This window comes from Thermobia domestica, chromosome 6 (genome assembly GCF_964235325.1).
Source record: "Thermobia domestica chromosome 6, izTheDome1.hap1.1, whole genome shotgun sequence".
Lineage (NCBI taxonomy): Eukaryota > Metazoa > Arthropoda > Insecta > Zygentoma > Lepismatidae > Thermobia > Thermobia domestica.
Window position 1 is genome coordinate 125,265,415 of NC_137459.1, and position 144,179 is coordinate 125,409,593.

The window sequence follows — 144,179 nt, forward strand, 5'->3', positions numbered from 1 at the left end:
CGTCCTTGTCGAAAATGTTTTAAACATTTAAGTTAAGCCTCGGTGCTCTTATATACCAAAAGTAATCGCATCAGTAAGTGGTCTAAGAATAGTTACCGAGAAAAAAAAATGTTACATTTATTTTCACTTATATGGATATAAATGAAATTGTGGCGAAATTCTGAAAGAACTTACTCAAAAGATGTCCAAACTTTCAAATAAATGTCTCTCTTTAATTCATACTGTTGAAACTTTGGTTTGTTATCAATGAAAAATAACCTATCCTCTGCTGTAATTGTCTTCAAGGCATAACTTCATTTGTCTTTAATTTTCGTTATGTACCGTATCTCACCACAACAGCATCTATTGATTGTAAAATGTAACAATGGCTCATCATGTTACTTCACTAGCTTCCAGCAAATGCTCTTAGGTGGCGCCTGTATCGTGTGTGTTATTATAACATTTCAAACCTTCAACACGGTATTTAATTTTCGTTATATGTATTTCATCTACCACATCACCTGTTGTCAGAAATTTGCAACAATGGTTCATCATGATGTTTAAGTAGCTTACAGTAAATGCTATTAGGTGGCGCCTTACTGACAAATATAGGTGTACATAACCGCTCACATATAATTCTGTGAGTGAGCGAAGAAAAAGTGAGTACTCTGGTCAAATCGGTATAGGCCTACGTGTGTAAACACATATAAGTACTGGCCAAATATAAATAAAAATTCAGTTCCAAATGGTTTATAATTACGTTTTTATTGCATGCATTTAAAAATAAATATGTCTTCAGTTGTATGTAAACTGGATACTACACAGAACGGAAAATGTATAATGTCATGTTTAAATTAAGTTATACTATTTTTAAGAAAGGAAACTTAAGTTTATTTTATCTGAAACTTAAATTGAGTAAATTCCAATTGTAAAAAGAAATGCATGTCCTAGCAAGATTTGGAAACCTTCGACCTGGTCCGTGGGTAAAAGAAATTGGTGGGTGGTAGTGGTTTGCATAGATGGAGTAAGTTGTCCCTGCCACCCCCTTGCTACAACTGAGGCAGGGGCTGGCAGGGACCTCATGCAGCACCTCATGAGACCCCGGACGCCATGCGCACCCAATCTTCCCCAGGGAACCTGAGGAGATCCTACCATTCCCAATTTCCGGCCTCCACGAACGCTGGATTACAGGTGCTAGCCACAACACCCAGCCACCAAATAACAAAAAAAAAAATCCGCTACTTAAGGATATTTGATTTGGTGTAAGAAGCGATTATAGTAATTTCGAGACCGCTAGGCTTATATATTCAAATCGCTAAAGAATAGTTTCACAGTGGGCAGATAAAACTGCTAGAAACACTGGCAACAGAAGTTGTACGGTGGATTTTTCATGTATATAATGTTTAAATATAGCACGAAAGTCCAATTTTATTGCTGCAACAAATGTGTGCAGATTAACAATATACCGGCCACCATATGACTACATATAATTTTCTCGAAAGATAAGCGTGAAGATGAAGATATAAGGCCAACACATAATAATTATAAATGCAGTTTTAAAAAAGTGTGGCTGTTTTAAAAACGGGATTAGGAATACGAGTTAACGTTCTTCACGAGTTAACGTTCTTTTATTAAATCTACCAAAAACAAAATTTATATTTAAAATATGATGTGAAATATTTTTCTTGAAGGAATGAGAGTGTTAATATAAGTAATTTCTGTCATTGCACAGCATATTAAAATGAATTTTGAATGGTAATGTAAGCATTGAATGTGTAACTATTTACTTATGAGTGGAAGGCGGAATAATACAAGAATGCAAATAGGGTAGAAATAAACGTTGGAAATTTCCGCCTGATACGTTAGTTATAGACGTGTGGGATGGATGTAATGCAAACATATTGATTTATTACAAAGAATAGTGTGATAAAGAGCGTCATATTATAAAGTTTCTGCAGGGCCATGGTAGGGTCTATGGTTAAGCGTAAACACAACTGTGCGATGTGTGGAAAAAAAGTAAAAATTCAGGAATTTCTCCTCGCAGCTGACTGTTTGTACCCGGGAAAGCAGTGAAACCGTTTTTGAAGGTAAGAATTATTACGAGTATTTTAAGTGTTTTCGAAGATAATAATTATTATGGATATTTTAAGGGCCTATGTTTAGCAGAAGGGGTCCAGCTCATTTCTCTAAAAAATGTTACAATTTTGATAACTTCTGTTCACATTCGGTTAGTTTAGAGTAGGTTAGGTTAGTTTAGTTTAGTTTAGGTTAGGTTAGTTTGTGTTAAATTAGTGTAGGGATCCCGCATAATTTTCCCAAAAATGATACAATTTCGCTTATTTGTATAATATTAGGTAAGTTTAGATTAGTTCAGGTTAGCTTAGGTTAGTTTATGTTAGGTTAGGTTAGATTTGGTTACGTTATGTTACGTTTAAGTACTTACATCATTCATTTCTCCTGTAAATTTTGTGTTTTTTACGTGCTTCTGGACCCCTTGTACTAAACATACTCCATTTTAAGTTTTTTTCCACTAACCTAGTTTATTCGTATACCCCGTCGTTGACGCGCCTGCTCCCTACGGACGCAATGCCCGCTTCCGCTCTGGCCCCTCTGCTGCGCTCCTGCTCTGACTCGGTTAGATTCGTGCTTTTTAGTGGCCACCTAGCACAAGGTGGTTCGTAATTTATGCACTAGGTCCACATTTTGTGTATGTTCTGCAAAAAGATACCGGAAAATACAAAAAATATATCAAACTTTGGTAGAACCGTCTGCTCCAGTAATGGCAATATTTCTCATTCCTTTGTGAAAGAAAACAAAATGAAATCTTTCAGTTTAATGTCTCACAAATATGCCCTTTAGGCGAAGGGAGACGATAATTAATGCCAAGTGAATGATGATGGATGAATTGGTGGAATAAGAATGTGGAAGGACTCTGAGAAAATTCATGGACACGATGTTGTCCACAACGAACATACTTGGCTGAGAATTGAACCAGGGACCCTCCCATTGTACAGTTTAATATGACATTGCCCTTATAGGGAGTATGATGTTTAGCGGCTATAGAGTTGTGCACAGTTTTAAGCGGAAAAATATATGTTAATGCATTATAACCTGGTACCCAATTGGCGACTTTTATTTGTAGCGGTAGAGGTGAAAACAACTATATATAATTAATGTAGAAATAACTTGCTTGCAAAAATACTTACTTATTACCTTAAAAGCTAGTGTCCTACAAATAACTTTCCATTTATACTAGATATGCTTGCGCCATAGAACTTGTTTCGTCAACCGTCCCGAAGTGTAGTGGTCGGACATAGCGAAGGCAGGCGAGTAACTCAAGCAGTTAGGGCGCCGAGGGCACTTGGTGAAGCATTATTAGAAGTCTTCCTTGCTGCTCCCTAAAGTAAAGTTGCCCATCTTTAAATTGGTTCAGGTTTACAATAGATCACCCTGAAATTGGTTATTTTACAGTTAAAATGAGTGGATGCATATGAAAGAGGACTGTCTAGGATATAAAATTCCACTGGCGGAGCATTTCTGCACAATATAGGAAACTGGTATTTTACAAGTGTCAAACCATTATAACGGTTAAATGAGTGCATATGAAAGACGACTGTGTAACATTAATTACCAGCTCAGAGTATTTCTACACAATGTTTGGAATGTGTATTTTATAGTTACAAGTATACAGTTACTAGTGTGAAACCATGCTTTAACCTATACAAGTGCGCTGTTTGTATGCGATAGAAGTTTTTTTTTTTTTTTCACTATCCTCATTTATGAGCCTTCCGTTAGTCGCTGACGTGCCCGCTCCGGAGGGATCTCCTTCCCCCGTGGGCTCCTTTCCGATTCTATTTCGAAATATTCCCATGTTGGTAGCAAGGAAACCACTACCAATTATGTTACTGTTTTACCGATTCAGTTGTCCGTGCTAATGCTACGAAGTTAGTTTCGTGAGTTTTCCGTTTGTATTTTATTGCAAATTTTATTCATGAATAAATGCACTTCTTCCTACAATATTGGTTTTAATAAATTGTTTTCTGTACATACTTGGGCCTCAGGAACCAGCGCTCTGCACGTTTAACAGATGTGTCCTACTTTGTTCATCAAAAGATAGCAAGCTTAGAATTGAATCACTGTAGTGGGTTCAATGCTTTCCCATCAGGAATCGAACCGGGTTTCTTTTGCACTAACAGCACGCGTCTAGGCCATAAAACGAGGAAGAACTTTTTTTTAAATAGATATGAAATGTGTGAGAACCTAATTTGTAAGACATTAGTTTTCCTCCTGTTTTCAGGTATTCGTAAAAGAAGAATGGATTGCCATTGCTATTCTTCAGCGCGTAGAACACGAAAAATATGTTATGGAAGGAACCGAGGTAGCAGCCTTAGCAGCAATCTTAGCAGGACAACTACACGAAATGAAGAGCAAAAGGTATTGTTTTTTCCTAACAAGTCTGATATTGTGGTTTATGAATTATCAACTCTAAGAAAATATGTTTCTATAAATGTTGAAAAACAAAAAAATAAATTTAATTAAAAGGATTGTGTAAAAATAGAAAGAGGCATATCACGGTAGTAGCTGATGCGCCAATCTATTGTGTTCACACGGAGTATCTTTTTGTATTCATAGCCACTAAGGTGGAAGCCGACTCGACGAACGAAGGAACAGGGGATATTCCTAAAATAGAACTGGATTGAGCATAGTTCAAAATAGATTTAAATTATGTCGATAAATACTTGATATTAGCCTTACTAATGTACTGAAGATGGAATAGACAAAAAAAAAAATGTGTTTCTAGATTTACTGATTAGGCATACATCTAATAATACGAAATTAGTTAGAATCTCATAACTAATCAATTTCTGAATTAAAGTAGTTTAAGACTTCGAAATATGATGCACAAAGTATGGAAAGTCTTGCAGAACCACCCTTTCCCTTGATCCGTCTATTGACAGGTATGGCAGTAAAATTATTAGAGATAACGATTTAAAAAATAGATTTAGTGTGTCAAATGCAAGTTCCATCTAACTTTTTATTCCTCTATGGAAACCGGAAATAATAGATTTAACTACTTCCGGTTTCAATATTGGATCCGTATAGAACAAAAATGGTATGAGATAATAAGACAATGCATTTAGAGTTCCAAGAATAACTTCCACCAGGGCTGGCTCTACCATATGTGCAATATGTGCATTTGCACATGGCGGCAAAATCTGTCATAACTACATTATTTAAAATAAACATTTCTTGTTGGAAACATACTTCATGATGGTGGTTGTTAAATTTACTAAGCTGACCTTCTATTTGAATACTACATTCATAAATCATGTGTAGGTCGCATTTGTTTAAGGTCACATCGACAGGGTTAAAGCAAATGGTCAAACAAATTGCAGCATGAATTGCTTAACTGTTGTCAAATAAAAGAACACAATTCTCGAACACTAACGAACACCTGGTCCATTTAGTTATCATAGTTTTGATATGAAAACTAGTCTTGTCTTTGTCACAAACAAGTTCTTTATCATTGAATGTGGAAAGAAGTATTTTTTTTATATAAATTTTAAACAGCTGTAGAAGGAAAAATCCAGAAATAGAGATAAAAAAAACTAGTTTCACTGGAATTGGAAACTGATATATTGAGATTGGAGCTCGATATTCTATGAAAAGGATTATCGTCTTTTCTCTGCAGGTGTGTTTGCTTTATCTTTCACGAACATAATAGATTGTTATTCAAAGAAAAAACAGATACAGTGACATTGTATTTGTAGCGTTTGGACGCTTGAAAGCCATCTGGTGAGAGGTTTTGGGAAGCTGACTTATGTTTCTTCAGATACACACACACACGAAAAAAAAAAAAAAAAAAAAAAAAAAAAACCGGTAGATCTACAACTTTCGCTCCAGTCTTATATCCCCATAGTTTAAAAGTTCATCGTAATTTTACAATGTGAAGCAAAACTCATTTCTTTAAGCAAATATTTATAGTAGTAGTAATATTAATATTTCAGTAAATATAAAGTGACTTGCTTAATTTCTATCTTTTATTGTGAAGATAGGTTATCTACAAAGCGCATCTGAGCCGACTGTTCGCACACTGTGTTAGTCCCCTTCCAGCTTTTCACTTTTCCGTTCCTCCCCTTTCATTATTTTCCATGTGCGTCTTGGTCTACTTGCTCTTAATTTTTCCTGATTATTCCAGTCCAATATTTGCTTCACTATCTATTTTTTTCTTAGTGAGTTATATTGTGTTTACTCCTCATACACCTCTCTGGACCTTGGTGCTAGCTACAGCACTACTGCGTGATCAGAATTGTATTTCTCATGTAAGTTTGCGATTTTGAGGAATAATGTACTAGTATTTAACAAAACTGTAAATCAATTAAACAATGTTTTTGTCTGACTAGGGTTGTAATATCTTTGTCCGGTCGGAATATCGACACCATGATTCTGGACGATGCCTTGAGAGCAGCTTGGCTGCTGATGGAAGATTGTTGAAATTCTCTGACTGTGAGCAACCGTCGTGTAGGAATCGCCTTCGTAACACACCTTCTTTCATCACCAGGAGTTTCCATCAAGGATATAAATCATAAGAGAGCATAGATTACTTCGGATATCTTCACTGTGGAAGTAAGTATCGGTAATTCATCAGATCCGTGTAAAACGCTGCAATTCTGAAACAGTTATAAAGTAATAACAGAAATCCCATTAGAAAGCCCCGAGTATGATTTTAAAGTATATTATTCTGATTGAGGTTAGTTTCTTCAAATGTTATAATATTTTAATAATTATTTAGAATGATTCTCACCTCAATTTTAGACAGATCAAAATAAAAAAAAAAAAAAAATAAAAATGTATAGTTTTGTAAACTGGTTTCTTTGTGGAGATCCATACCAAAAAGTCCAGGGGGTGTTGGATTGGGAAACCTATGAGAGTATTCTGTTTGTCACAGCGATAAATGAGACAGGAAACATCTAACCAGATGCATGCTGTAGTGGAAGGAACTGAAACGATTCTCAATTTATATGTAACTATACTGCAATTAAACATAAAAATCAGCAAAGATAATGTATTAGACGATACAACACTATTACACATATTACAAAAATTTATTAACACAAAAATACAACAAAATATAATATAATTATGTTATTCCTGACTAACCCAGTAAAAAAACGAACTTAGTTCTTTGTTGACATAATAAATAACTAAGATCCAAACATTCAACACAATTGTTACGTAAATTTCACCAGTGCTACACAAGTTAAACTTAACACTTATTGTACTGACAGATTTCTGTAATTCCTGAATTTTTATAGTTCCAAGCTTTTGAATCTCTCCTGGACTCTTGGTCATGGAGGTTAGAAACAGGAAGAAAAAGAATAGAAACATCAAGGAATAAAAGTGGAACTGACTTACCAAGAGAAGATCTGTGTTGTACAAAAAGCACGTTGTCCAGTGCGTCAGAGATCTTCAAATGAGGTGAAGCGAACTAAAATATGGCGGAGTCAAATTGTGCGCCTTTAGTGTTCATTGTTGGAAGGTTGCCAACTCATTTTTCTTGCCATGCCAATGATGTGAAAATTTTGTAATTACAGCCTCCCATTCGTCACTCAACCATCGCTTATCTAGATTTAATATTTTTTTTAATTAATAAATAAATGTTCTTTTCTTTATTGTACAACACAGCTCTTCCCCTTGGTAAGTCCGTTCCGTTTTATTCCTTGATGCTTCTGTTCTTTTTCTTCCCGTATTTAACCTCCATGACCAAGACTCCAGCGAAAGTCCAAAGCTTGGAACTATAAAAATTCAGGAATTGCAAAAATCTGAAAGTAGAATGATAGTTAGAATTCCTGAGCGTGGTTTTACAATGTCTAAACTTAAGATAGTTTTTAAAAGAAGTCAAGTGCGGGGAATTTATTTATAAATAAAAACAGATGAATATAACAAATACTTAGTTTTTCTTCTTCTTTTTGAGAGTAGTTAATATATGAGTCAATATGTTTCGGACGCAGCTCGACATCTTTCACCAGTACAAATGTAGAAAGGTAAAGACTATATTAAAGTGTTTTAAACAGACACAAAGGAAAGCTAAAAATTGCACAATAAATTATATACTGCAATTTAACATGCAATGGCCACCACGCCCAGAAACTTACCCTAGTCATGGCGGTCAACCTATGATAAATTGCAGTCATTTTAATACTTTCAAACATTTCTTTGCATCCCTGTTTGAGATACCTTAACGAACTTTTTGCCTGTGTATTTCTAATTTTTTAGTTTCATCCCGAGGATCTACATATAGTTATACCCGAAACATATTGTCTTGTAAATTTATTACACTCAACTCCATGTTACCTGAAGCCAGATAATGCGCATCAATATCTCTGACATTTTAAAATAATAGTTTTTCTTCACGATGCTGATGTACTTTCCTCACACGGTCATATTTATTACATACTAGCATCAATTACCCGCTTCGCTGGGTTAAATTAAGAAAAAAAATAGTAATATGTTAAGTTAATCAGTCACTTTTTACTATTACTAAAGCGCTCTTTGATATCGGTCATTTTCGATCATTTTTATATATCCTCCTCCCCTTCTCCTGTTGCGGAGCACGGCGTCAGAATTGTCATTGTTCATCTCACCAACCCCGAAAACTACGAATTCGACACTGATATTGGTCATTTCGATAATTTTTATATTTCTCTCCCTCCCCTCCTCCAAGTTGCGGGGCTGAATTTGGATTTAAACGGCATCAGAAATGTCACTGTTCATCTCAGAGACCCCGAAAACTATGGATTCGATACTAATATCGGTCATTTTTGATCATTTTTAAATGTCTCTCCCTTCCCACACCTTTAAATTACACCGTCAAACTGATATGATGAAATCCATTTCAGGTCTTAACTTCATCTAGGTTGTAAATTTGATCGAGATCGGTCGGGTGGTTCAGAAATTATTAAGTTTTATTTATTTTTATATAGCTCTCCCTCTCCTCCCCCTAACCCTACGTCCAAAGTAGTACTGTCAAAGTGGTATGATAAAAACCACCCCAGGTCACAACCTCATCTATGTTAAATAATTTGAGAATGGTCAGATGGTTTAAGCGTGATGAAGTCACAAAGTCAGTCACTTTTATTTATTTTTTTTTTTTACATACCCCTCCCTCTCCTCTTTGTTGTACCGTAAAAGTGAAATGACTAAAACATCCCAGGCCCAAACCTTATCCATGTTGAATGTTTGATTGAGATCGGTTGGGTGGTTCAAGAATTATTAAGTTTTATTCATTTTCACATATTTCCCCTCCTCTCTCCCCCGCCCCTTAGATCTACCGTTCAAGTGAAATGATAATAAACTTCCCAGGTTCTAACCTCATCTATGTGGAAAATTTGATTGACATCGGTCGGGGGGTTCAAGAATTATTAATTCAAGAACAAAGTCACTTTTATTTTTATATATATTGACTTTTGTATATCTCCCCCTCCTAACCCTCCCCTAAAATGCTCCGTCAAAGTGAAATGACAGAAACATCCCAGGAACGAATCTCATTTATGTTGAAAATTTGATCGAGATTGGTCGTTTGGTTCAAGAGTTATGAAGTTTTATTTATCTTTTTCTAACTCTCCCTCCTTCCCCTCCCCGAAGTTCTACCGTCAAAGTGAATAGCTAAAAACACACCCAGGCCAGAACTGCTTCTACGTCAAAAATTTGATCGAGATCGGTCGGGTGGTTCAAGAGATTAAAACTTACAAACATAGTCACTTTTCTAAGAAGAATCTCAAAGGGGTAGTTTAATCTTGAGGGTTGGTTCTTTCTAAACGATCTTTTTCAGAAACGACTTACGCGATTTTGTTCATATTTCCTAAATGTTTCATTAATAACCTTATAATACGGTACAACTCAATTGTTCTGACAAAATCTACACGGAGTAGTTTACTCTTAGGGCTGAGTCCTTTTTGGACAATCTTCTTAAAGGTAACTTGAGTAATTTCGTTTATATTTCATGAGAGAAATCCATTCACAACCGTACAATATGTTATGTCGTCTATTTTAGTGCATGTTAAAATATTCAAAAGGAGGAGTTTACTCTTGGAGATGAGTTTTTTTTTAACATTTTTTGTGAAAAACATTTCAGTTCATTTTGTTCTTATTTCATTAATTATTATTTTGTATGACATAAATCAACAATGGAAAGTTTACTCTTCGGTTATTATTATTTGTGGACAATTCTCTAAAACTGCTCATTTCATTTTCTTATTTTATAAATAAATGTTACAGTAACAACCCTAGAATATGGCATAAATCATTTTGCATAATAAAATTCACAAAGGATAGTTTGCTCTGAGGGATGATTTTTCTTCAATACAAACGTTACTGACAACGCCCATTACGATTTTGTTCATATTTCGTAAATAAATATTTTCGTAATAACTGAGAGCATTTAATGCGATACCCTTTTTTGCTATTTGGAATAATTTAAAAGACAGACAAGGAAATAAAGGCGGTGAAAGGTCAATTTTTGATCCAACAGGGAACTTCACGGACAACGAAGGTAAGTGTAACAAATTTAAATGTGTTCCTTACGTTCTTTAAGTAACTATATTGACTGGTGGTTAAAAAAAAGTTAAGGTAATATTCAAACATTTTTTTAACATTTTTGTGTTTGGAACAAAATTATTTGTTACACACGGTAATTCACAAGAAACAATCAAATGTGATTTCTTCATGGTTTCCTGACTATTCACGGATTTTATGACTTATAACAAAAGTCTACGCAGGCGATGTGTTGCTAGCATCTACTTCTTCAGGAGGTGAATCATTTTTTCTTTGTATATTCGTCTTGAACTGGTTTATGCTTTTGGAAGAAAATTCTTGCACTACTTAGACTGTAGTATAGCAGAACAAATTACTTGTAAAACTAAAGAGTAAAAAAGAGAAATTAACTTTCACAACCCATTTAACAAAAAAAGCAAATAAATAAACAAACAAAGTTGCGGAAGAAGACACAAGATTAATGTGGGATATAATCCACACTTATGTGTATACGTTTACATTTAGGCAATCTTCACAATATCAATCAGAACACCTATAGTGTAGAACTGTTTAAAACAGTGCAACTTGTTAAAAATATAATTTTTGAACAGCTTCTCAACTGAAATAAAGTGGCCTCGCGTGACGTAGTTGCTAACACTCTCGCTTTTGGTGTGAACGGACTCGGGTTCGGTTCCCGGTGGGGACACTCGGTCGAAAAAGTGTAAAACGTATTTTCAAGCCAGCCATCCTGAGTGAGGTTTTCTCATTCACACCAGACAAATGCTGGGATGGTACCTCACATATAGGTCCCACGCCGATTCCTTCCCTCCTTAATCGTCTCTTCCTTCCCTTTCCCCAGATAGTGTGATTGCCGAGGGTCGTCATCCCTCATACGTCACAGTCTAACATGGCCTTAGATGCTGAAAATCTATAAATCTAATCCTAATTCCTAATTCGACTGAAATTATTATGGTTTCTCGATATGAATATTGATAGGCGAGGGAACAAGCCGATTTCTTGCCCTATCTAAAAGGAGTAGTGTTCTTACACCATAAAGTTACTTGGCTGAAGTTGTAAAAGCATTCTGTATATATGTAAAAAAAAAAAGTTATCATCCTGTATTTTATAAACTTTCACACTGAATGTTTAATCTCAAAATAACATTTCACAGGTCCGTTGCATGCATTTCTTTCTATTTCCTGTCCCAAACAGCAATTCGTTATTTTTGAAAATGTGACTGTCAAAAACCAATTTTGATAGTCAATAATTCGGGGACCAGAGATCGACTTAGGAAAATATTTTACATACGTAGTAAGGAAAGGGATCCTTTTGCTCCCTACCAAATTTAGGCCAAGATAAAATGAGTTCTGTAGATCACATACGATATATATCATCGTTGTGATTTTTTAAAATGAAAAATAAAATTAAGGGCGACAAAGGGAGCTGTGGCAATTATAGAAGCTGGAAGGAAGAAAGTAGAACCACTTACTAATAGTCAGTCCATACGTAATATTATCAATAAAGATCTTAAATTTAAATGTAAATTAAATGAAAATGAACGTTCATTCCTCTACTCTTGTAAATGCAGGTGTTTATTTGTTGATTCGTTTTAGTGATGTTTTATTGTATGTGTACGGAAGAGATGTATTTAGCGTTCCTTCTCCGCAATCAGTAAGTTCTGGGCTCAAATCCCGCCATCCGGCTATCCTGACAGATTTCTTCAATTTTCTTCAGTTTTAGCAGGCGAATGCTCATATACAGCATTTAAATATGCAGCCTGAGAACCCTCTTTCCCCCAAAAATACACTCCCATATTTATAATTTATAACATTATAGGTTGGCGTATGATTCGGACATGAGAACAAGTCTGGGTTCGATTTTCATCTGAGTCAGAATTATGATAGGCTTTTAGTGAAATTAATTATTTACCCAAATGACTGAAAGAATGAATCGTAAACTACTTTCTATAGTTTGGATTAGCTAAATAACAACACACACACTCAGTCATTGTCTCACATAGCCACCTGGGGGTTCCAGTTCGAGTAATGACACAGTTACATATGCCTCGTTCTAAAATACACATATCATCAATGTATATCGAACAATATATTAATCAACGGGAATGATCTTCTCATAAATGTCTCATATGAAGCCCTAAATAAACCAAAAATATAATAGTCACTAACTGAAATGGGACTCGAATATGATCAGGAACTTTGAGGAACAAGGGATAAATAGATAGATAAATAGATAGATAGATAAACAGAGTCACTGTAACAAAAGAAGCATTGCAGGTTTATATATTTGTTATCATCAAACAGGGAAAAAATGCTTTTATACGAAGTTTTTTCTTTCTATAATACATAGTTACTTAACGGCCACAATAAAACATTAGTTATACAGATCGTTCTTACAAAGTTTCCCTGTAAGTTTTTTTTTTTTTTTTTTTTTTTTTTTTTAAGGTACCAAGACAAATAGTACATAGTGGTAAATACATAGTTGACTTATTTAACACAAAATACTAAATACATGTCACTGTTAACAAAATTGTCTATGACACAGCAAGTGTAGTAGTTCGAAACAGAGAACATTATCCAATTAAGAAAAGAAAAGAAAAATACTAAATAATTTTAATAAATTATTTTTTAATAAGTTCTTCACACTGCCAGTAATGAAAGTCTGATAAGGGATTCCGTGCTCAGCCGTAATCTAAGGCGCTGTGGTATAAGTTATTCAGAAATTTCAGAATACTGTGTTCGAATATGGTGGGATTAAAACTGTTTTCCAAGCCATGCATAAGAACTTACCAACAATTCTTCGAGATTACCTCTCTAAAGAAAAACCATAGGGCATCTGTTATTCTTTTTTTACCTTCCTCAAATACACAATGTTACTTTATTTCTCTGGGGTAGCTTCATGAAAGTCCCAGAATACTTTTCATATTCACCAGAGAGTTAGCCAAACTCCTCTACAGCCCCGGAACAGAGAATACACACCAAAATAATGTCTCAGTGCAGCCACCTCAAAGTGTGATTCTGCCCCTCCTCCCTCACCTGGAAAGTATTCTGCAAGTCAATACAGTTTAGTGAAGAAAGATAAAACTATCTATCTATCTTCTGCTTTCAGCTTCGTAACACTAGAATCTGCATTCCAACATGATACCAGCCTTTACGCATCATAGCTATTTCTTTCTTTTAATTATTTTTCTTGCTACGTTTTGTCTTGCTATGTGATGATTCATTTAGCGAAAGCACTAGTAGTGTACACTATTCAATGTATCACAATGTATTGACTAATTTCTGGTAGGTACTTTATATATATTGTACGCACAATGGACGAGGAAATGCATACACTTTAGTGCATGAAGACAAATTTAACTAATTCCCTCTCACTCTACAAAGAGAGACAGAGTAAAGATGTGATCCATCCTAATATGGCTTTGTTTATGTAAGAGAGGTTGAAAAGATGAAAATTTACTGTTCGGTAAAAGGTAAGTTCGGAAGAAGAAATTAAGAATTAGTATTTCCTCTGCAATGAGTGTAAACTTGATTGAATTGGTATTGAGTTTAACGTTCTGTTCAGCCGCGAGGCTATATGAGACCGTATAGCCGACTCATATTGCCATTGACCTACAGCTTAATGTAGGATTTTAACCGCATGAGCTCCCGCCACGAATCGAATCCGGTGATGGGCTAAAATATGGAAACACCTGAAAAACTGCACATTACCGTTATTTATAGCGAGTAGCATCACCTTTGGAACGAACTACGGCCTGCAGTCGACAGGGCATGGAGAAATACAGGTCGCGTATGATTGTCAAAGTAAAGTTGTACCATTCTTTCGCCAAAGCAGCTGCAACTTATTGTAAAGACGATGGTGGTGGGAAGCGGACTCGCAACATGGTCTCCAAAACTTATTACAAGGTCTCAATAATATTGAGGTCTGGCGATTGTGGAGGCCATGGCAGATGTGGCACTTCATCTTGGTGCTCATCAAACCAGTCCTGGACGATATAAGCTGTATGGACAGGGGCTCTGTCATCTTGAAACACGGCATTACCATCTGGAAACAAAGTTTGCACTATGTGATACAGTTGGTCACTCAGAATGGTTACGTAGTCCTTGGCGGTGATACGTCCATGCAGAGTGATGATGGGTCCGGCAAAATACCAGGATATTGCTACCCAAATCATCACTGAACCACCGCCATGCTTCACTATTGGTAACAGGCAGTATGCATCGTACTCTTGTGCTGGCGTTCTCCATACGTAAACTCGGCCAGCAGTTTTAAACAATTTAAAGGGAGATTCATCCAACCAAATGACAGTCTTCCACTGCTCCATTGTCCAGTTTTTATGGGCGTTGAACCACTGTCTCCGTATAGCATCATAGTCAATATTCACGATTAGTTGGGAATTGCAGATCTACCATAAATACCCTGCTTGTGAGTTCTCTTCTGACTGTTTTGACGCTAACAGAGTTTGTAAACACTCTATTCAACTCAGCTGTGAGTTATGGCGCCGTGGTGATCTTCTGCTTAGTCACAATCCTACAAAATGTGCGTCTGTCTTTGTCACGGGACATACATTTGCGTCCACACTGGTGCTTCGCTTATGAGGTTTTTCCGGAACACTCGTAGGCAGTCATGATCTTCGAGACTGTTCCTCTTGATACACCAAATATTCCCGCTACTTTCGTCACTGAAGCTCCCACCATACACACACCCACAATTTGCCCTTTGAAAGTCTGTCAGCTCAGACATAATTCACGATAACCTGTATGGATCGATCGCTGAACTGTAACTGGCCCATCTGTTTGATTGACCAGGTTGTATACCTCACAGGATGTGCTGTGACCAAAGCGATATCTACCATTCAGACGCAAATAGTGTTTGAAATGGCTACCTCTTTTATACCAAGTGTTTCTTTTTCTTTTTTTCTTTTTGACTATCCCCTGTAAGTCTGGATTGGCTAATATTCACAGCTATCCACAATTACGAAGGAACATAGTACTCTGCTTTTAACCAAGTAATATCCAATCTGATAATGGAGATACCTCTACACTGTAAATTTGTAGAACAATACAGTTAATTCATCATAAAAATAGAATTTTCAAACTGATCGGCTGACTCAGGTTTTCCAACATTCTTTAAGGGAAAGTACGTAAAATGAGGGATGAATGTAATTAATTTCTGTCATTTAAAGTTATTTTCTGCACGTTCAAGCATTGTACAAATAGCATTAAAACACAAATAAACACAACATGCAACTACGATCAAAGTAACGTAAATGACCACAATAAAGTCCACCTAACAACTTTTGTCCATATCTCAAACAACAAAGTAGACAACAATCCAATTTTAACTTAATCTGAAACATTGTTATGTTGTGTACAAACTATTTAAATTTGGAGAATCTGGCTCAATGCCATGCTGATCAGGTCATATGAAAAAAAAAAGTGTCAAAAGGCCCTTATTAAATTGGGGTGAGCACAATAAAGCCCAGCTTCTATCTGAGAATATTACTCTAATAAGGTCGCATATGAAATTGATATTCAAATTAATGACATTACAGTTTGTGAGGCAGTAATTTAATCTTAGTGTTACGTAATACAGGGTGTGATAAAAAGGTACGGAAAAATTTCTAGAGCGGATTCCTTATGGGTAAACAAGTAAGAAAGTTCATATGACCATATGTCGGAAAATGCATCGTTACAGAGTTACGACCATTGAGCCGTCTGACGGTGTGAATTAGTCACATTCTAGACGCCCCTCAATGCGACTCAATTTAAACTTCAATTGCTCAGCTCCGAATTAAGCTAGGAAGATAATTTTAGTATTAATGAAAAATGAAATGAAATCTTTAAGTTTTACATCCCACGCTTATGCCGGTTAGACTAAAGGAGACGGTGATGATGAGAAATGAATGAAATGGTGGTATGAAGAAAGTGGGAGAAAACGGAAAAACCCCGAGAAAATCCACGCGCACGGTGTTTGTCCACCACAAAGACCACACGGCGGAGCTGGGATCGAATCAGAGACCCCAAGCACCGGAGGTGAACCCTCTACCACTGAGCAACCGCGCCCCCTTTTAGTATTAATGTCTTCCTGAAGGATGAACTACGTGTATACCACTTACATATATGCCATGTATTTCGTCGAGCGAGCCTGTATGCATATTACCTGCAGCGAGTACAGTCTTCGTCAGTTGCCGACTAACTGCCGCGAGTACACTTTTTCCAGTGATACCTCGAGTAGTGTCCCGTTAATCTCATGTTCCCGTCTGCAATAATGTTTACAGAAGAGGATCAGTTCCCAAGAGAAGGTATCTTCAATTACCATAATGTAAATGTTTGAGCAGACGATAATTCTCATGCGATCAGTCCCAGGAGACATCAATTGCACTCAGTGTGTAATGCAGTATTGTCGGTAACACTTTACTAGGCCCACACATGCTCCCGCAGAGGCTGACGGGTAACACCTATCGAGACTTCCTGAAAACTCACATTCCGAATGCATTGGATAACTTGCCTTTGGCTCTGCGTCCACCCGTGAAAATACGTAGCAGTGGAAAGGATCATCTTCCAGGAAGACATCGATACCAAATTTATCTTGTAGCTTAATTAGAAGCTGAGCTATTGAGGATTAAATTGAATCACATTGAATTGAGGTGCACCCAGAATTTGACTATTTCACACCGTCAGGCGGCTCAATGGCCGTAACTCTGTAAATGGATTTCCCGATACATATCATCATATGAACTTTTTTACTTGTGTACCCATAAGGAATCCACCCCTGAAATGTTACTGTACCTTTTTGTTACACCCTGTATATGTTAATTTCATTTTTGTTATGCGTTTTATTATTCAGAGTTATTCTCTCCCCCCATATGTATTGCAATAGAATTAAATGATTATTTAGTTGGTCTACTACTATAAAATAATGCAAATAAGACAATGAAAGTTTATTGTTCTCGAAAAATTCACACTGGACATTATTGTAGTCACTTACCTTACAAGAACGTTGCATATCGAACCACATGGTTCTAGTGGTATTTCACAGTACACACATTTTTTCTTAGGACTGTGAGGAAGTTGAACATCACTGCGTAAAGTGACCAAGAAAGTGGTTTGTAAGCTAATTAAAAGAGTGTATGCTTGCTTGCACCCGTACGAATGTTAGACCAATCAGACAGTGAAAACAGAATTCAAAAAATTCTAAAACTCATCGATATCGAAGGAAACGCATTTTTTTACAGTGAATTATAGTGCAATATTGAAGGATTTAAAAGCTGACGTGGTTTCCTCAGAAGAAAGTAAAACAAACAAACAAAAAAAAAAAAAAAAAAAAACATTGTCAGAAACAATTCTTGAAGCAGAAAGTTGCAAAAACGAGTGAACTTTGAAGTGTGTGTGTCCTGACTGGCGGTTTTTTTTTTTTTTTTTTTCGCGCAGAGGAAGTTTGGTAAATCGTGAATACTATGCTTGTGAAGTGGACGTAGGTGTGTATACTACAATAACTACGTGAGTAACTACAATAACAAACACATGCCCCACCACTTGGTGAAATAGTAAGACTAAAACACATGGGTAGTGTGGTGACAACAGTTGTTAAAACAAATGCACTAAGCGAGGAAGCACATGGCTAAATCAAAACAATAAAAAGGTAGGTGTTGTTTACATACTACTATATTTGACATCTCAGTTTATTAACTACATAAGTGCCGAACACGTGGTCTTGACTAAACAGTGCTAAATATGTTTTATTCTTGGAAGTGCTGGAGGTGATGGACCATTTTAAAGAACATAATTTTACACAGGGCCCAAATGTTCTGGCAGCAATTATCAAAATGGCTTTTCTTTACTGACTGATGCCGTGCATGATAGGCAACCAACATTACTTTTACGTTAATTTGGTTGCATATACACTGTATAAGGGAAGATTTTATGTATTGTAACAAGTAAGTACGAATTATTTATTGGATAAACGGCATCGAAATTTTAATGTTTAACTGGGACAAGCATTCATTTCGCCCATTAGTGCCCATTCAAAACACACAAATTCGACCTGAACCTGAATCGTCTATTCTTGCAATTCATTTCTGCACTTATAATTGAGTTGCTTGGGGAACACAATCGTATGCCACATATTCTAGCTTTGGAGTAAACTAGAAAAAGAAGCTAAACATTCCCAGGCAATGCAATGCAAAGACAAATACCAAACACGTTTTCCTGCCATCTGCCGGTATATTTCAGAAGTTGAATTTCTTTCATATTGTCCACAGGCTCGAACCCAATACATATTCCACTAAATAACTGAATTTCATCGGAAGTGGCGTTTATCATTATGTTCACTCAAGCCGCTCTATAAACGAGGGCTATTTTGTTTTAGAAATCACTTAAGCCACTGGAGATGACAATTCAGGGACAAGATAAAATATTTGTTGTACGTCGCAACCCTTCCAACTTCGATACACAAACTCTGCTGTTGATTCATTTTGGAATTTTGGAATACCAAGCTTTAAAACATATGGAATGCAATCGAAACGTCTGCCGAAAGGAATTCAATTTCTCCAGGAGCTGAACTTGAAATCTCAGGGAACTCAGCAGACAGTTGAGAAATTGCAGTCTACAACTTTCACGAACCACATGATTCACGCTTTCACCAATGTCGTCTGAAGCCATACTTTTCCACCTCTGACCACTGTTGCCGTGTCTGTGTACGTTGGTAAGTCTCTCTCTTTAAAATATCTGCGATAGTCGCTCCATCACTTAAAAAGTTTCCACTGTACTGCTTATTAATTCGAGGATGAATCACTGCTGCGTTATGCAATTTCGCCTGGAGCATTCAAATTACTTAATGTAGTACACACTTGGCGAGCACTTCGATAGCATTCGGTATGTTTTCCATAATAATAGAACCAAAGACTCTGTCTATAGGATGAGGAGGGGGCGATGTATATAGAACAGCATTGTCTTATCTCCATTACGGCGCCTCACGTGACTCCCCTCCGGTGGCTTAAAGGAGATTGAAAAATACATTCCTCCTATATTAAGTTGTTATTGAGTAAAAATAGAATCAGAAAAAAAAAAACTTTTAAAAATATTGTTGCTAACGAATAGAAAGACAGGAGTAAGGATAAGATTTTTTTTTAAATAATAAATACTATTTGTGAAATGAAATGAAATGAAATGAAATTTTGAGTTTTACGTCCCATGGTTATGCCGGTTAGGCTAAAGGAGACGGTGATAATGAGTAATGAATGAAATGGTGGAATGAAGAAAGTGGGAGGAAACGGGAGAACCCCGAGAAAACCCACGCACACGGTGTTTGTCCACCACAAAGTTCACTTGGTGGGAGCAGGGTTTGAACCCGAGACCCCTAGCACCAGAGGTGAAAGCTCTACCACTGAGCCACCGCGGCCCCTAAATACTATTTGTATTGTAAATTATAATTAATTTGTTTCTGTATACTTTAAAGCAGAGATCCCCAACCTTGTTTACTTGGTGTCTATTTATAAACCCGGAATACTTCACGCCTCCAATAATAATACTATTAATAATAATAAGAAGAAGAAGAAGAAGAAAAAGAAGAAGTAGAAGAAGAAGCACATACTCAGCATTATTCCCTTCAGAGCAGCGTGATTACTTTGTAGCTGGCCATTACAAAAATGAAAAGGTAAATTTCAAATGGAAATTACAAATGGTGCTTTCATAATTTCACAGTTTATTTCTGTCAGTAGCTGGCGCCTTCTTGCTCTTCACGGTCCCATTTCTCTATTGGTGTGTCCCACTAGGATAGGAAACATTGTTTTAAATTTACATATACGTAATACAATATAGTATAGACAAATATTAAAAATTAACTGAGACACGGCTTAAATTGCTCATTTGCACTTCTGCAAAAAGAAAGAAACACATCCATTTGGAAATTACGAAGACGGATTCATTTCACCTAATTTTCACTGGAATTCAGCTCTATTGCCAAGTTCCTTGCAGTAAATGTGAATTGAGAACTTTGTCTTAAGTATCTAGTAAGACCTGACATCAATTAACATTGCTCAAACCGTACCTTATACTAACAAAACAATAATTATTCTATTTCCTTCAGAAATACTGTAGTAAGCTAATATTATTTACTAATGACTGCTGCTGATCCTAAAATACAAAATTTCTTACCTTTAATGATATTTCTGAAAATCGTTTATTTCCAAAGTGTGACGCGTCAATATGCGGAGAGTAAGTGAAACAAATGAATACCATTTTCAAAAAACGCCGCAGTAAATCAATCTATTGTTTTTACCATAATGTCTAGAAATATCTAAAGCATGAAATATCAGTTGCCAGTGGCGTATGCAGAATTTCATCATTGGGATATACAAGCACTCGATGTCACATCTTTAGAGGACAAGTGTGACTTTTCTATATAATACCTTGGTCAAGGATCGTTTAAATCCTGAAACCCCTGCGTACGCCACTGCCAGTTACTGATTTACTGCTCTCGGAATTTCTTGTCTGGAATTGTTTTGTTATAAAGCAGCAGTCGCCAAACTTATGAAGCTTCTGAGTGACCGTTTTAAAATCCTACTGTGAGCTACCAATCAAAGAACTACGAACTTTTAGCGATCACTGTTATATACAGAATATGTTTGTCTATTGCATTTTATGCAAACAAAATCCTTTTCTTTTGACTACTATTTTTAAAATATTAGCAAATTATTCTCACGTTTACAACATACCGGCTATCGAAACAAATTACAAGAACTGAAAACTGTTATTCATTAAATAAGAACTTTGAAACTATAATCCTCAAACAAAGAAGAACATTGCATGATATGATATTCTTATACAAAATACTTATAATAAACTAGACTGTAACGAACTGCTTTCGAGCTTTCAGCTAAAGGTACCAAATAGAACCAGTTGAGAATGCTCCAAGAGCATTGCCAGAACGAACTTAAAAAGAATAGAGAGAGAACGATAACTGTCATTGTTCTACATGTAAAAGTAAATCTTTTTATCCGCATTTTTATCTTTCTCGCAAAAATTAGCAAAATATCATCTCTCTATGACTTACGGTTCACGAGATATGGATCCTTAAATATCTAGAAATTCGAAATTATTTGGCCAATATCTGGGGAACGGTGGCCAGTTGGCCAGTAGACAATTAATCAGTGATCACCGGTTACTATTTAGTACCAAAAAATTCACCATCCTCTTAGGTATTGATCAACATCAATATGATCTCTGTGTGACGTACCGTTCCCGAGATTTGTGTCCTTAAATCTCCCGATATCGCAACTATCTTTTAGCCAATATCACGGGAACAGTAAGTCATAGAGAGATGATATTGGTGTTAATCAATCCCTAATAGAATGTTAAACATTATCGTACCGATATTAATTGATGCCATTATCCAACTGCCCATTGTCCAAACCAGAGGCCAGTTGGATAGTGGCCATCAGTTACTCTTTGGTGCCATAATATTTACCCTCCTCTTAGGTGGTGATCAACATCAATATGATCTCTCTACAACTTATGGTTCCCAAGATATGGCTCCTTCAATATCTAAAAATTGGCCATTTTTTGGCCAATATCACGGGAACGGTAGGTCGTAGAGAGATTATATTGGTGTTAAGCAATACCTAAGAGGATGGTAAATATTTTGGTACCAATATTAATTGGTGGCCACTGGTCAACTGGCCATTGGTCAAACCAGTGGAAAGTTGTAAAGTGGCCACCGGTAACTATTTGGTACCAAAATATTTACTATCCTTTTACATATTGACCAACACCAATATGATCTCTCTATGACTTACGGTTCGCGAGATATGCCTCCTTAAATTTCTAGAAGTCGGGCACTTTTTGGCCAATATCTCTGGAACCGTAATAGTGACGCAAAAAATTTAATCACTTTCTCTGATAGTTTTTGATGCTCTATCGAATGCATGGTTCAAAATTGAAAAAATCACAAATAACAGACAGACAGATAGACACAGATATAGAGAATTTAGTAACGAACTTTTTAAGTTCGTTGAAAACCAACTTAGAGAACTACTCTTACTTTATTAGAATAATTCAACTAGAGCACGTGTTTTTGTGGTAGATGTGTTTACATCTTTATCGTTCCGCAAAAGAAGAGCAAATTTAAACAGTAGTCAAGATTAAAGATTATATTTCACCTTCTTAATGAACAAACAAACAGCTTTGAATACAGTACAACTTCTCTTCCTCCTTTCCTTTTGTACCTTAGTTTCCTTTTACCGTATCCATTTCCCTCTAATTGCTCATGGAAGGCCTCTATTTCCTTCTCTGCTTTTTTCCCTCACTATTCGCCTAATTCTTTTCTCCATGTTACTAATGAAGTTAATTTTGGTCGAGTGGTTCACATCAGTAAACTAGTTCTGCTATATACTTCTATATTGGCATCCAAAATTCTGACATTATTTTTGTCAATTTTTTTAAGCATGCGGAACCAAATTTATCATTCTTGCATTTCATACCACAGGCTGCTTTCGGTATTGCCACTATCTTGTTCTGAATGCCTGGGAGGACCTTTTCGTTATTATATTGTTATTTACATTTTACAGCCTGTCCTGAACATCATGTTCTACACATTGCATGACTTCCGCTATAAGTTACTTGGTATTTTGGCTAAATCTCAATTTCTATACTAATCCCACATGTCATATTAGTTCTGAATCTTTTCAAACTTATTTCTTTACCGAACAGTAAGATTTAAACTTTTTAGCTTCTGTTACATAAGCAAATCCATATTATGCTAAGTAATTAAAGAAAATTGGCAAGTACTAAGTAAGAAGGTAGAAATAACCCATACGATGTGGACTGGTGCTTGGACCACATCTAAGTTCTCTCTCTCTTTCTCCACAAAACACTTGGGGCCACGGTGGCTCAGTTGTAGAGCGTTCATCTCTGGTGCATGGGGTCCCTGGTTAGATCCCATCTCGTGCTAAGTGAACTTTGTGATGGAAAACACCGTGTATGTGGGTTTTCCCGGGGTTCTCCCGTTTCTTCCCACTTTCTTCATTCCAAGATTTCATTCATTTCTGATCATCACCGTCTCCTTTACCCTAGCCGGCATAACCATGGAACGTAAAACTGAAAGATTTCATTTTTTCTACAAAATGCTTGTAGAGAGGAGAGAAGGAAAAATTAGTTAAATTCCACTCCATATATTAAAGTTTCTGCACTTTCTTGTCTATTGTACATACAATATATATATCAAGTACTTGCCACAAAATAGTAAAAACATTATAATGTACTAAAAGGGTTCACTATTAGTACTTTCGCTAAATAAATCATCAAACAATAAGAGAAAAAGCATGAAGAAAAAGTCAAAAGAAATAGCTATCATGCGTGCAGGTCAGTACCATGTTCTTATACAGAGTGAAGTGATAGTGTTACCAAGCTGAAAGTCGATCAAGTTTAGTAGGGGAAGATAATTAGTTTTATCTCTCCCCACTAAATCTTTTGACTTCTAGTCAGTCTCCATTCAAGATCTTTCTCGGGAGGGGGAGGAGGAGCAGAAAAATTATAAGAGGGCTGTACTAAGACACTATTTTGATGCGGAGTAATGAGACACTATATACATCGCACACCCGGTGGAAGAGTATTAAAACTCAAAAAATGGCAATTTTGAATTATCATCGCTCAAAAGACAATAGAGAGGAAGAAGCGAACTCTATCTGGTGGTATTTTCTCAGAAACGTAACTAAACAAATTAACCCCTAGATGGCAGAAATACCAGTATTCCAGGGAGCGATTTTGATAGAATAATAAATTTTGAAGAGTCGTGTTATCACATATATGAATTTTTGACTTGTAACAGTCTTCCACCGGCTGTATGATATGTGTGTGTATATAAGAGTGATGTAAAATCGCAATTTCTTTTAGTTTTGAGTCGGTGGTGGCGCTCGGCCAACTCCTTGGTAAGTATGGAAAGTAAGTCTGGAAGAAACACTGTTTTCGACCGGTAACACTATCACTGGGCCTTCCATCCGGAATGTTACGACATCTTCAGCTACTCTGGAACTTTCAGTTGGTTATTTAGATAAGTATGTTTAAAAAACAAGTAATCAATAAATACTTACAGTCTATATTGGTGCAAGAAAAAAGAAAAGTTGTAGGAAAGAATAGAGAACCCAATTTAAAATTTTAACATTCGCTGCGTAGTGTTCCTTCGAGAGGAGACTATTTCTTTTTCGTTCATCTCCATTATTATCGTGAAGGTTTATTTATTATATACATGACAACGAGCTCTTGCTTTGCTGAAAGAGGAATGGATTTAGTCATCTCTTGTTTCCAGAAACTGAAGAGTTCCGATGGAAATAACTTTTCATTCATTGTACTTATCTGGCTGCTCCGGTATCCTCCAATTCACCCAAATGCTCCACATGATTTTGCCTTATGCAGGTAGGCATACCTTATATTCACTTCATTGTATTGCTTGTACATTCTGTAATTGCTCTTAAAAATTTCAGAAGCTATGAAAAGCACATTAAACTGACATTTGTTCAATGTATTTCAAATAGTTTTGTTTCCAGATAGTTTCGTAAGGAAAATAGCATAGCCTTCTTAATAACAGCATTATGTACTAAAAACTATGAATGTAAGGTAAACTCAAGTTTGCGCCCCTAAAAAAAAAAAAAAAAAAAAAAAAAAATCTTGTTTCCCTTGCCCTTCATTCCAACATAATATCCATTTGGACGCTCCAAGACTATTCTTTAGTCGCTTACGCTCTCGCCTCCTAGCCGTCCTGGGTTCGATTCCTGGTGGGAGCACTCGGTCCAAAAAGTGTAAAACGCTTTTTCAGGCCAGCCATTTTGAGTGAGGCTTTTTCTCATTCACACCAGGCAAATGCTAGGTTGGTCCCTATCTTATAGTTCCCAGGCCGCTTCCTTCCTTCCCTAATCCTTTCTTCCTTCCCTTTCTCCGGATAGTGTGCTAGCCGAGGGATGTCATCCCTCAAATGTGATTGTCTAAAATGGCCACATATGAAGAAAGCCCAGAAATCTAAATTTTAAATCCTAAGCCAAGACTATTCTCTCTGATTTTCATCTCCACCCATTTGACGAAATATTTAACGAAAGAACTTGCAGTGTACTTTTTTTTTCTTTTTGTACTATGTAGCTATAGTTTTATTCTTTTCTGGAAAGAAATTAATTTTCCTCATTGCAACTTCCGGATTCCATTGTTTCAACCAATACTTATTAACCTCTTCACTTGGCAACATTGAAGCAACGCTATTTTTATGCTGTTAATTCTCAACTGATTACTCCATGTTTTACAATTAATTAAATATTCGACAGAATACATGATCTTCATATGATAGAAACCCACTCAGAATTTTTTTTACTATTATTATGTTTCGGAAGATCTATAAACCATAAAACAGGTTAAGGGAGAAAGTTGTACATTGAAAGACACTTATTCAAAAATACAGAGGAAGACAGTGACTCACTGGTACAACGCTCTCCTTTGGTGCATCGGGTCCTTGGTTCAATCCTCGGTCAAGTATGTTTGTGGTGGACAACATTGTGTCTGAGGGTTTACCTGTTTCCTCCCACATTCTCATTCCACTATTTCCCTCTTCCATCATCATTTACTTGCCTTAATCATCCGTCTTCCTTAGCCTAAAGGATATAATCATGGCACGTTAAATCAAAATATTTCATTTTCATCTTCAAAAGTACAGGAGAGGGGCAACGTTCTGTTTTTGTCTACTTTTGGCGAGTGTATGAATATATATACACAATTAATCATTGCCATTCATACCCACATTACAAGGTATTTGGTAGTCCAACCTACATGAACTTATCCATATAGTGACGAGTAGAAAGCGAGGATCACAATCATGTCGCAAAATACAATAAATAAATAAACAGATAACAAAGTAACAAATAAATAAATATAAAAATAACATAACAGCATAAGAACTTATTTCATTACACTCCCGGATGTTGAAAACCCATTAGGAAGGTGAATGTAACTTTGTAAATCTACAAGTAAGGGCGACCTTTAGTGCTTTGCTACATAGATAGGTGAGATAGTTCCTGAATAGTTGATAGTTTCGATTATTTCCTTGAATTGATAATCTTCGGCATCTGTAGCCATAGGTGGAACAAAGAAAAGGATTATGTTGTTGCAATTCGAAGCTAACTAAAATGTTAAAATTACAATCCTATGATATTATGCCTATGACAAACTAAGATGGACATTTACTACATGAGATGTTCTTACACTACAAAAAAATTTTAACTATAAGTTATTTATAAAGTACAAACTAATAAGTTACGTAGCTAATTGCTATGCTAATTAAAAAGTAATATTTAATACATTTCTTTCCTTTCTTTAAACTATCATTTTTTGATGTTCTTGAAATTTTAGGTTACATGCCGAACAAAAAATGTATTCGTCGGATTGTAACTTAGATATTTTAATTAACTGACTCCATGGCCTATGGAACCCTGAGGCTCAATGTTATGTTAGCAAAAGCTTCCCACTTACTTCTGTTCTAAGCTAACTGGATCTAGTTTCTACTTTATATTCCTATTTCTGTGAGATTCATCTTAATATTGTCCTCCTATCTGCATCTAGGTCTTCCTAATGGCCATTTCCCCATTACACTTCCAGTTAAAACTTTGAAAGCGTCCCTACTTTCTTCCATCCTGGTTACATGACCTGCCCACCTGAGTCTTTTACATTTGATGACCCTAACAATGTTTCATAAGCCGTATAAAGTATGTAGTTCCTCGTTATGAAGTTTCCGCCATTCCCCATTCAAGTTCCACTTAGGTCCGAATATTCGTCCCAGGATCTTGTTCTCAAATACTTTCAGTCTGCGTTCTTTCCTCAGAGTACGCGACCATGTTTCGCAACCATACAGAACAACAGGCATGATTATCGTTTTATATATTTTAAGCTTCAAATTCCTCGACAGAATTCGTAACGAGAAGAGATTTTGAACTGAATAATAACACGAATTCCCTGCTTTTATTCGACAATTAATTTCTTCGTGAATATGATTTTCGTCCGTTAATATTGATCCTATACATTTGTAGTATCCACTTTATCAAAAGTATTACTTGATATTTTAACGTATTTATAATTTGTCGTATTACGATCCCAACATGGCAGCAATAAACAACTTTGTTTTCGTGCATTCATACACACATTCTCAGTCTGTAAAACATTCATACCCCAAGCTATCTGCACAAAATATGTACGAAAGAATCACACTCATAATACTAATACGAGGGGTGTTACAAACGTTCTAACCGTACCTATGAACGGAGCTACAAAAGTTTATGAATGATGTTACTTTTCAACATAGTTTCTTGACCAGTCAATACATTTTGCCCATCCATGTTTAAGTACGTTAATGCTGCTGGTGAAAAATGATTTGTCGAAGGCGTGTAAAATTTCATTTACGGCATGCATAACGTCATCATCAGTGTCAAAATGAATACCTTCCAACTTGTTTTTGAGCTTTGGAAAGAGATGACAGTCAGAAGGTGGCAAATTAAGTGAATAAGGTGGATGGGGAACAAATGCCATTGTGAAGACTGACTTGTTGGTAGGGGCATTGTTTTGATGTAAGCATGTAACCAGTCAAGAATCGCCAACGACCTAAATATCCATCACTGAACAGTGCTAAACCATTTAGGAAAACCTGGCTATAAAAAAAGCTCGACATTTGGGTGCCACATATTTGACTCAAAAACATTTATTCGATCAATTTCTACCTGCGAATCTCTACTAAAACGTAACGAACTCGAGCTATTTCTAAAGCAGTGGTCACCAGCGCTGAGAAATGGATAACCTACTACAACAATGTCTAAAAGGAGTCGTGGTCAACTGAGAAGCTCTACAGTCTGTGGCAAAGCCAACAATAAAATCCTGAGATGTTTCGCTGTCTTTGTTGAGATTGGAAGAGTATCGTGCATCATGAGCTTCTGCCGTTGGAGAGAACAATAGACTCGGGCCAGTACTGACGACGATTAGCACGAGTGAATCCAACAATTCAAAAGAAACGGCCGAAAGTAGTCAACAGAAAGGTGTTGTATACCACGCTGACAACGCCAGACCGCACACATATTTAACAATCCGTTAAAAATTTTGAGAACTTGGCTGAGATATTTTTATACATCCACCGTATAGCACGAACATAGCACCACCAGACTGTTATTTGTTTCGGTTTCTGCAGAACTCTCTGAATGGTGTTAAGTTAGTTTCAAAATAGGCCTATGGAAACCACGTGTAAACAATTTTTGATCAGAAAACATACAAGTTCTATAGAGACCGGGTTATGGCGTTGCCTACCAAATGGAAGGTCAACGAACAAAATGGAGCAATGAAGATTTTTCAACACTGATTTGCGAAGGCTCAATACTATTAGACAATCTGATAAATGGATACGTGTGTGTTTGCATGTCTCAGCATAACTGGAATACCTGGATTCACATATACGAGCACATATACGAGTTGTGCAGATACGATCGTATAACTTACAGCCTTAAAAAATAAAATTTAAAGGTGGTAATAAGACATTCCAAAGAGTGGAAGATGGGAAAAGGGGTGACATGTAAAAATAGTCGAGAAAAGCCAATTTTAGTGTCGGATTCATAGTTTTGTTTCTTTTATTAGGTTGCAGAGGTGAGCAGTGACACACTCGATATTATTTCAATCTAAGTACATCCCCAAGCAACATGGAGCTGGAAAGAGGTAAACATAAAGGGCCTTATGCAGAGTCGTTTTGAAGTGTGATTAGTGACATGTTAAAGAGTTCGACTAACATATGTTTCCTGCAGTAGTCAGGCTTTTAGTATTACACTAATCATATGTCAAAACGACTCTGCATAAGGCGGAAAATGTTTAAAAATGACCGAGATTAGTGTCTAATCCATAGTTTTTGGGGTCGGAAAAATGGTTGACCCTTTCGAAAATACTTTGGAAGTTGGTTACTACCTACTTCAGTTTTTTTTTTTTTTTTTTCATATCACTTAGATTAAAGAAATTATTTCTTAGGGAGTAGAATGATTCAAAATTTATGCCAAAGTGATATTCTAAAGAGGTAAGATTTGAGGATTTTTATCATTACACGTTTACTGGGGGCATAGCAATTCAGTGGCAGAGCTTTTACTTTTGGTACGTAGGGTCCATGATTCGATCCCCGGCCAAGTAACTTTATGGTGGACAATATCATGCTCTTGGATATTCTGGGGGTACTCCCACATTCTCATTCCACCAATTCTTCAATCATCATTCACTTATGTTAATGACTCGTCTCCCTTATTTTAAAGGGTAAAATTGTTGGACGCTAAAAGAAATACTTCATTTCATTTTTTGGGTTAACTTTAGAGTTGCCCCTCCGTTTTTTATAAAAATTAGGAAAATTTACACAAGAAATGGGTTAAGAAATGATGATTTGGAGTTCTCATGTGATGTTTAGGTGTGGAAGTTTGGCAGTAAAGTTATGTTTAATACGAGAAAAGGTATGTAGAAGTGGGTACTATTTGTAAGACGCGGAAGATTTCGATGACTCAACAGTATGGTAGTCGTATAGGATGAGGAATCAGTGTGTTGAATATGATATTTCCGCATTGAGTTTTACAGAATTATATAAGAATAATGAAGAAAATCTATTAAATTTTTATGAGAACCATGGATTATTGAATTTAAGTGATAATTGAAGCTTATATGAGAACCTGTTCCAGTCACTGTTCTAGTCTAACTAAAGACTTACCAGGTAACCTAACCGAACCTAAACTAACCAAACCTAACTTAAACTACCCAAATCTAACTTAAACTAACCTAACCTAGCCTAACAATTTTTAATGTTTTAACTGCATTTTTGTAGGTTGGAAACTGGAGGAGCAACTCTAAACTTAAGCCTTTTTTTTTTACACGTACATTGAAATGCATATTCTAAGGGACAAGGGAATTCAAATACTTTCCATAGAACTATTTTCCATGTGAGAAGAACGGGTGCCAGAGCGAGTGTAAGAACGAGCTAACATATACAATGTTTTCGGTAAAATCGTCTTCTAATGCTATAAAATTCTGTTAGTGATTTTTTCGCTTATATTAGGTATACACAGATTTTTCATTTATGTTAGGCGATTTCTTTCATACATCAGTGAGAATAGTGGGAGTCCGAAGGTGTGGGGGTCAGGAGAGTACCAACAGTTAGGGCGCCAGAAGCAGAGTCGTGAATTTCACTTGTGGCTTAGGATATCAATGTGAATGGAATGTACGATATTGAAGTCGGTATATAGGATCCAGGGCTTCTTTTAGGAAGAATCGTAAAGCAGTAATCTTTATATCTTTGTTTTTCTACCTTATTGCTTTAATTAGAAGTACCTGGCCAGTATATATATGATCAATGTGAATTGATGGGTTATGTTTAGCAGAAGGGGTTAAAAGCACGTAAAAAACACCAAATTTGCAGAAATGAATGATGCAAGTACTTAGACCTAGCATAACGTAACCAAATCTAACGTAACTTAACCTAAACTAACGTGAAGTGTCCTAAACTAATCTTAGTAGAAATAAGCGAAATTCTACATTTTTGGAAAATTATGCTGGACCCCTACACGAACATAATGTAACATAAACTATCCAAACTTAAACTAACATAATGTGAACAGGAATTACCTAAATTGTATCATTTTTTAGAAATAACTGCTGGACTCCTTCTGTTAAACAGAAGCGAATTGATCTTTTACAGTGATAATAGATGGAACTCTTAAAATTTACAACTTTGGTTCCCATATTGTTCAGCTGCACTAATTCTTTTTCCTGTAATATTTATACTTTAATATATATTCTTGGTACAGATATGGGCACGCTTTTTCGAAATTTTACGGAGGGAAGTCAATAATCTCTTTACACCTTATACATTATGCGCTTCTCAAAGTGTTTTAAAATATGTTCACTCTAAATAATGCTCTTTTCGATACCATAAGCCTCTTTGTCTGCCTTCAATTTAATTTGCTATGAAATTCCTATTTTAAACTTGCATTGGTCGTTAATAGCGTCCGCAGCAGTTCCCTCGGTGCCCTAACTCTCAAGGCTACTCGCCTCCAGTTGTATCATGAAACATAACATTGTGTGAGCATACCTAGGAAAAAGTGGGAAGTCGCTAATCAACTGTTACCTTTGAAGTTATTGGTTGCTGAATTTGCGGATAACACGATACGTACAGGAATTATTACCTGTATGTCCTGCCCTTCTTAATCTGCACGTAGGGCACGCGAAATGACACGATTTTGGATACGCTGATAGCATACATGCTCTGAAGCCGTTAGTGAAGAAAAAAATATATGTTTAGTCAACATGTGGCTGCCACCACATTCTAAATGCGTCATATTTCTATACTTTTTAATTGTGCTCATTTATTTTTTACACCTAGTAAATACTTTTGCATTTGTTTTTCTTGTTTCGAGCAGGACACGCGATTCTCCTTTCTTTTGTTATATTGTTTCATGTTCCGTCACGGTGTGGCGCTGGAACAGTATGGATAATTAGGTTAAATTTTCGAATAGGCACTAGATGTCCTACCATTACATACTACAGGCTTAGAGAATTATATAGTTTAATTCGTAATTTAGGACCCAATCACATAATAACTTTAAAAAATGATAGCAGAAGTATACTTTTCGCATAATCCTTTACTAAATCAGCTTGAAATATATTGCTTTCACACCATTTTCAAACACTAAATCCATACAACAGTAACGCTTCACCCTTTATTCTGATCTTTCTATAAGACATTATTATGGAAGTCTTCTGTATTTATGAGATAATATTAAGTTTCAAATTTTATATTTTCCTCTTCTCAATACATTTTACAACCAATAATATTTCCACAAAATTACAAATTGGAAAACCATAGGCCTATGTATTTACGACAAGTTAGTTCCTAGATATACCAGACAAAATGAATGCTTTGTCGGGGTGAGCCCCAGGTGAATGAATTCGCTCGCCCCCTGTCGGGAGCATTGTTTGGACAAAAAGGGGGCATTAATGAATTCAAAAGTCGCTCACCTTTTTGCTGTTACATCCGCTAAATGTTTTTCTTTCATTTTAAACTTATTCCCGCATAAACCACCACCAAATTTATTTTTTACAGCCAGTTAATATGCACACTCGTTCTGAAGCGTCACATGTGTTTGTCATCGGTTCGAACCCATCCCAAGTATTGTATTATTTTTTTTATCGTCCGTTGTTAAGTACTGTGTAAGGGCGACATAAGTAATTTTGTTAAATACTATAATAATAATAATAATCGTTTTCACACACACACACACACACGTATATATATATATATATATATATATATATATATATATATATATATATATATATATATATACAGTGAAACCTCTACTAACGGACACCTCTGTAAAGCGAACACTTTCCGTAACGGACATATTTTGTAATCCCCAAACACTGTAATAGGAAAAAACATATTGGCAAACCTCTCCGACACTCTCTAGTACGGACACGGACAGTCTTTTCTGTCTTTTATAGTTATTATTTACCTCCGTATTACGGACACTTTCTCTAGAAACAAGTTGAAAAGTGTAGTAAAAATACATTTTTAGTAATTCATACATGTGTCACCAAGGAAGCATTGTGACAGTATTTTGCCTTCTCAACGATCTGCTTGCAATCCAGATGAAGCGCCTCTGTTTAACAACACTCTCATGTATTTTGCTTGCATCCCACTCCCACACAAGCTGTTTTAGACACAAATGTGATTGATAATTGTCCGCCGTTTGGAATGACATGTTATTCTACTGTCCCGCTAGAATCTCTAACCAAGCAAAAGACAAGTTTGGTATTTTTTGCCCGCGGGAACGCATATTGTCCCAAAAAAGACACTACTGGACTGTAATTAACCACAAATTAAAGCGACATACTGAAAACGTAGTAAAGTGATAAGTATAAAGTGCAGAGAACTATAACATCTTATTTTCATGTTATCCCTCGAACATAGAGTATTGGGTGGCGGAGGATAATGCAGGTATAGTAACAATTTGGCAACATTCGTAAATACATGATTCATGCAAAAAATATTTGTTATGAATTGCATATTACCTTGTTTACTCATTTACGTAAGAAAATAATGAAACCTCCCTTAGGCGGACACCTCTCTATAGCGGACAATTTTTTATTCCCCACAGCTGTCCGCTTTAGAGAGGTTTCACTGTATATATAAAGCTATCCATATGCATGTTAAGTCAGTATTTGGTCATAAATCGATTTGCACTTAACAAGTGGAGTAGGCAAGGGTGGACTTCGGAGTTGAACCCTTTTACATTTTATTGTATATTTTTATACGATAGAGTAGTAACTTCATTATTCGATTTAAAAGAGTACCAATAAAGTTTTTTTTTTTTACTTCGCTGTTTTTTTTTTTTCAAGCTTGGAGGCATTGTAGAACAAGTTATGTATGGATTCACGCCTTCCTGCCTCGAGACATAGGATGTTATGACGTTATAACTTTAATTTTTTTGTTATGCCCATTTTTATTATTTTTAGCGGGCTTACTTTGCACCTAGAAGACTGAAATTTTGCATACGCATTCAGTCTACCCCTTAGTATTTTTCGGATTTTTTCAGATCTCTGCGTTAAAACAGGGTGATCCAGAGGGACAAAAAAGGAAAAGAAAGATATTTTTAACAAAAATTTTTTTCGTGATTTTCCCGCCTAAAATACATGATACAGACAACTCAATGCTACCGTTTGAAAGTGTGTTCTATTCTGAAGGGAATGATGTACGAATCTTGATCTTAGAATAAATAATAATGTCTCAGGGAAAAATCACCTGAGATCCTGTTTTATACGGGAGTTTGAGATATTGTGGGAATATTATTTTTGGCGGGCTTACTTTTGCACCTAGAAGATTGAAATTTTGCACACTCATTCAGTTTACTTCTTAGTACTTCTTAGTACTTAGTACTGGATATATATAAATCCCATTCCAAAGTAGCAGTATGACAACCCACCGCCCCCCCCCAGAAGTCGGTCCTGGATCCGCCCCTGCTCCAGCAGTTGCATTGTAAGCAAAAATAAACATGAGAAGAGTATGACGTTATGATTATTATTTTGTAATAACGTCCCCGCCTTATAGACCTAACAAAATGGACACGAAAACAATACTGGTGTAACTTTAAATGGAGGAATAAAAACAAGGTATAAAATATGAAGGTGGTTTACTGTTCCGTTTACATATTTTGGAATCCGTTAACACGAGCAGCTTGGGTACCCGAAGAGAAAACGAAACTGTAGCAGGACTTACATCTACTTTAACGAGCTAAACCAATTCATTTAGATATTACATTCGCGCACTACAGTATCATTCAATTGTACGTTTATAACAATTGTTTATTGTTTGATTTTTATTTGTTAAGATGTTCAACGTCCCTTTTCAGCAGCTGCGCTATATGGAGACGAGACCTAAAGTTTTAAATGCGATCCGATCCATCTCTTGGTTGTTGAGTCCAAAGCTTGGACTCTTAGTGGGGATTGACCCCGCGACACGGCGCGTCAACATGCAACCTTGCTTTCTGTTGCTTCCTTGCTTATCCACGTAACGGTGCAACAACTGAAAGGAACAAGTACCATTGAAATCAGGTAGACAGTTGCAGACTTATTAAGATAATGCATATGATTTCAAATCACAAATCTCTTATACATTTAATCAGATCATTCATGTAATGTACTTAATATTGGGTCTCGTTCATTAGTGACATTCACTCAGTTCACTAGACATAACGATATTTCTAGCCATTGCTAAACATTACTCGTATCTGGAAATGTGCTGACTGTATTCGCTATCGTGCTATTTAGGGTTTTCCTTTGCATGAAGTGTTTTCACAATTTCAATCACTCTGCTTCGTGTGTTATGCTGTAGCAACATCGCACGTGCCTCACTACGAACCTTCGACTGCATGTTCACAGTACTTCATATTCCGAACTTCATTATTGGGCACCATCCGTATGTGGCGGTTTTGCAACCACACACAGCAGGTATACAAGTGTCCACCATTTTGTATCCGTTTGAGTTATCGTCTTGGTACAAGGAAGTACTGTTAACAGGTGAGGAAGTCGTCCATTCATACCCCTTTCGAGCCATCTTCACTCGGCAGATTATCCGGGAATCCCTTTAGAATAGAACAGCTTTTGAAACGATAACATTCACATTTCCCTATGATGTCTCTGAGGTGGGAAATTTTGAGGGATTTTTTAAAAGTTTGAGCCCCTCTGGACCCCCCTCTCTACGTTAACGCACAGATCTCAAAATTAACTGAAAAATACTAAGGGAAGTACTAAATGTGTGTGCAAAATTCCAAGCTTCTATCTTGAATAGTAAGGGCGAGAAAAATATTTACCAATGAGCTAAGAACATCCCCACCATGCCCCAGATGACCTTGATGTAATTTAAAAATATCCGGTGACATTTCTACTTATCCTAGAATCATTGGTTGTACAGAATTCTCTTTACAATAAAACATAGTTTCAAACAGTATCATTCACATATCTCCATCACGTATCTGAGGCGGTAAAATTACGAAAAAAAAAAGAGATTTCTTCTTAAAAATATCTTTTGTTTTATCTTTTTGTCCTCTGAAACCTCCTGTTTAAGCGCAGAGATCTGAAACAAATGTGAAAAATACTAAGGCGTACATTGAATGTGTGTAGAAAATTTCAATCTTCTAAGTGCAAATGAAAGTCCGCCAAAAATAATATCCCTACAATACCCCAGATTCCTGTATAAAACAGGATCTCAGGTAAAAAAATTCCTGATACATCCCTATGTATTCTAGGATCATTGTTCGTACGTCATTCTTTTGAGAATGGAACAGCCTTTCAAGCGGTACCATTCAGATGTCTTCATTATGTATCTGAGACGGGAAAATCGCGGATAAAGGGATTTTTTGTTTAAAAATATCCCTTCTTTGTACCTTTTTGCCCCTCTCAACCCTGTTTTAACACAGAGATCTGAAAAAAATTGAAACATACTAAAGGCTAGATTGGATGTGTGTGCAAAGTTTCAATCTTCTAGGTGCAAAAGTAAGCCTGCCAAATAATAATAATAATAATAATAAAATTATTTTTAAAAGTTATTACGTCATCACGCAGAAAGGCGTGAAAGTCTACGTAACGTGTTCTACAACGCCTCCAGGCTTAAAAAGCAGATAAAACGAAGAAAAAAGCTTTATTGGTACTTTTAAAATCGAAAAATGAATATTCTACTCTATCACCTAAAAATAGGTGATACAATTTGAAAGGGTCAATGGAAAGGAATGACTGTGAAATTATTTTTTTTTTGTATTCTCTCACCGGGAATTGAACTCGAGACCACATTCGATATTGAATTGAAGAAAATGATGATGAAAGCATACGTATGGAGTGTGACGTTGTATGAATGTGAGGCATGACTCTAGAAGAGGAAAAATGGTGAATGAAAGTCCCTAAAATGTGGTGCTAGAGAAAAATGATGAAAATTAGATTGCTGGATAACGTGTCAAATGAAAGAGTATTGGAAATGATAGGAGAAAATAATATCATATTGAAAAAAAATATATTTCGAAAACAAGAAAATGTTTAATTGGATATATTATGAAGCATTCAGGAGTCACGTTATTAGCTATGCAAGGAGTAGCGAACCAAGTGGAAGGACACAGACCAAATCTTACAAGATTTAGAGGAGGAAGTATAGATAGTATTGCCAGACGTCCTAGTTTTCAATGAAAGAATTAAATGTCCCGAAAAAAGGTTTCCGTTTTTCAGACTGGAAAAATTCAACCCGCAAGTACTAGTATATCTAACATACGATTATAAACGGAAGGTTTTCAAATTCCATTTGAAATCCGGCCCACTTTAACGACTACAGAACTGAGTTGTCCATTTCCTTGTCTGATAAATGTTTCAGTAACTTTCAAATTAATATTCCATAACAACTTACCTAGCACAAGATATTAAACGCATAAAAGTATGTATTGTTTAATTTTGATACTGGATTTTTTTTTCCTGCCAATCTTTTGGAGAGCCTAAGTAAGTCTTTAAAGAGATTTTCTTCTTGTTTCTCGATCTGAATCTAGCGTAAATGATTTTTTTTTTTTTTTTGCTAAATGCTAATTTTGTATTTCTTTTAGGATAGTGTTTTTCACCTAGGTGATGACGCAATTAAGGAGAAAGTATTTCTTCAATCATAAATTGGAGCAGAGTGTGTTGTAATTGGTGCAATATTTAGAACCTGTTAAATACAGCAAATTGGCTAGGCCAGGCAGCTATCTCTTCTTACGTTACCTTTTAACATTCTTTGTGGCTTCATTTGTGTTAACAGTGTATAGAATGAACTGGAAAATTCTGAGTAATAACCGGGAAAATACGGACAATTAATCGATTCTGACCAAATAAAAAGGAACCCTGACTTATATATAGTCAGAGATTGGTGACTCGGTTTTTTGTTTACAAAATCTGGCAACCCTAAGTAAAGGGAAACAGTGGCGTATTTATGGGGGGGCTCACCCGGCTTGGGCTCCCCCTTCATTGAGCGCAAAGGTTTCTTTAATGTACTTGCAGCGATAAGAGAAAACTCAAGAAATTGTCACCTAACGTCTCTTGTCGAAATGTAGAACAAAAGGCACCATATCTCCAACAGAATAACCCATCCCTCTTCACTTTCATCCTCCACTACCAAACACACACCAACAAACACTTTTAATAAGAAAATATGTTATTGCAGCTGAACGCTTTAAAACCCCACTCCGTTAACACAAAATATGCCTATGTTGTATTCAGTTTTGTTCCAACATTTTCAGCCCCCGATTGAAAATTTCTGGATACGCGCCTGCAGGGAAGTGAAAAGAGTCACTCATGATAAGGAAGATTGCAAATCTGTGTGAAACCAATCAAAAGTTTGCTGACCTCAGAGGCAGGCCCGTAGCCAAGCGAGATCTAGGACAGCCAGGGCCTTCCAAAAGTTTCGTTGCTCATAGGATTGCAATTATGGAAGCTAGGAGGTCAAACGTTGGGACTACTAAAAGTGCAAACTTTTTGCGACAATCATTTCTTGTCTTCCCAGCAGTATAACAGGAAGCTGGGTCTTGCTGCCACAGTACGGCCTTCCAGCAGCTACCAGGGCTGCCAACTTTTCAAACCTGCTCACCCGTACATTCACAGCTTGAGTCCTCCACATCAAATTCGTTAAATTAGAACCTTATTTCCGTTAAACACATCCATGTATTTTTTTTAAATCTATGTTTAGCAATATAACAGAAGAGTAAGTAGGCCGCACGGGGGAAGACGTCATGCTAGGAATAGCTACAGTGCGCCAGGTAACTCAACGACGAAAAATAAAATTACAGATTGCATGGGGGTAGATAATTACTATTGGTCTTATACAAAGTTACTACTGTGTTCGTATCTTATTTTGTGATTCTATCACAGCAGGCTAGGCAAATAAGTCTATTTTTATTTTATTTATTTATTTTGATAAATGATAACAATAATGATCGAAAAGTTGCTTTTAACCAATAAAAGAAGAGTAGTGTCAAAATTATTGGTTCACCCGTACATTTTGAACAGCAACCCGTATACCCGTATCTGAGTTGTTAAATCCGTACGGTTGGCAGCCATGGCAGCTTCTTTATTCCCAAGGCTTGGCTAAGATGTTCAGCAACTCCACATATCTAGTCTATGGATAGTCTGTTCTTGGGGTTAGTTTCTCAGATGGTTTTATGAGAAACTGAAGGAACTTTTTTGTTCACATTTCATAAACACAAATTTCACTAACGACCCTACAGTGTGTTGTAAGCCGTTTCTTCTGAAGATATCTACGGGGAGTGGTTGATTTATTAGTGTTACTTTCTTCAGACGATTTTCTCAGAAATTACTAAGGCGATTGTTTCATATTTTATAAATAACCAATATAAGACACTAACGACGGAATACAGAGATTTCCATTCTTGATTATACCAAAGGTTCTCAAACATTCCCATTGTCGTACCACAAAAGCATTTTAATTATTAATACCACCACAAATCATACGCACCACCAACTGCGGATTCCCTACTACAAGTGGTACGCGTGTCATAGATTGAGAAACCCTTTCAAATGAGCATTTAAAGAACCCTGCAGATAAAAATTGAAACGTCCGTTTTCTGTTTTTTCCTATATGACTACTGAAGTTAGAAAATCTCCGTATCGAATCGTCAATGTGATAACCATATGCGCATGTTATTTCAAGTGAAAATCGACAAAGAGTAGTTTAGTTGTTCAAAGTTTTTCGAAAACGGTTACTCTAGCATGTACCATGGGTTAATATACGTTTTTTGAAATACCCATTATTGAGTTGAGTTGACTTGGAGTTTAACGTTCCTTTCAGCAGCAAGGATATATGAGACGGGACCTACTGATTAACGTGGAATCCGAACCACATGAGCTCCCGCCGGGAATCGAACCCGGGTCTCTCACGCCAAAGGCACATACAAAGTATCCATTCTTATTAGAGTAAGGCAGGCCCGTAGCCAGCCCAAAAATGTAGGGGGGCCCGGCTGAAGTTAGGGGGCGCCGATCCAACCATATGATAGTTCATTTGAAATCCTACCGTGAAAAATTTAGGGGGGCCGGCCCCCCTAAACCCTCTGGATACGGGTCTGGAGCAGTGTTGCGCAAAATCAATTGAAATCAATTGCAATTGATCAATCAATTGAAAGTAATTGCTCTGAAAATTAATTGAAATTGATTTCAATTTGTAATTGACAATTAATTTCAATTGCAATTGAATTCAATCATAAAATTTGCAATTAAATTTTCGTCAATTGTTAATTGTTAATTGGTCACCAGGCAATTGAAACTTTTAATTGTTAATTGTCAATTGCAAAGGATGCAATTGAAACATTTAATTGTTAATTGCAATTGACAATTGAAACTTGTAATTGTTAATTGTAATTGTTAATTGCAATTGAAATCAGCAATTAAAACTAAAGATAAGAAGATGTGTGTATATTGTGTTGTTCACTTGTTACTGTTTTACATATTTCAAATAAGGTACTTATAAGAAATGCTGGATAACTACCATCCCTTTGCCTCCCCTGGAAGAAAGCCGTGAAACTAAGTATTTTTTAAATATATTAACATATGTTAACATATTGGATCGAAATTTGGACGTTGATATACACAATTTTATTTACATATAACTTAATGTATTAATAACCATATTAGCATGGGGGCAATTTGAAAAGTTTTTTTTATAATAAACTTAATTATTTAATTTTAGGTAGAGCAATTAATTAGTTAAGATGGATGGTTATAATTGTAGGAATAAAAGTAGAGATATTAGATTAGAATATTACCCAAATTTGGTGCTGTGGCCTTACGTTAAATTTTATAATAGCTGTTATAATGAATTTTGAAGATAGGATAAGAATTAACCAAATTTTGTGACAAGGTTGAATAATAAAGTGTGATATTAAATAGTAACCAGCACTGTACTCACCCAAACTTTGACGAGTTAAGATTTTTGAGATGTTGATTTTTTTAGTTAGACGGTTACTTTAGAACTTTTTTTAGTTTTATTTTTTTTGTCCACCTACCCTTTTTTTTAGTTTTGGTAGTGTCATTTCTTCCGCTTACCATTACATTTTTAGAATTATTTTATAACGTGAAGTAGGAAGTGTTATTATTTTTTTAATACATTGTTACATAACATACTTTTATATTTTATATTTAAAAGAATGTTTTAATTGAACATAGTTTTAAATTATTTTGAGACTTTTTAATTTTTTTGCACGTGTGAATAACCTACAGTACCAAACTGAGCATTAAATTTTATTTGCATTTAATATAAAAAGGTTTACAAAATATTGAAGCCAAAATTAATAAAATATTAATCGTTCTTCACCAAAATGCTTTAGTCATATTACAATATTATGTTTATGGTTCTATCCCCCTCGAAAGAACTCTATATGCCCGTCATGCATACGATAGGGATGGGCACGAGGAGTTCGAGCGAGTTTTCTTTAAAACTCGACTCGAATCGAAGCAGACATCTTTGACCTCGGCTCGAAAAATTTCCCCCAAGTCGACTCCAATTCGGATCGAGTTTCAAGTCGAGTCGAGCCAAAACGAGCCAATTTAAGCTAAATCCTTTGTGTAGTTCCAAGTACTACTCTCTTTAAGTATCCTACATAGACAATATAATTATCAATGCTACTACTACTACTACTACTATAACTAATTATTATTATAACACCGTGTATAAACACGAAATATGGGCAGTTTGTATCTGAATACCAAAAATTAGTTGACTGTCGATCTCGGTCAAGAAATCTTCAGGAGGCAGGGACATTGGTCACGAGGTTCTAGGTTTGAGTTCAGGAGGAGCAAGTATTCGGGCTCGAGCCAAAAATTGTTAAAAGTTATAGGACTCCAGCCAAACATGTTCAAAACTGCTCAACCCCGGTTTAGGGTTGTCAACGACTCAAGCGGCTCTCTCACAGCTCATTAACTTATCGAGCCGAACCGAGAAGTGAGCCGAGCCAACTCTAGCCGATGGCTCACACGATCCGAACCGAACCGAGTTGATTGCTTACCCAACCGAGCTGCTTCGAACCATCAGCTCAGTTTAGTTGACTCGAACCCAGCCTATGGACTCGTTTCAACGGACCTGGTTCGAACCATTGGCTCCAATCGAGCCGAGTCGATGACTCGTCCCTACCGAGCCGGCTCAATCCATCGGCTTAATTGAGTCCAGTCGATGGGTCAACCCAACCATGCCAGCTCAAGCTGTTCGCTCAGTTAAACCGAGCCGAACCGGTTGACATCACTATCCCGGTTGGGCTTCTACTTTGGCTAAAAAATTGGACCGTGCAGTTCTCAGGCTTGATGGTAAGAACTACAATATATACTTATATTGGTGCTCACGGCATCATTAAGTTGCTCCTCCACCAACGAATTTCGAGGTACTTTGTTTTGCATCTTTTGTGCGTGTTTTGTATCGCTTTATGCGTCTATTCTCACATTTTGTGCGTCACCGGAAGTGGGTCAAAATTGACCTACAAATATGGCGGAACAAGTTATTGCTGTTCCGCCACCAATGAATTTCGAGGTCGTTTCCTTCACATCGTTTTGTGCCGTTTTGTGCGTCATGGGAAATGGGTTAAAATAGGTCCCCAAGGTGGGACGAGAATGAATTACTGTTCCGTCACCAACGAATTTCGAGGTCGCTTCTTTCGCATCGTTTAGTGTCAGTTTCTTGCCGTTCTGAGCGCGTATTTTCACGTTTTGTGCATTACCGGAAGTGGGTCGAAATGGGCTTCCAAGATGGGACGAAAATGATCAAGAGTTCCGCCACTATCGAATTTCGAGGTCGTTAATTTCACATCGTGTACCCTTTTGTGCGCCTATTTCGAAGTTTTGTGTGTCAGTGGAAGATGGTCAAAATGGGCCTCGAAGGTGGGATGAAAATCACCCACTGCTCCGCCACTACCGAATTTCGAGGTCCTTCCTTTCGCATCGACTAGTGAATTTTCGTGCCGTTTCGTGTCCCTATTTCCACGTTTTGTGCGTCACTGGAAGACGATCAAAATGGGCCTCGAAGGTGGGACGAAAATAACCAACTGCTCCGCCACTACCGAATTTCGTGGTCCTTTTCGCATCGACTAGTGAACAGTGTTGAATTCAGACATTTTCGCCCGGGGGGAAATGTGAACTTCTCGGGGGGAAGGGTTGTTTTTCTGTATTTTTGCAAGAAAGGAGCATATTTAACAATTACATTCACATGCACGTCTTACCTAATATTAAGACTAATTGCTAATAAATATTCAATGTGAGATTATGATTTTAAAAAAAAAACAATCGTTTAATTTTATCTAAAACATTAAATAAAGACTGGAAAAAATATTTTAGACTAAACTTTAGCTGCTATTTACAATAACTGTTTTTGTTATTATTTCCTATATTCAGTAGTTACTGTTTGTTACTAATGTAGAAGTTTTTAAAAAGATTCAAATTAACTCAAATATTTTTTGAGTTAATTTAAATCTTTTTAAAAACTTCTGATTATAAATCAAAAAATTCTTTCTCACACTTCTGATTCTAAGTCAAGCATATTAGCCTTGGTTTCTTCACTGCATACAAATCAATAGTTTAGTTTACGAAATCTTCAGTAGGATTAGTGCCGTGTCGTGGAAAATCAGCGCTTGGGGCGAGCGTATACGACGGAACCCCCGTACATATGAGTGAGGTCGACAGACCACCTGCGAAAGGTGAGAAAATTTTAAAAAGCAAACCCTGCTTTTCCTTGATTTTGAGCACTTTTCATTACTTATTTCCTTTCATTTTATATATATGCACATGCCCACATGTGCACATGTGTTTCATTCCTCTCTGTTTTCTTCCCTTCTTTTCTTTTCTTTTTCTCTCCCGAATTTTGCGCCCCTTACTTCGGCCCCTGGGGCCGTCGCCCCGCTTGCCCCTCCCTTATGGCAGGGCACTGAGCAGGATCTTCATCACCTTCAATAGCAATCTTTCACTTATATACTACTATTATATTGATAAATTCTATATAAATTTCTGACTCAGGAGGGATAACTGTTCCTCCCTGATCCCTCTAAATGACGCCCTCTGAATCTCACCCTTTAACTGACTTATTTTTAATTAAAGAAAGGTGTATTTACTTTAATAATCGTAAAACACATTTACGTCTGTTACTTCCGATGCGAGAAATGGGATTTAGGCGCTCTATTTCAAATAATGCAAGAACTGTACATTTTCAAGAACTGAAGTCTGCTGACATCAGAGATCATATGGAAAGATCGAAAGATCTTCCCTACCTTTCCTTTCCTATCTCAATCAGTGCTAGTGCTACCTACTAATATATAATATAGGGCAAGAGTATAGTACCTACTAAAATGCAAACCTTTCTTCAACAGTTGACAATTTCATGTTCTGTCAAACTCGGTCATAGCGTTAAGAAATACAGGTTTTATCGACTATTTTGATATTCTATTTTAGATGTTACATGTTTAATATTTATATAGACTGGGTCTGCGTCATTTATATGTATATTTAGAGATCGGATTTCGTCTGCACGTGCACGGAAAGAAAAGCAAATAATTGGGTGAAATAATTTCTACATTTTGTGACTGAAATTCTGGGAGTTTCCCCGGGGGGACAGAATTTTCTTCGGGGGGAAGATTCCCCCCGGGCTACCCCCTGAATTCATCCCTGCTAGTGAATGTTTCGTGCCGTTTCGTGCCCCTATTTCCACGTTTTGTGCGTCACCAGAAGTGTGTCAAAATGGGTCTCCAAAGTGTGACGAAAATGACCCACTTTTCCGCCACTATCGAATTTCTAGGTCGTTTCTTTTGCATCGTTTAGTGCCTATTTTTTTAAAAAAAAAGTTTTCTGTGCCTACTTCCTCGTCTTGTGCGTCACCGGAAGAGAGTTAAACGGGCCTTCAAAGTGGGAGTTAAATGACTCACTGCTCCGTCACTACCGAATTTCGAGGTCCTTCCTTTCGCATTGAGTGCTTATTTTGTGCCGTTTTGTGTCCCTATTTCTACGTTTTGTGTGTCACCAGAAGTGTGATAAGATGAGCCTCCAAGGTGTGACGAAAATTACCCATTGTTCCGCCACTATCGAATTTGAAGGTCGTTTCTTTCGCATCGTATAATACCTGTTTTGTACAGTTTTGTGCTCGTATTTCCACTGTAGTGCGAGACCCCCTAGTTCGAATTTTGTCAAAAACGCTTCGCCTTGTTGTGAGACCTGGACCAAGGTACCCGTGACCAAAATTTAGTTACTCTCGGTCAACTTGTCTGGTCCCCAGGCCGGACCCGGTAAACGTCCCCCTGAGACCCCGTAGTTCGAAATTTGAAAAAAAAAACTCTTCGTCTTGATCTGGGGCCTAGACCAAGCTACCCGTAACCAAATTTTGAAAAGTTTCGGTCCACTCGTCTGGTCCACAAGCCCCACAAAGATAGACAGACAGACACAAACAAACTTTATTTTATTTATATTAGAAAGGTGAGATCCACCGTTATTGTTATAGAGCTGTGCTTGAGCGATTGATCGTAGAAATTCAAACTTCGATGATTGATAATTTCATAGGCTTGTTTTATTACAAGTTTAAACTCTTTAGTCAGTAGAGAAGAGGGCGTGAATCATGGGTCAGAGTTGATGACAATGGGTTTTATTGGGTCTGTGGGTCACGGTGGGTGAGAGTGGTTCATGGTGGGTGGTGGGTCAAAGTGGGTCACGGTGGGTCGTGGGTAAGAGTGGGTCACGGTGGGTCGTGGATCACGATGGGTGGTGAGTCAATTGGTCGTGGCTAAAGTTTTCATTGCCCCACGCCCTCTCTGAACTACAGTGTTGAAAATTAATCAGTGAAAATCAAATGCAATTGATCAATCAATTGAAAGTAATTGCTGTGGAAATCAATTGCCAATTAATTTCAATTGCAATTGAATGACTGAATTCAATTGCAATTACTTTCCACTGCAATTACTTTCAATCAATTGATTAATTGCAATTGATTCTCCATTATTAATGGCCAACTGCAATTAACAATTAACAATTACTTATTTCAATTGTTAATTGCAATTAACAATTAAATTTACAGATTAATTGTTAATTGTTAATTCAATTGAAATTTTCCCAACACTGGTCTGGAGTAAGGAGCTAGAATTATGGTTACTACACATAGATGATCTGAGTAATCATTAATGTAAAGCGGTTTAGAATTTTTAACGACTTGTGCTCCCCGGACACATTCACGCCTTCCTCCTCTGGCTGGCTGCAAACTTGCTAAGAGGAGCTTGTTTCTGGAATTAGGCTATTCTATTCGCCTTGGGAAATATTTCAAGAGACAGTTCGACTTGGTACATTCTCTACATTTAATTATTATTGCTTTTTAAATAACAGTAATAATATATCTACAAGATTAGGTCTTTTCCAACATCGAAGCTATATAAGACATAGACCTATAAAATAACATAAATTTCAGTTTACCTGTATTCACTCCAGAAAGAGAACAAATCTTCATAGACTGAATAATAACCAAAGGCGATCGGTGGTGTATATTAATTATATAACCTCAATCAAACTTGAAATGATATTGTTATTACATTTTAAAAGAATAACTTTCGTAGGTATAATGTAAGAACGTCACATCACCAGTTTTAGCTGAATATTTACTGCGTTAACTTGCATAATTAAATAACTTAAAATGCATATAACAATAGAATAATACAATTAGTATTACACATAAACACATCGTTACACAGGAGTATTTATTTTTCGCGATTAAGGAATTTGTTATTCCTTTTTGACATAGGGCCGCGGTGGCTCAGTGGTAGAGCGTTCACCTCTGGTGCTAGGGGTTCCGGGTTCGACCCCAGCCCCGGCCAAGTGAACTTTGTGGTGGACAAACACCGTGTGCGTGGGTTTTCTCGGGGTTCTCCCGTTTCCTCCCACTTTCTTCATTCCACCATTTCATTCATTACTCATCATCCCCGTCTCCTTTAGCCTAACCGGCATAACCGTGGGACGTAAAACTCAAAGATTTCATTTCATTTTTTCAAAGATTTCATTTCATTTTTTCCTTTTGACATACAGAAACTAACGCCGCGTTGTAGCAAATGTATAAAATAGTAGCATTAAACTAATAACATAAAATACACGCATAATACAGCGCTGACATAGTTACTATTCTCTTTAGGTTCATAGTTACGCTGACAGCACTACGATATGCCTAAAATTTGCGTTATTAGTTTAAATGCAACTGTTTTATACATTTGCTACTAGGTGGCGCTAGTTATGTAAACAATAGTCTCATTAGGCGCGAAGCGATTCTGATTCGATCTCCCGTGACGCAACGTGAAGATTAAGTTTTAAATTGGAATTAAAGGACTTTAAATATAAATATCATAGTGAAATGTCGTGGTTTACTTTTGCCGATTGTCTACATTTAGTACATCGAGCATATAGTTGAGACTGGCAAATTTTCACTCCCGAAAGGTGTACTATGCAGTACAGTAGCGTCATTTCAGATTTGGCTTGGGGGGGGGGGCAAGACCCCTTGATATAAGTAAAATTTCGCGTTTTTCACTGACTTACTATTCTATTGATACAATCTATATAAATCTCAAACTCAGGGGGGCAAATGCCCCTTCCTGCCCCCCTAAATGACGCCCCTGATGCAGTAGTGTATATACAACAGCAAAGTTAGTTACTGAGGCACAATTGAATCGTTTAGACCAAGTATTGATCATCATGTAATAAAGATAATACCATTTGTTTCTGAGGAACTGTCAAATTGGTCTACAATAAAATAATAGGCCTACTTGCTTTTCCTGACAGTGTGCATACCAAGGTGGTGAAATAAGAACAAGGTGGTGGGGGTCGCTGAGATGAATAGTGAAGTTTTAATCCAATTCAACTTCAAGGTCATACTTCACTCTCCAGGGCGAGATTTTAAAAATAATCGAAAACGACAGATATTAGTGTTGAATTCATAGTTTTCGAGGTCGCTGAGTTTAACGGTATCAGTTTTCACGATGTTCAACTTCATCCTCACTCCTTGGGGTCATGGTGGGAGAGGATGACTTTTTAAAAATAATCAGATAAGCTAGCTAACTACCGTAATTAAAGCGAATTAAACACATTAACATATTCTCTTGCTCTTGCGCGGGATTCTGCGGGTTTCTAGTTTTAAATATTGAAATCTTAAAAACGAATTCCAAAATTTTGCCGCCCTGTGCTCGAGCACAGAATAACACTTACCTAAATACGGGCCTGGATATACGTATGTGGAAAACATTCGTGTAAGTTCATTAGGAAACATTCAGTATGACCATAGTTATTGAAATATAAACTTTGGTGAAAAAAAAGTATGTTCAACATACGAATATAACCTTTCTGTGCAATACTTCCCTTTCAGTATTTATACATTTTCCTTTCTTCACAAAACTGCATACAGTTTACAAATATTGATATTAGAACGAGGGTACTGGTGTCGATACTTAGTATGAATTACCAATATTTGTAAAGAAAATGATGTATTTCCTGGTACCGGCACAGGAACCACATTCTAATAGTTTAGCATACGTCTCACAAAAATGCCAGCTCACGAACAGAAAATAAATCCCCGTGAACTGATTTGCCTTTGTTATTCCTTATGTCCAAGAACATCATCCCATTCGTAATTAGTGGAAGATTTACGGGGTTTTGTGACTCACGCTGAAGCAGTGGCGTAACTAAAGGCTTGGAGTCCTCCCGCAGACAGCGTGGAGCGGGGCCCCTTCTCTACGTTACACTTCACGATTTGGGACCCCCTGATGGCTTAAGGCCCTCCGCAATGCGGAGTCTGCGGGGCCCTTATTTACGCCCCTGGGCTGAAGTCCACTCAAATTGCATACTTTCTTTTTTAAAAATCTAATGTTAGTCATTCCTATGCGTACAAGCTTCAACCCACTCCCCCATAGTAATTTTTTTTTTAAAGGAAACCTTTGTGAGGGAAGCCCCTATCAAACGATTTTTCTAGATCCGCCACTGTTCATAATTTATTTTCCAACAAGAAGTTCATTCCGGCATCTATCTAAATAGGAAATTTACCTAAATTTAGAATGCAGGTTGTTCCAGTAGTGAAAATTTCCTATCTAAGAGGTATTTTGGACCTGTGCAAAGTAACTTTGATTAGAGGCTGAAACCGCCTTCTTCCAGTTTTACATTTTTATGACTTTAAAACATTTCACATTTCAATTTCAACTATTGCATCAAAGTCCCATTATACATTATTTACAGTAGTATTCTACGAAAATGACTTAACTTTGACGGAAATTCTTGTACGTGATTTCTTTCAAACTTTGCCGGCCTTTGCAATACTGTTTCCCATGTCTCTACAACAAACCCTCCGGGTAATTAGAACTTATGTTAACCCCCAACCACATAGCCAAAATACAGTTAGATATTCTATCTTACGGTGGCAGTTGAAACTTCATCTTTACAGTTCATGGTTTTATCGACAGACGACTGTGAAACTCTTTTCATATTTTGTGCAAAGTAACCCCGTCTTACGGTACCCTATTTCCTAGAAGGAAATCCCTCACCCATTTAAGGAAAGGCATTTTAATGAAAATGACATAATAGAAACCCAGTTTGGGATAAGTTCAGAAATTTGTATCAAATTGTGTGATGTATCATAGGTTAGGATAGGTTCAGAAAATTGTAACATACAATACCTTTTTCATTATTGCAATATAGACTAGCTAATATGCCTATTCCTAGGACTGGGGGAATAGGTCGATGAAGAACATTTGAACCCCTTCGATACCCTTAGACACTCGGTCGAAAAAATGTAAAAACCTTTTTCAGGCAAGCCATCCTGATTGAGGTTTTCCTAATTCATACCTGGCAAATGCCAGGGTGATACCTAACTTATAGGTACCAGACCACTTTCTTCCTTCCCCAATCCTTTCTTACTTCCCTTTCCCCGGATAGTGTGCTCGCCGAGGGGCGTCATTCGTGACGCCTAAATCGCCATAGATGCCAAAAGCCCAGAAATCTAAATCCTAAATCTGCCCTTAGATTACGTCCGCCTTCCATTAACCCTTCTCACCTCCCATGGAAGGGAATGTCACTATTGATTACAGCGTTCCCAAAAACTATAGATTGGACACTAATATAAATCATTTTTCAATTATTTTAAATTTCATTCCCTCACCTCATTCCCCATGCCGATGCGGGACGAATTTTGATTTAAAGGCATCGTTCACTAACAATCTCTACTATCCTGAAAACCATGAATATGACACTATTATCGGTCGTTTTCGATTGTTTTTACATGTACGTATGGGTCCTCACCCCTTTTCTGCACCATGACTAAAATGTAATGAGAACCTGAGTTAAACCAGGGTTCACTAAAAAAAAAAAAAAAAAAAATCATCACAATTTTTGTAATTGTCTAGACAGAAGTCAAACAAGCATGTTTTTACATGTGAAACAATTCAACCACCTTGCCGGGAATGTGTTAAACATTTAAGTTAGGCCAGGGTGCACTTACATACCAAAAGTCGTCAAAATCGGCAAGTGGTCTAAAGAGTAACCGAGAAAAAAAATAGTTACATTCATTTTCTTTTATACATATGTAAATGAAATTGTGTCAAATTTTCAAACGCATTTACTCAAAAGATGTCCAAACTTTGAAGCAAATGTCTCTCTTTAATTCATACTATTGAAATATTTGTTTATTATCAATGAAAAAATAACCTAACATCTGCTTTAATTGTCTTCAAGGTATAACAGTTCATTTGCGTTTAATTCAAAGTATGTATCTAACCACAACAGCATCTATTGACTGTAAATTGTAACGATGGTTTGTTACTTCAGTAGCTTACAGCAAATGCTCTTAGGTGGCGCCTCTATCGTGTGTGTTATTATAACATTTCAAACTATCAATACAGTATGTTCCATTTTCGTTATATGTATTTTACCTACGACATCACATGTTGTCTGTAATTTGTAAAAATGGTTCATCATGTTGTTTGAGTAGCTTACAGTAAATGCTATTAGGTGGAGCCTATATAAGCAATTACTAACAAATGAAGGCGTACATATAACACACTATTCTGTGAGTGGGGGAAGAAAACTTTGAAGCAAATGTCTCTGTTAAATTCATACTGTTGAAATTTTTGTTTACCATCAGTGAAAAATAACCTAACCTCTACTGTAATTGTCTTCAAGGTATAACAGTTATTTGCGTTTGATTTTCTTTGTGTATCTCAATACAACAGTATCTATTGACTGTAATTTGTAATGTTACTTCAGTAGCTTGCAACAAATGCTCCTAGGTGGCGCCTGCATCGCATGTTATTACAGCATTTCAAATCATCAATACAATATATTTACATCAACATGCAGGGATGTAATGGGGCGTACACGAGAGTATACGGCGTATACCCACTTAAAATCTTTCTAATTCCAGCGTATACTCACCTTAAATTTACGAAAGAATGAGCATATGTTGGGGTGCGTATACGCCAAATAATCTTCCATATACGCTATGCTTTTGAAAGCGATCGAGCGTATACTTACCAAAAATTCTAGCATTACACCACTGTCAACATGGTTTATTTACAAACCATGAACACGGTGTATGAGTATACACGTGTAAGCACAAACAAAATAATGCCAAAATATAAATTAAAATACGGGTCCATGTTGTTTACAATTACCTTTTTATTGCATGCTCTTAAAAATGAACATGGCTTCAGTTGTATGTAAACTAGATACAACACTGAACGGAGAAATGTTTAATGTTAGCTTTAAATTAAATTATACTATTTTTTAAAAATAGGAACTTGGTTATATCTTTCATCTGAAACTTAAATTGAACAAATTTCATTAAAAAAAAAAAAATGCATGTGCTAGCATGGTTTGAACCTTCGACCTTGTTCGTGAGAAAAAGAAATCGGTTGATGGTAGTGGCTTACATAGGTAGAGTGAGTAATCTATGCCTATGCCTAGAGTGCTATGTGTAGGAATGTATACACGAAGGATAAGGGGCAGGGACCTCATTAGACTCCGGACGCTATGCGCACCATATCTTCCCCAGGGAACCAGAGGAGATCCTACCAATAGCGATTTCCGGCCTCCAGCTGGATTACAGGTGTTCGCCGCAACACCCAGCCACCAAACAACAATCAAGTTCCTGTACTTAAGTAGATTTGATTTGATGTAAGAAGCAATGGTAGTAATTTCCATAACAGTAGGCGTACTTATCGCATTAAATGAAACAATGGTCGCATAATACGCAGATAAAGCTGCTAGAAACTCTGGCGACCGAAGCTATAGGCCTACAGTAGGTGTTCACAATGTTTAAATGGTGAGAGTCCAATTTTATTGCTGTAACAAAATGTGTGCAGAATAACAATACATCGGCCTACATGTGACTACCGGTACAAATTCATCATTTTCTTGAAACATAAACGTAGAGATGAAGATATAAGGCCAACAAATAATAATTATATTTCACTTTTAAAAAAGTGTGTTAGAAAGAAGATTAGAAATAATTCCTCAAGAATTAGTGTTCGTTTATTAGATATTTCGGCATATCTTTGGATTTGGTGTGGGTGGGGGAGAATATTCTGCTTAAATTTCGTGCTTTCTTGCTATATTTTCTGTTTTTTTTTTATGGTTTAAGTTAGGTTAGGATTTTTGGATTTGGGAGGGGGCAGAATTCGTCGCTTAAAACTCGTACTTTTTTCCTATATTTCCTGTGTTGTTGATGGTTTAGGCTAGGTTAGGTTAGGTTAGTACTTAGTAATTACGTTTACGTAACATCAACTCATTTCTTTTGTAAACATGGCGATTTTACATGATTTTGGCCCCCCAGTTCCAAATCTATGCCAATATTTCTCATTCCCTTTACGAAAGAAAAGAAAATGAAAATTTTCAGTTTAATGTCACACAATTATGCAGTTTAGGCTAAGGGAGACGGGAAGGTTCTAGATTACTGGTCCTCCATGTAGGTTATTAGCTGCGTTGGCTTCTTTCTGTAATGAAGTTTATGCATTTAATTTATACAATATTGCCGAGCGAGCCTTAGCGAGTGAAGTTGGGTTAGAGCCCCGAAAGGCACGTTCTTTTTTATCTTTATTACTGCTAAATGGAAAGGGGGACCAGTAATCTAGAACCTTGCCAAGGGGGACGATATTTAATGCAAGTGAATGATGATGAAAAAATTGGTAGAATAAGAATGTGGGGGAAAACTGCAGTACCCGGCATAGGCGGCGCCACAGTGGGTGCAATGGGGCAACTGCTCCCACATTAACTTCGAATTTCAGATTTTTTACAATAACCCTTTCTATTTTGTATATTTATTGTTTCGTATGTTTGAATATATTGGAGTGACCTATTAAGCCTCTCATAAATTACTTGCTATTGCATCGTGTTTTTCTAGATTTTTTCTGAGTAAAACTTAGGGATTACTTTTGAGATCTTAAGGCTCAATACAGCAGAGCGTTCTGGCAACAATGTTAGGATGTGTTATCCCATCCTAGCCTGCACCCACATTATTAAAATCCTGGCGCCACCTATGGTACCCGGAGAAAACCCATGGACACGATGTTGTCCACTACGAACTTACTTGGCCGGGGATCGAAGCAGGGACTCTCCCATTGTAAAATATATTCACAGTATGGCATTACCCTTATAGGTGCGTGCGATGTTTAATTGCTACGACAGTTTTGCATAGCTTTTAGCGAAAACAATGAATACTAATGCATTATAACCTGGTACCCAACTAAAGTCTTTTATTTGTAGCGGTAGAGTTGAAAATGGCTATATATAATTAATGTATAAATAACTTGTTTCTAAAAAGTAGTTGTTCATTATCGTAAAAGCTCGCGTTCTACAAATAACTTTCCATCTATGTTGGATATGTTGGCATTACAGTTATTTCATGACGTACCCTGAAGTGTAGTGATCGGATGTAGCGAAGGCAGGCGAGTATCTCTAGCAGTTAGGGTGCCGAAGGCATCTGGTGAAGTATTATTAGAAGTCTTGCTTGTTGTTCCCTAAAGTAAAGTTGCAGTCTTTAAATTGGTGCAGATTTACAATAGATCATCGTAAAATTTGTTAAAGTTAAAATTAGTAAATCCATATGAAAGAGAACTGTCTAGGATATAAAATTCCACTGGCGGAGCACTTCTGCACAATATGGGAAACTAGTATTTTACAAGTATGAAACAATTACAAGTGCTATAACCATTATAACTGTTAAAATGAATGAGTGCCTATGAAAGACGACTGTATAACATTAATTGTCAGGTCAGAGTGTTTCTGTACAATGTATGGAACGTGTATTTTATGGTCACAAGTACACAGTTACTAGTGTGAAAATATGACAAGTGCTATAACCTATACCAGGGTTCCTACTGATCAGGGAATTCAGGGAAAATGGCGCAGGTCAGGGAAAGTCAGAGGTTTTATAAAATATATTTTTTCTAACATTGATTGTACACCAATTTCAGCTTAGCCAACCATTAATGATCACAGTATGGAACGTTGGTAACAATTTTTATGGGTGGGAAGTGAAATGTACGTTCCTGCTAAAGGTCAGGAAGAAGTCAGGGAAATAGGTTTCTGCAGATCAGTAGGAATCCTGTATACAAGTGCGCTGTAGGTATAAAGTGCTTTTTGCACTATCCTCATTTATGCGCCTACCATTCGTTGCTGACACGCCCACTCCCTACGGACCTTCTCCAACCGCGGGCTCCCTTTTGATTCTATCGTTAAAATTTTGGCAGCAGTGAAACCGCAACAATTGATGTTACTCTTTGACCGGTTTAGTGGTCCGTAACTTCTGTTCAATTAACCTCTAAACTAATGCTACGAGCTTTGTGTTTCGTGTGTTTTTCGTTTGTTTTCCATTGCAATTTTTATTCATGAATAAATGCACCTCTTCCTACAATATTGTTCCTAATAAATTGTTCCCTGTACAAATTTGGGCCTCAGGAACCAGCAATCTCCACATGTTCAGCAAGTGTGTGTCTTTTTTTTTTATTATTATTATTAAAAGATAGCAACCCTAGATATGAACCACTGTAGTGCGTTCAATGCTTTCCTATCAGGAATCGAACCGGGTTTCTTTCACACTAACAGCATGCGTCTAGGCCATAAGACGAGGAAGGAGTTTTTTTTTTTTTTTTTTTTTTTTTTTTTTTAATAGATATGAAATGTGTGAGAACCTAATTTGTAAGACATTAGTTTTCCTCCTGTTTTCAGGTAGTCGTAAAAGAAGAATGGATTGCCATCGCTATTCTTCGGCGCGTAGAACACGAAACATATGTTATGGAAGGAACCGAGGTAGCCGCCTTAGCAGCAATTTTGACAGGTCAACTACACGAAATGAAGAGCAAAAGGTATTGCTTTCTCCTAACAAGTCTGATATTATGGTTTGAATTATCATGTCTAAAAAATATGTTTCTATAGATGTTGAAAAACCAAAAAATAAATTTAATTAAAAGGATAAGGTAAAAACAGAAAGGCATATCATGATGGTAGTTGATACTCCATTCTATTGAGAGCTCCTTTGTGGCTAAGCGGTTAGCGTACGCGCCTTTGGCGTGGGAGATCCGGGTTCGATTCCCGGTGGGAGCTCATGTGGTTCGGATGCCACGTTAATCAGTAGGTTCACATCTCATATAGCCTCGCTGCTGAACGGGACGATAAACCCAAAATCAGCTCAGCTCCAATCTATTGTGTTCACACAGTTTATCCTTTTGTATTCGCAGCGACTAAGGTGGAAGGCGACTCGACAAACAAAGAAACGGGGGATTTTCATAAAGCAGAACTGGATTGAACATAGTCAAAAATACTTGATATTGGCTTTACTAATGCACTGAAGATGAAATAGACAAAAAAAAAAAAAAAAAAAAGGTTTCTAGATATACTGGTTAGGCATATATCTAATAATACGAAATTAGTTAGAATCTCGCAAGTAGTCAATTTGTGAAATAAAGCAGTTTAAGACTTCGAAATATGGCACGCAAAAGTATGGAAAGCCTAGAACCACCCTTTCCGTTCATTCGTCTATCAACAGGTATGGCAGTGAAAACTATTAGAGATAACGAAATTTTTTAAAAATAGATTTAGTGTGTAAAGAACAAGTTTTTTTCTCAGTTTTATTCCTCTATGGAAACCGGAGGTGATAGATTTAACCACTTCCGGTTTCAATATTGGATCCGTATAGAACAAAAATGGTATGAGATAGCAGGACAATGCATTTAGAGTTCCAAGAACAGCTTCCATCAGGGCCGGTTCTACCGTATGTGTAACACGTGCATTTGCATTGGGCGGCAAAATCTGTCATAACTATATTATTTAAATATTTCTTGTTGGAAACAGACTTCATGATGATGGTAGTTAAATTTACTAAGCTGGTCTTCTATTTTAATACTACATTGATAGGTCATGTTTAGGTCACATCGACAGGGCTAAAGCAAATGGTCAAATAAATCCCAGCATGAATTGCTTGATTGTTGTCAAATACAAGAACTTAATTTTCGAACAGTAGCAAACACCTGTTCCATTTATTTAGTTACACAGTTTTGACATGAAAACTAGTCTCGTCTTTGTCACACACAAGTTCCTTATTATAGAAGGTGGAAAGAAGTATCTTTTATAACTTTTTAACAGATGTGGAAGGAAAATCAAGAAATAAATGATAAAAGAACTAGTTGTACTGGAATTGCAAATTGGCATATAGAGATTGAAGCTCGATATTAAATTCTATAAAAAGGATTATCATCTTTCCTCTGCAGGTGTGTTTGCTTTATCTTTTACTAACATAATTTCATTTTATTTCGTCTTTATAATCATACATATTACACGAATCCGTGCGTATGAATAAGACTCATCAAGGCATACATAAACATACATAGTTGTGACATATACATACTGATTCCATTAAAATATTAGCCTACATCTACGGTCAAAGAAAAAAAAAATAGGCATTTTTAACACTATCAGTAATCCGATCATTTAGGTATTCATTCAAGGAATAAAAACAGTGCTGTAATAGATAGGTTTTCACTAATCTCTTGAATTCTCCTCTTTGCTTTGTCATTCGAATTTACTGATGAAGTTTATTATATAATATGGTATCCATAAATGTTGGATTCCTTTTGTATAACTTTGTGCGATGTTGTTTGCTGGAGATTTTATTCTTACGTCTGGTATCGTATTTATGGGTTGATGGTGTGTTAAGTAATTCAATGTTGGTTTTAACAAAGAGCAACATGCGAAATATGTATAGTAAGGGTAGGGTTGCCATTCGTCCCGGAAAATCCGGAACCATCCCACGATAGAGATCTGCGTCCCGGCGTTCCAAAAATGTTTCTCCGGACGCTTAAATAACCCGGATTTTAGCGAAAAAGAAAGGAAGGGAATATTATAGTTCGCTTTTTTTTTCTTCAGAAGAATAGGTATATAATTGTTTTCAACTTCTGAGTATGGTAATTCAAAAGTTGAAGAAAGATCATGCTGAGGTGAGCATACATGCAAGTTATTGAGTTGTTAGTTTGTTAAAAATAACAGAAATAAAGTAAAAATTCAACGAAAGAAGTTCTTTGAAGATATCATACGCCACCAGAACATATTGCCAATGAATTAACCCTTCTATAAAATAAAATTAAAAAAAAAAAAAAAAAAAAAAAAAAAAACAGCACGATCAGACATACTTTGAATGAGCTAAAACAGACTCTGAAAGCCACGAAACAATAGATCTAAAAAAATGCTTACGAGGGGAGGGGGTAAATCATCTGCTTACATTTGCTTAACTAGGAAGGAGAGTTACCTACATAGTGTAACCTGTAGGGAGGGAGGTGAGCTGTAAAATTTATATATTGTAACCTGTTTGTTCATTGCTAATTCTAATATTTTCTCAAATGTTTTAATAAGAGAAATCGGTCTATAGTTACCGATATCCATGTTATCCCCTTTTTATAAATTGGTTTAATTTTGGTAACCTTTAATTTATCAGGAAATACTCCTGTTTGGAAAGAAAGGTTTATTAAATAGCTTAAAACTTCAGCTAGAGAACTGTTTACAACTTTTCTGATGAGCACAGACGGTACTTCATCAATGCCTGCTGACCATTTATTTTTCATTTGATTGATAATTTTAATTACGTCGGTCACATTTACAGGATATATGTACACTCATGTCCAAAATGATCATCGCATATCTATAACTGTTTTCTTGTAAGAATATAATTTGATAATGATATAGCAGGGCACTTCTAATATTGATACCATGTGTATAATCAGGAAATGAATATTTGTGGTAAATTTCATAGGGAAAGAATTATAAATACGAAAATTAGAATGAGTAAAACAAAATTTTGCTAAATGGAGATGAAAGTTTTATTTTCGTTTTATTGTTCTTATTTACTGCTCTTTTGACATTAAATTTGCAACATATATGTCTTTGCCGATTATACACATACCAACATTATAAGAAATACCGGGCGAATTCGTTAACAAATTATATTTCTAGAAAGACATATTTATAGACATATATGTACATTGAATTTAGATTATTTTTTATGTTAACTTTTCAAAGTTGGTTGCTATTTTTGTGTTTGTCATATATTCTACTTAAATTTGTATAATAAGAATTAAATGTGTCTCAAATCATTTGTGGGTTATGAATTACTTCATCATTGTGTTTTATTTCAGTAATATTTTCTCTTGTTTGATTTATTTTAAGTTCATTATTTACTAACTATCATCGCTTTGGTCTTATTAGCCGAATGCTGTAGTATAGTTTCGTTGTGCATTTGTTTTGCTGCTATAATTACACATTTATATATATGTTTACATTTCTTGTAATATTTTTCAAATGCTTCAGTAGTACTTCCTTCCTTCCTTAACAAGTTTAGTGTTTTCATTTTTTGACTGGAAATTTTAATACCCTGAGTACACCATTGTTTGGAAGCTTTTGTTTGCAAAGTAGCACTCTTTTTGGGAAAAGCTACATTGAAATAGTAACTAAAGTTATAAAAAAAAAAAAAAAAAAATGTTCCAGGCTTCATTTATTTCATTGTGCAAAAATACTTCTTCCCAATTTTCATCTTTAATTACGATTTTAAAGTGCACAATGTTATACCATGTATTAAAATTCCGCCTATATGCGTGTATTTTTTTTCTTGTTTCCGTTTTAAAGACGTATTTTTATTTATTGGTACATCAATAGTGAAGACTTGACCGCGATGGATAGAAAACCCAGTGTTTACTACTTTAGCATGACTATTTAATATAAACTCATTTATCAGAAGTTGATCTGAACCCAGAAATTTGATGCTATGTTAGAAACGTACGGCCCGAAAGCAATCGTACGAACACCTACTAGAATAACCAAAAATACCAAAACAGCAATAGATCAACTTTTGCAGTGGTGCCCCCCCCCCCTCTTATGTCCATGAAGCACTTCCCCCTATTTGTCTATCCGTAGGTGTTCTTCCATGAAAATAAAATCTTTTCGATTAATTTTTACACCCCCTCAAACATATTTATATAGATTTGTAACCCCCCAAATATTTCAATGACGCAGTTTGCGTCATAGCCCCCCTTTGTGGGCACCCGTAACTTCTGATAAATGAGTTTATATTAAATAGTCATGCTAGGGTAGTAAACACTGGGTTTTCTGACCATCTCGGTCAAGTCTTCACTATTGATGTACCAATAAATAAAAATACGTCTTTAAAACGGGAACAAGAAAAAATACACGCATATAGGCGGAATTTTAATACAAATAATATTATGCACTTTAAAATGCTAATTAAAGATGAAAATTGGGAAGAAGTATTTTTGCACAATGACGTAAATGAAGCCTGAAACGTTTTTCTTGATAACTTTAGTTACTATTTCAATGTAGCTTTTCCCAAAAAGAGTGCTACTTTGCAAACAAAAGCTTCCAAACAATGGTGTACTCAGGGTATTAAAATTTCCAGTCAAAAAATGAAAACACTAAACTTGTTAAGGAAGGAAGGAAGTACTACTGAAGCATTTGAAAAATATTACAAGAAATGTAAACATATATATAAATGTGTAATTATAGCAGCAAAACAAATGCACAACGAAACTATACTACAGCATTCGGCTAATAAGACCAAAGCGATGATAGTTAGTAAATAATGAACTTAAAATAAATCAAACAAGAGAAAATATTACTGAAATAAAACACAATGATGAAGTAATTCGTAACCCACAAATGATTTGAGACACACTTAATTCTTGTTATACAAATTTAAGTAGAATATATGACAAACACAAAAATAACAACCAATTTTGAAAAGTTAACATAAAAAATAATCTATATTCAATGTACACTCATGTCCAAAATTATTGTCGCATGTCTATAAATATGTCTTTCTAGAAATATAATTTGTTAACGAATTCGCCTGGTATTTCTTATAATATTGGAATGTGTATAATCGGCAAAGACATATATGTTGCAAATTTAATGTCAAAAGAGCAGTAAATAAGAACAATAAAACGAAAATAAAACTTTCATCTCCATTTAGCAAAATTTTGTTTTACTCACTCTAATTTTCGTATTTATAATTCTTTCCCTATGAAATTTGCCACAAATATTCATTTCCTGATTATACACATGGTATCAATATTAGAAGTACCCTGCTATATCATTATCAAATTATATTCTTACAAGAAAACAGTTATAGATATGCGATAATCATTTTGGACATGAGTGTACATATATCCTGTAAATGTGACCGACGTAATTAAAATTATCAATCAAATGAAAAATAAATGATCAGCAGGCATTGATGAAGTACCGTCTGTGCTTATCAGAAAAGTTGTAAACAGTTCTCTAGCTGAAGTTTTATGCTATTTAATAAACCTTTCTTTCCAAACAGGAGTATTTCCTGATAAATAAGAAGTTACCAAAGGTAAACCAATTTATAAAAAAGGGGATAAAATGGATATCGGTAACTATAGACCGATTTCTCTTCTTACAACATTTGCGAAAATATTAGAATTAGCAATGAACAAACAGGTTACACTATATTTACAATGTACTGGAACAATTTTAAAAGATCAGCATGGATTTATTCAAGGAAAATCAATGGAAACCGCTATTTACCAATATCTGAATTACGTAAGTGAACTACTAGATAAAAGAAATAAGTGCATAGGATTGTTTTAGACCTTACTAAAGCGTTTGACTTAGTGCCTCATAAAGAACTTTTATATAAAATAGAGAAATGTAGAATAAGAGGAGTAATAAGAAACTGGTTTCGTTCATATTTGACAGATAGAATGCAGCTGGTGGAAATAACTAGAGTAGATGGGAGAAACTCAAAAGTAACTGCTTTCACATCTACAGTGAATAAAATAAAACGCGGCGTACCACAAGGATCAATTCTTGGGCCATTACTGTTTTTGATATATATAAACGATCTCCCTGATAATTTAAACTTTGCAAAAGCCACATTATTCGCGGATGACACAAGTGTAGCAATAACAAGCAAAAACCATCAACAATTAGCTACTAACATAGAAAATACCGTAAAACAGCTAACGAAATGATTTGATCATAATAAGTTAATAGTAAATTCAGAAAAAAACCTTGTCAATAAGCTTTAAATTAACAAACAACAATTTAGATAAAGGAAGCATAAAAATAGGAGAAAACGAAATAAAACAAGTTAGTTCCGTAAAATTTTTAGGTGTACATATATCAGCAAATTTAAAATGAGATTATCATATAAAAAAATTGCGAATAGGTTAAGAAAAATGTGTTTCGAAGTACAAACCATTAAAAACATTATAAACCAAAATACAGCAAAAATATTATATTACTGCTCATTTGAATCGATACTAAGATATGGATTAATATTGTGGGGAAATACTGTACAAAGTAGATATATATTTGTTCTTTAAAAAAGGGTTGTGCGAATCCTGGCTGGTGTAGGACCCCGAGATTCCTGTAGAAAATATTTTAAAGAACTAGCTATACTGCCTTTACCGTGTTTGTATATATATTGCTTAATGGAATTTGTAAGATCCAATATAAATGAGTGCACAACAAACGGTGACGTGCATGATTATAACACAAGAAAAAAAAAAAAAGACTAATTTTAATCCACCAAACCATAGAACAGCAATGTACGAAAAGGGAGTAAAATATGCTGGTATTATGCTATACAATAAGTTACCAAACAAATTAAAGGTAATCAAGTTTAATATTGCATTCAAAAGAAAATTAAAATACCTATTGTCATATTGCTTCTATACAATAAATGAATATAATCAATAGTCACAATGTAAATAGTAATAACAAATTAACAAGATAGGCCCATTTATGTATGAGGTATGCTGTAGTATTGGTATAATGATATTTCAAATTACTATAATGTATAAATGTATGAATTATGTTTAACAAATGTGTCTAATACATGTACTGCTTCAATTAACCATGACGAATCCCATGTACTATCGGAAAATTATTTCCAAGTTTGAATGGAAAATAAATGAAATGATTTGATCTATTGCTGTTATGCTATTTTCGGTTATTCTAGTAGGTGTTCGTACGATTGCTTTCAGGCCATACGTTTCTAACGTAGCGTTAAATTTAAAATCAACCTTCTCGGTTTTCAAAAAAATCAACATTTATATCCCCTAATACTGCTACGTTTTTTCTTCTTTCTTGGTAATATCTTACAATTCTTTCCAGTTTGTTTGCGAATAAGTCTAAATTACAGTAATGTGTTCTATTTAAACATACTATAGCTAAATTACATTGCAATAATTGTATTATGCTACTTTCAAAATGTTTATCTACATTTAAATTTTCAAATTTCGTATTTTTGTTTGCATCCAAGTCTGCTTTAACCAATATGCACGATCCCCTTCTCTTCATGTTAGATCTACTTGAATTTGCTAGTAATTTGAAACCTTCTACATTTAGAGACTCTATTTCATTTACCTTGTGCTCGCGTTCAGTTAAGTATATAATATCTACATCACGCAAATTATTTAGCATCGCTATTTCAAACATAAGCCTTTTTTTGTGTGTTCCATCCTTGCACATTTTGGTGAGAGATTTTTATTGGTATTATGTTTGGTTTACTTTCTTTGTGCTGCACACATAAAGGAAATGAGTGCAGACTATTAAGTTTCAAGAGTAATTGCAACAGTTTTATTTTCGAGTCCATTTTTTTATTTTAATATTCGCAATATTGAAATTTTTGAATTTTCATTTTTTGTGTGTTCGAAAGAGAATAGAAAAGGTTTCATTACTAGTAAAATTAACCTAATACAAAAATTTTTGTTCTTTTTCCAATGGACGTTTCCACTGATTTTTTTATTGCTCTAAAAACATAAACTTCAGAGCCAGCTGATTAAGGAGAATGCTTCCTTTCGCTCACGCGATGATTCTAAATGGTGCAAATTTGCGATTGAATTCCAGTTTGCTACTCGTGCGCTTAAAACAATGACCACCATATTTGTACGTCACACATTGGTACAGGGGAAAATGGTTGCGCCACTCACTAGGGAAACGGCTTAGTGAAAGATATAATGCATGTTTTTGAAATGTGTACGACGTTGCTAATAACACAAAGAATAAGAAAAGTAACATAATTTAAGGCTTCTTTGAAAAGAAAGCTATTTGTCTATTTATAACCAATTATTTAAACATACTTGAATATCTTAGGACAAAGTTGTAGTGTACTAATTTGCAATATCATTGATATTATTTGCACCCTGAGATGACAAACAAATTAATGTTCTGATGTTTGGGTCACCAACCGACTTTACGAAGTATATTTTATTCATTCTTTAAAAAAAAAAAAAAAAAAAAAAAAAATCAGTTATTTGATAGTAGAGTGCTAATTTCTTGTATGCAATTTCGCAGTGGATAGTTATGCGTTCAGGGGCAAGCCCAAGGAAATTAATACATGAAAAAACATTTTTGCAAGTAAAAAATATATATATATATATTTACTGAATTCAACACAAGGACGCACAAACTGAAGAAATCGTGTTCATGAGCATTCTGAGAATTCACCAGTGCTATTATCGAATTACTTTACACATTAGCAATATTATTTCACCATAATATCTTCGCGCTTACTGTCGTTTTCTTTATCCATGGATCATACTCGTAAATTGTTGATATTAGTCCATGTGAACATTTACAGATCGACTGAAGTGTTTTGAATACACGAGTTAACATTTAAATCAATAAATAAACAGATACAAAACACAGTAATGATAACAAACTAGTTATAGTGGCTTATTACTGAATAAAATGAAATGAAGTTTCTATTTTTATGTTCCACGAATATGTCCTGTAGGCAAAGGGAGACGGATGATTAATGAGAGTGAATGATTATGAAAGAATCTTTGGAATGGTCATGTGGGAGGAAACGTCAGACTCGCGAGAAAACCCACAGATACAGTGTTGTCCATCACAAACTCATATGGCCTGGGTTCGAACCAGTGACCCCTCACACTAGAAGCGAGCGCTATGTCCATTGATAATGACAGTTTGTGATATGTCATGATGAGCAATAAACTCAATATTCTGTTCCAGTGAGTGAAACAATATAAGAGAAATCAAACTACGCGGACGAAACTTAACCAAAGGCTGAACTCTTCAAACGTTTGCTATTTTTTTTTTTTTTTTTTTTTTTTTTTTACCTCGGAACACAAAACGCAATACTTTCACGATATAACCTTTTGCAAATGTACCACCATATAGGCCTACCAAACATTCATCACATCAGAACTGACGAAAGAAAGAATATAAATAAACTTATATTCGTATACTTAGAAAACTATTTCGTGTGAGGATATTGAAAAGAAAAAGTTAAACTTTCAAAGTAATAAGACAGTAATATATAACGAATTTCTGTTAATATATCCCTTGTTCAGGCTCGAAAAATCCTAGGCGCCAGGTAATCAAGCCTATTGGAAGTACGAGTCTGGCTCCTAAATAAGTTAAATCCAAAATAAAATTATTTAAGGCTATGTATGAAATTGTATTATTATGGTGCCTAGATCAGAAGAAAAATTTTCGAGCACTTATCTTGTTTATGATGCTCTTTCAGCGGCTTAATCATCTCTCTGCCTCTATTCGCTACAGCTTTCTTCAGCTTGAAACCGCCACAAAGACCAGAAAAGAATTTTCCATGTAGAAATATAGTAGAAAAGAAAGTGCTATATAATACGATTTTTATAGCATTAAGGTAATAATAGTTGTAGCAATGGTGTGTGGTGACTAATTGCTAATATGTATAGTAAATAACAGAAAAAAATGTAAGGATGTAGTAGGATAGGATTTTTAAAAAATGCATTAAGAGTTTTTTGGTGCAGAAAGTGCTTATTTGTAGCCGTAGTATAATAGCATGGAGATCCACGACAAATCTTCAAAATAAAGAAAAGCTATAATATGGTGGCCTAGATATTCTCAATCTGTGAGTGACTTACTTTGATCTAATATAGTACTTAGACTATTAATGTTTTTGGTATAATACAATAATGAGGTAATCGTGCTTAAGTGTACATGTATCTAAAATATTGTAATGATAGAACATTACAAATGATCTTTAATGTATTTTAAGCTAGGAAAATAGATCTTATTAACACGTTACATTTATATACAGTATTACTTATTTTGCCCTTTTCCTTTGACTATTCCACTAAATTTATTTGTAGTTTCAGTAAGAAACTGTAATATGAAAAGATTCTCTGAACCTTCTAATGCGACTCTCAGAGGGATACCGATCTGTGACGTCACGCCAAAACCCGTTTTTGCTGCCATGACGTAAACAACACATTTTCGTACTGTTTGAACCGTTGTATCTCCGTAATGAAGTATTTTTTTCTGAGATTTTTGGTATGTGGTATATTGAAGACCAGTTCTACACGATAATGTCTTTAACCTCGCCGCTCCTTTTGTCGAGCTTGCTGGACATTTTTCTATGCGAGATATAAAGCTTCGGATCAGAGTTTTACCCGCTACCGCCTGCAGTGTGGAAGGTTGAACATCGGTCTTCAATATACAAAAGCGCGAAGTTATCTTCTTTTGTTGGTTGTTTTCACGCGGCAAAGGAAGATGGCTTCAGGTGAAAACACGGCGATTTGCTCAACTTCTTGGAGGAGAGGTAGGTTTTCGTTTTTATTCTTTTTTTCTTTTCAACACGTTTTGTAGCCTACTTTTCGTTGATTGTCTAGACTTTCGAAATTAGTAATATTTAATTAGGTGGCGAAATCATGAAACATGGTTATGTGGCTTCAAAAAACATGTATAGCCTGCTGAACATTTGGACACAGTGTGTGGTTTTTTGAAATATATTTGGAAAATACTTTTTCTAAAACCCTTCATTTTTAATAGATTCTAAGGTACCTGAAGTCAGATTTTTCGGTGGGTCTAACCATTTTAATGTCTAACCTCATAAATACTAATTGTAATGCCGTTCTAAGCTTCAGTCAGAGTAGAATACTAAATTTATTTTCAATATATTTTTTCTAGATATGGTGCGAGATCCTCAGCAGATACCCCAGTTTCTTGATTAGAGCGATATTGAAGGTGGAAACAGCGATGAAGATCATATCCCGGTTGATCAGAGTTCTGACATATCAAGAAGCAACTACATGGCCAAATGGAACTGTTCAAAAAAATTTGGGTATAGGAGGAACGGTTGTAAAAGAACTTGCTAAACCGCTTAGCAAAGGTACTAAGATATATTTTGATAGATATTTCACGAGTATTTATTTTCTTGATTACTTGCGTGACAACAGTATATTAGATACTGGAACATGTATGAGTGCGAATCTGTCTATTCATTCCTAACTGCAAACTGATGCAAGTTTGAATAAAACAGGGCGAGGTTCCTTCGATGAACTTGTGAGAGAAGATGAAGTTATTGCAGTTACTAAATGGATGGATAACCGACCCGTTATTCTGGCTTCATCATGCCATGGGTCTGAACCACTTGCGCATACCCTATTGTAAGAAAACAAAAGGAGTACATTCAAGTACAACGCCCATATGCTGTGAATAAATACAATATTAATATGATTGGAGTAGACCTAAATAACTGGCTTGTTGCTTTGTATAGGATAAATACCAGAACAAGAAATGACCAGTAAAGTTTTCTTTCCCTTCATAGATTTAGCATTAGCAAACGTTTGGCTGTCATACGTGGAAAAGAAAAAGCATTTTGGGGTTTCGAAGAAAGCAATCGTCCACTTTTTGGAATTCGGGTTTTATGTGGCAGAGTGTTTTCTCTGTGTTTAGCAAAGGAAAGAGCGTATCGAAATTGGACGTGATAACACAGCACAACTAGAACAACCAGAACAAAAGAGACAACACTCAACTTCATTACCTGCCCTTGATGTTAGGATTAGTGGTGCAGAACATCTTCCTGTTGTTGCTGCAGGACGAAAAACCTTTCAACGTTGCAGGAAACCAGGGTGTTCCAAATTAAGCTGAGTTAAGTGCAGAAAATGTGATGTATTCCTGTGTGTGCAAGAACGACTTTTTTTTTTTTTTTTTTAATTTCCCGAAAAATAAATGTGTAAAGTGTTACCTTGTTATTGGTTAATATACAGTATGTAATAGATAAAAGAAAATTATATACGAAAATACAGAAGTAATGTAAATCTTACATGAGGAACGCATTATACTACTCACTATATTTGCAAGAAAATATACACTTCCAGAATTTTACTCAAAGAACAAAAATCTGTCAAGTAACAAAATAAATATTTTTGTAACTGTACGTACTAGAAAATAAATTTTAATTTGAACATGTATATAAATTGTGATTTATATATGAGAAACCTTTATGCTAATCACAATATTTGGGTAAAATGTACATTCATAGAATACTACTCAAATAAAAGTGCTTAGTGGAAAGAAAAGTATATTTCTCAACACGATACCCCATTCCCTTATGACATACGTGTGTATACTATGTTCAAATGTTTAGCAGACTGAACATAATGTCACAGGTTCTCAGGGCCCCGAGGTCTGAAACCTAAAGCATTTTTGCGTTAGAAAGACTGCAAATGATTGTCTGAACACCACCATTCTAGTTTAGTTTATCAAACATTACCTCGGGACTAAGGAGGTTAAATTACCACCTTTGATCAAAAAGGAAGTGTCCATTTTTCAGGGAAAAAAAAGTTTCTTACCAACAGCCTCAAAATTTCCGGAAATTTTAAACACTAGTGTGGAAGTACCGATAAATCATTAGATCCGTGTAAGACGCTGGAACTGAAACAATTATGAAGTAATAATAGAATGCCCATCAAAAAGACCCGAGTCATATGCCCATGATCTTTAAGCATATTCAAAGCATACGCGCCTTTGGCGTGGGAGACCCGGGTTCGATTCCCGGCGGGAGCTCATGTGGTTCGGATTCCACGTTAATCAATAGGTCCACGTCTCATATAGCCTCGGTGCTGAACGGGACCTTAAACTCAACATTAACTTAACTTTGAGCATATTCTGATCGAGGTTAGTTTCTCCAAATGTTATAATATTTTAACAGTTATTTAGAATGATTCTCACCTAAATTTTAGCCAGATCAAATTTAAAATGGAAAAAAAAATGGAGTTTTGTAAACTGAATTCTTTCTGGAAAACCATACGAAAAAGTCCAGGGGGTGTTGGACTGGGAAACCTATAAGAGTATTGTATTTCTCACAGCGATAAATGAGACAGAAAACATCTAACCAGATGCATGCTGTAGTGGAAGGAAGTGGAACGATTCTCAATTCCTATGTCAAACGGAAACTACAGTTAGAAATTATTCTTCCAGCACTAACACGTAATTATCTTCCAACAGTTCCACTATTTTTCGCTCATCTTATATTTCAATCAATGAAATTAAATAAAATGTTGTTCCACATCCCATGCTTATTCCTTGTTGGTTAAATGAGGCTGGCTATAAACGAAAGTGAATGCGTATGGAAGAATTGATGGACAGAATGGGAAGTCGTAAAAGTCAAAGTGATGTCCGGGAAGGAGTAAAAATTTTATTCATATTTCGTCATACGGCCAAGGGTTCTCAACCTGTCTACGTGTGCACTTGACAGGTCGTTCCACTTTCAGACACCATATATAACCGCTACCAGGTTATAGAAGGATTTTTTGTGGACACTCTGTATATTTCGTAAAGACAGTGATTATTATTTTCGATTTATACTTTATTCTACAACGCACATAAGTTCTTTATTTGGTGGGAATTGCTTCTTTCCCACACAGTTGGACAAAGAAGTCTTTCATCATTTTTTCATATATATATTTAAAACATTGTTTTTGCTGAGAACATTTCAGTTAGTGACTAACCATTTCAGTGTTTCTCCCTGACTTATTATATGCACAGTATATATTCTATAGTTATTGGGAACTGAAGTAAGTGCTTTCTTTAATCGCTTATGGAAACATTATAATAGATTAGAGAAATACGGGCTGACCAGATGTTCCAGCAACCAAAGTGGCACCAACTGCGTTGTTCTGCAGTCCGTTATCTGTACTTTCTCACGCCAAAGTTATCGCCGTGTCTAGTGCATTATAGGCAGTTGACTAAAATTAACATAAATTGTTTTCCGTATTCTGTTTGTATGTGCATACAGGTGAGTTAACTGAGTGATTTTTGAAATGAACTGCCAACACTTTTCTGTTGACCATTGCAACCCGTAGCTTGAGCTTGGATGCTCGAGGAGTTTGACTCCAGGTCTGGAAGCCGTAACTACGCGCATCGCGTCGAGCTTCAGATACGACTTATTGTGAAGGGGCACAAGCTATTTAGCCGGTGAAGGACGATTTCTTACGGCTAGCCCCGACTAGTGAAGTCCCAGGTCCGCAGACCTTGTGCGTTTAAAATGTTACATACGCGCCCTCCAACAGCAGTATTGTACTTTGGAGAATTTCTTGTTTAATTTGCTGAAGAATCACCTCTACGTTTTAGGACGGTTCAGCGTAACAACTGGATTCATCATGGGACGATCCAGACAACTTTTCCCTAGTGCTAATTCCCAAGTGTGTCAATGGTGTGAGGGAGGCATTTACAGTGATATCTGAATCATAATCATATATGTATAAAGGGCTATATTGCCTGAAAAGGGCAAAGTGTGATTTCAGTGACGAAAATTATTATATTTATCTAGTGTTCAGTGTTGTGTCCATTCCTCTTCGCTATTTTTTTTAAATAATGTTCTAATAAATAAGTATAGTGTTATTTAATCCAGTGTGTTTCCGTTGTTTGTATGAGTGATGTTTGTGTGCATTATGGTCTGGATGACCGTCTGATCGTCCGTGAGGTTTTCGAGACGAGACACCCGAACCTCTCGGCGCCTAATGCTCATCTCATTATTGAGACCGACGAGCTTTTTGGAAACAGTTTGTAACCTTTCTTGGAGAGGTCCTTCATCGTCCTGTCCAGGTAAGTTAAAGTATCAGGAGTATACTTATTGGTAGTACCACGAGCCACGGACAGCGAACAGAATTGCAGTTGGTTACAAATAAATGTTTGCCCGAACAGTGACCCGAACTTAGGACGGTTACAACCCAGTAGAGAGATATATTAAGAAGATATTTTATGATGTGCCGTAAGACTTAGCACAAAATATGAAAAGAGTTCCACATTCCTCTGTCATTAAAACCATGAACTGTAAAGAGAAAGTTTCAACTGCCACCGTTAGATACAATATCTAAATGTATTTTGGCTATAATGTTGGCGGTTAACATCAGTTCTAATTAAGAGGGTTTGTTTTGTAGATGTATGGAAAGCAGTCACTGTAAAGTCCGACAAAATTTGAAAGATATCACCTACAAGCATTTCCGTCCAAGGTAAGTCAGTTTCGTAGAATACGACTAGGTATAATGGGACTTTGAAGCAATAGCCGAAATTGTAGCGTGAAACGTTTTTAAAGTCATAGAAAAAATAAAACTGGGAGAAGGCGGTTTCAGCCTCTAATCGGGGTTACTTTGCACCAGTCCAAAGTAACCCTTTAGATAGCAAATTACTACTACTGGTACCTCCTGCCTTCTAATTTTTAGGTACATTTCCTATTTAGGTAGATGCCGGAATAGATTTCTTGTTGGAAAATAAATTACGAACAATGGCGGATCCAGAAAAATAGTTTGAGAAAGCTTCACTCAGAAAGGCTTTGTTTTCATAGAAATCACTAGACTTAGATGGGGATGAGGGGGAGGGGGGGCTTGAAGCTTATACGCATAGGAATGACTAACATTAGATTTTTTTGAAAAAAAAAAAAATAAATCATGCAATTTGGGTGGGCTTCAGCCTGAAAGTCCCAAACCCCGTAAATCTTCCACTAGTTAGTGTTGGGATGATATTCTAGGACATAAAGAGCAACACTAGGACATATAGTACAAACTTACGTTCTTTTTATTTATTTATTTATTTATTTATTTATTTATGTTGTTTTATTTCTATAAGGTCCTTTTAATATTGTGTGTGTATCAGTTTTGTGAGTGTTAGTAATAAACACGTATGAGAAACAGTGTGATAAATGCATACGAAATCGTGGAAAAAACAAGAAACTACAAAACAATTAACACAAAATGAGAAGATGTTGTTTTTATACTGTGTCTTGTTTCTTTCTTTTTTCAGGGTGGTGAATGGCCTGCATTAGGAAGAAATGCCTACATTTTATAATGAAAATGAAATTCAAATTAAGAAATTAAGAACAAGGATGTAAAAAGAAAGCTGCATCCCAATTATTTATATTATGTATTAATAACTTTCTCAGGTTATTTTCTGTATTAAAAGAGGATAAATAAAGAAAAAAGAAACAAAACAAAAAAGAGAGGTAAAATAGCACGATTTTAAATATTAGGTGCCATGCTGAAAAGAAATGTGCCTCACCTCAACCAGCTGAGATTTGACAGCTCAATAGGCAAGGAGATAAAAAAAAAAAAAAAAAAAAGAAATATCAAAAGAATAAGAGAGAGAATAAAGGCAAGAGACAGTTGCGTCTGCCATCAAGAAGTTTGAAAGTAATCGGCCAAGGCAAGAGAAAATGGAGGCTGTAAAAAGAAAATCCCCTGTAGTCTGCCTTCGGTTCTAGCTATAATAACCGTATCATCTGCATACCTGATCTTGTTAATGATCTGTCCTCTAATCTTAAAATATCCAATTCCTATTAATGCTTCCTTCATTAAACGTTCACTGTAAATGTTGAATAATTAGGGCGACATACTACACCCTTGTCTGACTCCTCTTCCACTCTCCACACTATTAGTTTCTCCTTTATTTAAGCACAACTTCACTTGTTGTCCTATGTACAAGCTTTTGAATGAGTCGTCGAACTCTACAGTTGACTCCAATTTCTTTAAGTATTTTCAGAAGTTTCGTCCAACTGAGCCAGTCGAAAATTTTTCGCCAGTCGATGAAACACAAGCACAGCTCTTCTTTTACATCAAGAGCTCGTTCTACATAGAAGCTTGGAATGTCTACTGAATCTAAGAGGCGGGGGTTTCTGCCTATATGTAAGCTTCACCAGCAAACCCCGCCAGACTGAGTTAAGAGGAAGGTCAGTTGATATTCCAAACTTGTATACAGAAATCGACGTTTTTCCAAATAATAAAAATTCCATTATTCTATATATATATATATATATATATATATATACATACTACATGTCTATAAATTAATTGCACAATAGTTACTGCCTACCTAATCGTGAAGTACCGACTCGGATTGGTCGTGGTGGAACGGTTTCGTGGCCTCCTCGTTCGCCTGATTTAGACTATGCATTTCTCTATCTGGGGTTGCATTAAAGAACATGTGTTTGTTCCCCCTCTTCCTAGCAAGTCGACGAGTTGCGGATCTGGATGGTGCAGACAGCTGCGGCCGACAATGCCGAAATGCTTCAAGCAACTTGGCAGGAAATCGAGTGCACTTGTGAAGTAAATTTGAAGATATACTTTGTTCATGGAAGTATAGAACATTACTGTTACAAATATAGTTTGTTCACAGTTAACGCTTCCTCTTGTATAACTAATTTATAGACACGCTATATATATGACTACAGTGCAATTACACATAAATATCAGCAAAGATAATTCGTTATACGACAGAATACTATTACACGTACTGCAAACATTTATTAACACAAAAAATTACAACAAAATATAATATAATTACATTTTCCTGGCTAACTCAGGAAACAGACAAACTAAGTTCTTTCTTCACATAATAAATAAGATTCAAACATTCAACACAATTGCCATGTAAATTTCATCAGTACTGCACACGTTAAACTTAACGTTTTAAAAGTGGTCAAACGCGAGAAATCTAATTATAATTAAAACCAGATGAACAAGATAAGTACTTTTTTTTTTTTTTTTGAGAGTAGTAATGTATGAGTTAATATCGGACGCAGCTCGAAATCTTTCACCAGGACAAAGGTGAAGACTATGATAAAGTGATTTAAACAGACACAACGAATAGCTAAAAAATAATACATTAAATTACTGGAATTTATTAATTTTAACCATTCCTTTGTGTCCCTCTTTGAGATACCTCAAAATATTTTTTTACCTGTGTGTTTCTAAATTTTAGTTTCATCCGGAAGATCTAAATACAGTTGTGCTCGAAATATATTAACTGGTAAATTTGTTGCACTTAACTTCACGATACCTGAAGTCAGGTAATGCGCATCAATATCTCTGACATTTCGAAATAACAGTTTTTCTTCGTCCAACAGTGACGTACTTTTCTCAGATGGTCGTATTTATTATATATTTTGTTTTCTGGTAGAAGATAATTTAAGTTAGTCTATAGAATTCACTCAAGTTTTTTGGTATTAACTTAGTAGCATCTAAAAACCAACATTTTCAACGAACTTAAATAGTTTGTTACTGAATTTTCTGTCTGTCCGTGTGTGTCTGTCTGTCTCGATTTTTTTTTTCAATTTTGAGCCGTAGAGCATAAACAACTATCTGATGGAATTTTTCGCGTCATTCTTACCGTTGCCGAGATATTGGCCAAAAAATGGCCGATTTCCGGAGGTTTAAGAAGCCATATCTCGTTAACCGTAAGTCATAGAGAGATGATATTTTGCGAATTTTTGCGAGAAAGAGAAAAGGGTGCAGATAGAAAGATTTATTTTACATGTAGGAACAATCACAGTTATCCTTCTCTCTCTATTCTTTTTAAGTTCGTTCTGGCTCTTGAAGCATTCTCAACTGGTAACTCATGACTTTATCGTTTTAGAACGCACTGTATTTTGTAAAATCCTTACTTGAGTGTCTTTTTTTACTTTCCAGTGACGATAGGAGAGAAGAAAGTACGGTGATAGTGACAAAATAACCAAATTCGAGATTTCAACATACATGTTTCGTGACCTCTATATGCCGAAAAAGTGATTTTTGGATGTCTGTCTCGATGTAAATGTGTTCAATCATCTAGAAACCATACCATTCAACGTACTGAGGCCAAATTTTAAACTTTAGGTTTTTATAAGATCTTCCAGAGGCATTTTTCGAATTTTCTTCCTACTCTAAAAAATATGAGTAATTTGCTGAAGTTTAAAAGATCAAAATTCGCGATTTTCTTTAAAACGGCTCTAACGATTTCATAAATCTAGCAACTAAGGTATAAATCATTTTTCTAAGAGGAATCTCGAAGGGCTAGTTTAATTTTGAGGGTTGGTTCTTTGTACACGATCTTTTTCAGAAACGACTCAAGCGATTTTCTTCATATTTCATAAACTGACAATACGGTACAACTCAATTCTTCTGACAAAATCTACACGGAGTAGTTTACGCTTAGGGCTGAGTCCTCTTCGGACAATCTTCTCAAAGATAGCTTGGCTAATTTCGTTTATGTTTCATGAGGGAAATCCATTCACAGTCCTACAATATGTTATGTCGTCTTTTTTAATACATGTTAAAAAAATTCAAAAGAGGTACTTTACTCGTGGCAATGGGTTTTCTTTTTTCTTTTCTTTTCTTTTTTTTTTAATATGAGAAACTGTTTAGTTCATTTTGTTCTTATTTCATAAATAAATATTTTTGTAACGATTGCATTAAGCGATAGACAAGCAAGAAAAAGGGAGTAAGTAGTCAATTTTTGTGTGAAATGAAATGAAATCTTTGAGTTTTACGTCCCACGCTTATGCCGGTTAGGCTAAAGGAGACGGTGATGATGAGAAATGAATGAAATGGTGGAATGGAAAAAGTGGGAAGAAACATGAGAACCACGACGAGAAAACCCACGAGCACGGTGTTTGTCCACAACAAAGTCCACAAGGCGCGAGCTGGGATCGAACCAAGGACCCCAAGCACCGGAGCTGAACGCTCTACCACTGAGCCACCGCGCCCTCCTAGTCAATTTTTGTGCTACATGGAACTCACGAGTATAAAGTTGAGTGTAATAAATTTAAATATGTGTTCCTTACATTCTTTAAATAACTATATTGACTGTGTAGTTTAAAAAAAAAGTTAAGGAAAAAATCTACCGTTTTTTAAACACTTTTAAGTTCGGAACAAAATTATTTGTTAGACACGAAAATTTACAAGAAACATTTTTTTAATTTTTTTTTTTTTACATGGTTCCTCGAGGGTATTCACGGATTTTATGCAGACAATGTGTTGGTAGCAGCTACTTCTTCACAAGGTGAATCGTTTTCTTTCCATCATCGCCTTAAACTTGTTTATCCTTTCGGAAGAAAATTCTTGCATTAACTAGGCTGTAGTATAGCAGGTCAAATTACTTGTAAATCTAAAGAATAAAAAAAGATAAATTAACTTTCACAATCCACTTAATAAGAAAGCAAATAAATAAACAAATAAAGTTGCGAAAGAAGACAGAAGATTAATGTCGCCTATAATCCACACTTTTACGTTTACATTCGCGCAATCTTCAGAATAACAATCAGAACACCTATAGTGTAGAATTGTTTACAACAGTCCAATTTGTTAAAAAAAAAAAAAAAAAAAAAAGACTTCATGAGGAGCTTTTAAACTGAAGTAAATTTTTATATACTGCGTTGTGCGTTCGCGATATGGATATTGGTAGGCGAGGGAACAAGCTGCTTTCTTGTTCTATCTAAAGACAGTGGTGTTCTTACTCCATAAAGATTTTTCGTCAGTAACTTAACAGAACGATGTAAAAAGATTCTGTATACATATAAAAAGTTATCTTCTGTATTTTGCGAACTTTCACACTGAATGTTTAATCTCCGATTAACGTTTCATGGGTCCGTTCCAAGTACTTCTTTCTACAGTGTGTCCATAAAATCTGGATACATAGGGAATTCTAATAATTTGTTTTTCTTTTTCCAGATTGAATGATGACTCGGTCTAAAGAAGAACAAGTCAAGTTGGTACTCTTAAATGGATGAGAAGGATGGTCGTATCGCAAAATTGCGGAAGAATTTAACCTTCGACACCCATATCGTCAAAGTATTTGTTTTGTTGCTGTCGGGATATTAATCACCAAGTTTAAAAAAAACAGGCAGTGTGTTGGACAAACCCTATTCCAGACGACCAAAGACTTCATACGAAATAAAAGAGGCTGTCTTGGCTAAGGTTTATGCTAGCCCAAAGAAATCGCTTTGTCGGACATCCACGGAGTTGGGGGTTCCAAGGTCTTCTATCCACAAAATCCTGGCAAAGAAGTTTCATCCGTACAAGTTACAGATATTGCATCACTTATATGAAGATGACCCAGATAGACGCATGCAGATGTGTGAATTGTTTGCAGTTGATTTGGATGGAAACGTCAATTTTACTAAAGACTGTGTGTTGTTCAGTGATGAAGCTGTGTTTTATGTCAATCGTGAACAGACAAAATCTTTGATACTGGTCTCTAGGCAATCCAAATTGGATTAGTCCATCCAAACAGCAGGGCTGCCAAAAAATGACGGTGTGGTGTGGTTTGTGGAAAGCTCATGTGCTAGGACCTTCTTTCTTTGATGAACATAGAACGAGTGAGACTTATCTGAACATGCTGAGAGACAAATTGATGCCTCAAATTGAGCGTTTGGGTGAAGAACTTCCAGACTGGTTTCAGCAGGATGAGACCCCTGCCGATTTTGCTGCAGCTGTTAGAGATTGGGTGAATGACAATTTTCCTCACTGGATTGGCAGAAGAGGTCATATGGAGTGGTCTCCCCGTTCGCCAGACCTTTCTCCCCTTGATTTCTTTTTCTGGGGTTTGCTGAAAGAGAAAGTTTACTCGATGAAGATTAGAAATTTAAACCACCTGACAGAACGCATTACCACTCAGTGTGCTGAAATCGACGGCAATTCAGACATATTCCATCGAGTTCACCTTAATCTTGCAAAGCGCATCAAATTATGCATTGAACAGCACGGAAATCATGTTAAAAATATTATTCATTAACATTAAATCGACTAAAATGTGCTTTTGCCCATATACCCAGACTTTATGGACACCCTGTATTCTTTGTTCCAAAAAGCATTTCGTTATTTGTTTCTTTTATTTATTTTTCAAAATTGTGACTGTCAAAAACCAAATTTGATAGTAACTTCGAAACCAAAGATCTACATAGGAAGATATTTCACTACACATTAAGCATAAATAAGTATACTCCCTGCAAAATTTGGGCCAAGATCAAATAAGTTCTGTAGATCACGTATAATATATGCTGCCCTTGTGATTTTTTAGAAATGGAAAATCCAATTAAGGACGACAAAGGGAGGAGGACAAAGAGACAAGGAATTATTAAGGTAAAGAGTGAAAAGTTTAATATTCAGCCGTTTATCAAACTGTCGTTGAGAAACACAATTATGGCAAACTTTAGTTTGTGAACTGCGAATCGTGTACCTTTTAATGTTGTCTTGATACTCTGTTTTGTACGATTTTCTGTTACATCAACATTTCTTGTTACTATTTTTAACTGGTAAAAATGAGTTAAAAGAAATATTTAATTAAAGGGCCATCGATTTTTTCTGTTAACTAAAGGAAAAGGATGAAAAATGATAGTATATGCCAACAGCAAAATTGGTGAAATAAAACGATACTGTGAATAAACGGGAATGTTCCGAGGAAACCAACTTATATTTTGACGCAGAGCTAAGCGTCCAATTACTTAGCCATAGGGCATTCTTTCTTAACTGGTGGATGGCCTCTTTTATAGCCGGTTTTAGATGCAGAGCCCGTGAAGGGGTTGTAGGGGTCCTAATCGTGTCCTCCTCATATTTCGTCGTGTCCTCCGTGAATATCTTCGGAAAGGCACCCGTCGGCTGCTTTGTGATCCTTGTGGAGAAGCACATACGAGGGGATATTGCAATATTAAGTTCCATTATTGCGAAATAGATTGTGTTCGTTGTTTTGCTTCTCGCCCTTTGCAACACATAGGATATGAAACACTGGACCAACTACAATAACAAATGATCGAAACGAATTTATATCCGAGATGTTGTACTCCAGCTGTTTGAATCTAAAATCACGCTCACCAAAAACGAATCCTCTGACCATAAGGCTATGGAGGTGCTCTATTGGGCAATGGAGTTGTATATCAGTCAGCAAAGTGCATACCTTCCCTACATGTTTTCTTACAAATTTCAGGACCAATTGTTTACAGTCACAGGGGTATATATTTGGCGTACAGCCTATGTAAATCTAATTTACTCAAAATCATACTTGAACAAGTACAACCCTATCATCTATTTAAAATTATAATATTTAATAATCCTCATTATAATCTTGTATCTAACTAATGTACTTTTCTCAAAATAATTTATTCATAGTAATAATTATTAACAGTGTAAGCTTTGAAAGTCATTGAATAGATATAAATTAATAAGGGAAGTTCAAGCAAGTGGTTCAGAAAATGCGATTTTGTACATTAACTTATAGCTTCAATCACCTTTAACCAAAAATTTAGTTTTTGTGCAATTTGCAAATCAATATTTTCGACCACACCCATCAAATATCTTTGAATTTTTTTACTGATTATCATTATTTTGCATGAAATATCTTCTTTGGAGGGCAAAAAAAAAAAAAAAAAAAAATGAATTTGACTTACCTAGAGACTTAGATGATATTTAAATGTGATATATTTTTAATATTGCTCTTTAATCGTAAGAGTATTTCTTGATCATGAAAAAATTAAAATAAGAACCGTTCGGTTAAAAACACTTCATCTGCAGAGAATTGTCCTCAGAAAATTGACCCTCACCCTCATTCACCCCCAGCAATCAGTTTAGAGTATCAAGATGAAGCGGAAGTATCTGAAATTCAAGACGGTGAAAACAGGGACTTAATGATATAAATGTTTTTAAATATTTTGAACACTTCAAACACTTCCTTACCTTTCTATTAAGATCCCACACTTGTCTGGAAAGTTTCTTGTCCATATATCCGAAAAGCTGGAAATTCAGAATGTAGAGCGCACAGACTTTTACCCATAGCAATGGATGATCTAAATCTCGTTGATCTATAGACCTTGTTTCCAGTTCGGATAATGAATTCTTCAAGCAAAAAATAAGTTCTTCTGAAAACGAGGTAGTCTTCTAACTAGGAACTTTCTGTTATCGAAAGTCTGGGTAATTGTCTTCTGAAATACGTAAATAAACAATAAATATTTGAAACATACATTTAACAAGTAGGGTTGTCACAGTAGATGTAAACAAATTATCCTACTTGGTTAACTCATTAAATGTGTCAATATCAGTAAATGAAATTAAATCTTTAATCCTAAAGGATAAAGAAGATGAACAACAAATAATACAGATGAAATGAACTCACTCAAAAAAATAAATAAATAAATAAAAAGTAAAAAGAAAAAAAAAGAAACCACCTACACTGTTGTCCCGGAAAAATCGATATGCCCTGGTAACGAACCTGTAATCCTATACCAGGGTTGTTGGAATTTCTCCCAGTCGAAAAGTACCCAGTGTTTTTTAAGGTGAAGGTGAAACCATAACAACAAGAATTTTAGGGAAACCAAAAATGGAACAAAAATTTGCGATCTTGGCCATATTTTTTGGATCAGGGGCTACAGAATTTTTGAACGGCCCCTAAATTGAGTTTTCGTATTTTCTAAGGAATAAGCACATCATACTGAGTTAACTGATAGTTTGGGTTTGGCTACACTATCAAGAAAACTTTTTCTGGTGTCACACGAAATGTGGAACGACGCTATAGTCAATCGATTTATGTTAGTGAACACGAAAATCCATAGGCTTGAGAAACCATCGATCTCAACCGCTCCGTACTTATGGGAGGAAGAGTAGGAGCACTGCCAACACACGTTGTGGATAATGAGACGAAATATGGCACGAGTTTGATGAAAATACGCATAGAAGCGCAATTAAACATATACTACAATGTAACATTACATTCCACAATACTCTGACAAGTGAAGGCAGAGGCGTAGCACGTAACGACAGAGGAGGATGGCGGGTAGCGTGGAGTATAGAGTAGGGGAAAAGTTCTATAGAAGGTATGAACACATTCGAGCCCGACTTGAGGGGAATAGCATACCAACATATCATGGACATGGTTGAAGAGTTGAAAGGCAAGGGGGCAACGGCCCCCACTTCCTGGAACTGATCTTTCAATGTATAGTGGTGTATTGGACTTTGCAGTGCATTCACACAGGGGCGTATATTGCCTTATTTCTGTCATCATCATCATAAACATATAAAAATCAATGCCTACATGTATACAACAGTTTATACACATCGGACATTACGAGGGGAGGGGTCCGGATTACTCTGACAAGTGAAGGCAGAGGCGTAGCACGTAACGACAGAGGAGGAGGGCGGGTAGCGTGGAGTATAGAGTAGGGGAAAAGTTCCATAGAAGGTATGGACACATTCGAGCCGGACTTGAGGGGAATAGCATACCAACATATTTATTTATTTATTTAACACACACCTATTACAGAGCCAATTGCTCCAATTACAACAGGTGAATACAAATTCAATATACAATTGAGAAATTGTTAATAATCTATTAGATTAAAATAAATATAAGAAAAAAAAACAGAAAAAGTCTAAAATAGCAACATTCATGCAGGCTATTTTTTTCTTTTTTGAATGCAATAACATAATCATTACATTACATAAACAGGGTTCAAAAACAATTGAATCAATTTTATATACTTTTCCAAAGACATCGTAAAATCCACGATTATTCCAGATTTTATAATATCATTATGTTTCTTACAAAGTCTCACAAGTGGTGAATTTTTATAGGAGATTGTTTTAGATTTAGGTATAACAAATGGTACTCGTACTCTTAAGGATCTACTAGTGCTACATTTTAACATTTCCAGAAAATCTTGATTAACTATAATACCATTAATAATTTTAAACAGAAAAACATGATGCATTATATCCCTCCTTTTCACCAGAGACGTACAATTAAATTCCCTTAAGATAACACTATAGTTCACTTTCATATCATACGCAGAGATTTTGAATCTCTTGTATCATAAATACCTTAAAAATATTTTTTGTATTGATTCGATTTTCCTTAATTGATTATCATAACAGGGGGGCCATACTAATGAAGCGTACTCTAATTTACTTCTAACTAATGAATTAAATAATTTAACTAACACTTCTGCGTTATTTAATTCCTTTGAATTTCTAATTATGAATCCTAAAGCTTTATAGGATTCATTAACAATTCTATCAATATGTAGACTAAAGTTTAATTTTGTATCTAAAGTAACACCCAAATCCTTAATTTGTGTTGATCTTTGTAATATTTCATTGCAAATTTTATAATTTATTGAACTGGTTCACTCTGTCGTGAAAAAGTAATAACAGAACATTTTTTAACGTTAAATTGTAATTTATTATCAATGCTCCATTTGTAACAACTGTCAAGATCCTTTTGTAATTTCTTTGCGTCTTCCATATTATTTGTTGCCCGAAATATTTTTAAGTCATCCGCCTACAACAGACATTTGGAATATTTTATAACGCCAGGCAAATCATTAATAAACAAAAGGAAAAAGAGTGGACTCAGTTTAGACCCTTGAGGTATTCCTGAATGAATCACGTATCTATCTGAACATAGCCCATTATAAGTAACAAACTGTACACGTTCTCTTAAATATGATTTAATTAGAGTTAATAACGCTTCTGATAAGCTCAAATTTGCTAATTTGTTAAGCAATTTGTTATGATCTAATTTGTCAAATGCCTTCGCAAAGTCGGTATATATTACATCAATAGAACAACTGTTTCCGTTCAAGAAGTCCAAAATAAATTGCGTAAGGTTAATTAGATTCGTACTAGTGGATCTCCCCGGTAAGAAACCAGAAATATATTGGATCGAAGAAATATATTGGATCTTTTGTTCGAAAAATATAATAAAAGAAACAAAAGCACTCCAAAAATATACTTCAAAACTTGGGTTGAAATGCTAACCTTAATGCGATTATACAAGGATGAATAGAAAAAAGAAATTACAAAGCTGAGAAGAAATGTATTAACAAGAGAGGGAAAATATAAACAAAAAAAAAAAAAAAAGAGCCACATATGCCGATCGCTTTTCTACATAATCACAAAATAGATTCAAGCATTTATCAGAACGCAGGACCAACTTCTAAAACTCAGTTTCGTAGGAATCACGTCCCTCCCCATTCACCCAGGTCTCAGCAGCTGTTTTCACAACACAGTCTGAAGCGAATCTTGTTGTAGAGAGGCGCTCCTTCAATACAAGAGAAAGGAAATATTAAGTGGAAGCGAAATCTTGGCGATAAGGTGAGTGGCTCCACACTTCCAATTTGAACTGTCGTAGCAGTGCTTAAGTTTGGCGAGCAGTATGGGGCTTGGTATTGTTATGCAGAAGGATGACACCTTCGCTCAACATGCCAGAGCGTTTCATTCATATGGCTTCACGGAACCTGGTCAACATTTTATCAACACTACACTTGGATAATGTTGGCCTTGGGATACTATCCCAGCATTTGCCTGGTGCATTTTGAGAGAAACTAAAGAAATGTTCAGTCAGAATGGCTGGCCCAGGTATTTGAAATATGAGTGTAATATGGGATTTTATTTCTATTCAACGAGCATCTTATCAGGAGTTTGGCTTACCAAAACTCCCTTATATAAAGGTAACCACGAAAGTTCTGTCGCTTTTTAACCCACCACCTTCGAACATCGATATGTCACCTAAGACGTACCTGGAAAATCAAAAAGTCTCCATCAGCATCGATGGCCTTCGGCCATCTTCTGGAAGGCCATGGATTCCATCGCGTTAGAACATCTTGGGCCGTGAAGCGAAGAAGGTATCAATTGCATTTTGCACCTCTACTAGGGATTTGAACTGGCGTAATCTAAGGTGAGTGTCCAAGGAATGGAACAGATGATAATCGGACGGTGCAATGTTCGGGGAGTATGGTGGGTGGATGGAATAGTGTTTCCCCTCCAAGGCACAGAATGGTGTCCCAGGTCATCCTAGCCACGTTGGGCTTAGCGTTGTCCTGTAACAGGAGGACCCTTTTGCAATTCAGAAGTGCTAGCTCCAGAGATTTGAGTTTTTCTTGAACACGGCTCAACTACTGATAGTACACTGGCTCTTACCAGCTGGTAGCAGTTCCCAATGTACGATGCCTCGAGCAGACTGCCAAACCCACGGGAGGACCTTATTCTGGTGAAGTGCTGGTTTGGAACCGGCTCATGGGATGCTAACCAATGATGACGGCGCTGTGGAGCTTTGTACAGGACCCTCTTCTCATCATATGTTAACACCCTGTCCAGAAATGGCTTCTTCCTCAGAGTTGTAACACAGGTGTCTGCTCGCGTTGGCTTCTGGCCCGGAATCAAATCATGTGAGAACCATCGACTCAACTTGTAGTGTTTCCCAAGTTGATGGAGGTACTGCCGAATGGTTTGTTCACTCACACTGAATTGCAGTCCCAGTTCCTCACATGTCTGGCCACAGTTCGCTTCAATTGCTTCTTGAAGATCTTCATTTTGTACGTGGGTTGGTCTTCTGGCACGTGGTGCGTCTTCGACTGTTTCGTCACTGTCCCTAAACTTGTTAAACTACCGCTGCACTGTCTGCGTAGTCTCGACATCCTCACAAAAGGTCTGGCATATCTTCGGCCCCGCTGCAGCGGCGTTTGACTCCCGTTTGAACTCGTACAGCATGCACGCCTTTATGACGCCCTGTGGAGTTCCTATGTTCACTCTGTCCTTACGCAAGTTCACGGTGTAACTGAACTGCCACAATCAGGTAGTGTGTTGGATATACCTACACCAACAACTGACTTTCGCGTATCTCCATTCGCATTCAACTCACGGTGTGAGGGCCAATTGAACACAGACCTCCACAAAAAGTGACAGAACTTTCTTGGTTACCTTTATATATCTACGTTGCCCATGTGTTCATCCGGAAGATTAAAAAAAAAAAAAAAACTCTCAAGAACTATTTGATGAATCAGCATCAGTTTGGGGCAGGATGTAAAATATGAAAAGGTAGGACTCAAGTTTTTGACAACGGTGATATTCAAGCCGGAATAGAGTTCGAACCGGTCGGTATTTTCCAGCAGATCAGTATTTTTGTCAGACTCAGCAATATGTTTCAAGATTTAAAATACAATTGAGGCATTGAGGCATCTATTTTTATTTTTTATTTTTATTTTATACAAGTAACAATACAGAACATAGTGGACACACACACTGCACACACAAATAGTATATCTATTTTTAGGCCGGAAATTCTCCGGTACTCCAGAGACTTATTATCAGGCCTATACAAAAAAAAAAAAAAAAAAAAACTTAGTTTACCTACCAGCCTATATGGCCGGATGGCCTCCGGTATTCCACGAGGCAAAAAAAAAAAAAACAAACATTAAAACACATACTATGAAATACATAAAGACAGACAGACATATATATATATATATATATATATTGGTGGCAACACTTCTAATACACACACCAGAACTATAAAATTATTTTATTTTTTTCTTTTACATTTATTAGCACTACGACTGGTAACCTCCGGACCTCCTTGAGGTTCCAGTCCTTGGCAGGGTTTCTTTAATATTAATCAGTATTATATTATAAATCAATTATTCCTCATTTGTTTTGGGGATTATGAGGGGGTGCCGGTAATTTTATTTTTCAAAGTTGGTAATCCTAAACCGACCATTTCTGGTTTTTAAGTTAAACGCTATTAAGAAAAATGGTAATATAGATACTGAGAAGCGATTTCCTGCAATCGATTAAGCGTCCCAATAATACATTTTATCTGCATCCTTTATTAAAACCTGAAATCATAGAATTTTATTTCCAGTTTCAAGTATTATCTACATAAAACAAAAACAATAAGAGATAGAGCAAAAATGATATTGTTCTCTTTTGTGTATCTATTTAGTATTTTAAGAATGGGTGTCATCTTCTTTCTGAACCCTTTATTCAAACTTAAAAGTGGCAAAAATCAACCGTCATAGAGTGAAAAATGTAATGGATAGAAAGAAGTGGTTTTCTGAATTAAATCACAAGTCCCGAGAATATGTTCCCTCTCTCTACTGATACTGGAAGTGGTAAATATTTACTATCACTTCCGGTTTCAATTGAGAAAATATCACCCCATACAAACCAAACTCCTTCCCATTGTGTGCACATGATATTATTACTTGTATAGAATTACCCACCTCCTTGTTACTTTACAGAACTGTCTACATCCTACTTTCTAGAAATGAAGTATAAGGTAGTGTCAAGGCTGAAAAGTTTGTGTCACGAAACACTGTTGGGGGTTTACGAATTCCGTTTGTACGATAACGGAATTCTATAAATGCATGTGTACAACAGAACACGAACGCATAAATGGTATTTTCAGTAGAAGTACGACTTTAAAATGTACCTACAAAATTTAATAAAATCCAATTTTGCTCAATAAAACCTGCTGTTCTTTTAAATCTGGCTTCTCCACTAGGCTGTACAATAAGTAATAGCTACATAGTACAGTACACAGTAATGCACAGCAAGTAATAGCTACGTCACTTACACATCGACCCTTAAATATCACACAAGTTTTTTTTTTTTTTTTTTTTATATGAATTCCTTTTCCAGCACTAAAGCTATACCAGGAAGAGAAAACGACAATTTTCGGTTTAACATGTGATCCAAAATACATGAACTCTCAACGAGAATTCTGTCTACAGGTGTGCAGAACTAGGTTTTCGATGACTACTAAGCAAAATAAGGTGGATCATTTTCTTTGGTGCTATAAAATAATAATGATACGAATTCTTTGCACTTAACTTTTTCTTTTGACTGGTGATAGCTCTTGAGTAGAATAAAGTTTTTAGTATCACATTTTTTAAGAAATGCTATCAAAGGTGCCACTATCTTCCACTATGTTAGTTTCAAAATGCTATAGATAAGGGCTTAACTTTTTTATTTTTTTTTTTTGTTTTAAAGTGTGAATCTCACAGTATGGAGCTGTGCAAAATGCTGACCCTACTAAAACAGGAAATGTTACTAATGAATGTATACAAACAAATGTGAAAATGAAATGAGGCCTTTCAGTTTTACGTCCCAGGGCTGCCGTGTAAACGAAAGAAGTCAGTGATGATGAGGATGAATGAAATCGTACAATGAGGAAAGTAAGAGGAAACGGTGTTTGTCCACCACAAAGCAAATGTGAACAAAGATAGATATATTGCATGAAGGATTATTCTAATTTCAACATGCACATAGAATAAAACCTGCTCCTGCTTCATCTTGTTTGTTCAAGACCATGACTTGAGCCTTTAGTCACTATTACGTTATATCGATAAACAACGAAAACGTTGAATAGCATCTTAGTGAAAATGTATGATGTAATGAAAATGTATGCGTTTTCTGATTCATACTTATTAGTTATTACCAACAACAAAACATATATATATTTTTTTTTCAATGGAAAATCTTTTTGGATCAAAAGATCCAATATATTTCAAACAAAACTTTTCTTGTAGTCCTTATATCTGGAGAAGTAGATACAATGTAGCCAAACCCAAACTATCACTTAACTCAGTATGATGTGCTTATTCCGTAAAAAAAAAAAAAAAAAAAAAAAAAAAAAACTTGATTTAGGAGTTGTTCAAAAATTTTGTGGCCCCTGATACAAAAACTAATTATTGGCGAAGATCGCAATCTTTTGATGCATTTTTTGGATCATTCCTAAAATTGTTGTTAAAAGTTCTCTATCTGAACTTGTACGTAAAGTTCCTACAAAAGGGAACAGTCAAACAAATATACACCCATGTATGTGAAATTCCATGTATGTGAGATAAAAATATACGGCAGGGGGTGGCCAATCAAGAGGCACCACGCCAATATTCAATATTGGCACATTCAAGACTTTGATTTAAGAGAAAAAAGGTACATAGCATATTAGTGGACGTACATCTCTTTTATAGTTTCCGAGAGAGAAATAGATGATATTTATAACTGCAGCACAAAAGATTTAGTTTAGGAGTTGGAGAGAGAAAGTTAAGTGTGGTGGACCATGAATTTTATTTTTATTATTTCTTTGCTTTCCAGTTTTGGTTTTTTCGAGCTCTAGGATCAATATTAACAGACGGAAACGATATTCATGAAGAAATTAAATGTCGACTAAAAGCTGGGAATTCGTGTTATTATTGAGTTCAAAATCTCTTGTCGTCGCAAATCTTATTATAACAGTCTAGGTTCGAGTGTAAAATAAAATTAGGCGTAAAATTGGAGCAGCCACATTGGCGGCCGAAAGGAATGCACGTGCACCATTGAGCAATGGTAAACGTTCAAGATTCCTGTATCGTTATTTGACTTACTCTAGAAATACCATTTCAATGTCATTGACGACACAAGTTCACTGAAAATTTCATAAGAACTTTCGCTGCGCGAAACTTCATTAAATGAAAGTGTCTTATTTCAATTAAAAGAAAAAAACTAACTCGTGGGGCATTTATATACATATATAAAGAACTCATGGGGTTTTTATATGTTAAGTCTTTCTTTTTTTTAGGGCACACTAAGATAATCAATAACACGTGCACAACTCATATTTTGACACAAATGAATCTCATGATATGCTTTTTGCATTTTAATTTACTAGAACTGCTTTATTTTCATTTTACTAGCACTAAATTTCGCACGGTTTAATTTCTCATTTATTATGGTAACACTACGTCGAGATTTAGATTGCTTACTAAGCTTTGAATTGCAACACTGATTCATATTAGGAGATTGATTCACTAACTTTTAATTTGTACCACAATCTTCACAATTTTTCCAGTTCTTTCGAAAACTTTTCGCTGGTATTTTTTGAAATCTTATACGATCACTAATTAGAGTTTTTTATTTTAAATTGGTTTTTCGGTGCGCCTGTATATTTGGATTTTCCCGTTATGATGACACGATTAACATACGGTTTCTCATCAACAAGCTTCTTTGACCTACATTTCATTTTGCATTTATATTTACTTTTGACTTTTACAAGAGCATGTGGCTTACTCACTAATCTGGCGGATGTTTTCCGAAAAGATTTACAATTCCTACCAATTACAAACGATCTGCGATCTGCACCTGATGCAACAGCTGGTTCAGTTCTTAATAACCTACTATGATCGCTGGATTTAAAATCACTATCATTCGTGCAAGAATTTTCGGAAGACAATTCATAGACGTACGCAGAACTATTTTTACATTTACAATGGTCTATCATTACACTACGGGGGTAATCAAATCTACTCTTAAGATTGGCACGCAGGACCTTTTTCGAGAACTTATGAGTTATGCAACAGATGGAACTTTTACTTTACTTTCATACGGACTTATGCAACCTTTGTTCGTTTTTCTTTCTCTTTTTACTGTAAGCTTGTAAATGAAAGTGCTTTTTGAGAAGTTTGCTACACACATGCTTCACGTTACTGAAAACTTTATGACAAGCTATTCTTTTTTCTTTCCAACAGACAAAGTTACTACTACAGTTGGGAAGCTTAGTTAATTCAAAATTATCATTCTCGATTTTTGAATTTACAGATATTGTGCATATGAGTACAAAGAAAATTAGTTGCTTGATCTGCTTCATTTGCACCTAGATCTTCTTCCAGATGCTATGTCCTCAACAAATCACTTAATAATAATATAAATTATTACTAATTGATCTGTCCCGTGAAGGGAAAGCCATTTTACGGCTCGGGTGATTGTGAGGGAACGCCATTTTATAACAGTCCAGGTTCGAGTGTAAAATAAAATTAGGCGTAAAATTGGAGCAGTCCTGCTGTACTCCGTAACAATTTTTATAGAGGTGGTTTGTGAATACTTCAAATTATAAGACCGTACCCAAACTCCCTCTCCAAAAATTGTTGTGTGAGTACCTTAGGTTCTGAAACATGTATTTTGGGATAGCCCACATATTAGTTCCTAAGTGAAGTCTTGACCCGAATATGATAGATTCCATAGTTTCGAAGCTATGGGTCTTTAAAATTCATATTTTCATGTTTTCGGCAGCGTATAACTCCGAAAGAAAGCATTTGTGCACCCAGGTTGGTCTATACTTTTCGTCTTATCTTGATGTCAGGAATCATCTCCCAAACGTTGTCTGTGTTGTTTTGAAATACCCTATATACGGTGCTGCTAAAGTTTTGAAAAATTTACACGTAAAACTCAATACTCTACATGAAAAGACATTTATAAGGAACAAATTTCTGTAGGCGACAGAATTAAATACAATGTAATACAGTTGTATTTTAAATTTACAGATTCTGGCTCACTTGTGTAAAATCATTACAAGTATTTTACTACGGATAAAATAAATGACTCTCATGAAAGATGACTGTGTTAGATATTATTTTCCACCGGCGGTGTATCTCTGCACAGTGTACGGAAGCTGTATTTTATATTTACAAAAGGAATGCTGCTAGTATGAAACCATGACAAGTGCTATTGAAGCTCGTATTGTTGCCAAAACCCACTTGTTTTCACTACCCTTGCTCACGCACCTGCTCCCTTCGGACGCATCCCTACTCTATCGCTCGCGCCCACCAGATTCTCTCTGGCCTGACTCGGTTGGATCTCATAGATGCTTTCTGTGACACTTAGCACACGTTGATTTGTTTTTTGCACTGTAGTTTTCATGGGTTACCTGCTGTATCGCCGGACCAGTTCTAGAAAATTTACCAGATTATTTCAAGAATTTATTTCGGTTTATGAGGAACAGTGAGTGAAAGTCAGGTGAGGGGGAATAGTTGAAGTCAAAAAAATACTTGTTGTTAGTTGTTTTTGGTGTTGTAAGCGGCACTACATGTGGAGCCGGAAGGGACTATTTAGCGGAGAGGTACACTCGTTACGATTTATGGGAAAGGCAGTGTGGAAATGGTGCGTAAATGACAAGATTGTCACATATCGTGATTTAGTTTTTTCCAATTGTACACAAACAAGGTAGGTCAGTTGTTAAAATTGTGTGAAACACATGCTCCACTAAACAGGCGAACAGTTTGTCGTAAGCGTAGAAGCGAAAAGTGCAGAAAAGAAGAGGAACATCAAACTTATATAGTACATTTTCGATGACATTCAGTATTTCCCGCCCCAAAGCTGTGCAACACATACACCATGCATTTTATGACATAAAATGTTTTCAACTATCCGCGCTTATACGTATACCCACCGCCACTGACGCGCCTTCACCCTACGGACGCATCTCCTTGCTACCACTCGATCCCCGCTGCTACCCTGACTCAGTAAGATATCGTTCGTGTTTTTAATGGCCGCTTAGTACAAGTTGGTTCGTGTTTTATGCGCTAGTTTTTATGCCATATGTCCACGCTGTATTTCAAACATTAATCACTACCAAGTGTGCTAAGGCCACAACCTAGTATTTTGGAGGAGAAACTAATATTTCCATTTTTCTCGATTTTCGTGTGGTCCGACGATACAGCAGTACTAATGCCGTTTTTATGCCATACATCCGGAGTCTACACACAAACTGGTACGTTCTTTTTTATTTTCGTTTCACTCGCGAAGTAAATGAAAGTGGGTTTGTTACCCCCTTTTTAAGTTCGTAGATACTCAATGAATAATCCCTAAAAGTATGAGCGTTCAGCTCCTTCTGATACTCTGACGGTCTTACGTATACTATATCCGAAGCAAGTTTAAAACTTGAAAATATAATGTGGATAATTCCATTTTTCTACCCTCCAATAGTGTTACTGTGTAGGCCATCTCAATTTTGTCGTAATCCCACTCCGAACTTGATGTCATGGGTCAAGGTTCTAGAACACAGGTCCCCCTTCCCATTTAGTTGTAATGAAGAGAGAAAAGATGCCCTACGGGGCTCTAACCCGCCTTCACTCGCTCACGCTCGCTCGGTAATACTATATAAATTAAATATTAAACTTTGGTACAGAAAGGAACCAACCTAGCTACTAACCTATATGGGGGGGGGGACCTTTGTTCTAGAACCTTCCCATGTCATGGTATCGACACTTTTATAATATTCAAGTCAGTGTTGGGTAAGTTACTTGTTAAAATGTAACGCGTTACAAGTTACTTTACTTTCTCTTAAAATGTAACGCGTTACTTCCCACCAGAAACTAACTGTTACTTTACTTCGAAAGTAACGCGTTACTTTTAGGTGTGAAAGTTCAAAAATGTGAAAAAAATTATGACTTCAATTTTCCGTACTACTATTACTACCACTATTATTATTATTATTATTATTGCACGTTCTGAATCGCTTTATGTAAATGCAAGGACAAATTTTTACTTGATATATGAACATTTTCATATAATGTAACATTGATAAAATGCCATACTGCGTTACTCGTAGGGATGAACACGAGCGAGTTCGAGCGAATTTTCTTTGAAACTCGATTCGACTACAAACAGACATCTTTGAGCTCGACCCGAGAACTCGACTCGAAAAATTTCCTCCAATTCGACTCAAATTGGGGTCGAGCTTCGAGTCGAGTCGAGCCGAGCCAAATCCGGTGTGTAGTTTCGAGTACATTCTTCAAGTATATTACATAGACAGTATAATTATTATCAATGACACTACTACTAATCTACAACTTTTATTATTATTATTATTATTATTATTATTATTATTATTATTATTATTATTATTATTATTATTAATTATAACAACACTGTATATAGAAATGAAAGATAGGCGGTTTGTATTTGAATACTAAAAAACTAGTTGATTGCCAACCTCGGTAGCCATGAAGTCTAGGAGTCAAGGACATTGTTCACGAGCTTCGGGTGAATTTGGGTGGAGGGTCTAGGTTGAGTATTCGGACTCGAGCCAAACAATGTTAAAAGTTATAGGGCACTGGCCAAATATCTTCAAAACTGCTCGGCCCGGCTTTAGAATTGTCAACGACTCGAGCAGCTTGGCTCACAGCTCATTCACTATCGATCCGAACCGAGAAATGAGCCAAGCCAACAGCTCACCCAACTGACTCGGCTAGAGCCCTCGACTCAGTTGAGCCGAACCGAGCAGATGGCTCATCCCTACCAAGCCAGTTCGAGCGATGGTTCACCCCAAGGGAGCCGGCTCGAGCTATCTTCTCTGTTGAGCCGAGCGGAGCTGAGTTTCTTATTTAAAAAAATCTCTTGTGGTCTCGCTATCGAGACGAGACGAGATGCGAGCAGTGTCCCCTCTCGTGAGCAACACTAATAGTACTCCATATTACTGTTTAGCTTACATTTCTCATGGCTTTCGTTTTCCAGTGTAATCAGGCCATGATTTCAAGACGAATTAAAACGAACGAGCCATTTATCAAACTCGACTGGACTGGAAACTCGACGCAAAAAACTGAATCGGCTCGGAACTTGACTCGAGGGTATTACCTTTGACTTGACTCGAAACTCGACTTGAATGAGTCGAGTCGAAGTTTAACTTGACTCGTGCTCATCCCTATGCGTTAGAAAAAATGGTTGCTTATTATTATTTTGCTAAACTAATTATATAATGATAATGTTATGTAAAATAAAAATACAGAATATAGAGAAAATTACACTACAACTAATAAGATGAGAACACATGAACTGGGAGTGAATCAAAACTTGCCACTAACTCTAAAATTGATACATGCTTTTTTAAAGCTTGTTTCAAACTCTATAATCAACGGGACTCTAGGATAAGCAAACTGATCTGAAAGAACTCTAATATTACATACCATCAGCAAACTATTTTCTAGTAATATAGTAGGTCTGCTCATCAGAATACAGTTTATTCATATTAACCACTTACTGTATATCGTTAATTATGACACCCTAGTTGTTGATAAATATTTTCCGCCGGTCCAGTTCAGACATTTTACTTTTAAATTCTGTCCACCATCATCCTTAGCTCTTATGAAAAAAGTATTCTTTCAAATGTTTGAACGGTAAAATATTTTCGTTCTCCATCTTTATAAAAAACACCACCAATCAAAGTAAAATAGACTACCGGTATCATTGCACTCCTAGTTCACTCACTGAATGTATTGATTTGGAGCTGTCAAAATCTACGACAAAATCTTCCAGGTGCTTGCAATCAGTACACGTGATTTCCCTAAGGCTGTCCTCATCTTCAAAAAAGAGAAAGTGGCACTACGAACTTATCTGTTTCTTTGTGTGTCTATGACTGTGGGTCACTGACATGCGTAGTTCATGCTCGATTGTTTCATTCTGAGAAATTCACTTACAGGAAAGAAACATTTGTTTCCGAAAAAAATATACATATATTGTAGTTACTCATCCGAAATGTAACGCGAAAAGAGTAACGCAAACTAGGTACGTTACTTAAAAATTTGTAACGCGTTACCGTTACAGTTACTTTAAAAAAAATGTAACGCGTTACTAGGAAACGTTACTTAAAAAGTAACGCGTTACAAGTAACGCGTCACTTGCGTTACGTTACTTCCCAAGACTGATTCAAGCCAATATTGATTATCAGTACACCGTGTATGCCTATTTATCCTGTCCCCGTGTGCTAAGTTTTGTTTTAGATATCTAGCCAACGATTTAACGTTTCCAACGTATATTACTGAGTTGTACAGCAAACATAACACAGGCACTCGTTTATTCCGAAAGAATCTGGGGAACGAAAACCCTCCTCTAAGATAACTAGCGTTTCTTGTCAAAATAAAATTATAAAAAATCCGACTGAAATTGCAAATGCTTTTAACGATTACTTCACGAATGAAGTGGAAAAGCTTATCACTAATAACGTGAACAATAAACTATCTAGCAAACAATACGTTAGTAGACATAACGATATTTTCGAAAAATCATTGTTCTTGCACCCAGTAACTAGTCAGGAAATCTTAAATACTACACTGAAAATGACAAATAAGAGTTCTTCAGGATATGATGAAGTTCCTGATAAAATTCTAAAGCAATGTTCTTGTGAAATTGCTGATATCTTATGCTTCATAGCAAATAACTCATTTAGTAGTGGCGTTTTTCCTGAGGCATTGAAGCTAGCAGTTGTTAAGCCCTTATATAAAAGTGGCAAGAAAGATCTTACATCGAACTATAGACCAATATCATGTCTGTCTACCTTCTCTAAACTTTTTGGAAAACTTATGTATATAAGACTAGTTAGCTTTCTAAATAATTTTAACTTAATATCTCCTGCTCAAAATGGCTTTAGATCAAATAAGTCTACTGAAACTGCTCTTTACTCTTTTCTCTATTCTGCTTTAAATTCAATAAACGCTAAGAAATATACAACCGGCATATTTCTTGATCTTAGCAAAGCTTTCGATACAATTGATCATCAAATTTTACTTAAAAAATTGCAAGATTATGGTATTAGGGGAAATGCTTATGAGTGGTTTAAATCGTATATATCCAACAGAAAGCAAACTGTTGAAATTAACTGTCAAACTCGAGACACTCAGGGAGTACGCAAATATTATTCAGATACCAAAGAGTTAAAATTTGGAGTTCCTCAAGGTTCCATCTTAGGCCCTATTCTATTTTTAATATATATAAATGATTTGCCACAATGTTTAGACTCTGCTAAAATTGTTCTGTATGCTGACGATACAAATATATTAGTAACTGGAGAAACTTACGTTGAGTTATGTAATGCAGTAGATTCCACCATGTCTGCCATCAGTGACTGGATGGATAGAAATAAACTAATACTAAACACAACAAAGTCTTCGTGCATGTGCTTTCACGTAGCAAAAAACGAAATAAGAAAACGCCCTTGTGTAACAATTAACGGCGAAACGTTGAATTACGTCTCGGATATCAAATTTCTTGGTCTTTGGGTGTCAGATACATTAGATTGGAAAATTCACATTCAAAAATTATCTAGTAAATTGGCTCAAACCTGTTACATGTTAAAGCTTTTACGAAATAGTGTCAGTCAACATGTTCTGCTCACAACTTATTTTGGACTTTTTCATTCTAAATTGAAATATGATATTATATTCTGAGGATCTACTGCACTGCTAAATTCCATATTCGCTTTACAAAAGAGACCTTTAAGGTTTATGACCGGAAGTAAACCTCGAACTTCTTGTAAACCTCTATTTAAATTTCTTGAAATCTTACCTATTCCATGTTTATATATATATGAAATTCTAAAATTTGTAAGAAAAGATATACAGATAGATACAAGCAGCTTCCGGTTGAACTCAGATATTCATATGCATAATACAAGACAAGCGTCTGACCTTCATGTAGAGTCCTCACGTTTAAAAGTACATAAGAATAGTACATTTCCTATGGCAGTGAATATTTATAACAAGCTTCCTTCCACTTTGAAAAACAAAACATCTGGTTTCAAAAAAGCAGTCAAGTCCTGCCTACTCGAGCACTGTTTCTATTCTGTAGAAGAATATCTCGCCTGTAGTAAATAATGTTTAAAGTATATATATTTTGTATATCTATAATGTAAGGTTTTATTAACTGTTATGTTGTTTTATATCGATGTATGTAAATTAGAATAATGAAAAATTGTACCTTTTTTGTTTTATATAAATTCACACTATTTTAATATTGCATGTAGATTTAAATCTATACATATGTACACATTCAGTGTTCTTATGACGTGTCCAACTCATACGTTCACGTTGTGAACAATTTGTATGAAAAAGGATGAAAATATATACAATACAATACAATATAAGTATTTTAGTGTTGTATGCTGGCTGGGTATTGTGGAGAATACCTGTAATCTAGCTACCTTAGAAGCCAGAAATTGTGGAGTGGTGGGATTACCTCTTGGCTTCTGGGGGAGATTTGGTACACTTAGTGTCCAGAGGGTCGTGAGGTGCAGCATGCGGTCCCTGGTGGGTGCCCTCAGACCCCTGCTCTCAGGTAAGCCATTGCTGATTGCAAGTAAGGAGTGGCCGGCCAGGGACATCTGTCTCAACACTCTGTGCGCACTACCACAGACTGATTTCTTTTTCTTTATAGATAAAATTCAAATAAGTTCAAATCTACGACATGCATATGTTTTTTTATCTTTATTTGGAATAAAATAGCTCTTCCAGATAAAAGAAAAAGCAAGTTGGCCTATAGGCCTACAATTCGTTTATGCATTTATTTATTTATTTTGTTCTTACAATCCTTTCAAAACGAAACTGACATTAAACTTTTCAACATTCCATTTTACATGTGTGTTACTTTGCTCACACCAAATAATAATAAAATAAATAAATAAATAAATAAAGATAACAATTCTTCATAATCCTAAACTTTATTCTTTCCATCCTATAGGCCAGTTCCCAATACTCCATATGGTTCAACCCATACTCACCTCCCCAAAGAAACTCGAGCAGCTAGCTAGGAAATAATAATAAATAAGTATACGATAACAGATTTAATCATTAGCATAATTCTACGTTTGCAATTAATTTAGGTTTTTAATTGTGAACAGTTGCTCTAGATTACGTGAACACAATAATAGTGTGAGCAATTTATTTATTTATTTTTCTTTTTGTATTCATGATTTACATTATAATAACAAATGCGCTACAGGCGTCATCTAGCAGCATTTGCTTTAAGCTGTGGAAACACAATAGAACACCTGTAAAATAGTGTTTAAAATTAAAGGTAACAGATGATGCTCTAGTAAGATAGGCCTATTTTGAGAATTCAAAGCAGAATGAGTGACATCTGTTTAAAAATACATTGAAAGTGAATTGCAGCAGGGGTTAGTTCTGTATTGGTAACAGTAAAATAAACAGCATTTTCTACAAGATTACATTTTGAAAGATAGATCTAAGACAACGGCTATAGCTGCTACTTCAACTTCGTGGGATTTTGAGTACAGCGTTGCCAGATCAGGAAGGAAAAATATCTGTAGATATGGTGAAAATATAAGTAAAAATCCACATTAGAAATACAAATCTGCAGTGACAGAAATATAGGAGAGCTGACCCTTACTTGAAAACTTTCACGGTAGTATCTCTTAAGTAGTAGATAAATAATTTGTGTGTTGTGATTCTTATATATATATATATATATATATATATATATATATATATATATATATATATATATATATATATATATATATATATGTGTGTGTGTGTGTGTGTGTGTGTGTATAGGGAGTGGAGAAAGTCCCGGAATGGTTCGATATCTCGCGAAATATGCAGATCAGCAAAACAAAAATAATACGTGTTAAATAATTTCGAAAAAAAAACTATCAAATGATACCAAACGCAACCCCCTACCCCCACCACTTTCGAGGCTAAGGGGTAACTTTAAAGTTATAAATGGGAATTCCCATTTTTTATTGCACATTTGGATTCTCCAGAAAAAGTGACAGTGATTTGACCAAAAATTGTAAAGAGTGCCTTCACGGATGGCACTTGAATCGACACACACAGAAAATGGGGCGGCAAAACTATTTGAAAATATGCTCCCAGTATCGTACTCTGTGGCCATACGTTTAGTGTACCGGACTGTGGAGTCAGAGGTGGTGAGTTCGATTCTCGCTCAGAACAACGTTTTTATGTGATTTTTTATCCCCAAATCATGTTTATTCTTGTTTTAACTGTCAACTCATGCAAGAGACTGTTGTCGTTTCGTTTGATCTACATTCCGTAGTTAGTATTTACAACGAGTAAGTGTTCACTGACTTGGGAATGTAGATCAAACGAAAGGACAACAGTCTTCTGCATGAGTTGACAGTTAAAACAAGAATAAACATGATTAAATATCACTGATATAGAAAGCTGTAAGAGCAAGGAGTACTTACTGACTTTTTTTTTTCAAGTGTGCATTTTGACTTTCCTCGCCTTCTACTGATAGCGGCATTCTTCACCAATGCTGCTGTGGTTGTGATAAGACAGTGTCACAACTAGAGAAAAGAATTCAAATATTCAAATATTCAAAACAACATAAACGCCTAAAATAAGAAAAAAGCGAAATGGCGGAAGCCGCTGTGTCGCCATGGGATGTTGGAAAAATATAATTAATTGTGGTTTCAAAGTACCCTGATATAGGTTAAACATTCATGAAAAAATAGAGTTTTTGAAAAGGTCGAGCGGCAATTTTGCTTTTTTCTCGATCGCTTTGCATAGATGGACCCTATACCTAAATTCGGTATATACCCTATATATATTGTTAGCTTCAATTATCCGTTTATTGCCCACCAACCTATGGTTGAGGTGAACAAGAAGAAAATTGTTCTCCCTCAAAATCTAGCTACGCTACTGAATATCTGCAACGAATTTTGAACTAGAGCCGGATCTTGAATTTTGCGAACTATGCGCTCGCAGGAGAACAGATGAAGAGGGCGCCTACATGGAAAATGAAGTTTGTGTTTTAAATATGAATATTTGTGAGAGAAAATGTTACGATGAAAAATTTTCCAAATAGCTTCAAGTAAGTACTATATAGGCTGAGATATAGATAAAATACGATAAGTGAGCCGAGCCAACAGCTCACCTAACCGAGCCGGCTCGAACCCTCTGCTTAGTTGGGCCGAACCGAGCCGAGCCGATAGCTCACCCCTACCGACCCACTTCGAGCCGATGGTTCGCCTGAGCTGAGCAGAACCGAGCTGATGTCTCACCGCAACCGAACCGGTGGCTCACCCGAGTTGAACCGAATTCAGCCGAGCAGAAACGAGTCGGTGGCTCATTCCAATCGAGCAGGCTCGAGCTGTTGGCTCAATTAAATCGAGCCAAGCCGAACCGGTTGACATCACTATGCATGATGCCAAGTAAACTGTATTTATGACAAGAGCTTAAGTAGCGAATAGCTGTAGAGAGAGCTGTTCATTTTAATAATAGCCGTAGCTCAGCTACTTTTCTGAAAAACTAGCTAATAGCTGTAGCGAGCTACAATTTTCATCGTGTAGCTGTAGCTGTACTGCAGCTACTTTTGGAAAGTAGCTTTCCGATCACTGCTTATACTAAAGTAATGTTGTCAAATGGTGAATAAACAATGTACTTGCCTTCTACGTGTGCGTTTCGGGTCTATTCTCGGCGAGCTTGTTTGCCTCGATTTCAACAAGTGGTAGCAGGAAATTTATTACTTTTTTTTCAATTGCTTTTATGTATGCTCAGAAAGCTCTTAAAGTTAATGATATGATTTAGACTACTCGGGTCATAACCAATGGAGGAGCAAAAACCATGGCCTTACTCATCTGAACCAATGGAAACTACTAAACACTACTTAGATCTATTAATTCTTCAAGATAGCTATACAAGAAATTTATCGAGTTGGAAATTTACACCTGACTTTACAAGAACTATGCTTCGATATTGAAGAAATTTGCAACAGTAACAATTATTTGAAGAATTTTTGTCCATTACAACTCTCTACTCTTTCATTATTATTTAGGTTGAGGCGCCTAAATATTGTTTGCTTGCACTTAAGAAATATTCAGAAGAGGCCCTGTTTTGAACCTACTAGTACCTAAGCTTTCTTCTCATTCTTCAACACAGTAGGTCTATTTAATAGCCAATGTTGAAACGAAACAAGTAAAAAGATTTGTTTTGTAGCATTAAAAAGCATCACAAAACTCACTAACACAAATCGATATTTTTATATACATCTGAGAATTTAAGTTTATATGTCTGTTTATAATATACAACGAAACAATACTAATACGAATATATAGCTAAATATACGCACATATACACACTCATACGCAGTGGGTCAGTGGTAGAGCGTTCACTTCCGGTGCTTGGGGTACCTGGTTCGATCCCAGCTCGCGCCGTGTGGACTTTGTGGTGGACAAACACCGTGCTCGTGGGTTTTTTCGGGGTTCTCCCTTTTCCTCACACTTTCTTCTTTCCACCACTTCATTTCTCATAATCACCGTTTCCTTTAGCCTAACCGGCATATCTGTGGGACGTAAAACTTAAATATTTCATTTCATTTTTTTCTTTTCACTCCTTTAATTTTATACCCTTATTTTCACCGTCGTGATTAATCCGATTGTGTAGAAAAGCGTGATTAACTAAGCAAACTCATTACAATGAAAAGGCCGAACACGTATTTCAGACTTTGATCGTTTCTGATTTTGAAAACGCTCCTGCGTACACTGTAAGTTATTACTTGGCACATTGTATATCACATCGTCATCAACTAATCATATAATAACTTTCTTTAAATAAAAAAATAAAAATGTGTTATTGACACTTACTGAAACGTTCAGGTTGCCAGCGGAGCAAGCAAGCAAATTTCTAACAAATCTGTTTCTTTGCTAACCGACATCAATATTGATTTAATAGGGAGCCAACACTTTATCTCGGCGACGCATTATTTACTCATTTAAAACACTTTTTCTTTCTTCTTGCTTGTTAGGCGCCCTCTTTTTATCAGCGCCTGGGGCCACGGCTCCGCTGCCCATCCTCCGGCTGTGTTGCTATGACGTAATTATCTCTAGAATTAAACAACTTGAGCTACTAAGAAACCAACATTTGGGTGAATTGTTTACCAAATATTATTTGTTTTTATGAAAGTACAAAAGAAATTATTGCTACTTGAACAATTTATTTTATAATGTGCATTTTACATATTTGCATAAGTGTAGAAGTGCATAACAATACAATATATATTGAATTATAGCAAGTGCGCAAACAATAATAATAAGAAAAAAGAATTACGACCAAACCCAGGACAAAATACAAGCGAGTCAACTTGATCCACTATTCACATTACAATATCAAGCATTACAGCTGCATAAACTGAATTAACGAAAGTGAGTACATTAACCATGTATTTTTTTCATCACCTACCTCCATAACTAACAATCCCAATTTATTTCAAAATATCGGATTATTTTCTTTTAAGATTACTGTACTTTTGTGGTACGTTGTATCAAATCAAAACTGAACGTCAATTAAATTTATATGTTAACATATCACTATATCATAAGACACAAATATATATTTCATTCAGTAGAGACCAGGACACTCTTTTTATTCACCAATCGAAACAGAAGTGTTTTTTTAATCACAGTTAACTAATTGATTCATACTACCTTTGCAATCTTAAATAACTTACACTAAAAATACTAATCGCTCAGCAAAACAACGCTTATTTAAAAAATAATAAATATGTGACAGTTTCCCAAATTAACTGAAGATATTGGCTTCATTAGACACTATAAAAACGGAGAAAAATAAAAGAACAGTTAAAACAACACAAAGATGATGAAAAAAGAAAGAAATGCCAATTTTAAACACGTGAGAGACACAGGACATAATATTAATTAGTGTGAGATTGAAGTGCTAGCACGGGAACAAAGGGTGTTAATAAGAAAGTGGAAGGAGGTCAGATTCATTAAAGAAAAAGAAAAAAAAACTGTATTATGAATTGGAACACAGGATTTAAAATTGACGAACAATGGCGCAAGTTATTGGAAAGACTTAATTTGTAGCTTAGTTTTCCACTAGATCAGGGAGGGAAATGGATTTGCGATGTTTGGTTTCATTTTTGTTAACTTTTGTTATGATTGGCTGAATCTGTTTTGATCAGCCAATCAGAGTTGAGAACCATTTTCTGGGCTCCTGTTATATTTAGATGCAACTCTTTCTTGTTTTTACAGTGTATGATGAATCCAATATATTCAGTTAGTTGGCGAAACTGTCACACGTTTATTATTTTTAAATAATTGTTGCTTTGCTGAGCGATTTGTATTTTTAACGCAAGTAAAAAAAATGCAATTAAAATGTAATATTTCTTAAATAAATGGATGTAATAGCTTTTCTCCAAAAAAGTTATAGTATTTACACACACGAGAACATAAATACTAATAATTTACAAAGTCGAATTATAAGTTGAATATCTTAAAAATATGAGCAACAGTTCTTCATTACCATTTTTTTTTGCGCCTTAGCTTTGGTCATATCTACCAAATAATCGTTAGCCGTTTGATCGCAAAACTCCGCCTCTTTTAAAGACCATTTAACCTTTATAATTAGTGAACCCAGTTACTTCCATTACTCTTGATGTTCATTTACATTGAAAAATCCTAGATAATTACCATATAAAGCTGTTCTGTACATCTTTGACCCCTTCACCTTCCATAGCCATCTTTAACACTTTTATGTAAGAAAGTAGCGAGTTAGCCCACGAATTATATCTTAATATCACTCGAAAGTACCTTCCATACCAAACCCAATTGGCTTATAAAGAATTGGTTTACGAAGGACCATACTTTTTTCATAAGCCAAACTGTCTCCTTGGGAATTAGTTAGGATAGCTGCCACTTTGGAAATGAATTCCTCGTGCCACATCAGATTGATATATTCAAGCAGCTTAAGCAGGAAAACCATCTCGTCATACGACATTATTTTAGCAAGATCATGCATAGCTTTAACATTCTCGGAATTAAAGAGGGAACCAATATATAGTCCACGAACGTAAGTGGAATTAGACAATATCACACTAAGTAATATATTAAAGCCGCTAATTATGATTAGGGTAATAGAACAATACCACAGGAAGTAGGAGATTGCCTCTAGTTCGATACTCTTGAAATTAAGCATGTTCTCAATAGTGAATGTATGATCATGATATGCGTGAAGAACACACGATATAAAAGAGTACACCGCAGCAATACCTAGATTGTAAATGTTACAAGCCACAAACTTGACTGTGTTGAGTCGGAATTTATGCATATTACCTACAACCATGTTTGCAACATAAGTAAGCTTATTGTTGGAAGGAACAGCCTTATTGATGCGACGAATAAATATCTCTATCATGCCGTCGTCAAATATTTCCCATATGACATTTGGTACAAATAGATGGACCAAAAAATGAATCGAAGACAATACCCACATGAAAGCACACCAATCTTCACACAAATCTACAATCTTCTTTTCAATGCCATCACGAACTTCTATTTCCCCTGTTTCATTGTCGAAATAGATGATTTTGGAGCAGAGAGTATCGGAAACGTTCATCTGCAAGATGGTCTCACTAGCAGCGAATAATCCAAACATTTCGTTGTGTACGACAGCAACACTGCATACTAGAACAACTGAGATGGCCATCCAGTAATATGTCATAAGAGTACCATTAGTAGCTGTCACAGTAGTGAATATGCCAGGATTGCCGGTTTTTCTCTGAGCCTTCATATTCAAGCGGGAGTAACCTGAAATAGAGAAAGGATGATGTATGACGTTAAAGTTATGCGTTTTATTAATTCATAATACAATATCACTTTTGATTTATACTCAACCATAGCTTATTTAGCTATTACATACAAAGAATCATACTTTTATTCAATAATAACTGAAATGCGCGTTCTTCGCACGGGGAGAATGGATTTATGAGAAATATTTGAATCCCCTTCTCCTTAGAATATTTATTTCAATGAAACTTTAATGAAAAAATACAGAAGATACGACACTTTTAAAGTAAATATTGAAACACCATACCACCACAAAATATGCCTTTAATCAAATTGATGTGAATAAATAACACAGCTTGAAGTGAGTACTGATTATCTTCCAAAAGTCATTTCAAACGGATCAGACGTTTTCTCGACCCGGAAAACTAACAATTCGACACAATCTCAGTCATTTATAACATTTTATTTTTCATCTCCAGCACCCCACCCTCTGCAAACGGAGTGAACTTTGACATAAACGGCAATGGAAGCGTCGCTATTCATTCCAGCGACCCCAAAAACTATGGATTCGACACTAACATCAGTTATTTTCAATTATTTTTACATGACACAATTCTTCTTCACCGAGAGTGGTAATAGGGGCTAAACGGACTCAGGAGTGACAACAATTAACCTAGCGACGTTGAAAACTAATGATTTGACACTAATAACGGTCGTTTTTGATATTTTTAAATGACACTATTTCATACCCTTGGGTAAAAATGAAGGCTTAAATCGGACATAAACGGCAAAGAAAGTGTCACTATTTATCTGAGCAACCATCAAATACTATGGATTCGACACTAACATCGGCCGTTTTCGACGATTTTCATGTCTTCCCCAACTACCTTAGGTGTGCAAGAGAAGTCTTACACTAGATGTGCAAAGGGAGTAACAATGTGCTGACACCAAAAAGCCGTTTGGTAGGCCTAGAAAACCCGGTAGAAATTGCTTTAAGGTTGATATGTTGACTACACGTTACTCACCTGAAAGCTGTCTGGTAGGATTAGGAGTTTAGTAACAACTGCATTTGGGTTGCTTTTCCAATCACACACCACTGAACTAAAACCATTCTAGTAGGCCTTCAAACTGAGTAACAATAGCGTTTGGGTTCATGTGAGGACCACACAAAACTCAACTAAATGCAGTCTGGTTGGCTTAGAAATCCAGTAAAAATTGCTTTGAAGCCTTTGTGCTGACCATACATCACTCAGCTGAGAGTCGTTTGGTAGAACATAGTTCGGTGCTGTAATGTCAGGGAATTCCGAATTATTATTATTATTATTATTATTATTATTATTATTATTATTATTATTATTATTATTATTATTATTATTATTATTATTATTATTATTATTATTATTGGTAAATAAAGTATGGTTCTACGAATTGAATGCTGAAGAAAGGCCCTGAACTTCAGATCAACGAACCTACTAATGACCTCCACACAAAGAGTCGTATCTAGGAGCATGCGCACATAAAGCATGGGCTTCAAATTGCCACAGACTCACGCATTTTCGTTGAGCTGAGTTGATTTTGAGTTTAACGTTCCTTTTAGCAGGGAGACTATATGAAACGGGACATATTGATTAACGTGGAATCCGAAACACATGAGCTCCCGCCGGGAATTGAACCCGTGTCTCCCACGCCAAAGGAGATTGCGCTAACCGCTTAGCCACGAAAGAGCTCAAACGCATTTTCGTGTAGATAGGAATATTGGTCGTTGACATTAACAATGAGTGAAACTTTTCAAGTAATACGATAAATAAGACACCAACTGATACGCAAGATTCGATCGATCGGTACCCAATAAAATAAAGATGGCCCTATTTCGAATTCGAGAGACTGTGGATGGTGGTCCTTATCAGCGTAAAGGAAGCCAAGTATACACAATCCAAAAGCGCATATTTCATCAATTGTCAACAGATGTAAAGGTTATTCCCTACAGGGTGTAATTCTCAGAAATGTTTTGAATAGAGTTTTCAGATATACCCGGATTTCAAGAAGGGTCCAAAGTATGCAGGAGGTAAACCTTGACAAAAATGGACATCCAATGCTTCGGAGGGAAGGCGGAAGTGCTAGGAACCGGCAGCTCCATGATTCTTTGTGTTCGCAATAACGTGTGGTGATATGTGGATGGGTGTGGGTATATTTCACGTTTTCTTCACTTATAAGCGTGAAAGAAAATATCTCACCATGCGTCTTCCAGAGTACGAGAGACCGTGCTACTGATGTTCCTTAACACTTCCGACATCGCGCTAAAGGATTCTGTGTTCATTGCTATCAAGGCTTATCGTTTGTCTACTTTGGACCAATCATAAAGTCAGAGCATATCTCAAAATTCGGTTGATGGCGTGTCTGAGGATTTCACCCCGTAGAGAATAATCCGTACACCCATTGAACATTAATGAAATATGGATTTTTGGATTTCGTATGCGTGACTTCCTTTACGCTGATAAGGACCACCATCCACAGTCTCTAGAATTCAAAATAGGGCCTCTTGAAGTTTGGCTTTTTCGCGATTTTGGACAGCCCTAGCTATGAAACTATGCACTTTTCGCCATGGGTCCATATGAAAATTTTCTCTTATTTTGATGTGAGAAACCACCTCTTAAAGTTTTTCGGTATAGTTCATTAACACCACATTTCGTATCGTTTTTCACGATCACCTTACTGTCTTGTTTCTTTTTGCAGCTCGAAAGTAAAAAAAAAAAGAAAAAAGTGATCACACATTGCACTACAAAATTAACTAAGTGCATGCACATATTAGGAAAATAATACTTTGAATCTATATATCTTTGAAATATAAAAAAAAGAAAGAAAGAAAGACAGATAGAAAAGAAAAGGAAACTAGAAAACAGAAAAAAGTCGATATCTTTTTAATGATCTCAGCGAAGATTCAAGATCTTCCGTGAAGTTCTTTTTTCAAACTTCTGTTAACTTGCTATTTTACATCATTTTGAGCTTTGGAATAAAGTTTCATAAAATAAATAATAATATCTTCATCATTGTCGTAAACATTTAATGAAAATGTTCTTGTTAATGCCAGCTAGTACACACTGCTTTGTTAATATCAGAATCTTTTCAACCTTGCCTTGTATATATTCCCAAGATGGCACAGGAGGCTTATATAAAATATTTGTTGTAGCGTTTCTTTCTTTTTCTTTCGTACGTATAAGGTGTTGTTTTCTAGTCTGGAAAATTTCTTGAAAGCCTTTATTAAACATTGTGATTATTAAATGAGTGCACAAATTGTGAAGGATGACTCTTCAGTTCGAAAGAAGGACATGTTATAAGTTTAAGTATATTGTGAGACAAAGAATCTCGAATCCTTCAAAATATTGTAAACAATCCGGTCAGTTGGTGAGTATTTCAAGTTATATGCCCGTAGCCAAAATCCCTGTATAAAAATTGTTGCGTGAGTACCGCAGGATTCTGAAACCTGTATTTTTGGATAGGGCACATACTAGTCCCTAAGTGAAGAATTCACCCGATTACGGTAGGTCCCATTGTTTTGGAGCCACGGACCTCTGAATTCCATTTCTTCATGTTTCCGGCGGCCCATAACTCCGAAATGACGGATTTCTGTACCTAGGTTGGTCTATCCTTTTTGTCTTATCTTGGTGTCAGAAATCACCTCTCAAACGTTGTCGATGTTGTTTTGAAACACTCTGTATATATACAGGATGTTAATGAACTAGACCGACAAACTGAAACAGATGATTCCTCACATCAATATAAGAAAAAAGTTCATATGGACCCGTGGCCAAAAGTGCATAGTTTCAGAGCTAGGACTGTCCAAACCCGTGGAAAAATGAACTTTGGGGGGTGAATATCTCCTTAACTATTGGCTATCGAGCAAAAGCGGCATGCTTTTGTCTTAGTCATGTAATCTACTTTATCCAAAAATACATGATTCTGAATCGTTCAGTGGCGGTGCAAGGAAGTTCCCCACTGGAAGTGGGATCCCATATATTCCATTAGAACAGATGGATCTGATTCATGACAGATGAAACAGCGTTCCATCAAGTAACAAAAAGCAGTTGACAGACCATCGATATTTTGAGCAGAATTAAGATGGCAAAGGATTTTTGGTGTGTGGTACGTGGTTGCATATGTACAGTAGGGACTGAATGTAGTGGCTAAAATGAAATTAAATAAAATCATTACATCTGCAGGTTGATGACCCACAATCATGACCTGTATGCTAAAGGAGACAGACATTAAAAATACCTAACGATTTTGGAAGAATTGGTCAGACGAGAATTTACGCCAAAATGGGAGTATCCTCGCAAAAAAAAAAAAAAAAAAAAAAACGAAAATAAGAACAATATATAAAATGTTCTTTATCACAAACTCACATTATCCCAGATCTAAGGTGGGACCCCTTGCCATAAGGTGCACACTAGCACTGAGTTACCATGTACTCCTGTTGCCATAAATTGTTTACAACGTATGGGAGCTGATGACACATAAAACAGCAATACTGGTTATGTAGAAAACAGGGAAAAGTCGTGTTGAGAAGGTAGATATCTCGAGAAGAGTTGGTAAAACTTATCCTCCTAGATTTGTCTGAAACAAATTAACATTTCACGGTGTTCCATTCTAGCCTAAAATTGGCGGATAATTAATGAAATATGAAAAGAGTTGGGGGAATAAAAATATGCTAGGCAATGGGAGAATCGCAAGAAAGCCCGTGGGCACTTCTGGAATATTGCTGCTCATGGCAATGACCAATATGGAAAGTTTCTTGGCCACGTGGGTCACGTTGTAGGTAGTAATAGGAAATAGGACACATGGTATTGCTAGGCAGTCATAATGGTGAGAGTGTCATTGAATGAATGAGGAGCACACGGACATGTCTAAGAACAATCTACACTGAATGTATCCCCCTCCTTTCACCTCCTCCTTCCATCTTTGATGTATGAACATATAAGATTATCACAGCGTAGAGGTCTACACGGACTCGGGTCTACCTAGGTACAAAGCATATATCATTTCGGGCTCGGGCCGGGCTTGGCGTGTAAATTTTTAAATATGCAATCATATTTTACTGGCCTTTTCGGGACTATGTAAACATACTGCACTTCAATATTAATCTGACTGTTCTTTCTGGAGAAATTTTAACGCACAACTCCAAAATTAAATCTCTAATTGCAGTAAATAATAATACAATTTTGCGTTAATTATTAAGTTTCTGTAATTCTGGCTTATTTTGGGCTCATTTGATTACCACACCGACTCGAGCCGGGCTCGGCTCTAAAGGACAAAATGGATTTGGGACTCAGGTCGGGCCTAACATTAAAAATTCATGGGCGGGACACACCCGGGATAAAAATTCCGGCCCGTGCAGACCTCTATCACAGGGACAGCGAAAATAAATTGCAAGTAGATTGAAAACTGGAAGTGAGGGGTGCGCTCACATTGGCCAACCACGACGGATGAATATCATCATGCGCCGCATTGTAAACAAGGAATCCCGGATTCGATTCCTAGAGGTTACAAGAGGCAACATTGTGAAATGTTAATTTGTTTCAATCAAATTTAGGAGGATAAGATTTCCAACTCTTCTCGAGATATATACCTCCTCACTTTTCCCTCTGTTTGTTACATAACCAGCATTGTTGCCTTTACGTGTCATAACCTCCCATACGTTGTAAACAATCTATGGCAAAAGGGGTACAGGTAACTCAGTGGTAGTGTGCACCTTATGGCAAGGGGACCCAATTTAGATCTGCGACCAAGTGAGTTTGTAATGAAGAACATTGTATCTATTGTTCTTATTGTCTTTTTTTTTTTTTTTTTTGCGAATATACTCATTTTCTCCCAAACCCTCATGGGATCAATTCTACCAAAATTATGGATGGGCACGAGCGAGTTCGGGCGAGGATTCTTTGAAACTCGACTCGACTCGAAACAAACATCTTTGAACTCGACTCGAAAAAGTTCCTCCACCTCGACTCGAATTCGGATCGAGTTTCGAATCGAGTCGGGCCAAATCGGGCCAAATTCTGTGTGTAGTTTGAAGTAGGTCCTATTCTCTTCAAGTATCCTACATAGACAATATAATTATTATCAATGCTACTACTACTACTACTACTACTATAAATTATTATTATAAAAAAACTCCGTGTATAAACATGAAAGATAGGCGGTTAGCATCTGAATACTAAAAACTAGTTGACTGCCGATTTTGGTAGTCGTGAAGTCTTAGGAAGCAACTACGTTCACGAAGTTCTGGGTTTGAGTTCTGGAGGAGTAAGTATTCGGCATCGAGCCAAAACATGTTAATAACGTTCAAAACTGCTCGGCCCGGGATTAGGGTTGTCAACGGCTTGAGCGCCTCGGCTCATAGCTCATTCATTATCGAGCCGAAGAGAGAAGTGAACCGAAACAACAGCTCACTCAACCGAGCCGGCTCGATCCATCGGCTCAGTTAACTCGAGTCGAATCGAGTCTGCTCGAGCCGATGGCTCACTTGAGCCGAGTAGGTGGCTCATCCCAACCGAGCCCGCTCGAGCTGCTCGCTCAATTGAACCGACCCGACCCGATTGACATCACTACACGGGTTGGGCTTCTGCTTGGGCTAAAAAAATTCGACCGTGCAGTTCTCAGCCTTGATGGTAAGAACTAGAGCATATATGTAATTATTTTGGTGCTCACGACATTTGATGCCGTCTCGTTATAAAAATCCAGTATCGTCTCGTTATCGAGAAGAGACGAGATGTGAGCACTGTCCCGTCTCGTGAACGACACTAAAAGTATTCCACTCTACTGCTTACATTTCTCATGGCTTTCGCTCTCCAGTCCAATCAGGCAATAATTTCAAAACGAGTTAAAACGAACTGAACGAGCGAGGAGTTTATCAAACTCGACTCAACTTGAAACTCGATCTCAAAAACAGTGACTCGGTTCGAAACTCGATTCGAGGAAATTACCTTTGACTCTACTCGTGCCCATCCCTATCCAAAATCATTACGTATTATTAATATCTGTCTCCTTTAGCATACAGGTCATGATTGTGGGTCATCAAGCTGCAGATGTAATGATTTTATTTAATTTCCTTTTATCCACTACATTCAGTCTCTACTGTACTTATGCAAACACGTACAACACACAAAAACTCCTTTGCCATCTTAATTCTGTTCAAAATATGTCAACTGCTTTTTGTTACTTGATGGGATGCTGTTCCATTTGTCATAAATCTGATCCATCCGTTCTAATGGAATATATGGGACCCTCCACTTCCTTTCATTATTTCACGTTTACGGTGGAACCTAGAGAAGGGGGGGGGGAGATATATGTAAAAAGAATAAAAATAAAAGTGACCGTCTTTGTGACTTCATTACGCTTTTACCACAGAACCGATCTTAATAAAAGTTTTAATATGGATGAAGTTCGGACCTGGGGTGGTTTTTATCCTATTACTTTGACGGTAGACCTTAGGGGAGGGGGAGGAGGAGGGGAGGGGACAAATATATAAAAATAAATAAAACTTAATAACTCTTGAACCACCCAACCGATCTCGATCAAATTTTCAACACAGATGGCGTTCGCGCTTGGAATAATTTTTATTATTTAACTTTGACGGTGCAACGTGGGGGGGGGGGGAGATATATACGTAAAAAAATAAAAATGAAAGTGACTATCTATGTGACTTCACTCTTGAACTACCTGACCGATCTCGATCAAATTTTCAACATAGATGAGGTTCGGGCCTGGAATGGTATTCATCTATTTACTTTGACGATAGAACCTGGGGGAGGAGATAGGAGGGGGAGACATATATAATAAATAAAACTTAATAACTCTTGAACCACCGGACCGATCTCGATCAAATTTTCAACCTAGATTAAGTTCGAAAATGAGATGATTTTTGTCATATCACTTTGACGATATAACTTAAAGGAGGAGAAATTCATTTACAAATGATCGAAAATGACCGATATTAGTGTCGAATCTATAGTTTTTGACGTCGTCGCTGAGAAGAACAGTGACACTTCTGATGCCATTTAAATCCAAATTGAGAACCGCAAAAATTGTGCGAGGGGAGGATATATATATATATATATATATATACTATGTGATCAAAAGTATCCGGACACCTGGCTGAAAACGACTTACAAGTTCATCGCGTCCTCCATCGGTACTGCTGGAATTCAATATGGTGTTGGCCTACCCTTAGCCTCGATGACAGCTTCCAGTCTCGCAGGCATACTTTCAATCAGATGCTGGAAGGTTTCTTGGGGAATGGCAGCCCATTTTTCACGGATTGCTGAACTGAGGAGATGTATCGATGTAGCTCGTTGAGGCCTGGCACGAAGTCGGTGTTCCAAAACATCCCAAAGGTGTTCTATAGGATTCAAGTCAGGACTCTGTGCAGCCCAGTTCATTACAGGGATGTTATGGTCGTGTAACCACTCCGCCACAAGCCGTGCAGTATGAACAGATGCTCGATCGTGTTGAAAGATGCAATCGCCATCCTCGAATTGCTCTTCAACAGTGGGAAGCAAGAAGGTGCTTAAAATATCAGTGTAGGTCTGCACTGTGAGAGTGCCACGCAAAACAACAAGGGGTGCAAGCCCCCTCCAAGAAAAGCACTATCACACCATAACACCACCACCTCCGAATTTTACTGTTGGCACTACACACGCTGTCAGATGACGTTCACCGGACATTCTTCATACCCACACCCTGCCATCGGATCGACACATTGTGTACCATGATTCGTCACTCCACACAATGTTTTTTCACTGTTAAATCGTCCAATGTTTACGCTCCTTACACCAAGCAAGGCGTCGTTTGGCATTTACCTGCGTGATATGTGGCTTATGAGCAGCCGCTCGACCATGAAATCCAAGTTTTCTCACCTCACGCCTAACTGTCATAGTACTTGGAGTGGATCCTGATGCAGTTTGGAACTCCTGTGTGATGGTCTGGATAGATGTCTGCCTATTACACTTTACGACCCTCTTCAACTGTCGGCGGTCACTGTTAGTCAACAGACGAGGTCGGCCTGTACGTTTTTGTGCTGTACGTGTCCCTTAACGTTTCCACCTCACTATCACATCAGACAGTGGACCTAGGAATGTTTAGGAGTATGGAAATCTCGCGTACAGACTTCTGACACAAGTAACACCCAATCACCTGACCACGTTCGAAGTCTGTGAGTTCCGCGGAGCGCCCCATTCTGATTTTTCACGATGTCTAATGACTACTGAGATCGCTGATAATGAGTACCTGGCAGTAAGTGGCAGCACAATGCACCTAATATGAAAAACGTATGTTTTTGGGGGTGTCCGGATACTTTTGATCACATAGTATATATATATATATATATAATCAAAATTAGCAATATCAGTGTCGAATTCATGCTTTTCGGAGTCGCTGAGATGAACAATGACACTTTCGATGCCATGGCCCGCAACATGGGGAGGAGAGGGGATATATAAAAATCATCGAAAATAACCAATATCAAGCAGCGCTTTAATAATAGTAAAAAGTGACTGACTAACGAAACATATTTTTCTTACTTTAACCCAGCGAAGCGGGTACTTGATGCTAGTGTGTATATATATGTATATATGCAGTATATGAATGTGTGTGGGGGAGTGTATTTCATTAAGGTTAAGGGTCCGTTTCACCAGCGAGGCTATGTGACATGTAGACATAGCTTGCAGCTTAACGTGGAATATGAACCACATGAGCCTCTGCCAGGAATTGAACCCACGTACACTAACGATATAGACACGACGGATTTTTTCATATATGTATATATATAAATCATCTAAACAGGATCAAATGTGGAGTGGTTTTAGACATAAACCTGCTGAAGAAATGTGGCAAATATTACATCATGCAGACTTTGCATTCCCCCGAGTTTTGGAATGTAAAAACTTCTAAGTCATTTTAAATAATAATAATAATAATAATAATAATAATAATAATAATAATAATAATAATAATAATAATAATAATAATAATAATAATAATAATAATAATAATAATCAACCGAGATGAAACAAATTCAGAAGCTTCAAAGCATGCAAAGCTGTGAAACACTGTTTCTGTTGTCGAGTCGAGTTTTTTCCGGGCCACACCTGGCCACCAAATAAATATAGCAATCAAGTTGCTAGGGGATAGGCTACTTGTCCATCTAATTTTGTTCAGATTCGGCCAGTAATTACCAAGAAATAGTACCAAATGCAAGGCAAGCAGAGCCTGTCCCTAGCCAAGCCGGGCCACCGAATATAGGATTTTTGTATTATTATTGATTTAACCATGAGCTATTTGTTCGCCAAATTTAGTTCAGATCTGGACAATAGTTACCGAGAAGTAAGGTGGCAGATGGAAGGTGAGTCGAGCCTATCCTAGCCTATTCCTGTTCGAACCACTTACCAAATATAGCATTTTTTTATTTGTTTGGCAATGATCTATTTATCAGGATCCGGTGAGTAATTTCCAAGAAATAAAATATCATATACGCATACACATACCACACACACACACACACACAACTACATACACACACACAAACACACGCCCCCAGAGTGAAACTATAGGCTCCCGTATGCTTACGCCTGGAGCATTTAATGAAAGTTGACAGGTCAAAATAATAAATTATGAAACCTAATGAATTCTGATTTCGTTCTTCAGGATTAAGCGTATGTTAAACAATACATGGAAGCCACACTTCTAACAAAGTATTGTTCAACTTCTAGTGCAAAGAGAAAATATTCCAACTATTAATCCATTTTGAAAGAAAAAAAACTGTAACGAACACCACACAATAGAATAATTCTCTTCATTTAACTAAATATAATTGCTTAGTACACATTACACTTGAGCGGATCGGAGAAACACAATGGTAATGAAATTAAGTTATTACGTGAAATGGGTTGGGATCAAACCACAGAATAGTATGTGGGTAGTTTAAGTTCGAAGTTGTATATACAGATGGAAGGGGACGTTAGTTTGTTGTGTGTCACTGCATTGCATTGGAATGTTAAACTTTCATTTCCAGTTTATTAGAAAGTTTTTTTTAAATGTAACTTACCATTGTCTTCCATTGAGTTCATCATCTATCTTAATGTGATGGTTTGCCTGCTCCAAGAGTATTTTTTTTTTTAAATATAGGAAAACTTTAACTTCATTAGGGCTTTTAGGAATATTCGTGTACAGGGTCGGACTGATTACTGGTTCGCCTCGGCAGCTGACATATTGTGGTGGCCCCGAATTATCAATCTCACCAGTCACCATTACCCCAACTGCCCACTGTTTTCCCACAATAAAAACAACACACTATTCTTTAGTAGCCACACCATACATTATGTCATAAAGGTAACAATATAAAATCAGGATATATGTTATTTAACAATATGTATGAGAGTAAAACAAACAGAATTTTAACTTAAGCATTCTAGACAGCTAGGTGGAATTAGCCGCAATATCATCTATTGCCTTGTGATAATCGAAATGAAAATCCCTTAAATCGCCGTGATATCATAAATCATGAAAGTGATCTCTTTCTGTTGGATTTCAAATTGTTATTTTTCCTGGGCCAAGAAGCTAAGACTTGTATTGTCAGGCTAGGGTGACCAAATCGTCAACTAGAAAAAATGGGACAACCTTTTATTTTTGGATAGGTTGCTCCCCTAAACATATATGTTTGCCTCTCTGTTCTCTCTCTCTCTCTCTGTCTGTATCTCTCACAAAAAGGGGCAAATTTACAATTTCTCGTTTTAAAACCTATTGAAAAGATTGTGGAATTAATTAAATAACAAGCAACTATCAGCAACTAACAAAAAATGAAACTTTGAAAACTACAAAAATATATGAAACATTTATCAATATCTCTCAATCAACAAACTCTGTCACCGGCAGAATTTATAACGAACTACTCTCAGCATCGGATTCCAACTCCCTTTATTTGTTTTGTCTTACTTTTAAACATTATTTCACTTAGAACTAGTTCTCTTTTTACTTTCACATTTCTAGTCCTATACTTTTGTTCCTCTTTCGTAAATGGCAGTATGTTACATCTTAGTTAAATCACGGAAACACTGTACTGTACTGATGACAGCGCCTCAGTCTTCCACCGCCCGAAACAGAGTAAAAACAGTTTGTTTTTCATAAGACTTTCAGCCCCTTGCACTGTCCTCTGCGGAGTGGGAGTCTTGGAGGGGGTGGGCGTAGGAGGGAAAACAGTGCAGCCACCACATCCAATATCGCAAACGTTGTAATGACGTTACTCAGTAATTAGACATATTCCAATATAATCACATAGCTTAGAAAATAATAATATAAATTAGGAAATTTTAGATTGGAAAGTTTTTTGTACCCAATGTATGTAAATACGGGAAAGTTTGGCTTCCCGGGAAAGTTTTTCGGGACACCGGGAATGGTAGTGAAAAAAAAAAAAAAATGGAACAATCTCGCTTTTGCGGGACGGTTGTTCACCCTATGTCATGCCTTTTATATTCCGCTATAGGAAGCGTCAATCGTGTTAGATTTCACTATTGTTTTTGTTTACACCGACATGACTCTGAGGGTGGCATGGAGCATTCTTACTTTGTAGGGGACGTGAGACACAACAAAATTTTAATGAAACGCTTGAAAAGCTTTATGAATGCTGGTTCCCGCCATGACTGTTCACAACAATATTAGTTGCCTCACACGTTTTCCACATTTTTCTCTTTTTGTGACCTCCTCTCTTTATTCAAAGTTTCATTTAACCCCCGTCTGGACGCCTATCTCCGCCTAGCCTCCTGGGCCTGTAAGGGCCTGGTTCATCTAAATGTTTTATACTGTGAGTAAATCTCAAATATAAAGGAAATTATCGTAGGCAATAGCCAATACTAGAAAAGTTTACTAAGAAAATACTTACAGGGTTAAAAATTTAAAAAAAATGAGGAAATGAAATGTTTGAGTTTAACGTCCCACAGTTATCCTCTTTAGGCTAAGGGAGACTATGATTAAGGGAAGTGAATGATGATGGAAGAATTGGTGGAATGCGAAAGTGGGAGAAAACGGGAGTACGCAGAGAAAACCTACGGACACGATGTCGTCCACCGCAAGCTTTCTTCGGCGGAGATCGAATCAGGAACCCCACACAGCAGAAGTAAATACTCTACCACTGAGCCACCGTGCCCACTCAAAAAATTAGGAAAGTTGTAAGACATTTTGTGAGAAACTGTATATGCAGAAGGCTAAGTAACTGTATTCACTTGAATAAGGTTAAATTGTAAGTACGAAAGCAAAAACAGAAAGAAAGATGCTCCTACACAACTCAACCCTCCCCTGCAATACACCTCTCCTCTCTACACACACACACACACTCGCAAAGATATATATACGTATATGAAGGAAGAAATAAAGGGATCTAGATTTAAAGTTAAACTATTAACCAAAATAACAAATAAACATATTATAAATGCTCTAAAATTAACTTTAGTAAACTAACTTACCTTCAAAGGCGTTTTCAAAATGAAGCTTCAAATTCTGCAACCGCTGCTGCGCTGCCAACCAGTGCTGTTACATTCAGCCACGCATGCGCATATGCACAGTCGGAAAAAGATTAAAAAAAAAAATATTGAAACGAATGATTATGTGTTAGCACTATGCAGGAGCACTTCTAAAACTAATAATTTCATGAGGAAGTCTCTTGTATAAACTGTATTGATGTCTTCTCGCATGCGCAAATTTAAGTAGCTGTAGTTTCGTAGAAACAAACAGTTCCTATATAAAATATTATTTTGATATAAAATTTTAGTAGCAAAATAATAAAACATTCCAGTGTTGAAAAATAAAAACACTAACTTTGTTGCCTTTTGAACTCTACATACTGCTTTTAAATCAAAAGTAAGATAAATGTAGAAGAAAAGAATCATAACATTTTTGATCACAAGAAAAGTCGATACATTCAGTTCTATATCGAATGATATATAATCGACCTTTTGTGAATCACTCAAATACATATGACAAAAGTTTTTCCTCCTCCTCCTCCTCCTCCTCCTTCTTCTTCTTCTTCTTCTTCTTCTTCTTATTATTATTATTATTATTATTATTATTATTATTTTATACAACTTAATATTACTTCTGTGGCCCCGGGCAGCGTAGTCGCTAACGCTCTCGCCTTCGGTGCGAGCGGTCCCGGGTTCGATTCCCGGTCGGGGCCCTTAGTCGAAAAAATGTAGAAAGTTTTTTCAGGCCATCCCAGGTTTTCCTGGGTTTTCCTCATTCACACCAGGCAAATGCCTGGATGGATCTTAACATTCAGGTCCCAGGCCGCTTCCTTCCTTCCCCAATCCTTTCTTCCTTCGCTTTCCTCGAATAGTGTGCTCGCCGAGGGACGTCATCCTTCATACGTTACGGGTTAAATGGCCTTAGATGCCGAAAACAAAGAAATCTAAATCCTAAAATATTACTTATGACGTTAAATAATTGACGAATAGCTAATATCTTCCTATACTTTGATAACGATTATTTGACAGCTTAAAATATTTCTATCATTACTTTAGGTTTCTATCATCATCCATTTTCTATATGCAGTATATTAAGATATTAAGAACTCTCCCTTCAGTCTTTTCTTCCTATAGCTTTCTATTTTCACTCTAACCTTTCTTGAGTTTGAGCTTATCGTCGCTTTCAGCAGTGAGGCTATATGAGACGTCGTCCTACTGATTAACTTGGAATCCCAACCACATGAGCTCCCGCCGGGAATCAAACGAGGGTTTTCCACACCAAAGGCGCGTACGCTAACCGCTTAGTCACGAAGGAGCACTTTAACTTTTTCGTCGTATCTTTATTCATTATTTCATAATTTCTTGGTCCGATAGTATACGATACCTACAACTGAGTCATGAAGTAGAAAGCTGTTGTTATACAGATGCTTCATACTCTTCAAGTTGCAGTCGGATTTGAATTTATAATCCACCTGATGGAGTGGAGCATAAATTAATTATCTAAAAATAGTAAAAAATTATAATAAATCAAAAATTTGAAATAAATCTAACAAACTCCACTTTATCTTACGTAACAACATAATTTTCTTTCTGAAATATCAGGCAACCAACGCCAATATTTCTTTAAAATATCAGAACTGAATTAATAATACTGCTTTCTCATGTAACTTTCATTTGAAAGAAATAAGGGCAGACCACTGGAGGGACCGTTTAGTTTCAGATTGCATTTCTCCGTGGTCATTTGACTAAATACACTATTTTGGAATTTTCAGATATTGCTATTCACTTTGGTGGCATCAGTTTTGTTTTTCAGTACCAGTAATCCTATTATAACAGGGTATTTCTCACTCTGTGTAACACTGATTCTTAAGAATTAACGGTTATGCCACCGTTCTTCTTCGTTCGGCCCGGACTTGTCTGTCTGTCTTTATTTTCTTTCAGTTTAACATCCCACAACTATGCCCTATAGCCTAAGGGAGACAGACGATTAAGGATTGGAACATAGTTATCTTCTATCTCAAGCTGTTTATTATTATTATTATTATTATTATTATTATTATTATTATTATTATTATTATTATTATTATTATTATTATTATTATTCACGTCACTTTGATTAAAGGTAGTATTCTTCGGAAATAGTTTGTGTCAAAATTTAAGCCAAAATTAAGGTATCTTATGAGTTTTTACCATTATTCTAAGGAGAGAGAGGGTCTTAATGTTTTTTATACACCTTTTGTCGCCGTTCCAAAAACGGGCATTTCAGTTTCCATTATGAAAATGAATTCTCTATTCCTGCTTCATGTCATGATAAAACAGGAGGGATGATCCGGTTATATGGTTCGATGTTTTGTCTATGTAGAATCTCACCTGATTCTTGTTGGCTATCTACAGACGAGAAATTTATTTCTGATAGGTTGGGTTCATAATGAATTCCTGGAAGAAGGTAACAGTACCTTCACTTTTCTGTCTATCTTACGTACGTCCATAATTACCTCGTAACTGTACCCAACAACGATCATGATTTGGGCAAAAACTTTCTTTGCTCCAGCGATAAAACACGGTACGCCTTGTAATACCAGTGGCACGGTACACAATTTCCTGAAAGTTACCATTATGTGTGAGATAAATGTAGGCTTTGTCCAATGTGACTATTGTCTTCCAACTTAACTGAGCCAACGGCCGCGATGACTCAGTGGTAGAGCGGTCACCTCTGGAGCATAGAGTCCTTGGTTCGATCTCAGATCGCGCCAAGTGAGCTTTGTGGTGGACAAACACAGTGTGCGTGGGTTTTCTCGGTGTTCTCCTATTTCCTCCCACTTTCAAATTCCCCATTTCCTTTATTTCTCATGATCGCCGCCCCCTTTAACCTATCCAACATAAGTTTGGGACATAAAACTTCAAGATTTCATTTTTCTTAACTCAGCTAAGTGCACTTTGTACAGTTTTCAGCAAAAATTTTACGTTCAGGAACATGGTGTGGGAAGGGTGTGAAACTCTCCTGTAGGCCTAGACAATGACGAGTAATATGGCGGACAGTTTAACGGGCCAGAATTAATTTCTAGGCTACGTCACGCCGCGAAGTTGATTCTCCTGGGCTGACAACCCACGAATTCTACGTAACACCCTAGGTGACCTTCTCGCTAGTAACCTCGAACTGGCTCATTTTGTCGGCGAATGATTCTAAATGGTCCCTATTTGGGGTTTTGCAAATTACTATATCTTCATCTGCCTGTCTGTCACTCTGATGGATAAACAATTTTCTCGATACACTCTTATTATTCGGTTTTACAAAAAATATATAAGAGCGATAATACACCCTTCCTAATGAAGGTACACTTGCTGTGGGATTTTATTACTACCAAGACTTCACTGCAGTACCTGCAAGCTCAGAAAACACACTAATAAGGATTCAGGATTTGTGGTTCTGGCGAAACTATATAAATGACAAATCATTTCCAAATCGGTCAGCCATAAACCGGGAAATCTTATGTATTTCTCTATCTCCTTCTGTGTATGTGTCTTTATCTTTTCACAGTTTATTTAAGTTATATATACTTTCTACTTTGATTTTTATCTCCCAATGTAAGCATACGAAAGCTTATATCTTTTTCTCTTTCTCTCTCTCCCTATCTGTCTCTATATATACGCGTGTGTGTGTGTGTGTTTGTGTGTGTGTGTGTGTATGTGTTTATATTGTACTTTATTTCTCGGTAACTACTAGGCGGATCTCAACTAAATTTGGTGAGCAAATAGTCCATGGATAAGTGAATAAAACTACTATATTTAGTGGTCAGGCTTGGCCAAGAACAGACTCAGCTTGACTAGACTTGCATATGGTACTATATTTCTAAATAACTACTGGCCAGGTCTAAACAAAATTCGGTGTAGTGTAGCCCATCATCTAAGGAATAATTATAGCTATATTTGGTGTCGGGCTCAGCCAGTGACAGGATATGCTTGACAAAGCTGTGTTCCAGAGTTTTGTACACCGGGAGCTTCCGAGTTAGGTTCACCTTAGCTTGTAATAATTTAGTGTCGAATATTGAGAACTTCTAGTTTTCTTGTTCCACATCCTTATGCAATATCCAGTTTATAAGTAGGACAATAGCTACGATTAACGTGGGCTCCGAACCTATAATCTAGGTCTCTTGGAGGCTAAATTGAGTGGTGGGGAACGAGCGATAATCTCAGGGTTGATCTTCTATAATGGTATGTGCACCTGCCAAGTGTACTAGATGAAATCCCCGGTTGTAGCTCAGAGTACACGTTAATAGTAGGTCCTGTCTTTTTTTACCATCTATGCTGCACAAGGAGGTAAAACATAAACATTCAAACTTTATATAAACTTTATACAACGTTTCAGGGTCAAGAAAAGAAATAACTGCTCAGACCTCAACTTCGTCAAAGGTGACAACATTTTGACTTTGGGAACTTTATTCGAGAAGGGGAGAGTAAAAATTGTACTTAATGTTTCTATGGGTGTGAGTAAATATATCAGTTTCGAATCCGAGGAAAAGTAACTCGACTAGAGATCGGCGGAAATGTAATATAGAAATAACTGTAGTGAACTCGTACTTAAATTAACTATTATTCTGCAACAACAAACTTGCATACTTTTTAAATACATTCCATTAACTCCATCTTTTCTTGTGCAGAGGACAGACATCTTTGCTAGTGTGTGTACGAATTCACGTTTTAGTCGTACTTCTAAAGCACTAAAATTCACTGGATGTATCTAATGAAATGCACGTATTCGGAATCAAAGCAATACCATTACGCCAATCTTATTAAAGATCAAACCACAAAGGTGAATTGAATCGCTTTCTGTTAAAAGGATGTAGGCAACATTTTCCACAATTTTTTTCATTTTTAAAGAAACGTACGTTTTGAAGGTAGATGTAACAATTTGTGTTAAAAGGACGTGTGTTTCTTGAAATGTTTTATAAATATTAGGCATTTTTCTTCTTTTCATAAACCAAACCGTCTAAACCAATTATTGATTGATATGCGAAGTACTCTCAGTCACGTAAAGATAATAAAGGACTAACACCTGAAACTTAAGAAGTATGAATTTTGCCTAATGTCGAATATTTATGTAAGGAATCGGCGAAGTATTTTAAAAGTTCCAATAAGTATTTTTAAATTTTGCGCATTGTGTGTTGCATAACTGCAGGCGAACCAGGATATTTCATAAACTGTAAAGTATTCGATAAAATATGACTTAACTATCTAAATATCCACACTTAGTAAGCAAACTCATTAATGTGGATCTTAAACGATGAAAAAAGTATTATATCTAGTTAATTATTTTTAATATCAAAGCCTCTGAAGCTTTGACATGTTTCAAGTCATAACCGAAAGAACAATATTATTAGAAAAGGTACTTCCAATGAAAGATGATGTGCAAAAGACGCACTTTAAAAAATCATAGTTTAAGGAAAGTTTCTGGAGAAAAGTCTCGAAAAACTCACAATGGATTAATGTTGTGTATATTAGTCAACTACAGAATACAACCAAATATTTTAACAAATCTTTTATTACTAATACGTTTCATACAACGCACATTTTAAAAGAAGAATTAGCATTTGTCGGTAAATTTAATAAATTTCTTGTATGACATGTTTATGATATTAGAATTTGCAACATTTTTCCTAAATAAAGAAATATGGCCTTAATATATGCTATATGTGATATATGCTGTACAAAACAAGTGTTTCCTTTATCTTGAAGTTAACAATAGCATATAAACTGTACACTAAAATGTCGCCAAAGTTTTGCATTTCTAAGATATTCATGTTTTCCTGATTCCGAAAAATACGTAAAATTTCTTATTTAAATCTAATCTAATCTAATACAAATAAAATAAAGACTGAGTGTTTGTTTGTCTGTGTGCGGCCTGGGAAACAGACGAGCCGACCGAGAGTTACCACATTTTGGTCAGAGGTACCTTAGTCCAGGCCCCAGACCAAAACGAAGCGTTCTTTTTTTAAATTTCAACCTCAGAGGGGGGGGAGTTACCGTGACATGTAAAAGTAGTAGAAAACGACCGATATTAATGTCGAGTTCATGGTTTTCGCGGTCGCTGAGATCAATGATGAAACTCCGATCGCATTCACCCCATTCGGCTGCGGGCTGGGGGCCATCCGGGTAATGGGGTGATACCGAGACATGTAAAAATAATCCAGAATGACCTATATTAGTGTCAAATTCATAGTTTTCGGGGTCACTGAGTTGAAAGTGATACTTCCTTAGGCGTTGACTTCAAATTACAGTCACCATCGGCTGGGAACCAGAGGCGTTTTTTTTTTTCAAAATTCGAACCAGGGGGTGTCATGGGGATATGTAAAAGTATTACAAACTGACCTATATTTTTTTCCTTTCGTTGTTCAGTTTGTTTACATCGATATTTTATCTAACCTATGAGAAGAATGTATATATTCAGCTAGTTTAAAATATTTTTTATTTGATTCTGATTTTAAGGTCCCTTTAAGCAGCAAGGCTATGTAAGACGTGGTCCTACAGCTTAAGATGGGATCCAAATCACATGAGCTCCCACCGAGAATTAAAAAAAAACTCAGTCTCTCATACAACGCCCAGCCAAGACGGAGTTCAAAATATTTTTGTTTTAATTGGCTATTAACTTAAATAACATTTTTAATTAACTCAATAACAGTTTAATTCTAACTTTCCTGTATTAATATCAGACTAAATAATTCTCGAAGAGATTTAAACTAATACTTTCTATATTTTTAAAATATAAAACTTTTGATTTCTGAAAGTAGTTTTCGTTTTTCAGTTACCGTGAAGATTCTGTAACCCGTACTCTCGAAAGAAAGGATAAAGCAATTGATCTTTCTCCAATAATACTTTCAGAGTTGCATAATCAAAAAGTATTGATTATTTCTTTGTGAGTACTAACATGAAAGTATGTAATGACATAATTGTCTACCCATTCTGTTGAACTATGTTCTAAGATGAGACAGGTAACTAAAAACATTAAAGAATTGCTTTGGTAAGTGCGTTTGGAATGCATAAACGATAAACATCCGTTAAATAACGTTTCGAGGAAGAGTAAACTGACACATGAGCTCATCGTATGGGAGTGGTATTCAAGGAGCTACGTACCGACAAAGAAATATCCGATGGTCAATTATAAAAAGAGTAACATGACCAAAGAACATTCTGTTTATGCCATGTAGAAGCTTCCGGAACATTTCTATGAAACTCGAGACAATGGATGAATATATATACTGAAATGTGATAGTATTAGTCTTATCATAAATAAGGAATGATATTTATCCAGATTTGAATCCAAATCAGTTGTTCAATGCCGTGATTCATTGTGTACGTACATGTTCTCTTTCACGTAAGCAGTATTATAGCTAAACACACACACACACACACACACACACACAGATAGATATATATATATATATATATCAATTTTGATTTCTGTAAGTTGTAAGTTTTATATCACATTTTCGGGAGTTGAAAAAAATATTAGAATTATTATATTTTACTGTTTTATGTGGATAGGAAATAATTAAAAATCACTAATAATAATAATAATAATAATAATAATAATAATAATAATAATAATAATAATAATAATAATAATAATAATAATAATGAAACGCAGAGCAAAAAGAAAGTAATGTAAGTTGTATTAATTTTGTCATATAGATCGTCTAATCTGGTTTTAACTGCGTCCATATCAAATTTTTCTATCAACTGCTGAATTTGAAACGCCCTCACAAAACGGAAAATTAGAATTATGCAATCTATACAACCTTCATTTTTACGATAAAGATACAATAAGTTTATATCACACAAATGTTCATTTCCTAACTGATATTTATAGCCAAATGCTATACTCAAATCCAGCTCATTTTCCCACTATTATAAAAGTTCTAAACCAAACAGTAATTTTCTTTCTCCGTTGTCAATGGAAAGCAAACGGGTTTAGCAAAAAGAATATTTGTTGTCCAATGCTATGTAACAAATATATACGTCATTTATGAACTACTTATCAGATACCATTCTAACTATGAATTGATAGAAGGGGGAGATGAGATGGCACTGTTAAAGACGCACGTTTTGCTAGTGATCTCGTTTCCGAAACGTAAGTTTGGCTTTAGCATCTCGAAATCTTGTTAAGGCGTTTTGCTTCCAAACTGAATATAATATCAAAGTACACAATGTAGAGGAGAGGGTGCAAATGTGGAAACATGAGGGTAATGTGGAAACGTAACGTATGTTGATTGCAGAGAGCATTACCTTAGCAGCAATTGCCGTAAACAATCACCCTCATCCCCATTCGGAACGGCACAACGCTATGAAGCAGGCGGCCAGTGTAGTTAATGGTGGTGCGTCGATTGTTGTTTACACATTTTCGAGAAGTTTTGGAGGTAAGTGTGTAGTATTATTAAGTCTAAAGTATCATAGAAGTAGTGTAATACATATTAGAGTATTGTGAAAGGAGGTTATTGGGAAGGTATTGGTGGCTTTCAATCAATCACAAGCAAACGTGTTTTTAACTTAACTCGTACAATCCAATTTGACTACAGTGCTGGTAACTTGGAAACATGTGGATGAGGGAAATGTGGAAACGTTTCCACATTTCCGACACCCTAAATACCATTGCTTTGTTTTATTATTAGTGAATAATTTATTGAAGATGACACACATTTGAATCATACAAGTATATGTTAGATACATTTTATTCATGGCCTAAGTGAGGGGTATGGCTTTGGTGTAAAGCAAAGTGGAAACTGACAAAGAGGCGGAAAAAGGATATAATTGTCTCCACGATTTTTCTTACAGGGTCCTAGCGTACCGAGTACCTCTTCAGAGGATCCCAGTGTACCGAGCTTCTCTTCACAGGATCCCAACGTTCTGAGCACATGTTCAAAAGTTTGTGTCACCATGTGAAATCATGAAAATACCCCCTTTGAAGAGGAAGCCTTCGAATAGAGGCCGTAAGCCGAGTTCTTGCGCTGTTTCCACATCGTCTCCGTAGAGAAAACAGCTCGAGGAATCATTATCTAAGAGTACGACTTAACCTAAACAGAAGCCGCCTGCAGCCGGTAAGAAAACTAGAAAAATGCCCAAAGTTCCTCATCCAATTAAAAAAAACTGCAGTCTATCTTCCAGTTGGAGCAGAAGAGCCCACCGAAAAAGACGCCCTGTGCGTGTTTTATGGGAATCTAATCTCGAAAGATATGCGAGCTGAACTATGGATTCAATGTCAATTATGTGAGAAATGGGATCACTTTGAGTGTGCCGCTGTGGAAACTGACATTTATATGTGTGATATCTGCAAATAAGACTTACCTACATAACGTCTTTGTCTGTTGACAACAAAACCTTGTATCGAAATTTGTTTACTTTGTAACTATCAGCTTTCTAACTTTGTAATCATTTAAAATCTTTTGTTGTCTTTGTTTCATCTACAGATTAAAACATACTATGATTAAAAACATACTATGATCAAACGACTTTATGTGTATACACATTGATTTATTGTAATTTTAGGGTGTTTCCACATTACCCTCAGTTTTTTTAAAAAAACAAAATATGCTAGTACATGCGCCAAATATTTTTTTTAATTTTTTACATACATAGTTTTTGGACTTGCAAATTATGGTCCCATTTTTCTAACATTCTAAGGTATTTTGAGACAATTTTCCAGGTTAAATTAACGATTCACTGCTTTTTTACAAATTAAATTCAAACTGGGTTTCCACATTTGCACCCCATCCTCTATCTGTTTTGTTAATTCTATGACCTATCTCCAGTCATATAATGTGTAGTTCGTAGTAGATTGGTTTGTAAAAAAAAAAATGAAATCTTTAAGTTTAAGGTCCCACGGTTATGCCGGTTAGGCTAAAGTGGAACAATAAATTATTCCATTGTATATAGAATTGTTACGTTTTCATATATACAGTTTATTTTACTTTTAACACACAAGTATATTAACTAGAATAGGTTCACGTAACACCATTAAACTACCTGGTTCAATATGTAATAAGACAAGTCAATATAATTATTTGCTTTTATATTATTTAATTATTAAAACTTACGAATAATTCTATTCGTTGACTGATTCCTTACACAACATGTCGGATATTACAATTTATTACATTACACATCACCATAGCAACGGTATAAAAAATGACAATCGAAAATAAGATTAACACATATTTCTTTCAATTACAAATAACTGCTCACACAGTTCGCCTCTGATCCATATTCATAATAGCTGGTACAGGTATATTTTAAGCACATTTACAAATAAATTATAAATTAATTACAAATAAATTGCAATGTTATCGTTGTAAATGGTGCTCGAAGGCGGAATTCCGTAGTAGTATAACTACGTAGGAAAGAACCCTGGATATAAAATCAAAGTTGACTTACTTTTCGAATAGCCCTTAAATATTTGACATCACATCAATTTAAGTATTTTACATTATATTACATTGTAACAACACATTTTCCATATTTTCAGATGATATCAATATAATAAAAGTGTCAATTTAACATTAATATTAATGTGGCTATTCAGATTTTAAAATTATATAACAATTTTCTTCAGGGTACTAAGTAACCTTTTGTAAGCACCACTAAGTATAAATCAAGATCTTTATGATAACTAACATAAGTAGGATCAAGAAGCAATGAAATATATTTTCTTTCTATCTTTCTTTTTTTGACAAGAAATATAAATTAACAAATTCTTAATTAACATTATAAAAAGAAATTTACAGCAAATCTGATAGTAATAAATTCTCGAATTATTGAAATAAGCAAATGGAAATCTTAAAGACAAAATAACACAGAGTCACATTCAATGAATTACATTATATATCAACAAAATACTACATTCTTCCTTTTTGTTTTTGAGGAAGGAATTCTCATTGGTAGAAAGTCTCTACATTAGCTTGAGTCATAATCTTTGAGGGAACTAAAGTTCGGACTAAATCTAACCACCGTTTTCTAGTACCTTCAGTGGGTTTCCATAACTTGACTTCATCGATATTTCGTAGTCCTGAAATTTTGCGTGTTTTTATATCCATAAGTTCGAATACTTTAGCATTAATTTGCTTGGTACATAGATAAGAACCGGTATACAATTCACAAAATTTATATATTCTCTTTAATGCAGCATCACTTTGTGGGTGTAACCATACAAAAACTAAATCCTTTGGCCGAATTTGAACCTTTCCTAATTGCTGTTCCTCAATCTTCTGATTCCACACTTTAAATCTCTGTGTTCTTCGAAATGTATCATGCTTATTAAGTGTGAATAGTTTATTTCTTCATCATTGTCAAATCTAATCCCAAAATGTTGTTCTACAGGTGTAACATGATCAGTTCCGTTATGTATATTTGCTGGTGCCACTCCTAGCGTATCAGATACAGAGTAATTTAGAAAATAAGTAATCTCTGTCACGTACTTGATCCAGTCTTTATGATTATCCCGACAGCAATGTCGAAATAACATACCTAAGTGGCGATGAATGTTTTCTACAACAGAACTGCTAGGATGGTACAGCGTCACAAAATGTATCTTTATACCTGCGTTGTTCATACTACGTAAAAACATATGACTTTTGAACTGTCCACCGTTATCACACAATATATGTTCTACCGGGACACAATGAGGAATATATATGTTCAAAGTACGATTGACTATTGCTGATGCTGTTGCTTTTCTCAATGGATAGGCTACTATATACCTAGTGAAGATATCCATTACTGTAAGTAGAAAAGTTTCACCAGTAGAAGCAGTTGGAAGAGGTCCATACAAATCTATGGAAATGAAGGAATGCGGTTTTTCAGGTATTATAGACAGCATAGGTTTATATATGGAACGATAATTACGCTTGATTCTCATGCATTCTTCGCAGTCATTAATATAATTCTTAATTTGTGATCTGAATGATTTCCAATAAAAAGATCTACTTATGAGTGAATATACTTTTAAATAACCAAAGTGTCCGAAATCATCATGGTATGCTTTTAATATATGAGGCACCAATTTCGGAGGAACACAAATTTTGACTCTATTTTCATATTTAAAATCCTTAATTACCAATACGTTATTAGATAATTGATATAATGAATTCCATGTACGAGGACAATCACATTCATTAGGACAGGAAGTTAAATGCTGAATAATCTTAGCGTAAGGTTCATATTCTCTTTATGATACTTGTAGTTCCTCGACAGAAATGTTGGAAATTTCCTCTTGCAAAAATTTAAAAAACATTTATAGATAATATCTGATAACTTTCACTGGGGAATAACCGAGATAGCGTATCTACAGGTACATTTTCCACTCCTTTTATGTGCTTCACTTCAAAGTCGAAGGATTGCAATTCTAAAGACCATCTCAATAAACGGCTATTATATCCTTGTATCTTCTTCAAATGGCATAAAGTACTGTGATCTGTAATTACTGTAAAATGACACCCGCTTAAGTATGGAGCAAATTTTTGTAAAGAAAATCGCACAGCCAATAATTCAATTTCTGTGGTTGTATATCCCTTCTCTGCATTCTTCAAAGTCCGGCTCACGCAATGGAATACCGATGGTTCATTAGTGTTACTACCAGGTTGCCAAAGTATGCCAGAAATACCGGTTAAGGCTCCATCACACTGCACAAAAAATGGACGACTGTAATCAGGATGATCAAGACGGACGTTTTTCATTATGCAGGTTTTTAAACACTGAAAACTTCGTTCCTGTGTATCCCCCCAATGCCACGGTGTTCTTTTCTTTGTGATAGAAAATAAAGGCTCGGCAATTTCGGCAAATTTAGGAATGGATCTTCGAAACCAATTGAAGAGGCCTAATACTTGTCGGGTTCCTTTTAAATTTGTAGGAGTTGGAAGATCTTTAATAGCCTGCACTTTAGAATCACTGTAGCACATTCCTTTATCATCGATCAAATAACTCAAAAATTCTATACTCTTCTGAAAGAATTTATATTTTTCTATGTTAACAGTCAAGCCATAATTTCCTAAGCGTTCTAAAACTATATCAAGATGTTTCAAATAATCTTCCGGAGTTTTGCCCATGATCAAAATATCATCAGCATAATAAACCACATTACTGCGTAAATCTTGTTTTAACACTTTGTTTAAACAAGAAGCTAATGCGGCACTTCCATTGATTAAACCGAATACAACACGATTGTATTCGTATAATTGTCCTTCAAATAGAAAAGCAGTATACGGTTTAGATTCTTCATCAAGGGGCACTTGATTATACGCCATAACCAAGTCAAGATTCTTAAATATAGTGTTACCCTGTAAAGTGCCGAGGATCTCGTCTACGGATGGATATCTCACCTGTTGTAACTTAATATGCTGGTTTAACTTTCTGAGGTCCATTATGATTCTCAGATGTTTTCCATCTTTCTTTGGCACTACATGTAAGGGATTAAGATGTATACTTTGGGATAGTCGTATTATCCCATGATCTATAATTTATGCTATTTGTTTACGTACATTTTCTCTAAAACGATATGGAATAATGTACGGCTTTGTCACAATATGATCTTTGGTATCTACTTCAATTGTATAAAGGAAATCTTTACTACAGCCTGGTTTATTTGAAAATACCTTTTTATGTTTGTAAATATTATCTTTGAACGATGAAGCTATTTTCTTATCAGTAAGCATTAATGTATTTAAAATTTCATTCACAGATTTGAGTAAAAAGTCATCAATTTCTACCATTGACTGATCTTTTATCCTACGTTCGGAAAGATTTTCTCTTAACTCATCACACTGAATATTTAAAATATTATTTCCTAGAGGTAAACATTGAGATGATATGCTATCGGTAGCTGGGATTAATTTTTGAATTACTACGTCATCTATTGTGCGAATAGAAAAAAATTTATTTTCAAAATCCAATACCGTGCGAAGTTAAGAAATCCAATCCAATCAATATATTCTCATTTAATTCATTGACGACCAATATGGGTATAACAATCTTAAAATTTTGTATACCTATTTCCACCTGTGTTTTGCCCAACACTTTCTTTTTATGTTTTTCCGTATAATCCACCAGGAACAAGTTATCTATTTTCTGTAATCTGGGATTTGAATAATCTTTAGTGATTTCTCGCCAAAAAGTATAAGATAACAGTGACACTGTAGCTCCTGTATCTATTAAAGCGGAAATGCTAACATCATTAACTGTTATATTAATTCTCGCTGTACAGAATGATTTTAAAAAGACAAAATCTTTATCAATAATATCTGGGTTTAATTCCACATCATCGTCAAATCTCCATGAGCAATTGGCCACGGGTATGTATTGGTAAGGGACATTTGTATCAAAAAACTTTAAATCAGTTTCATAATCTGAAAGTTGATGAGAAGTACATGATGCTGATATGGTTTCAACCCCTCCCATATCAGCATATCCTAGTTTAAATTATGTTGTCTTACATCTTCGTTTAAATCGCATTGTATGCCGCAATCTGTGGTACTGCCTTGCCGAATAGGCATAGTTACATTATTTGGATTTCTGTTTACAAAACTCCTGCCATCTGCAAAGCGATTAGGTGAAAATCTACAATAATTATTATTTCTGTTGAAATTCCGGTTGCCATTCCTCAAATTTCTAAGGTTTCCAGCTTGATTTCTGTAATCAGATTGAGTCTGATTACCGGTACTATTACAACCATTTCTCCTTTTATTTAAACTACGTACATTAACATTATTATCAGGTTGCACACTGATATTACGTAATGCTGCATACTGAATTGGATTACGTCGAGAATTGTTCTGCCCTCTATCTTGAATTCTATTGTTACTATTATGCATTACAGATTGGCTTTCGTAATTTTGAACTAGCATGATCAGATGGTTGAAATTAATACATTGTGCTGACATCAACAGTTGCTGTAATCTAAAAGGAAGCAAAATCCTAATAGAAGCTATTATACGTGATTCGGGATAAGTTGGGTTTAAGGATCTTAATTCATTATAAATAGAAACTACAAATTCAGTAATGCTACCATGAAGTTTTGGAGAATAATTTTTCGTTCTTAAAACGGCATCTCTATTTGCAATCATAAAATCATTCTCATAGTTCGACAAGAGAGCATTTTTAAAGTCAGAATAACTACTTAAATTACCATTAATAGCTTTGAACCAAGTTGAACAAGGCGGTAACAACACGTGAGGCAGTAATTTTAAATATTGTGACTTATCTACACCAATAAGTTCACATTCATCTTCGAATTTTTCGAGAAATGATCTTGCAGGAATATCTTCAGGCACACCACTAAATTTAGTAAGAGACTTAGCCTCACTGAATTTTATGAATTTACCTGTGATTGTTTTCGCCTACCTATTGAAATTACGTCTAGATGGCGGTCTCACTCTTCTCTCAAAATCAGTGCTATCCTCTTCACCACTGGTAGAGTTGTTGTTTTCCAACACTTGGCGACGCTGGCGATTAGGATGACGATTAGTAGACACCGGGTGTATTATATGACTAGGTCCATCTTCTTGGGACGTACTTTCAGAAACACATTTCTCTTTGATAATGTTGACTTCTTCTTGTAGTCGCTTGATGTGAGTTTCATGTACGCATACCATAGATTCTAATCCATTTATGGAATCTTGAAATTCACCGATCTTATGTTCAACTTCTTCCAGTTTTTCATCATATTTTTCAAATTTAGTCACAATACTCTGATTCATACGCACAAATTCATGTTGAATAGCTTTCAGTTTATTTTCATGACAATGTTGTAACTGTTCAAACTTCTCTTCAGTCTAAAGTTTGCTGATTTAACTTATTTTTAAGGTCTTCCTTGAGATCGCTAATTTGTTGAGTTTGATCGTGCTTAAGATCATTGACTTGTTGCGATTGACTTTGCTGAAAATGTTCAAACTTCTGTGTTTGATCTTGCTTAAGATCATTGATTTGTTGTGTTAATTGCTTAAACATTTGCAAAATTTGATTATTATCCACAGATTGAGACATGGATTCTTGAGTATTGTCTGACAGTACTTGATCATTATTTTGTTCACTTGCTATATTTACTTTACGTTCGATTTTTCGACCACTGCGTAAATATGTAAACTGAAGATTCATACGTCTTATTACAAATTTTCAATACCCCGTCTTTACTTAACTTCAAGACATACACAGGGTCCCGCGGTTGAAAGGCACCATTATTTATGGAACAATAAATTATTCCATTGCATATAGAAGTGTTACGTTTTCATATATACAGTTTATTTTACTTTCAACACACAAATATATTAACTAGAATAGGTTCACGTAACACCATTAAACTACCTGGTTCAATATGTAATAAGACAAGTCAATATAATTATTTGCTTTTATATTATTTAATTATTAAAACTTACGAATAATTCTATTCGTTGACTGATTCCTTACACAACATGTCGGATATTACAACTTATTACATTACACATCACCATAGCAACGGTATAAAAAAATGACAATCGAAAATAAGATCATCACATATTTCTTTCAATTACAAATAACTGCTCACACAGTTCGCCTCTGATCCATATTCATAATAGCTGGTACAGGTATATTTTAAGCACATTTACAAATAAATTATAAATTAATTACAAATAAATTGCAACGTTATCGTTGTAAAAGGAGACGGTGATACTGAGAAATGAGTGAAAATGGTGAAATGAAGAAAGTGGGAGGAAACGGGAGAATCCCGAGAAAATCCACTAGCACGGTAGATTGGTTTGCATTATTGAGAATCTAAAATGTACCTAAAGGGGATAGACTGAGTTTTCGAGCGTAGGATACTTATTACTGAAGGTTTACTAGTAGGCCTATATGTGACATCGAACGAATCATTCTCGCTTAAAGTAATATAATGAAACGTTTTCCGTTGCAAAAGAAGCCCACTTCGTTAATAAATTATGATCACATGTTTGTCGCATTTTGCGTTGCAATACCACTTAAAAATGGTTGATACAACAACGTTTGGGAAATTTCTGGAAATTTTGAACTTGTTGGTAAAAAACACCGGAAAAATTGGAAAAAGAAATAAAAATCTTACATTGGGTTAATTTTACTAGTAATGGAATAGTATTTTTCGAACATGTGAAAAATATAAATTCAGAAATTTAAATATTGCGAGGATTTAAAAAAAACAGTCGAAAATAAAACTGTTGCAATTATTCTTGAAAATTAATAGTCTGCATTCATTTCAGTTATGTGCTTTTAAGTCGTTTATGCGTGGATGTCCATTAATTACAGAACTTTCACAGGTATACAAGTCCACCAACATGAAGTGTTTCTGTTGCAACAAATAGGTCTCTTGAGTGAAACTGACTTGTGAGTTCTTAATATGCTCTTTGATCTAGTGAAGCTTTGCTAATTTTAACCAAATTACCTCTTAAAAGAAAGAGCAGTAGGAAGATATCTCTAATACTCATGCACCAAAACGTATAATTAGTATTATTTAATATTCTAATAATAGACTTTTATACAAACTTTATCTACAAATTTCCACATGTAAACAAATACCTTTAGAGTGTGACAAATAACTTTATATTAAATATTTCAAAATGAAAATGACTATGCTTGTAACTTAATAACTCTTGAACTACCTGACCGAACTCGATAAAATTTTCAACATTGATGAGGTTCCGAATGGTTTTTTACCATTTTTGAAGGTGCAACTTGAGGGAAGAAGAGGGGGATATATATAGGAAATGACTTATATTAGTGTCGAATACATAATTTTCGGGGTCGCTGAGATGTTCCGATGCCGTTTAAATCGAAATTCAGCCCCGTAACTTGCAGGAGGAGGGAGATATATATAAAAAAATATTGAATATGACCGATATTAGTGTCCAATCAATAATTTTTGGGGGTCGCTGAGATGAACAGCCGATGCGATTTAAATCTAAATTCAGCCCCAATAGTATTTCTAAGGGGGGATAGTGACATGCAAAAATAATTGGAAATGGATATTAGTATCGAATACATAGTTTTCGGGGTCCGTAAGTTTGGTACCCTTTATGTCCAAAATAAAACGTATTCTCCTCGTGCAAAGAACGGGTTTTCTGCTAGTCTGTAATAATAACGAACGGAAGTTTGACATATTCAACCCTTTAATATATTTCTAGCTGCTCAAATTTACTCACTTGTGCGGTGTATGTATGTATGTATGTGTAAATATGATCATGTTTCTTTTTGAGTTATTCGAATAATATACAAATAATAAAGAGGGATTTTACCAGAAATCAGAAAACTGAAAAGTAATGTTAAAACTGTTGTTCTTGGCTTAAAACTAAACTTTTCTAAATGCGGCGTTGGTTGTCTTGGTTCAGATGAAACTATTAGACAAAATCTTCAGAAGATTTAATGAGGCTTCTCCAACCATACGTCTTCTAGCCATTCAGAATGCTGCTCTCACCTCGGAAGCACTTACTAACGTGCTATGGAATAAAATATCTAATTTAGAATTGTTCTTGTCTCGACTTTCCTCAATTTCAGCCCATTCAGCTTTTTTCTTCTTTTACAGGCGTCTTTATGAATTCCTCGCGTAACCATTTTTTTTTACCATGCTTCGCATCTTAGCATGAAATTTTATTTCTAGAAAAATATGATATTGTCCTGGAAACTGGCCTTGAATCAATTTTGAACTGTTCCTTAAATGATGACTCTTGGATGCAAGCATGTTTACCTGTTGGCTTGGGTGGTCTTCGTATTCGACGAGCTGTGGGTATGGCGATTCCTACATTCTTAGCGTCCTTCCACGGATCTTATCGTTTAGTCGAGGCTTTCCTTCCTCAGGGTTATTGTTTGGACCCAGATTGTTCAGTTCAGGAAGGCTATTGTAGGTGCGCAAGTTTAGCAGGCACAAATCTCCCAGAAATTAGCAAAAGGTGTTATCAGTCATCTTGGAAAACACCAACTGCATCTCGCTTACATAATCATCTGTTACAATCTGATGGTGTTCCGGAAGTTAAAGCCAGGATTCTTGCTGCCTCATCTCCCGAAGGGGATGCATGGTAGATTGCGATACCTTCCTCTCTTTCAAACTTTCATTTGTCAAGAGCGGTCTCGGATTTGATTCCCGGTGGGACCACTCGGTCGAAAAAGTGTAAAACGCTTTCTCAGGCCAGCCACCCTGAATGAGGTTTTCCTGGGTTTTCCTCATTCACACCAGGCAAATGTCGGGATGGTACCTAACTTATAGGTTCCAGGTCGCTTCCCTCCTTCCCCAATCCTTTATTCCTTCCCTTTCCCCAAATAGTATGCTTGCCGAGGGACGTCATCCCTCAAACGTTACGGGTTAAATGTCCTTAGATGCCTAAAGCCCAGAAATCTAAATCCTAAATCCCCTTCATTTGTCAAATGAAAGCTTCCGAATTACTGTTGGCTTATGTTTTGGTTTATCTGTTTGTGAGCTTCATCGTTGTCCAGCTTGTGGAGATCAGGTTAACCGACGTTGGCCACATGGCCTTTTATGCATGAAGAGCGCTGGTAGATTCGTCCGACATTCCTCCGTTAATGATGTAATACTACGAGCCCTTAACACTGCTGGAATTCCTTCAATACGGGAACCTTCTGGTTGCTGTTATTCGGATGGAAAGCGACCTGATGGCATTGGTTCATTGAATGAGAGGTAAATGCTTATGAAGGAACTTCACATGCACCGATACATAGACTCATTCAAATCTCGCTCTATCTGTAATGAACGCTGGGGCTGTTGATAATCGCAGTTAAGCTGAAAAACAAACAAAATACAACCTTCTCGAAAACTTTGTTTTCATTCCAATTATTATTGAGGCTAGTGGCGCTGGGGTACAAGAAGACTTGAATTTATTATTCGTTCTACATCTTTTCTAATACAGCGCACAGCCGTTTCTATCCAACGTTGCAACGTCTCGTCTGTCCTTGGCACTTTACCAACTGGAAAGGAACTGAATGAAATGTTTCTTTTGTAATAAGGATACACATTAAATTTAATTTCATTCCTTTTGAAAATTTTGTTGTAATATCTTGCGTTGATTAAGGCTGTTCATGTGGGATTGGGAAATATCGCAGAACAAATTGTATCTTCGTATCTTGTATTTGTCAATTTACTATTATGAATGAAATAAAATCTAACAATAAAAAAAATATGACAAAAACTAAATCGTACAATAAAAATATATGGATTGATAAGAGCTAAAAAAATAGTTGCTTTTAGTATTTTTCCTGTTAGCGAAATACATTGTAAATATGCTGCAGACTGGTTACAGCAAGTAAGAATAGAACTTCTTTATTTCGAGTGTGATGTCGGAAAAATGTGAATCAATCTACGGTTTCACCCCCGCCGATCCCTTACGGAGGAAACCTTCCCTTTGCGTTAATCTGCATCCAACTATTGAAGGATCTCGCCCACAACAACTTGTTCCTCTTCTTTTCAGGGAGATATGGGAAAACACAACGTCGCAATTAATACAACACAACAATTTGTTTCCGTGATAATTATTTTATTTATTTTTTAATATCAGTTCTATAAGTAGTCCAACCTTCGACTACGACACTTTCTCGCAAGTTAACTGAAAAGCATTTAAACAATACAATATACGTTAATAATAAGGGGGAAAAGAGACAAAATAAGTTGTAGATCACCACATTGACCTGCTGTAGCCACGAGAAATCAAACCATTCACATGGGAAGAAAATAGTCTTCTGATTGGGGAGCACTTTTGGACAGTTCTATTGCTCTTGAAGATTTTTTTTACAAACATAAAATAAAATGCAAATAAACATATGTTTAAGACAAGTCTTCAAAATACACGTGTTTAAAACAAAATGTTTAAAACATACACAAAATTTGTTTTAAACAAAATCAATTGTTTAAAAAAAGTTTTAATCATTTGTTTTAAATATTTTATTTTAAACAAAACAACCCTGGAAGTTAGTAAATTTGGGACGAAGCCCAAACTAGCAAAAACTTGAACTATTTACATGAACCTTCGATTGTGTCACCTGCAGTCTATAAAAGAAGTGACAATTCACAGCAACTAGGTAACTAAGAAAATGTTAAGCTAAGTCAATTGAACGTAACGGCAATCATCTGAACAAGGAATTTGCGAACTTGATCAGAAGTAGTGGCTTTTGGGAGGAGGCTTCTCCTTTCTCCCCCTTTCTCCCTGCTGAGACAAGACTTAGCTTTTTCGGCCCTCCTGAATAGGTCATAGTCCCCCCAAGAAAAACTTTCTGGGTACACCCCTATATGATTATTTAATTATATTTGTCACTATTTTATTTGTCAGTTTCGTTTCTATACAGTGTGGATCCTACGCAGTGTGGATCGTACGCAGTTTGGATTCTACGCAGTATCGATCCTACGCATGTAACCCAATAAAGAGGCTTCTAGCATCAGGAGAAGAAATGGTTTTCAAATTACATTTTCCGATGTTTGCAATATTTTTTTCTAAGGGGTTCAAAATTTTCGGAAATTTTACATAGTACAAGGAAGATATATCTCTCTGTAAAGTATATGTTTGATTTAACATATTAACTAAAATTATTCTGACCTCATTATTTTAACACTTTCCTGCCATCAAGCGGGAACTTCATTGCCCAAAATAATTTCAATGCGTATTTATTAATTAAGCTAACCAGAATTATATTTTAGTTTCTTTTGTAGCCATAACTCCATTCTATTACGGTGTTAGCTTTAAAGTGTTTGCATGAGTAGTGCACATATATTTGTTGCCGCAAAATTTCCCTATTCTAATACAAGAAACATAAGTACTCAATGATCTTAACTCTTAAGTAGTAAATATAAAATAGTTTTCATTTTAAAACGAGTTAAGAATATAACTTAAGAGCATTGTCAGAACGAACTTAAAAAGAACGGAAATATGGAGCGGGAAGGATAACTGTCATTGTTCTTAGATGTAAAAGTAAATGTTCTTATCGGCACCTGCTCTTTCTCGCAAAAATTAACAAAATATCATCTCTCTATGACTTATAGTTCTCGAGATATGGCTGCTTAAATTTCTAGAAATTCGAACTTTTTTGTGAATATCTGGGGAACGGTGGCCAGTTGCCCAGTAGACAGTTAATCAGTGGACACCGGCTACTATTTGGTACCAAAATTTTCACCATCCTCTTAGGTATTGATCAACATCAATATGATCTCTCTACAATTTATGGTTCCCGAGCTATGGCTCGTTAAATATCTACAAATTGGCCATTTTTGGCCAATATCACAGGAACGGTAAGTCATAGAGAGATTATCTAATCAATATCTAAGAAGATGGAAAACATTTTGGTACCGATATTAATAGGTGGCCACTGGCTAACTGGCCATTGTCCAAACCAGTGGCCAGTTGACAGTGGCTACCGGTTACTATTTGGTATCAAAATATTTGCTATCCTTTTAGATATTGATCAACACAAATATGATCTCTCTATAACTTACGGTTCTCGAGATATGGCTCCTTAAATCTCTGGAGGTCGGCCATTTTTGGCCAATATCTCAGGAAGAGTAACGCAAAAAATTTAATCACTTTCTCTTATAGTTTTTGATGCTTAATCGAATGCAGGGTTCAAAATTGAAAAAAATCGCAAATAACACACAGACGGACAGACACACAGACATAGAGAATTCAGTACAGAACTTTTTAAGTTCGTTGAACTTAATATAGCAAAATAGTCGAAAATTTCAATTTTCCCAAAATTTTCCTTTCCATCCACCCTTGGCAAAAAACGTAAAAAAGAACTTTTTTTTACGCACGAATAGTATATACCAACCTGGGTGCACAAATGCTTCCTTTTGGAGTTGTAGGCTGCCGAAAATATGAAAAAATGAATTTTAAAAGTCCATAGCTCCAAAACTACTGGACCAACCGTAGTCGAGTTATGACTTCACTTTGGAACTAATATGTGCGCTATACAAAATTACATGTTTCAGAATCCTAAGGTACTCACACAACATTTTTTTATAGAGGCAGTTTGGGAACGGGCATATAATTTGAAGTACTCACCAACCACCTCTATAAAACTTGTTGCGGAAGCACGGCAGGCTGTCAGTTGAGCATGTTTTAATTGTCTTGATTAGTATGTGCCCTATCCAAATATCCATGTTTCAGAATCCTGAGGTAATTCCGCAACAATTTTTATAGAGGTAGTTGGTGAGAACTTCAAATTATATGCCCGTAGCCAAACTCCCTCTATAAAAATTGCTTTGTGAGTACCTTAGGATTCTGAAACATGTATTTTTGGATAGTGCATATAATAGTTCCTAAGTGAAGTCTTGACCCGACTACGGTAGGTCCCATAGTTTTATAGCCATGGACCTTTTAATTTTATTTTTCATGTTTTCGGCACCCTATAACTCATAAAGAAAGCATTTGTGCACCCAGGATGGTCTATACCATATATATAAGTATACATAATATTGTTTTATTTCTGGCGGTACGCATCGGTACGGCGCAACAGCACCTTTTATATAAGAACAATATTTTCTCTTCTGTCTTGAAAAGGAGTTGAGAAAAGTATACAGTTTTATTGAAAGTCAGAGTTTTTATTTCTTTTCTCCTTTCCTTTTTTTCTAGAGGAAAATTTGCGAATCTATGTTCCTTCTTAAAGTCTGTTAATTGTATTCAGGGACTAGAAATATTTGGGACCTTCTGTCTCTTGCTCGCTATCATCCCTTCGCGCTTCCCTTTTTCGCAATGTAATATAAGGCTCTGAACGAACCAGATTTTTCTCCGAAAAGACTAACCTCCCACAAGGAAATAATCCCAACAAATTTGTCCTTCCCTGTAGTTCTACTAAACTAAAATTCAGTTCAAAAGTTATGTTGAGACTCCACCTCTGCACTTTCTGTGCAGAGGAACCTTTGCTCAGTTCCTATTTTAGGGTATCGAATTAATTATTTTTATTCATTACTAAACCCGCTTCGCTGGGTTGAAATGACAATTTAAATGCACAACCGCGTATCTCATGTGTTTAGTACCAATGAAATATGATGTTTTCGTGTTTAATGACATCAATTTAAACAGCATCGGAAATATCATTGATCATCTCGGCGACCCCGAAAACCATGATTTCGACAAAAATATTGGTCATTATATTATGTCCCACCCTCCCAAGTTGCACGGCTGAATTTGGTTTTAAATTCACTGTCACTGTTCATCTCGGAGATCCCAAGAACTATAGATTCAACACTAATATCGGTTATTTTCGACCACACACACACACACACACACACACACACACACACACACATATATATATATATATATATATATATATATATATATATATATATATATATATCCCATGTTTGGCCCATGACATCGGAAGTGTCACCGTTCATCTCAGGGGCCCCAAAATATGTGCATTCAGCACTAATATCGGTCATTTTCGATCAGTTTTAAATATCCCTTCCTCCCCCTCACCCAAGTTACGGGTTTGAATTTAAATTTAAACGTGATCAAAAGTATCACTGTTCATCTAAGCGACCCAGAAAACTATAAATTCGGCACTGATAGTCGCCATTTTCAATCATTTTCATATATCTCTTTCTTCCCCTCCCCCCAGTGGCGGGGCTGATTTTGGATTTAAACCGGATCGGAAATATCACTGTTCATCCGAATGAGCCCGAAAACTATCGATTAGAGACTAATATTATTCATTTTCGATCATTCTTATATTTAGCTCCCCGTTCTTCGTGCTGCGGCACACGGCATCAAAATTGTCACTGTTAATCTCAGCTACTCCTAAAACTTTGGATTCGACACTAATATTAGTCATTTTCGATCATTTTTAAATGTTTATTCCCTCCCCTACGTTGTACTCTCCCCCTCCCCAACTATCAGGGCTAAAACAGCATCACAAGTGTCACTGTTTCTCTCATCGACCAGGAAAACCATGAATTCAACACTAACATCGGTCACTTTTGATTAGTTTTAAATTTATCTCCCCCTGCCCTACGCTGCGTCGTCAAAGTGAATAGCTTAACGTGATCCCTAGTTCTAAACTCGTGTATGCTGAAAATTTGATTGAGATCGGTCAGATGATTCAAGAGTGATGAAATCACAAAGGCAGTCATTTTTATTTTAGTTTTTTTTACATATATCTCCCCCTCCTCCTCCCTCTCTCCTATGTTTGCTCATCAAAGTGAAAGGAAAAAAAAAAACACCCAAGGCCCGACCCTCATATATGTTGAAAATTTGATCGAGGTTGGTTGGGTGATTCAAAAGTTATTAGGTTTTATTATTTTTATTTATATGTCCCCCCTCCCCCTCTCCTAGGATCTACCCTTAAAAGTGAAATTACGAAACCTTTTCCAAATCCGAACCTCATACATCTTGAAAATTTAATTAAGATCGGTCGGACAGTTCAAGAGTTATTAAGTTACAAAAATAGTCACTATCAGTCTTGTATAAATTGATTTTCATATATTTCCCCCTTCTTCTCCACCCCACGTTGCTCCGTGAAATTTAAATCATAAAAATGATCCCAATCCTGAACCTTATCTATGTTGAAATTTTGATCAAGATCGGTCGGGTGGTTCAGGAGATTTAGAGTCACAAACATAGTGATTTTCAATTTTATATCTGTAGATTAGGAAGAGGATTAAGTGAAAACATTCCCTAGATTCTTTTCGTAAATTTCATCCATTAATTTGGTACAGCTCTGTAGAAATGTTTGTAGCATGATTAGTATTCTGAAGAACTTTATGTGTTGTCATTGAAATTCAGTTTTTGTAGAACTCTTGATGCCTTTGAAAACAAACAATAGCTGCTTACGTTCGCCCTTTTACAAAAAGAGAAAAAAGCAAGAAATAAATCAATAAAAATATTGATTCAGTTTATTGTGTTATAAAATTAAGATGTAATAGCCGTAGGACATTAAACGTAAAAAAATTTCATTTTATTTCTAATATAGGCAAGGAAGGCATCTTATATTATACTAACATAAAATTTTGTTGAATTACCCTTTAAAATACTTCGTTTGGTCGCTTATGCTTGTAGATATCTTTTGGAGTCTCTCTGATGATAGACCCTCAATAATCAGCAAGCATACTTTCAGTCCATTTTCTACTGTAACACTTTTCAAATGGCAATGTCCTGACGAAACCCATCTCCATGTTCATCGCTTACTGCGCCGAGATTTTGAGGGGAAAAGTCAAGATGTGAGTGCAAGAAGTGTAATTTTAATTTCATGTTGCATCTCATGAGCTGAAAAAATGAAAACCATGTCACTAACAATAGCCTCATAATTCTCAGCCTTCACATTTCCAAGAAAACCTGAACATAACGATTTAAATAACAGCCAATCTGATTTCTCAATTTCAGAGTCTTCATCCTGCATGACTGTTAATTTTCGGACCAACTTCTTCTTTAATTTATGCCTCACTTAGTTTTTGAATTTCTCCTTAAGGTACGTGAAAGCAAACCTTCTATATCTAGTGCTATAAAAAAACTTCACCAACCCCTTGTTATATGTAATGATGGCAAAAATACACCTTGAAGGTTCACAATTTGTTTGCGAAAATATGTTCCTGGCGCCTGGAATGAAATCCTGTCTTTGAGACCAGTATTTACGGACGTAGTGGTTTGTTTTTCCAGGGCTATCCCACTCACGTAAGAAACAACGATACTTGGTGTGTCTTTGTTGCATTCGTATGAGAATACCAGTAACTTTAAGTTCCCACACACATGCTATTTCATTTTTTTTTTTTTAATTTCAATGAAGTCCAATATCGTACTCATAACTTCATACATCTCCTTTGTATGAGCCGCCTATGCTACAGCAATATATCGGTGAACATTTCTAGTATAGAGAGACACTGCCTTCAGACTTAGTTTCCAGCTGTAAATAAACAAGCGCCACTCGGTGGGATTATATTCATATCTAAAAGCCATCTACATCTTTGCAATAAACAATGCCTCCATTTTCAATAAAATAGTCCTCAAAATGACTGTCGTTTTCTAAACAAACTTATTTTAACATCTTCAGCTAAGACATTCCGACCTTGAAGTCTGATGCCCAATAATTCCGCTTTTATTTTAGGAAGATTTAAGTC

At 36.0% G+C, this 144,179-nt stretch overlaps 3 protein-coding genes and 1 long non-coding RNA gene across 11 annotated transcripts; 2 read left to right on the forward strand and 2 right to left on the reverse strand.

Annotated features, from left to right (window-relative positions):
• Positions 1–497: 497 nt before the first annotated feature.
• Positions 498–8,854, forward strand: LOC145688185 (uncharacterized). Of its 2 annotated transcripts, none has more exons than XM_081762050.1 (3): positions 498–638; positions 4,277–4,413; positions 6,384–8,854. In XM_081762050.1, exons 2-3 carry the CDS (start codon positions 4,294–4,296, stop codon positions 6,567–6,569), a joined length of 306 nt encoding a protein of 101 aa, XP_081618176.1. In that variant the 5' UTR covers positions 498–638; positions 4,277–4,293; the 3' UTR covers positions 6,570–8,854. The 2 variants fall into 2 exon arrangements, with proteins under 2 accessions (XP_081618176.1, XP_081618175.1); XM_081762049.1 differs by lacking the exon at positions 498–638 and adding an exon at positions 1,151–2,066 and having other exon boundaries at positions 6,384–8,851.
• A 42,040-nt stretch (positions 8,855–50,894) lies between these two features.
• LOC145688186 (uncharacterized) lies at positions 50,895–72,337 on the forward strand. 6 transcript variants are annotated; one of them, XM_081762054.1, is made up of 4 exons: positions 50,895–51,009; positions 55,335–55,471; positions 70,871–70,942; positions 71,730–72,337. In XM_081762054.1, the coding sequence occupies exons 1-4, from the start codon at positions 50,920–50,922 to the stop codon at positions 71,749–71,751; spliced, it is 321 nt and encodes a 106-aa protein (XP_081618180.1). In that variant the 5' UTR covers positions 50,895–50,919; the 3' UTR covers positions 71,752–72,337. The 6 variants fall into 6 exon arrangements, with proteins under 6 accessions (XP_081618180.1, XP_081618182.1, XP_081618178.1 ...); XM_081762057.1 differs by lacking the exon at positions 50,895–51,009 and adding an exon at positions 52,290–52,431 and having other exon boundaries at positions 71,730–72,334; XM_081762056.1 differs by lacking the exons at positions 70,871–70,942; positions 71,730–72,337 and adding an exon at positions 66,615–70,840.
• Positions 72,338–75,635: 3,298 nt separating this feature from the next.
• On the reverse strand, positions 75,636–93,209 carry LOC145688187 (uncharacterized). Of its 2 annotated transcripts, none has more exons than XR_014131851.1 (3): positions 92,250–93,209; positions 79,406–79,650; positions 75,636–75,845 (listed from the first exon to the last, which is right to left on the reverse strand). It is a non-coding gene; the product is annotated as an uncharacterized LOC145688187 (long non-coding RNA). The 2 variants fall into 2 exon arrangements; XR_014131852.1 differs by lacking the exon at positions 92,250–93,209 and adding an exon at positions 91,852–92,082.
• A 7,814-nt stretch (positions 93,210–101,023) lies between these two features.
• Positions 101,024–117,244, reverse strand: LOC145687720 (uncharacterized). Its single transcript, XM_081761174.1, has 2 exons — positions 117,098–117,244; positions 101,024–103,613 (listed from the first exon to the last, which is right to left on the reverse strand). The coding sequence occupies exon 2, from the start codon at positions 103,594–103,596 to the stop codon at positions 102,604–102,606; it is 993 nt and encodes a 330-aa protein (XP_081617300.1). The 5' UTR covers positions 103,597–103,613; positions 117,098–117,244; the 3' UTR covers positions 101,024–102,603.
• Positions 117,245–144,179: the final 26,935 nt, after the last annotated feature.

Excerpts from the sequence above, each read along its gene's own strand:
- LOC145687720 (XM_081761174.1), bottom strand. The coding sequence starts at position 103,596 with ATGAAGGCTCAGAGAAAAACCGGCAATCCTGGCATATTCACTACTGTG.
- LOC145688185 (XM_081762050.1), top strand. The coding sequence starts at position 4,294 with ATGGATTGCCATTGCTATTCTTCAGCGCGTAGAACACGAAAAATATGT. Across the intron at positions 4,414-6,383 it reads CACGAAATGAAGAGCAAAAG|GGTTGTAATATCTTTGTCCG; the intron begins GTATTGTTTTTT and ends TTGTCTGACTAG.
- LOC145688186 (XM_081762051.1), top strand. The coding sequence starts at position 53,664 with ATGGACACGATGTTGTCCACTACGAACTTACTTGGCCGGGGATCGAAG. Across the intron at positions 53,764-55,334 it reads GTATGGCATTACCCTTATAG|GTAGTCGTAAAAGAAGAATG; the intron begins GTGCGTGCGATG and ends TCCTGTTTTCAG. Across the intron at positions 55,472-66,614 it reads CACGAAATGAAGAGCAAAAG|ATATGGTGCGAGATCCTCAG; the intron begins GTATTGCTTTCT and ends TATTTTTTCTAG.